Raw genomic sequence first — 144,179 nt, 5'->3', positions numbered from 1 at the left:
TAGGTTAAATTGTATAGCAACATTTACCACTGTTATTTTTAGTTCAATCCTTTCTTAATTTGCACCCTGATTACTACAGAAATCTGTTTTTTGTCCTTTTTTCCTTTTTGTGGAGAATAGTCTCACCATGTTGCCCCGTCAGGTCTGGAATGCCTGGGCTCAAGCTATCTTTTCAGCTACCTCCCTAAATGCTGGAATTACTGGCATGAGCCACAACACCCAGCCCAGACGTCTCTTTGTTGACACCCTTCAAATCAACCTCTATGTTGCAGACTCAGTTATGTTTCTAAGATGCAAACATTGTAGCTACTCTCAAAAACTCTTCCATGTGTCAAAAAAAAAAAAAAGTAAAATAGTCCTAAAGTAAGAAATGAGTGAACTGTGTCATCAGCATTTTTGTTTATAGCTCAGAGTAGAAGAAATCCCCTGGCAATGGCATCTTTGAAATCAGAAATTGTTTTTTCAGATCTCTGTTAAATACATTTTTATATCTTATGCTAGTTTTGAGAGTGAAAACACGTCATTTCAATTTTAGATACCTTGTATCTCTCATTTGCTTCTTTTATTTTTTTCTTCTGACTTTATGGCTGCACATCTGGCATCTCAGATAATTTTGCTACAGATGCTCTGTGTAAATAAATTACTTGGCTATTATGCCTTTATGAACCTTTCAAATAAAACTATAATCACTATTATTCTTTAAGTGTTATTTTTTAAATTTGTCACCGCTCCAAATTTATAACATCTCTGAAACTTGCACTTCTTAAATATTTTTTTATCACTTTGCTGATTTCCTTGATAACATGTTAATAAACTTGGACACATTCTCAAGATCAATTTTTCTAAGAAGTTCTTAAAAATAGTTTATAAACACATGTTTTTTTCCCTTCTTATGAGATCACATCCAAATACTGTAGCATGACACACAAAGGCCTGTACATTCTACCCATGTACTCTTTACACCTGACCATGTCCCCCTTCTCACATTCTATGTCTGTGCTTCTCAACCTACCTAAGGTGAAAGACCAGTGTTTTCTCCCAGATTTACTGTAGACTTTGTAAAACACAGTGAAACATATTATTTTAAAAATGAAATGAAACAGGACATACAAGACCTTTCTTTCTTACTATTAAATTAACAGATGTAAAATGACTTTGTTGAATTTCCATAAAAGTTTCTAAACATTTACTCTCAATTTCTATACTTATCTTTTCAACAATGAGTAACAAATATTTCTTAGTCTGACTCTATTCCTTGGACCATACTTTGAATAGCATTATTTGGATATGAAGATTTAAGTTGCAAAGTTAGTTCTGCTTTTTACACTTGGCTAATTTAAATATTAGAACATACCATTGACTTTACTTTGTGTTTGTTTATTACATGTACTTGTTTTGGGAAGGGCAGTCTCATTCAGTTGGTCTTTTGATCCACAATAGGCTATAAAACAATGGTCACTGGGCCTGGAACACTTCCTTACCAAGAGACAAACAACCCACACAGCCTGTACCAGGCTTACCATCTTTGTGTGGGATTATCTTTCCCTGTTGCAGACTTATTGAGGCCTGAGGGAGCTTATCTCTTTCTTCTACCATGTGAAAACATAGCAAAAGGCACAATCTTTGAAGGAAAAAACATGCCCTCGTCAAATCTGCTGGTGCCTTGATCTTGGACTTCCCAGCCTTCAGAACTGTGAGCAATAAATTTCTGTTGTTTATAAATCACCTAGTCGAAGGCATTTTGTTACAGTAGATTGAACATACTGAGACAGAAATTGATACTGAGAAGTGGAGTGCTGCTTTAATAAATACATAAAGTTGTGGAAGCAGCTTTGGAATTGAGTAGTAAGTAGAAACTGGAAGAGTTTGGATGTTAATGCAAAAAAACGCCTATATTGCTGTGAACAGGGTATTAAGGGTGATTCCCGTGAGGGCTCAGAAGAAGAGAAGAGATGTAGAGAAAGCCTTTGTCTTCTTAGAGATTACCTAAGTGATTGTGATCAGAAAAATATTGGCAGAAATATTTACAGTAAAGGCTGTTCTGATAAGATCTCAGACCAAAATTAGGAAAATATTATTGGAACCTGAAGGAAAAAAAAGCCCTGTTATAAAATGGCAAAGAACTTCATTAAATTCTATTTATGCCCTAGTGTTCTGTGGAAGGCAGAACTTACAAACAATGAAAAAAGATATTTGGTGGAATAAATCTCTAAGCAAGGTGTTGGGATGTAGTCGGGCTACTCTTGGCTGCTTACAGTAAAATGTGAAAAGAAAGGGAAAAAAAGATAGAATGTATAATCAAAAGAGAAGCAGACATTAAAGATTGGGAAAATTCTCAACCTGGCTATGCTGTAAAAAATAAAAAAGATAGTTAAGGAGAGGACACCAAGGATGTGGCCAAGAAACCTTCTAATAAGAAGACTAGTATGAATGGGCAGAAGCCTGGCGATATTAAGACAATGGAAGAATGATCCCAAAGGCATTTCTGAGATCTTCAGGGCTGCTCCAACCATCACATGCCCAGAATGCCAGGACCCTGGGGACAGAAAGATTTCAAAGCTCTCTGCACTCCACAGCAGAGTTCCTTGGCAATCCAGCTGTGGCTCAAGTGGGTCCAGGTATGGCTCAGACCACTACTCCAAAGTGCACAAGTGATAAATCTTGGCAGCATCCTGTGGTGCTAACTTTTCAGGTGAACATAATTCAAGAGCTGCAGGGACTTAGCTACCTCCAGCTATATTTCGAAGGATGTTCCATAGGCTCTTGAATCCCAAGCAGAGAACTGCCTAGCTTCCTGACCAGGAGAAGGTCAGCTAAATGACTGAACTATTAAAGGATTGCCTGTGTGTGGACAGGAACTATGGCAGCATCTTGCTGCCTGTGAGGAACAAAAATGCTACTCATATAACAAATGATCTTTTAAAACAAAATATAAATTAACTCTCCTGCTGATGAAGCTTGTGGCCAATAGGCAGCCTACTACCTATATGGACTTAAAATGGACATTCATCTTACATATAAAAATTGGATAAGATCCAAGAGATGATCCTAGAAAATGCCAAGATTAAGGACATGGTGGCTCTTGCTAATGGACCCACATCATCCAAAGAGAAAAATAAGGACAAATTAACCAAAGACTAGGACCTGCCTGAATTTGACAGATTGACCACATCAAACCCATGGCCCCTAGCCACAAGCACTGGTGGTGCCTTGCCACTATTGACACCTATTCAGGATGTGGTATTGCTATTACAGCCCAAAATGTGGATGCTAGAATCACCATAGCCCCCTTTGAAAAAAACTGTGTCATGTTTATAGATAATATATGAGGCTTTACTCTGACCAAGGAACATCTTTCACTGCCCAAGCAAAACAACAGTGGATGCACTCTCATAAAATGCAGAGGGCTTATTATGTGCACTCTTACTTGCAAGTCAATGGAACCATCAAACAATGAAACAATTAAAAATAGGACAATTCATCAAACAATGAAACAATTAAAAATAGACTGTAACAATTAAAAATAGGACAACAAATAAGGCTTGCTAGTGGGGTGGTACCCACATCTGGCTAGGACAGAATGGACACTAAACACTGCACTTGATTGTAGGGGGAAGAGGATACTGCAATGCATGTTGGGAAACACTGAGCTTGGTGTTTGATATGGTGGATGTCACGGTAGATCAGGCAGCCATTTGATTAGACTGTGTATTAGTCTATTTTCATGCTGCTGATAAAGAGATACTCGAGACTGGGTAATTTGTAAAGAAAAAGAGGTTTAATGGATTCACAGTTCCACGTGGCTGGGGAGGCCTCATAATCATGGTGGAAGATGAAGGAAGAGCAAAAAGACTTCTTACATCATGGCAGGCAAGAGAGGACTTGTGCAGGGGAACTCCTCTTTATACATCCATCAGATCTCATGAGACTTATTCACCATCATGAGAACAGCATGGGAAAGATCCACCCCCGTGATCCAGTTACCTCCCACCAGGTCCCTCCCACAACATATGGGGATTAGGGGAGCTACAATTCAAGATGAGATTTGTGTGGGGACACAGCCAAGCCGTATCAGGCTGGGACTTCAAAATCTCAAACTCAGTATTCCCAACCATTTTTTTTCCTTTTTCTTTCCCCTTAGAGTGTAAGTCTTAGAGATGGCTTGCAGTTCAGGTTGCCATTGTACCCTAAATACCACCTCTCTGACTCTAATCTGAAGGCAATACTTACTCCTGGAGTCCTCCTTTTTATGGGATTGTACTGGGGTGGGCGATTCAACCCGGGACTGTCAGGGTGCTAAGATCACTCTAGAGGCACTGGGAAATCCAATTCTTCCATTCTCATAGGTGACATTAACCGACACGTCAAGTTTGTGCAGGGTGTGACCTTCCTTTCTGGACTGGATATTCAAGTCCAAAAGATCTGGATCAAGTAACAAGAATAATGAGTACCCACAGAGGTAGTAGCCTCAGGACTGGGACAGACAGCCTGGGTTGCAATACTCAGACTTCTAGCACCCCAACTAATAGACAGGAATGCCTCCAGCCACTGGAAGTACCAGAAGCAGGTAGTCAGTAGGGATACTAATCTCTCTCCCTTTTGTTCCTTAATAATACCCTGTGTGTTATGGGTATAATAATGTAGTTGGAGTGCCTGGATTGACAACATATTGGTGAAGATCAGCCCAGCAGTAGCAGCAGGTGGAGATTTGAAGGGCTATTGGATCTGCCACCCACATATTCAGAAGGTTTCCTCTGAATTTCCTCAAATAGTCCATGTGTGGCCCATCAGCAGCCTGATAGGATTTCTAATGGTCACCAGAGGTTCCAGTCAAAGAGTGACACCCTCAGTGCAGTTCAAATATGCAGGGCACCCAATACTCCATGAGTGAAGCTTACCTCTTCCACAGACATAAAATCAGAGGTAAAAAAAAAAAAAAATCAAAGGCAAATTAAACATCACAGATAGTATGGGAAGGTCCATACATTGGACAACTTTACCCTGCCACCTAACTCATGGTTAAATCAAACAAAGCTTTGTACAGCTGGACTACAGACTCTTAACACAACTGCTCCCTGACCAGCGTTACATGTGCTCCCCTGGATTATATGTTCCTCTGTGGGGCATACTAGACTTCCGAGTGCCTGTCACCCTCACATGGGCATGCTGCTTGGGAATGTGAGGGTCTCACATGCTTTTTCAAAATGACACTAAATTGGAAGTATCCACATTTCTGACACATCACAGGGTTGCCTGAGACACCCTGCCAGGTGAACAAACTGACAGCTGGCTCTATTCTACTGTCTGTGTCCTCAAATCCAACATAGGCATACATATCCTGGAAAAACAATACACAATTTGCCATTGACGGTAGTGGAGTTAGTTAACATTACTGCCTGAGCCACCTAAGAAAAAGAGCCACTAAATTCACTAGCCAAGGGGGTGATGGATAACTGAATAGCCCTCAGTTATCTGCTGGCAGAACAGGGTGTTAGTTGTGTTATGGCCAACACCACTTGCTATGTGTATATCATTAATTCAGGGAGGGTAGAAACCAAGCTGAATATCCACACTCAGTGAGGTCCTTGTCAGCTATGTATCCACAGTCCACCCAGACTCATTTTTTACCTCTTTGTTTACCTTAATCCAAGCACTTGGGATTTCTGATGAGAACCATTCTCCTGCTTTTAGTTCCCCTATTGACTCTGGTAAAGTGCTCTTTCAAAATAAAAGAGGCTGTTTGAGCAAACTGCATCTGCACAAGTTGTTCAGGGGCTCCATGGGACCCAACTACACCTCCAAATCAAGGTGGGTGATTTGATATGTTTTATCTGCTGTTTCAGTGGCCAGACAAGAGTCGGGATGGGCTGTAAGGAAAGGTGGTCTTATGCATGTGGTCTTTCAACTCCACGACTTGGCCACATAAGAATGGGCCTTAGGCCAGGAACATTTTCTTACCAGGAGACAAAGAGCCCCCACAGCTTTTGCCAGGGTTATTTTCCTATGTGGGAAAGTCTTTCCCTATTTCAGACTCAACGTGTGCTCCTCCTTTTGCTTCAGTGTGTGCATAAATGGCCCAATTTTGTAGCACACTCCCAGCTTTCATTATTTCAGGCTCCAAGGGGAAAAGGAAAGGTTCCTTCTGCTGCAGCACAAGAGAGATGTATGCAGGCCAACTGTGTGGGCTGCCAGGAGGGACCCACAGGCCAAGGGGGACTGACACACACTATTGAAAGTGATTTTGCTCTATCTCTTCTCTATGTAAGTAAAGTGTCGTCCTATCCAGGACCTGACTGTGTTGTGTTTTTCTTGGAAACTCTGATATCAAGATGCATTGAGCAGAAGTGTTTGGACTTCTATTCCTGGTGGTTGGCATGGTGATGATCTTTGCTACTCTCCATGTAGTTGGAGTCCTCCTCCAACAATGGTAACTGGTGCATAGTGTTCTGTTCAACAATGACCATCTATGATTAATTGTAGGACCACTTTTTCACTTGATAATTATATAGATAATTATTGCTGGTAAACAATCTCCTTGTATTGGTTTCAATATATACATTTTTATGATTACTGTGCTTATTATTTCCTCTCTTTAGTCTTGCCTGCTTATGCAAACAAATATGCATATAAATAACCCATAATCAATAGAATGGCATCTATATATAAAAAACACTACTATTTATTAAAATGATAAAAATTAAACATACTATAACATTCAAACAAATTTGCTTGGAAACTCAATATTTTTATTTCGTATTTTAGAATGATTGTTCTTTATTTGAAGAATGTTTGTAATCTAAATTTTTTCTTGATACAAGAAATGGAACCCACTACCTCCCTTGATGGAATTTCTCTTTTCTTTAAATGTATAATCTGGGCACTGGGGTGCATACATATGATATACAGTGGTAAGCAAGGCACTTACATTAAGAGTGACAGAAATTGAGAATATTTTTTAGGTATTTTAACAAATTGAGTTTATGTTAATCCTTTGCAACCTGTGTAATTACTGCTATGACTCAACTAGCTGATTTGGCCAGTCAACCAAAACTGAAGGGAAAGTTGCTAAGAGATTCTTCACTGAAACCCAAGAGTTGGATGAGAGTCAGAATCTGATGTTATTGTACATAGAGGCTTTAAGAAGACAACACAAGCCAAGCAACTTCCAGAACTGGGTATCAAAGGAGTCAAAGAAAGGAAGCATAGCCCTTACCCCGTGTCTCTGTATGGAGCATCCCTACATAAAGCCATCTGAGGACTGGACAGAAGCTTTGGAGAAATAGGTGGTAGCTACCTTGGAATCAATATCATCTTCTTGCCATGGGCACCAGCAGTTATGAAGCTGTTCCAAGCAACCCTGAGAACAGCAGACAGCTGGCAAAGGGAAGCATGAACTGGAGAGGAATAAACAAAGCAGGTGTTACTTGGTAATTGATTCAGAAAGACTGGGTTGTAAGCACAGGTGAGGCATACTTTTAGTGGGGACAAGTTTGTACTCGTGAAGATAAGCAGATTGGGATCACTGTAATTTGAGTGTAGATATGATCATGTCCCATTTTGTAGTCACAGATGGCAAACCCAGGTGACACTTGTGTTTAAGAACTCATCTCCTTTTGTTAACCACAGTATTAAGGTAGAATTGACATGTAAAAAGCTGTTAATATTTAATGTATATAACTCAATGAGTATAAAGGTAAGTATACACCCATAATAACATCACCACTATCAAAGCCCTAAGTCTCTTCGCGCCCCCTTTATTAGTAATAGTAATGTTTTGTGTATGTTGTAAGAACACTTAACACAAGATCTCTCTTAGCAAATGTTAAGAATGCAACACAGCATTGTTAGCCATAGGTATTGTGCTGCATAGTAGATCTCCAGAACTTATTTATCTTACATACTTTGTGCCCATTGACCACAATCTCTCCATTGACTCCTCCCCTTAGGCCCTGACAACCACTATTCTACTCTCTGCTTCTTGGAACTCATCTCCTTTTACCTAACAACCATTATACATTTATTTAAAACCTCAAAAATTAATTCAAGATGGATTAAAGACTTACATGTTAGACCTAAAACCATAACAACCCTAGAAGAAAACCTAGGCAATACCATTCAGACACAGGCATGGGCAAGGACTTCATGTCTAAAACACCAAAAGCAATGGCAACAAAAGCCAAAATTGACAAATGGGATCTAATTAAACTAAAGAGCTTCTGCACAGCAAAAGAAACTACCATCAAAGTGAACAGGCAACCTACAAAATGGGAGAAAATTTTTGCAACCTACTCATCTGACAAAGGGCTAATATCCAGAATCTACAATGAACTCAAACAAATTTACAAGAAAAAAACAACCCCATCAACAAGTGGGCTAAGGATATGAACAGACACTTCTCAAAAGAAGACATTTATGCAGCCAAAAAACACATGAGAAAATGCTCATCGTCACTGGCCATCAGAGAAATGCAAATCAAAACCACAATGAGATACCATCTCACAGCAGTTAGAATGGCCATCATTAAAAAGTCAGGAAACAACAGGTGCTGGAGAGGATGTGGAGAAACAGGAACACTTTTACACTGTTGGTGGGACTGTAAACTAGTTCAACCATTGTGGAAGTCAGTGTGGCAATTCCTCAGGGATCTAGAACTAGAAATACCATTTGACCCAGCCATCCCATTACTGGGTATATACCCAAAGGATTATAAATCATGCTGCTATAAAGACACATGCACACATATGTTTATTGAGGCACTATTCACAATAGCAAAGACTTGGAACCAACCCAAATGTCCAACAATGTTAGACTGGATTAAGAAAATGTGGCACATATACACCATGGAATACTATGCAGCCATAAAAAATGATGAGTTCATGTCCTTTGTAGGGACATGGATGAAACTGGAAACCATCATTCTCAGCAAACTATCGCAAGGACAAAAAACCAAACACCGCATGTTCTCACTCATAGGTGGGAATTGAACAATGAGATCACATGGACACAGGAAGGGGAACATCACACGCTGGGGACTGTTGTGAGGTGGGGGGAGGGGGGAGGGATAGCATTAGGAGATATACCTAATGTTAAATGACGAGTTAATGGGTGCAGCACACCAACATAGCACATGTATACGTACGTAACAAACCTGCACATTGTGTACATGTACCCTAAAACTTGAAGTATAATAATAATAAAATTTAAAGAAAGATGTTCTATAAAAAAAAAACTGAAGCAATCTTTTTAACTTTGCTTAAAACACTACTAATCCTTTGTTTTGTTTTTCAGAGTCAAGGAAACTTTTAAGCTATTTACAGCTTATAACAATTGAGTAAAGTATATTACTGTGAACAACAACAACAACAAAACCCTGCAATGGCTTTTAATCACTGTACAATAGCCTATAAGTCCCCTTTGTGATCTGACTTGAACTCACTGGCCTCATTTCCTATGTTCCCTATCACTTACTCCAATCCATCTAAACTGGAATTCTCACAGGTTTTAGAAAACAGCCATTACAATGCTGCTTTTCTTTGTAGTTCCTTTGCCGGAAATGTTCTTACCCCAGATACTGCATGACTTGTGTTTGTTCTTGCTTTCGTTCCCTTCTCAAAGGCCATATTCTCGGAGTGGCCCATTCTGTCCACAAATTTTGAAATAATAAATAATTTCTCTCTGATTCCTTTCCCCTGATTCAGTTATCAATCTTAATATGTCATCACCTTAATACAACATCTTTGTTTACTTATTGTCTGTCTTTCCAGCTCCCCCACTGCCAACGTAAGTTCTGTGAAGACAGGGTAATTCATTCTTGTGTCTTTAATGCATTTCATTACCATAATAGCATTTATCACATAACAAGCTTCCAATAGTTATTTAGTGAATGTGCAGTATAGTAGTTAAAGCAGGAATTTTGGAGCAAAATTGCCTACATACTTACTAATTATGTGACTTTTGTCTCCTCATATATAAAATGGGAATAATATTATATGCTCAGGATTGATAAGAAGATTGCATGAGTTAATATGTATAAAGTATGGAGAAGAGTGCCTGGCCTACAGCAGGCCCCATTCAAATGATTTTTATTATTCAATCAGCTTTAACTATAAAACAAATACTTCTCTTATTTGCTGTAATAAGATCTCATGCTCAATAAGTGATCATTATGGCGTTGTTGATAATGGGTTTAGTAATTTGCATTACATTTTTGGCAGTGGTGTTCACACGTGGGGCAGGATCAAGGAAGAGGGAATGGAACATAAGAAAACTTATAAAGAAGGCTTTGGTAACTTGCTATTCAGGAAGAATAATGAAGCAAACAGAAGAAAGTTTGGATCTTGAGAAACTAGTAAGATAATGGAACCATTTACATAAGGAAGTGAGAGTGAGAAAATGGTTAATGAGGAAAGATTATGAACTAGTTCTAATTCCTTAAGAGTAAAGTCTAAGTTTCAAAAATCTATAGGTACCTTCTATGCATAACCTGAAGAAGGAGTCATGTGCCCTTAACTATACCTACTCATCTGAACACAAGCTCCAGAGCAGGTGCTGCATCTTTCTTTGTTTGTAGGTGATACACTTGGAGGCCTGGACCCCTGTTTCAGTTTATGTTGCTCCACTTATCAAGTCTCCCATATCCTCAGCTTATCTCATTCATTAGATAGAAGATAGCAGACAGGTTAGGTCATGGTTTATCCGGGGCATGTGGCTACTGCACTCTTCTGAGCTTTGGCCCCAGCATATTCTGATTCCACCAGTCCCAATGCATTCTCCCTCAAACAATGAATGCTATTTCTAGAGAAATTTAGCAATCATCAAGAATACCCCCTCCATCTCTTTTTCCAAAACTACCTACTTTCATTCTTACTGTATTTGTATTTACAACAGAATGCAGAAAGCTCCAGATGTGTACTGTCAGTAAAGCAGATTACCTTCTTTGTTTTATACCTGGTGGGAATGGAAATTGGTATACTTAGCTATTGAAAAAAACTACACTGGTCTTCTAGAATAAGTCCCATGTCCCAGAGTTTCAGCCAGAATGAAGTTGTTAATAGTATTAGGTAACATCTCTGTCTTGGGGGCAATTTAGCAACATATTTTGCTCCTAAGTACACCATCATCCAGGAGTTATAATGAAAATACCCAGCCCAAAGGTTTACCACAGTACAGGGAAGACCTAGAGCTTTTCTGACACTATTATGGACTGATATTTAAACTTCCTCAAGTCCTGTTGAGCTGATACTTCTTATAACATGATTATTTGTCCTCTGGCTCTTTTTTTAATCCTTCTATGTCATTTTATGGGGAAGAAGGATGTATATGTGCAGGCAGCCCAGATCTATTGTCTCCAGAGGTATAGCTTGTGCCTTTCGCACACCTTGTGCCAAAAACGGAAAGGTTCCTACTTGAACCTCTTCATTCTAATAGAGGTCCTCCCCTGTAGAGTTATACCACGTGATGGAACCCTGACCCCTTTCATCATTTGTTGCTCCAAACAACCCTTTAAGATTCTACCTTCCTCTCCCGATTCTAGTGGCCTGACTCTAGATAGACTGATTGGATGTGCCATATGGAAGGTGATGGACTCTCAACAGTGAAAAGGCTGGCCTCATACCTTGTTCATGAGTAAGAGTGCAGCCTGGATGTGTGATCATGGGACCCTTGCTGATTACTTGAAAATGCCCAGCATGAAGTTTATAACTTCCACTAAAAAATCTGCACAACCGGCTGGGCGCGGTGGCTCACGCCTGTAATCCCAGCACTTTGGGAGGCCAAGGGGGGTGGATCACGAGGTCAGGAGATCAAGACCATCCTGGCTAACATGGCGAAACCCCGTCTCTACTAAAAATTAAAAAAAAAATAGCCGGGAGTGGTGACAGGCGCCTGTAGTCCCAGCTACTGGGGAGGCTGAGGCAGGAGAACGGCATGAACCCCGGAGGTGGAGCTTGCAGTGATCTGACACCAGCCACTGCACTCCAGCCTGGCCAACAGATCGAGACTCCATCTCAAAAAAAAAGAAAAGAAATATGCACAATCTGCTCAATTATTCCATCCAAGGGAGGGGTTGACTGGACATGTATATAAACACTGCACTTCTACCAGATTCCTGCTCTCCAGTAGGCTCAACCAAATGTATCTCAAATGAAGTAAATTATGTAAATGTAAGAATCCATATAAAAACTAAAGAAAAACAAACTGTAAATAATAATAACAATAATAAGCCACACTAATAAATAAAAACAAGCATGTAGCTTAACTGGCATCCAATCACTCTTTTGCTTCATTGCCTTAGCTCTGGCTCAAACCCTATGTCCTCCTTCTAATTGCTCAAAATATGAATTTCTCCCATGAATATGCACATCCACAAAGACACACATAGATACACATGGCTCAGGGAAGTAGGAATGCCAGTTCAAACCTCTCCTCACTTTGACAGGAGATAGCCCTTATGTTATTATTTTCCTAAATATCCCTGAAGATTCATTAACATTCCAATCACTGTGGAGTCTGAGGCATTCATCTGCCTCCTTCACCTCTGGTGAGAGACAAAGGGAGAGAGGAAGAGTTTTAGCAAGAGCACAGTCAAATGACGCAGAGATATCAGAGAGGGAATGGAGTAAAACAACATCACTTGATCTAACAACAAATTTATTTCAGTCAGCATTTATTGAGAAATATTACATTCACACTGAATCAGCTATATAATTTGTGGGGTCAGTGAAAAATGAAAATACAATATCTCTTGTTTGAAAATGACTAAGGATTCCAAGATGACAACAGCAGAGCATTAAATCTAGCATGGGTTCTTGCAGAGCATACGATTCCATGTGTCTGCACAGGTCACATGCTTATGAAGCTGGCCCTGAATTCAGATAAGATTTTTGGTCATGAATACAGACACAAATACCTAAATCCTACTTTCAAGCAACTGAGATTAAAAAAAAAAAAAGAGCAAAAACCTAAATAACTACTGTTCAGAGTAGGAAGAGATGAATGTGCTTGTGAAGATCAGTTCAATTTGGGGAGTACAGAAGAGCTATCAATTGGGTGATCTCGGGAATCCATGAAAAAGAAGTATCTGGATTATAGTTTCAAAAATAAACAATGATGGATATGTAGCCAAAGCAGGAAAAAAAAAATCTCTGGAAGATGGGGAAAAAGTATTCCTAAAGGGGTCAGTATCTTTGCTAGTATAAACTGTTTAAATAAAAGCATGCTTCCCTTATGGGACATGGACGGTGTTTAAGAAGATGCAGACAAGGATTTTATGTATAAGGTAAAGCAAATGTCACCAGAGTTGGTTTAGGCGTGTCTTCCACTTCTTCAATACTCTGTTTTTGATCCACGATACTTGTGCCAAGCAGAACTGATGTCTTGAATTCTTGGTGTCCTGAGTGTTGGCTCCCATGAGAAAGACAGGGCTGGGTGTGTGGGGAGAAAGAATGTTCTTATTTGAACTGTGGGAAAAGAGGAGGATATTAATCTCAAAGAAAGGAAATAAAGGGGAAAGGCAGAGAAAAAAAAAAAGAAGATAGAGGAAAAAGGAATGAATTGATTACAGGCTGAAGAAACAAAGAACAAGAAAAAGCTCACCTCTGTTTTTTTAACCGTGAGTCAACTACAACCAATATGACCAGGGTAACTATCACAGTCAAACAGATCAGGATGAGAAAGATGGAATATCCACCTGGTTGGGGATAGAATAAGAATACCAACCCTAAAATACTCTATTCCACCAAGCTGAGATTTCCCATTTCACAAGGGTGGGACCTTCCTAGAATTTTCATCTGGGTTTTCCAAAGCCCTCATTTCAATTCCTCCTGATCCTTTGTCTGTGATCTCCTCCCAACCCTCTCCCACTAAATCACTAGTTCCTCCTCCTTTTTCTGTTAGTATGTCTAATTCTCTACTTCCATTTTCTTAAAATTTAACTACTGTCATACTCTATCCTTCTTTATTTTGATTGTCCCAGTTTTACCCTTCTTGTACCTAGCATTCCTACCCATTTCCTCAGCCCCACACTCAAAAGCCCCAGGGCTATTTTCATTATTTCCCAGCAGAGCCTCAGCTGTTTCTCACCCCAATGGATGATTAGATCATGGCCCCCTAGACTGCTGTGTTTCACCCGACAGGACAGGCCAGCTGCCTCCCCAGCCGCCACATCCAGGGTTGCTCGGAGATACCATGTCTCGTCAGCATTAGGCAGGACGTCCCCTCGCTGAGTGCCCCGCTGCTCCTGCTCACCCCGCATCCACATCACCCACACGGGCTTTGGGTAGAATCCTGAGACATGGCACACAAGCTGCAGACGGCCAGGGCCAGGACTGGGGCCACAGGACAGCCAGGCCTCTGGCTTCACTAGGAAGAAGAAGATAGAAAAAAAATGGAATTTTGAAGGGCACCCCAGGCCAGAGCTCAGAGACTCAGGTGCCTTTGTAATAATACTAAGAGTGATTTAGTAATCACTTCTTTCTCTTGTCTAAGAAACAGTCCTGAACCCACACATCTCATTCTCTAGTCTCTCACTATGTCTTTCAAAATGATGATGAGAGGCAAATTCAAATATGAGAGTTATAGTACTAGGAACAAGAGGGGAGAGAGAGAGTTGGGCTCACCTTTCCGTTTCAGTTCTGACTCCCCTGCTTCCATGAGCCCCGCTAGAAATCGAGGGCAGGTGTGACCAAGAAGGCTTTGCAGTATTTCCTTAATATCTAGGTAGCGATTGAGCACTTTACAGATGTTCTGGGCCCGGATCCCTGCTCCTGGAGATGGCTCCCAGGAAATTCCTTGGAAACTCAGGAAATCTGACCCTTGATATGCCATATTTAAGAAGATTTGTGGGGCATTCATTCTACAGCCAGCTAATATCTGGATCTCGAAGGGGTCTGAGAGTGGACAGGGAAGAGAGATCATTATGGAAAGAATGACAAGGAAGAAAAACAAACAATTTAGACAGTAAAGAGATTCAAGGGAAGAAAAATTTGCTGGGAAATCATATGGAGACTAGAGTTTACTGGCAAAGGGGAAGAAAATTTGTGGGAAGAAAATTTGAAGATAATAAAGATACTTTGAAATAACTAATGGGAAAGTGGTAGATGGGAAGGCTATCAGGAAGATAGGAGATTGGTCATAAATAATTCACGTGAAAGTGGTTAGGTACAGGCCAGTCCATGTCAACACTCAGGCAAAGGATAAAGAAGGGCAGAAAGAGGGTTGAGAAAGGCTGAGTCTGAGGGCAGGAATGAGGGGCAGAAGATCCAGAGGAGACAATCATTCCAAAGAGCCAGACATGAAGCTATATTCATGTTGAGATATGTACATGCAGGCCCTTTTGTGTATATGGTGGAGTGTGGGTGGTGGTGAAGGGTGAAGCAGAGGAGGGAGTGGGAGTCAGAGAGTGGGGAACAAGGTTAGTAAGGTTAAATGATGGTCAGAGTCTATATACTATCTTCCACTTTGGAAAATAGTTGGTGTTCCCAGGCAAATTATCAGCTTAGAGCAACGAACTTACATTCAAGCTGAAATTGACCAGCAGAAGCTTGCACTATCTGGATAAAACTATGGAAGTATAACTGGAACAGTGACTGTAAGTTTTTCAGCTCCTGCTTGCTGAAGTTTCCATGGGACCAGGGCTTCAGAAAGCGGATGGTGCCCAAGACAGTGTCCCAGCCATGAGTCTGCAGGTCACCCAGCCATCCTGAGCCCTCACTGTGTGCCCAGCTGTGGTTGGCAAAGGAGGAAGTTTGGAGCATGCGGAAGGACAGCTGCTCCTCTGCTGCTAGATGATAGGATTGTAGAGCCTGGGGAGCTGAGAGAGAGGGAAATGACAAGTAGAGAGAATGTAAAGGGATGGGAAAAGTGATGCCAAAGGGAAAAAAGGAACCCAGAGATGAGAGACAGTTAGGTAGCTTGTACATACTCCAATACCCTTTTCCTGTGGGGCCAGCTTCCTTTCTCCAAAATCAGAGACAAAAACTGAGACTGAGAGCAAGAATTCTCTGCCTGGAACTAGCCTGAAAGGCATATTCCAAGGGCATCCTAGAAGAGTACTGCTCCCTTCCCCCAGGACCTCCCCAGAGCTTCCTCTCAGCCCTCTGGTGCCCTACCATAGGTATCTTTCCACCTGCACTCTTCTTACCTGCTGTATTTTCCCCAGGACAGCAGAGACCCTCGAAGAGGAGGAACAGGAGCAGCATTGAAGCTCTGTTAAAGGAGGGATTCCTTGGCAGGACACCTGCCCTAATAATTCAGATATCAGTACCCCTCTCCACACCCTCTTGCACTCTCGTCTGACTTCCCTTGCTGTACAGACAGACAAACCTCTCCCTCTGCTGACTTCCCTGTCAGAGAAGCCACACTGCCTCGCTTTGCTGCAGCCTCCCACGGGGTTTTTCATTTCCCCTCTGCCTCTCTCACTGTCTGGCTCCAGATTTTCTCCCTGCTCTTGTGTACATCCTCCCAACCTCCCTAATTGCACTAACTGCTGGAAAACGAGTCCTGGCTTAAAACAAAGTCTGTGGTCTGGCTAGAAGATGGAGTAGCTTTTGGCCTTGTAGAAATCAAATCCATACTTGGCTTGTCAATAATCTAATCTGTGAGAAGTGATGGTAGTCACTCAGTGGTGCCTAGTGACCTATCCACCAGTCTCCCACTTCTACCTCTCTGTGATCCTCTCCTCCGCCTGTATCTCTTCACTCTGCTCTTGATCATGATCAGAAGACACTCAGCATCCTGGATGTAGCTGCATAATAAGCAGGCAACCCTCCATAATCCAACTCTCTGTGCTGCTGAAAAAGGAGCAGCAATGGCAATGCAGATTATCAGAAAATCTAAAGAAAGCTCCTTTTTTTCAGTTTCCCCAGTCAAGCCAACTGTCACTGTTAAAGTGGTCCATGAGTGGGCTTGACCTGGAAGTGGTGAGCTAGAGGGCAGGTAGATTTCACCCATGTTTTACAGGTGGCTCTGGAGGAAATACATAGGGGACTTGGATCCCCATCTCTACCCAAACGAAGAAAGCATGTCTGGAAGTCTGTGGGCCAGCTTTGCCCTGGGTATGAAGAAAGACTGAGGGCAGGCATGAAGCTCCTCATTAGTTCATGGCCTGAGAGCATTGGAGTCCCCTTGCTTGCGTTCGGTTAGAGAGCAGTTTGGGTGGACACAGGGAAGTACCTTTAGAGGACTGAAGTGTTCACTGGAGAATTAATTGAGTCTTTATTTTTGTTTCTTTTTCATTGATATTTGTTGTGACACTCTGAAGGCAGTTGAAATAACATTCCTTTGTTTGGTTTTTATATATTTGTTCAACTGACATTTATTCAGAGCCCACCTATGACCAAAAACAATTGCCAGGCCCTAAGATATCAGAGATAGACATCTTTGGGAAAAAATAAAACAAAATTCAACCCCAAACCTCTACTTTTCTTATACAGTAAATTTACTGAACGGTGGTCAGAATTATTGAAAAAGGTCCAAACCTAGTTTCATCTTATTATCATTTCTAAATTCTAAGTTAAAAGAAAGATAAAAAGTTTCCTTGTTTCCTGAGTAGAATATCTACATTTATTTTCAATACTCTTTCTGTGCTGGAGAGGTGCTGGAGAGGATGTGGAGAAATAGGAACACTTTTACACTGTTGGTGGGACTGTAAACTAGTTCAACCATTGTGGAAGTCAGGGTGGCGATTCCTCAGGGATCTAGAACTAGAAATACCATTTGACCCAGCCATCCCATTACTGGGTATATACACAAAGGATTATAAATCATGTTGCTATAAAGACACATGCACACGTATGTTTATTGTGGCACTATTCACAATAACAAAGACTTGGAACCAACCCAAATGTCCAACAATGATAGACTGGATTAAGAAAATGTGGCACATATACACCATGAAATACTATGCAGCCATAAAAAATGATGAGTTCATGTCCTTTGTAGGGACATGGATGAAGCTGGAAACCATCATTCTCAGCAAACTATCACAAGGACAAAAAACCAAACACCGCATGTTCTCACTCATAGGTGGGAATTGAACAATGAGAACACATGGACACAGGAAGAGGAACATCACACACCGGGGCCTGTTGTGGGGTGGGGGGAGGGGGGAGGGATAGCATTAAGAGATATACCTAATGTAAATGACGAGTTAATGGGTGCAGCACACCAACACGACACATGTATACATATGTAACAAACCTTCACGTTGTGCACATGTACCCTAGAACTTAAAGTATAATAATAAAAAATAAATAAATAAATAAAAATAATTAAAAAAAGAAAAAAAAACTGCAAACAAAAAAACAAAAGAAAAAGGTCCAAACCTAGTTTCATCTTATTATCATTTCTAAATTCTAAGGTTAAAGAAAGATTAAAAAAAGTTTCCTTGTTTCCTGAGTAGAATGTCTACATTTATTTTCAATACTCTTTCTTTTCTACAAATACATTCAAAGCTATAAGTTGCTATGTAAATCTATCTATAAATCGCTATGTAAATCCAAAATTGGTTTCATAATAAAATTATGAACAGTAAACAAAGATAAATATTCAAGAGAATATATAATAACCTACAAAAACAATAATACATAATAAAAAGATTGGAATGACCTATGCCAAACATCAATACTACAAGTAACTGTATTCCTTAGAATTTTTGTTTTGTTTTGTTTTTTCCTGAGACGGAGTCTTGCTGTCTTGCTCTGTTGCCCAGGCTGCAGTGCAGCCACAGGATCTCGGCTCATTGCAACCCCCGAATCCCTGGTTCAAACGACTCTCCTGCCTCAGCCTCCTGAGCAGCTGGGATTACAGGCAAGAGCCACCATGACCATCTATTTTTTGTATTTTTAGTAGAGACAGGGTTTCTTCATGTTGACCAAGACGGTCTCGATCTCCTGACCTCGTGATCCACCCGCCTCGGCCTCCCAAAGTGCTGAGATTACAGGCGTGAGCAACCGTGCCCCGGCCATTAGAATTTTTGAATCAGGCCAGGCACGGTGGCTCACACCCGTAATCCCAGCACTTTGGGAAGCCAAGGCAGGCGAATTCGAGACCAGCCTTGCCAACATGGCGAAACCCTGTCTCTACCAAAAAAAGTAAAAATTAGCCAGGTGCCATGATGTGTGCCTGTAATTCCAGCTACTCAGGAGGCTGAGGCAGGAGAATTGCTTGAGCCTAGGAGGTGGAGATTGCAGGGAACTGAGATTGTGCCACTGTACTACATCCTGGGCAGGAGAGTGTGACTCTGTTTCAAAAAAAAAAAAAAGAGGGAGAATTTTAAAATCATTTGCAAAGTAAAATAAAGCAAAGTATATTTAGAGAATAAAACAATGTTGTTATTCCACAAAAAATTGCACTTTTATGTAAGTAAAGATAACCACACCCTAGTTTTTAATTTTGAGGCTACAGAACTCACAGATAACTGCAAATTACTGAGCAAAGTAGAAATAATGTCTGACAGCAACCCCATAATCATTAACAAAATAATGAAATTCCTTCTAAATTAAAATTATCCAGAAGATAAATTCCAAAGAAAAAATATATATTAATTTTAATTTTTGTAACATTATATGGTACAATTATTTCCTTCCTGCTTTACAAAATTCCATCAGTGGGCCAGGCACAGTGGCTCACTCCTGTAATCCCAGCACTTTGGGAGGCCGAGGCAGGCAGATCAGGAGGTCAGGAGATCGAGACCATCCTGGCTAACACGGTGAAACCCCTCTCTACTAAAAATACAAAAAAATTAGCAGGGCGTGGTGGCACGTGCCTATGGTCCCAGCTATTCGAGAAGCTGAGGCAAGAGAATCGCTTGAACCTGGGAGGCAGAGGTTGCAGTGAGCCAAGATTGTGCCACTGCACTCCAGCCTGGGCAACAGAGAAAGACTCCGTCTCAAAAAAAAAAAAAAAAAAAATATTCCATCAGTGCCTAACCACATTTTTTACTAAAAATACTTAGTGTCTGTGGCCAGAGGTCTCTTTTAAAAAGAAATTCCCCCTCTTATGTTTTCCTGAGGCTGCCCCAGTCACATTCGCAGATCCCCTTTTGCCAAAACCAGAAAATTCTCTCAAAACATATTATAAGATGTGCCTTTGGACAACTTAATCTTTCTATGTAAGAAATTTATGGGAGATAACTCATTAAAATTGATTTAAAATAAAATTTTTGAGTACATTTGTACAAATGTAAGAAAATGTTCCATCTGCTAATTTTTTTTCAAAGAATTTAAATACGAGTTTTATTCTTTTGGCTTATTTTCAGGAAAGATTGCAATTTCTACATACTTATTTTCTTGTTTGTGTATACTTACATTTCTTTAACATTTATTCAAATATATTTTTCAGCTTTAGTGAGGTACAACCAACAAATAAAAATTGAGTATAAAAAAGTATTTATTGCCACTGAGCTGTACATTTTAAAATGGTGAAGATGATAAATTATATATTTATATTCTACCTTAATTTTTTTTAAATTGGGTATACTTAAGGTGCACAACATGATGTTATGATATATGTATATACTGTGAAGTAATCGCCACAGTCAAGTTATTACCATATCCATCACTTCACATAGTTACATTTTTTCTTTTTTTTTTCTTTTTGAGACGGATTCTCACTCTGTCACCCAGGCTGGAGTGCAGTGGCATTGAGAGGTGACAGCGTGCTGGCAGTCCTCACAGACCTTGCTTGCTCTCGGTGCCTCCTCTGCCTGGGCTCCCACTTTGGCAGCACTTGAGAAGCCTTTCAGCCCGCCGCTGCACTGTAGGAGCCCCTTTCTGGGCTGGCCAAGGCCGGAGCCGGCTCCCTCAGCTTGCAGGGAGGTGTGGAGGGAGAGGCGCGAGCGGGAACCTGGGCTGCGGGCGGTTCCAGCTGGAGTGCAGGGTGGGCGTGGGCTTGGCGGGCCTGCACTCGGAGCAGCCAGCCGGCCCTGCCGGCCCCGAGCAATGAGAGACTTAGCACCCGGGCCAGCGGCTGCGGAGGGTGTACTGGATCCCCCAGCAGTGCCAGCCCACCAGCGCTGTGCTTGATTTCTCACCAGGCCTTAGCTGCCTCCCCGTGGGGCAGGGCTCGGGACCTGCAGCCCGCCATGCCTGAGACTCCCACCCCCTCCATGGGCTCCTGTGCGGCCGGAGCCTCCCCGATGAGCGCAGCCCCCTGCTCCACGGCGCCCAGTCCCATCAACCACCCAAGGGCTGAGGAGTGCGGGTTCACGGCGGGGGACTGGCAGGCAGCTCCATCTGCAGCCCCAGTGCAGGATCCACTAGGTGAAGCCAGCTGGGATCCTGAGTCTGGTGGGAACGTGGAGAATCTTTATGTCTAGCTCAGGGATTGTAAATACACCAATTGGCATTCTGTCTCTAGCTCAAGGTTTGTAAACACACCAATCAGCACCCTGTGTCTAGCTCAGGGTTTGTGAATGCACCAATGAACACTCTGTATCTAGCTACTCTGGTGGGGCCTTGGAGAACCTTTGTGTCCACACTCTGTATCTAGCTAATCTGGTGGGGACGTGGAGAACATTTGTGTCTAGCTCAGGGATTGTAAACTCGCCAATCAGCACCCTGTCAAAACAGACTACTTGGCTCTACCAATCAGCAGGATGTGGGTGGGGCCAGATAAAAGAATAAAAGCAGGCTGCCCCCAGCTAGCAGTGGCAACCCGCTGGGGTCCCCTTCCACACTGTGGAAGCTTTGTTCTTTCGCTCTTTGCAATAAATCTTGCTACTGCTCACTCTTTGGGTCCACACTGCCTTTATGAGCTGTAACACTCACCTCGAAGGTCTGCAGCTTCACTCCTGAAGCCAGCGAGACCACGAGCCCACCGGGAGGAACGAGCAACTCCAGACGTGCTGCCTTAAGAGCTGTAACACTCATTGCGAAGGTCTGCAGCTTCACTCCTGAGCCAGCGAGACCACGAACCCACCAGAAGGAAGAAACTCCCAGCACATCTGAACATCAGAAGGAACAAACTCCGGACACACCGCCTTTAAGAACTGTAACACTCACCGTGAGGGTCCGCGGCTTCATTCTTGAAGTCAGTGAGACCAAGAACCCACCAATTCCGGACACAGCATGATCTTGGCTCACTGCAAGCTCCGCCTCCCAGGTTCACACCATTCTCCTGCCTCAGCCTCCCGAGTAGATGGGAGTACAGGCACCAGCCAGTATGCCCGGCTAATTTTTTTATTTTTTATTTTTATTTTTTGTATTTTTAGTAGAGATGGAGTTTCACTGTGTTAGCCAGGATGGTCTCGATCTCCTGACCTCGTGATCCGCTCGCCTCAGCCTCCCAAAGTGCTGGGATTACAGGCATGAGCCACCGCGCCTGGCCATTTTTTCTTATTTTTTATAGTGAGAACATCTAAGATCCTCCCTCTTAGCAATTCAAATACTACACAATAGAGTATTGTTCACTATAGTCACATTGCCGTGCATTAGACCTCCAGAACTTATCTTGCATAACTGGAACTATCTACCTTTTACCAACATCTCCTCACTTCTCCCTTACTGCAATCCCTGGAAATCCCCATTCTATTCTGTTTCCATGAGTTTGACTACTTTCGAATCCTCACACAAGATTATGCAGCATTTTTCTTTCTGTTTCTGGCTTATTTCACTTCACATAATGTCCTCCAGTTTCACCTGTGTTGTTACAAATGGCAGGATTTTCTTTTTAAAGATTGAATAACATCCATTATATATATCAAATTTTATTTATCCATTCATATGTCAATGAACACTCAGTTTTTTTTTCACATTTTTGCTATTGTGAATAGTGCTGCAATGAACATGAGAGTGCAGATAGCTCTTTGAGATAGTGATTCTATTTCCTTTGGACATATTTACAAAAGTGGGATTGCTGGAACATATGGTAATTCTATTTTTAATTTTTTGAGGCACCTGCGTACTGTTTGCCATAATGGATATACCAATTTACATGGCTACCAAAAGAATACAAGGGTTCTTTTTTCTCCACATCCTCATCAACACTTCTTTTCTTTTGTATTTTTAACAATAGCCATCCTAACAGGTAGGAGGGGATATCTAACTATGGTTTTGATTTGCATGTCTCTGATGATTAGTGATATTGCGCACCTTTTAATATATCTATTGGCTATTTGTATGCTTTTTTTTTAAGAAAAGTGTCTATTCAGATTCTTTGTTCATTTTTAATTAGGGTTTTGTTTTGTTTTGTTTTGTTTTGCTATTGTGTTGCATGAGTTCTTTATGTATTTTGACTATTAAACCCTTTTCAGACATATGGTTTGCAAATACTATCTTTTTTTTTTTTTTGATGGAGTTTCACTCTTGTTGCCCAGGTTGGTGTGCAGTGGCACAATCTCAGTTCACTGCAACCTCTGCCTCCCAGGTTCAAGCGATTCTTCTGTCCCAGCCTCCTGAGTAGCTGGGATTACAGGCGCCTGCCACCACACCCAACTAATTTTTTGTATTTTTAGTAGAAATGGGGTTTCATCATGTTGGCCAGGCTGGTCTCAAACTCCTGACCTCAGGTGATCTGCCCACGTTGGCCTCCCAAAGTGCTGGGATTACAGGCGTGAGACACGGCACCCAGCAGTTTACACGTATTTTCTCCCCTTCTGTAGGTTGCCTCTTCACTCTATTGTCTCCTTTGCTGCACAGAAGCTTTTTAGTTTGAAACAATCCTGTTTGTCTATTTTTGCTTTTGTTGCTGGTGCTTTTGGTGTCATATCCAAAAAAAAATCCCATAATAAAGGGCATATATGAAAATCCCACAGCTAACATCATAATCAATCTTTTCTCTAAGATCCAGGACAAGGCGTGAATGTCCACTCTTGCTACTTCTATTCAACACAGTGTTAGAAGCCCTAGACAGAGCAAGTAGATAAGAAAAAGAAATAAAAGGCATCAAAATCTAAAGTAAAAGGTAAAATTATCTGTCTGCAGCAATAATCTACAAAATCGATATGATTTATAAAATCTACATGATGATGTACACAGAAAACCCTTAATACTCAACAAGAAAAATGATTAGAATTAATAAATTCAGTAAAGATGTAGAACACAAAAATCAACACACACATATCAATGGTGTTTCTATACACAATAAACTATCATGAAAGGAAATTAAGAAAACAATCTCATTTATAGTAGCATAAAAAGAATAAAATACTCAGGAATAAGCTTAATCAAAGAGGTGCGCAGTGGCTCATGCTTGTAATCCCAGCACTTTGGAAGGCCGAGGCAGGTGGATCACGAGGTCAAGGGATCCAGACCATCCTGGCCAAGATGGTGAAACTCCGTCTCTACTAAAAATACTAAAATTAGCTGGGTGTGGTGCCACGCACCTGTAATCCCAGCTACTCAGGAGGCTGAGGCAGGAGAATCGCTTGAACCTGGGAGGCAGAGGTTGCAGTAAGCCGAGATCGTGCCACTGCACTCCAGCCTGGTGACAGAGTGAGACTCCATCTCAAAAAAAAAAAAAGACTAATGCACTGAAAATTACAAAATATTAATGAAAGATATTAAAGTAGACACAGAAAAATGACAAAGAAAAAGTGGACAAAGCACCAGTAATCGAAGGTGATGTTACCCAAACCTGGGAATGGACTTGTAGAGGGAGCCATATATTGACCCCCATCTCCTCTTCCCAGAGCATTGCTACAAACACGCTGAAAAACAAAACAAGTGTACAGCTGACTAAGAGACTGTCAGCCCTGCTGTTAAGCACCATCTACTTGACTGCAGCCTGAAGTACATCACCAAACAAAAGTGCATTTCACCAACACTCATTGCCTGTGAAACCCACTGCAGGAAACTATCTACAACCTAGGAACCTGTACAGAGCCTTGGCTCTCTGAAAGAACTCATTCTCATATGTGTGTGTGTGTGTGTGTGTGTGTGTGTGTACATATATATATATATATATATATATATATATATATATATAAAAATAATATATGTATATATAAACCTCATCCAAATGGCAACAAATTCAAAAAGAAAAAGAAGTGCCAGCTCCCTCACGAGAAGGAATCAACACAATAACTCCAGCAATTCAAAAAGTCCGAGGTGTTTTGTTACCTTGAAAATGAACCTTAGCAATGAACCTAACCAGACTGAAATGTATGAAATGACAGATATAGGACTCAGAATCTGGATGATAAGGAAGCTCAACAAGATCTAATAAAGTTTAAATCCAGCACTTATAAGGAACTTAAATAAATTTACAAGAAAAAGAGTCCCATCAAAAAGTGGGAAAAGGACATGAACAGACACTTCTCGAAAGAAGACATACATGTGGCCAACAATCATATAAGAGAAAGCTCAACATCACTTATCATTAGAGAAATGCAAATCAAAACCACAATGAGATACCATCTCACATCAGTCAGAATGGCTATTATTAAAAAGTCCAAAAATAACAGATGCTGGTGAAGTAGTGGAGAAAAAGGAACACTTATACACTGTTGGTGGGAGTATAAATTAGTTCAACCATTGTGGAAGAAAGTGGGGCAATTCCTCAAAGAGCTAAAAACAGAAATACCACTCAACCCAACAATCCCATTACTGGGTATATACCCAGGGAAATATAAATTGTTCTATTATAAAGACACATGCACGTGAATGTTTATTGCAGCATTATTCACAATAGTGAAGACATGGAGTCAACCTAAATGTCCATTAATGATAGACTGGATAAAGAAAACGTGGTACATATACACCATGGAATACTATGCAGCCACAAAAAGGAATGAGATAATGCCCTTTATAGGACATGGATGGAGCTAAATAAAGGCCATTATCCTTAGCAAACTACACAGGAACAGAAATCAAAATACCACATGTTCTCATAAGTGGGAGCAAAATGATGAGAATACATGGACACATAGAGGGGAACAACACACACTGGGGCCTATTGGAGGTTACAGGGTAGGAGGAGGGAGAGGATCAGGAAAAAAAACTAGTGGGTACTAAGCTGAATACCTGGGTGATTAAATAATCTGTACCACAAACCTTCATGACAGAAGTTTATCTATGTAACAAGCCTGTGCAAGTACCCCTAAACTTAAGATAAAAGTGTTAAAAAAAAAGAAAGAGACATGATCCAAATAAGCATAAGCAGAAATGGAAAAGGTGACATTACAACTGATCCCACAGAAATACAAAAGATCCCCCAGAAACTACTATAAATACCTCTATGCACACAAACTATAAAATCTAGAGGAAATGGGTAAATTCCTGCAAACACATAATCTCTCAAGATAGAACCAGGAAGAATTTGAAACGCTAAACAGAGCAATAACGAGTTCCATAACTGAATCAGCAATAAAAACTTACCAACCAAAAAAGTCCCTGGACCGTCAACAAACCAGGCATCAAAGGAACTTACTTCAAAATAATAAAAGCCATATACAACAAACCCATAGCCAACATCATACTGAATGACCAAAAGCATTCCTCTTAAGAACTGGAACAAGACAAGGATGCCCACTCTCACCACTCTTATTCAACATAGTGCTGGAAGACCAAGCCAAAGCAATTAGTCAAGAGAACAAAATGCAAAGCATCCAAATAACTAAATAGGAAGTCAAATTACCTCTCTTCACTGATGATATAGTTTTATCTGTAGAAAACTCTAAAGATTCCACCAAAAGTCTCCTGGAGTGGACAAACAATTTCAATAAAACTTCAGATACAAAGTCAATGTACTAAACCTAGTAGCATTACTATACACCAATAACATTCAAGCTGAGAGCCAAATAAAGAATGCAACCCCATTTGCAGTATCCACCAAAAAAAGTAAAATATCTATGAATACCTTTAACGAAAGGGGCAAAAGATCTCTCCAAAGAGAATTACAAAACACTGCTGAAAGAAATCATACGGGACACAAACAAATGGAAAAACATTTCATGCTCATGGATTTGAAGAATCAATATTATTAAAATGTTCATACTGCCCAAAGCAATCTACAGATTTGATGTTATTTGTATCAAATCACCAACATCATTTTTCACAGACTTAGAAAAAAACTATCCCAAAATTCATATGGAACCAAAAATAAGCCCAGATAGCCAAAGCAATCCAAAGGGAAAAGAACAAAGCCAGAGGAATCACACTACCTGACTTCAAACTTTACTATTAGGCTACAATAACCAAAACAGCATGGTACTGATACAAAAATTAACAAGATAGACCAATGGAACTTAATAGAGAAATCAAAAATAAAGCATCATATTTTCAACCAACTGTTCTTTAACAAAGTGAACAAAAATGAGTAATTGATAAATAACTCAATATCCAATAAATGGTTCTGGGAAAACAGATAACCATATGCAGAAGAATAAAACTGCATTTCTGCCTTTCACCATTTACAAAAATTAACTCACGGTGGATTAACAATTAAAATGTAAGACCTGGCCAGGCACAGTGGCTGACACCTGTAACCCCAGCATTTTGGGAGGCCAAGGCGGGTGGATCACTTGAGCTCAGGAGTTCAAGACCAGGCTGGACAACATGGTGAAACCCTATCTCTACAAAAAAAAAAAACACAAAAATTAGCCAGGCGTGGTGGTGGGCACCTGTAGTCCCAGCTACTGGAGAGGCTGGGGCAGAAGCATCGCTTGAACCTGGGAGGCGGAGTTTGCAGTGAGCTGCGATTGCTCCGCTGCACTCCAGCCTGAACGACAGAGCAAGACTCCATTTCAAAAAAAAAAAAAAATTAAATGAATAAATAAGTACATAATAAAATAAAATAATATAAGCACCTATATAAACAGTTCTCCATAATAATAATAAAAAAACTTTAAACTAATTTAGAAGAGAATATTCTTAATCTGGTAAGAAAAGTTTACACAAAACACTCCCAGAAAATAAGACACTTGTTAACCTCTTAAATTTTTTTGATTGTATACTTGGAAAATCCAAAGGAATCTTTTTTTTTTTAATTTTTTTCCTCCTCATCTTCATTTTCTTTTTTTTTATTATTATACATTAAGTTCTAGGGTACACATGTACAATATGCAGGCTTGTTACATAGGTTTTCATGTGCCATGTTAGTGTGCTGCATCCATTAACTCGTCATTTAACATTAGGTATATCTCCTAATGCTATCCCTCCCCCCTTCCCCCACCCCACGACAGGCCCCCGGTGTGTGATGTTCCCCTTACTGTGTCCATGTGTTCTCATTGTTCAATTCCCACCTATGAGTGAGAACATGCGGTCTTTGGTTTTTTGTCTTTCCGATAGTTTGCTGGGAATGATGATTTTCAGTTTCATCCATATCTCTACAAAGGACATGAACTCATCATTTTTTATGGCTGCATAGTATTCCATGGTGTATATGTGCCACGTTTTCTTAATCCAGTCTATCACTGATGGACATTTGGGTTGGTTCCAAGTCTTTGCTATTGTGAATAGTGCCACAATAAACATATGTGTGCATGTGTCTTTATAGCAGCACGATTTATAATCCTTTGGGTATATAGCAAGTAATGGGATGGCTTGGTGAAATGGTATTTCTAGTTCTAGATCCTTGAGGAATCGCCACACTGACTTCCACAATGGTTGAACTAGTTTATGGTCCCACCAACCATGTAAAAGTATTCCTATTTCTCCACATCCTCTGCAGCACCTGTACTTTCTTGACATTTTGATGATTGCCATTCTAACTGGTGTGAGATGGTATCTCTTTGTGGTTTTGATTTGCATTTCTCTGATGGCCAATGATGATGAGCATTTTTTCATGTGTCTGTTGGCTACATAAAGATCTTCTTTTGAGAAGTGTCTGTTCATATCCTTCGCCCACTTTTTGATGGGGTTGTTTGTTTTTTTCTTGTAAATTTGTTTGAGTTCATTGTCGATTCTGGATATTAGCCCTTTGTCAGATGAGTAGATTGCAAAAATTTTCTCCCATTCTGTAGGTTGCCTGTTCACTCTGATGGTAGTTTCTTTTGCTGTGCAGAAGCTCTTTAGTTTAATTAGATCCCATTTGTCAATTTTGGCTTTTGTTGCCATTGCTTTTGGTGTTTTAGACATGAAGTCCTTGCCCATGCCTATGTCCTGAATGGTATTGCCTAGGTTTTCTTCTAGGGTTTTTATGGTTTTAGGTCTAACATGTAAGTCTTTAGTCCATCTTGAATTGATTTTTGTATAAGGTGTAAGGAAGGGATCCAGTTTCAGCTTTCTACATATGGCTAGACAGTTTTCCCAGAGCCATTTATTAAATAGAGAATCCTTTCCCCATTTCTTGTTTTTGTCAGCTTTGTCAAAGGTCAGATGGTTGTAGATGTGTGGTATTATTTCTGAGGGCTCTGTTCTGTTCCATTGGTCTATGTCTTTGTTTTGGTGCCAGTACCATGCTGTTTTGGTTATTGTAGCCTTGTAGCATACTTTGAAGTAAGGTAGCATGATGCCTCCAGCTTTTTTCTATTGGCTTAGGATTGTCTTGGCAATGCGGGCTCTTCTTTAGTTCCATATGAACTTTAAAGTAGTTCTTTCCAATTCTGTGAAGAAAGTCACTCGTAGTTTGATGAGGATGGCATTGAATCTATAAATTACCTTGGGCAGTATGGCCATTTTCATGATATTGATTCTTCCTACCCATGAGCATGAAATGTTCTTCCATTTGTTTGTGTCCTCTTTTATTTCATTGAGCAGTGTTTTGAAGTTCTTCTTGAAGAGGTCCTTCACATCCTTTGTAAGTTGAATTCCTAGGTATTTTATTCTCTTTGAAGCAATTGTGAATGGGAGTTCACTCATGAATTGACTCTCTGTTTGTCTGTTATTGGTGTATAGGAATGCTTGTGATTTTTGCACATTGATTTTGTATCCTGAGACTTTGCTGAATGTCCTTATCAGCTTAAGGATATTTTGGGCTGAGAAGATGGGGTTTTCTAAATATACGATCATGTCATCTGCAAACAGGAACAATTTGACTTCCTCTTTTCCTAATGGAATACCCTTTGTTTCTTTCTCCTGCCTGATTGCCCTGGCCAGAACTTCCAATACTATGTTGAATAGGAGTGGTGAAAGAGGGCATCCCTGTCTTGTGACAGTTTTCAAAGGGAATGCTTCCAATTTTTGCCCATTCAATATGATGTTGGCTGTGGGTTTGTCATAAATAGCTTTTATTATTTTGAGATACATCCCATAAATACCTAGTTTATTGAGAGTTTTTAGCATGAAGGGCTGTTGAATTTTGTCAAAGGCCTTTTCTGCATCTATTGAGATAATCATGTGGTTTTTTTCTTTAGTTCTGTTTATATGCTGGATTACAATTATTAATTTGCATATGTTGAACCAGCCTTGCACCCCGGGGAAGAAGCCCACTTGATCGTGGTGGATAAACTTTTTGGTGTGCTGCTGGATTTGGTTTGCCAGTATTTTATTGAGGATTTTTGCATCGATGTTCATCAAAGGTATTGGTCTAAAATTCTCTTTTTTGGTTGTGTCTCTGCCAGGTTTTGGTATCTGGATGATGCTGGCCTCATAAAATGAGTTAGAGAGGATTCCCTCTTTTTCTATTGATTGGAATAGTTTCAGAAGGAATGGTAGCAGCTCCGCTTTGTACCTCTGGTACAACTCGGCTGTGAATCCGTCAGGTCCTGGACTTTCTTTGGTCAGTAAGCTATTAATTATTGCCTCAATTTCAGAGCCTGTTATTGGTAGGTTCAGAGATTCAACTTCTTCCTGATTTAGTCTTGGGAGGTTGTATGTGTCCAGGAATTTATCCATTTCTTCTAGATTTTCTAGTTTATTTGCGTAGAGGTGTTTATAGTATTCTCTGATGGCAGTTTATATTTCTGTGGGATTGGTGGTGATATCCCCTTTTTCATTTTTTATTGCATCTATTTGATTCTTCTCTATTTTCCTCTTTATTAGTCTTGCTAGCGTTCTATCAATTTTGTTGATCTTTTCCAAAAACAAGCTCCTGGATTCATTGATTTTTTGAAGGTTTTTTTGTGTCTCCATCTCCTTCAGTTCTGCTCCGATCTTAGTTATTTCTTGCCTTCTGCTAGCTTTTGAATGTGTTTGCTCTTGCTTCTCTAGTTCTTTTAATTGTGAAATTAGGATGTCAATTTTAGATCTTTCTTGCTTTCTCTTGTGGGCATTTAGTGCTATAAATTTCCCTCTACAGGCTGCTTTAAATGTTTCCCAGAGATTCTGGTATGTTGTGTGTTTGTTCTCATTGGTTTCAAAGAACATCTTTATTTCTGCCTTCATTTCATTAGGTACCCAGTAGTCACTCAGGAGCCAGTTGTTCAATTTCCATGTAGTTGAGTGGTTTTGAGTGAGTTTCTTAACACTGAGTTCTAGTTTGATTGCACTGTGATCTGAGAGACAGTTTGTAACAATTTCTGTTCTTTTACATTTGCTGAGGAGACCTTTACTTCCAACTATGTGGTCAATTTTGGAATAAGTGTGATGTGGTGCTGAGAAGAATGTATATTCTGTTGGTTTGGGGCAGATAGTTCTGTAGATGCCGATTAGGTCCACTTGGTGCAGAGCTGAGTTCAATTCCTGGATATCTTTGTTAACTTTCTCTCTTGTTAATCTGTCTAATGTCTACAGTGGGGTGTTAAAGTCTCCCATTATTATTGTGTGGGAGTCTAAGTCTCTTTGTAGGTCTCTAAGGACTTGCTTTATGAATCTGGGTGCTCCTGTATTGGGTGCATATATATTTAGGATAATTAGCTGTTCTTGTTAAATTGACCCCTTTACCATTATGTAATGGCCTTCTTTGTCTCTTTTGATCTTTCTTGGCTTAAAGTCTGTTTTATCCGAGACTAGGATTGCAACCCCTGCCTTTTTTTTGTTTTCCATTTGCTTGGTAGATCTTCCCCCATCCCTTTATTTTGAGCCCATGTGTGTCTCTGTATGTGAGATGGGTCTCCTGAATACAGCACACTGATGGGTCTTGACTCTTTATCCAATTTCCAGTCTGTGTCTTTTAATTGGAGCATTTAGCCCATTTACATTTAAGGTTAATATTGTTATGTGTGAATTTGATCCTGTCATTATGATGTTAGCTGGTTATTTTACTCGTTAGTTGATGCAGTTTCTTCCTAGCATCGATGGTCTTTACAATTTGGCATGTTTTTGCGTGGCTGGTACCAGTTGTTCCTTTCCATGTTTAGTGCTTCCTTCAGGAGCTCATGTAGGGCAGGCCTGGTGGTGACAAAATCTCTCAGCATTTGCTTGTCTATAAAGGATTTTATTTCTCCTTCACTTATGAACCTTAGTTTGGCTGGATATGAAATTCTGGGTTGAAAATTATTTTCTTTAAGAATGTTGAATATTGGCCCCCACTCTCTTCTGGCTTGCAGAGTTTCTGCCAACAGATCAGCTGTTAGTCTGATGGGCTTCCCTTTGTGGGTAACCTGACCTTTCTCTCTGGCTGCCCTTAACATTTTTTCCTTCATTTCAACTTTGGTGAATCTGAAAATTATGTGTCTTGGGGTTGCTCTTCTCAAGGAGTATCTTTGTGGCATTATCTGTATTTCCTGAATGTGAATGTTGGCCTGCCTTGCTAGGTTGGGGAAGTTCTCCTGGATAATATCTTGCAGATTGTTTTCCAACTTGGTTCCACTGTCCCCATCACTTTCAGGTACACCAGTTAGACATAGATTTGGTCTTTTCACATCATCCCATATTTCTTGGAGGCTTCATTCATTTCTTTTTATTCTTTTTTCTCTAAATTTCTCTTCTTGCTTTGTTTCATTCATTGGATCTTCCATCACTGATATCCTTTCTTCCAGTTGATCAAATCAGCTACTGAAGCTTGTGCATTCGTCATGTAGTTCTCGTGCCATGGTTTTCAGCTCCATCAGGTCATTTAAGGGCTTCTCTAAACTGGTTATTCTAGTTAGCCATTCATCTAATCTTTTTTCAAGGATTTTAGCTTCTTTGTGATGGGTTCCAACTTCCTCCTTTAGCTCTGAGAAGTTTGATCATCTGAAGCCTTCTTCTCTCAACTTGTCAAAGTCATTCTCTGTCCAGCTTTGTTCCATTGCTGTTGAGGAGCTGTGTTCCTTTGGAGGGAGAGAGGTGCTCTGAATTTTAGAGTTTCCAGTTTTTCTGCTCTGTTTTTTCCCCATCTTTGTGGTTTTATCTACCTTTGATCTTTGATGATGGTGATGTACAGATGGGGCTTTTATGTGGATGTCCTTTCTTTTGTTAGTTTTCATTCTAACAGTCAGGACCCTCAGCTGCAGGTTGATTGGAGTTTGCTGGAGGTCCACTCCAGACCCTGTTTGCCTGGATATCAGCAGCAGAGGCTGGAGAACAGCAGATATTGCTGAACAGCAAATGTTGCTGCCTGATCGTTCCTCTGGAAGCTTCATCTCAGAGGAATACCCAGCCGTGTGAGGTGTCAGTCTGCCCCTGCTGGGGGGTGCCTCCCAGTTAGGCTACTCGGGGGTCAGAGACCCACTTGAGGAGGCAGTCTGACCATTCTCAGATCTCAAACTCCGTGCTGGGAGAACCACTACTCTCTTCAAAGCTGTCAGACAGGGACATTTAAGTCTGCAGAGGTTTCTGCTGCCTTTTGTTCAGCTATGCCCCGCCCCCAGAGGTGGAGTCTCTAGAGGCAGGCAGGCCTCCTTGAGCTGCGGTGGGCCACACCCAGTTCGAGCTTCCTGGCCACTTTGTTTACCTACCCAAGCCTCAGCAATGGCAGGTGCCTCTCCCCCATCCTTGCTTCAGCCTTGCAGTTCGATCTCAGACTGCTGTGCTAGCAATGAGTGAGGCTCCATGGGCATGGGACCCTCTGAGCCAGGCGCAGGATGTAATCTCCTGGTGTGCCGTTTGCTAAGTATTGGAAAAGCTCAGTATTAGGGCGGGAGTGACCCGATTTTCCAGGTGCCATCTGTCACAGCTTCCCTTGGCTTGAAAAGGGAATTCCCTGACCCCTTGCACTTCCCTGGTGAGGTGATGCCTCACCCTGTTTCGTCTCATGCTTGGTGGGCTACACCCACTGTCCTGCACCCACTGTCTGACAAGCCCCAGTGAGATGAACCGGGTACCACAGTTGGAAACGCAGAAATCACCCTCTTCTGCGTCACTCACGCTGGGAGCTATAGACTGGAGCTGTTCCTCTTCAGCCATCTTGGAACCACCTAACCTCTTAAAAAATCTTATCTGGGCCAGGTGCGGTGGCTCACGCCTGTAATCCCAGCACTTTGGGAGGCCAACACAGGTGGATCACCTGAGGTCAGGAGTTTGAGACCAGCTTATCCAACATAGTGAAACCCCGTCTCTACTAAAAATACAAAAAAAATAGCCACACATGGTAGCAGATGCCTGTAATGTCAGCTACTTGGGAGGCTGAGGCAGGAGACTTGCTTGAACCCAGGAGGTGGAGGTCGCAGTGAGCTGACATCGCACCATTGCACTCCAGCCTGAGTGACAGAGCAAGACTCTGTTTAAAAAAAAAAAGTAGCTATCAATAATTCTATTTATCATTTTACTGGAGGTCATAGGCCAGGGAAAATGGGCAAAAAATATAATAAAAGGTATAACAATTGAAAAAAATCTAATGAAACTTTCATATTTAGAGATATCATTAGAAAATCCAAAAGGATCTATAGATAAAATATTAAATGTAATAAGTTAATTTAACATGGATACTGGTAGCAAGGTCAAAATATTTTTTTATTTATAATATACAGTAGACCCCTCCTTAATTCATGGTTTTGTTTTCCACAGTTTTAGTTACCCATGGTCAATGGCAGTCTGAAAATATTAAATGGGCAATTCCAGAAATAAATAATCTATAAGTTTTCAATTGTGCACCATTCTAAGTAGTATGATGAAATTTCAGGCCAGCCTACTTCATCTGGACAAGGATGCAAATCACCCCTTAATTATCATATCTCCACTGTATATGCTACCCAACCCTTAGTCACTTAGTAGCTGGCTCAGTTATCAGATCAGCTGTCCTGGTCTCCAGTGCTTGTGTTCAAGTAACCCTTATTTTACTTAATAACAGCCCCAAAGCACAGAAGTAGTGATGCTTGTAATTCAAATATGCCAAAGAGAAGCCATTAAGTGCTTCCTTTAAATGAAAAGGTGTTAAGTTTTTGACTTAATAAGGAAAGAAACAAAATATGCTGATGTTGCTATGTTCTACAGTAAAAAGGAATCTTCTTTCCATAAAATTGTGATGGGGAAAAGGGAATTGTACAAATTTTACCATCACACCTCAAATTGCAAAGGTTATGATCAGAGTGTGTGGTAAGTGCTTAGTTAAGATCTTAAAAAGCCATCAAATTTGTGGGTGGAGGACATGAACAGAAAGGGGCTCCAATTGGCAGCAATCAGGTTCAGCACTATTTGTGGTTTTGGGCATCCACCAGAAGTCTTGGAATGTATCCTCTGCAATTCAGAAGGGACTACTCATCGGCTACTTTGTATTCTTTGACCTACATCTCCTCATTTCCTCCCACCACCACCTGCTTCCTGCCCCTGGTAATCACTGTTTTATTCTCTATTTCTGTGTACTCAACTCTTTTAAGATTCCACATATAAGTGAGATTATGCAATCAATATCTGAGAAAACCTGTGTCTTGATGAGCTTATCAGAAGTGTACATGGTCTTTAGGCCCATAGGAGAGTATGAGTTAGAAGCATCAATTAAAGCTTCGATTTAGAAGTGTGCACATGTTGATTTTTTAATTTGAAACAAATATTGGGACTAGGGATAATCTTTCCCTAGAAGACAGGTTTCATATGTCAAGCAACAATGGTACTAATGCAGAGTGGAAATACAAACCATGCCATAGAGCTGGACAAGCATAGTCACAGTGTAGTATGGAAATGTGTGACATTGCTATGTGGACACTGTGGACACTGCCATGTCCATTTCTGTACTTTTGAAACAGAAAGGAAATATGAAATACTGGATATGATATGTGAGAAAGAATGTAACTTGAAAACCTGGTTAATTTCTAGACCTTTCAAACTATCTCAATTGCTCCACTTTTCAGGGAAAAGACAGTGTATAAAGTAAATTTTTCCCTCAAATATGACATTTGAAGAATTACAAAATTTTCATTTTGTCTGGCGATTTTCCTAACTAAATTTAAATTTACAGTCATCTTCTTGCAAATGTTGCCAGAAACAAAACGGAGTCACTAAGGAAAAAAAAAAAAAACTGGCAGAGCTAGGGAAGACTATGCAGAGAGGGTTCTCACACTTGTATACCTAATAAGAACAACTACCACGAAAGACTCTGCAAAAACCACAACCTTGAAAAGGCCATCACAACCTTACATGAAAAATGCCTCAAAGACATCTGCCCTGCCAGCAACTGTCTGTTTAACCTCTGACTGGTGTCACCGTTGTTATTGATATTTGTAGGCAAGGATAATTATTTCAAAACAAATATGTAATTCTCTTAATTTTTTTTCTTTAAAAAATTTGCCTTCCTTTACCTCCCTGAGTATGCACATCGTTTACTATTGCATATATATTCCCATTGCAATGCTCTATTCTCAAATAAATATCTTTTTCTTTTAGAGAGCCTCTTTTTCTGTTTGTTATTTAGGTAGACATTCTGCACATATTTGGCAAAAACTTACACGCTGTTGAAACTGAAACCAAGACCTCTTCCTCTATCTTCCATCTCTCAGGCACAACTCAATTTCTAACTCAGTCTTTGGCAATACTAATATTCCTTTCTGGTAACATAATTTTGACTGGATTACTGTTCTCATGTTTTAGGCCTAACTTGTTTAAAAATTTGATGAGTGGCCGGGCGTGGTGGATCATGCCTGTAATCCTGGCACTTTGGGAGGCTGAGGTGGGCAGATCACAAGGTCAGGAGATCAAGACCATCCTGGCCAACATGGTGAAACACAGTCTCTACTAAAAATACAAACATTAGCTGGGCATAGTGGCACATGCCTACAGTTCCAGCTACTTAGGAGGCTGAGGCAGGAGAATCACTTGAACCCAAGAGGCAGAGGCTGCAGTGAGCCGAGATCATGCCACTGCACTCCAGCCTGGGCAACAGAGCAAGACTCTGTCTCAAGAAAAAAAAAAGTTTGATGAGTGTGGGGCTAGTGTTGTGATAGTCTCCTGTGCCCTGCCAACTCTTTTGGATTATTTTTTAAAATGAGGAACATTTCAGATTTAGTTTGTAGCAATTCAACTTTGGGAGTCTTGCAAGAACTCACTTATTTTAATGGAAAATAGCCCAGGTTGTCTACCAGCTTTTCCTGAGCTCTGTTTTGGGTGTTCTACCCAAAATAAAAAACGTATAAACACAAAAATAGTAATGTTCATGTCTGTGACAGCCAATGTTAAGTCTCTGCTGTTGTCTATGGCTGTTATCCAAAAAGTAGATTCAATTCTGTCATGTATTGGAGTCTGGGAATGTTGTTAAGAGATACATACATTGAAATTTGGAGAGCTGCTCTGTATTTATCAATTAGGCAGTAATAATCTTGGATGAAGGCTAGTCTTATTAATGTTGTGAACCAGTCTTATTAATGTTGTGAACCAGTAGTGTCCCCAGGAATAGAGAACACTACACTACTCACTTTGCATTTTCTTATCCACATAATAGAATTAGTTAGTGATAACCCTCTTTACTCGGAATCGATTGCTGCCACATTTCTGCATGATACATAGATCTCTGCAAATATGTGATTTTTTTCCTAAATGGAGAAAATCCAAAAATTCTTCTTAAAATTTTTCATGGGCATACAAGAAGATAGGAGGTGACATCTTAAAACAAGTATCTCTGAACTTTTTGTATAAAAAAAAGCAACCTCTTTGCTCTATTATTAATACCACATGTGGTGATATGAATGCCCAAATGTAGACAGCAGTTATGAGATATTACAAGAGAAGAAAAAAGCTCTGCCGCTTATGGCAACTTACCCAAAAAGTTATCTTTGACTTAGGCTGGAGGTGCACATAGCATAGCTCCTAGAGTTCTGTTTATGTCATGAATATTTGTTACTCAAAACTCCATAGGCCAAGAGCTCCTGAAGAGAAGGTCACATGCTAGCAGCAATTGTCATTTTTTCCCTCAAATATTGCTATAGTATAATTTTGTTTGAATTATAAACTTCAGTCTTTATTATATTTGATTCTGGCATTTTGGTTTGTAGTGCTATAGTACAGGAAATGTTTTAAATGCTTTGCCTTTATGTAAGTGAATATCGGTACACACACATACACATACACACACAGACACAGACACACACACACACACACTCACAGCCAGTTTAGAATGTGGGGTAAGGAACACCAGACAAAGAGGGCAATATAAGAAAGAGAAGACATTGAAAACATTGGGAAGAGGCAGTAACAGAGTGCCAGAGAAGATAAGGCAGCTGGGAGGGGGAGAAACTAAGTGAGGTGGATAAACTAAAAGCATCCTTCTGGGTTAAAGCAGACTAAAAGCTTAGCAATTGCTTAATATCACCATCTTATCCTATAGATGTGGGAATAAAGGCTAAGGAAGGAGAAATGAAAATGCAGAATCATATGGGGGCTTTTCCAAGGAGGTATGAAGGAAGGTGAGGACAGGGAGAGCGGCTGGAAGTCAGGGGGTAAGAGAAACTCTAAAAATCAGGGCTTGAGGGAAATAAAAGGTGAGGTAAGAGGCTCAGGGCTGTGGGAGGCACATTTTTCTCTGAAAAGCAGTTTGGATGAGGAAGAGATTTGGCAGTTGGAAGAGAGAAGAAGTCACTACAGGGTACTGAGGAAAAGCTTTGCTGAAATTGGAGATCAAATACCAGCTCTGCCAGTAAGAAGTTGCATCTCCCAGTGAAATGCTGCTGCTGCCATTTCAACTGTTAGCTGTTCTCTTTCCTGGTGGTAACAGTGAACATGGTAAGAGTCACTCTGGCAGCTCCCAGCACTGGTGCAGGGGTTTGGATTTTAAAAAGCAAGCAGGGCTTTCCTAGGTGCAATTGGACACTAAGGGTCTGGGTCTTTCTGTCTCCCGCCCTCTTCAACCATTCTGGTGGTTGGGACTAGAACCTGAAGCCTTAAGGCAGTCAAATGTGTCAGACTTCCTGTGTTCTTTAGACTCTAGGTTCTTGTTTTCTAAATCATTTTCATTCCCATTCTTCCTAATTGTCTCCTGCTTCTCTCTTTATCTTCACCATCTTGCTTTTCCACTCTTCACAGCCTTCCAGGGGCCGACCTCCTTTCATGTTATCCAGACCTCGTCCTTTACCAATAGTACCTGGGCACAAACTCAAGGCTCAGGCTGGTTGGATGATTTGCAGATTCATGGCTGGGATAGCGACTCAGGCACTGCCATATTCCTGAAGCCTTGGTCTAAAGGTAACTTTAGTGATAAGGAGGTTGCTGAGTTAGAGGAGATATTCCGAGTCTACATCTTTGGATTCGCTCGAGAAGTACAAGACTTTGCCGGTGATTTCCAGATGAAATGTGAGTCTAGTCCACCGAACTGGGAAGAGTCTCAAGGACTCTCTTTTCTCTCTTTTTTGCAAAGTGTTGCTCTCTCTGATGCTTCTCCCTTCCTTTCTATTTTACCCAAATGCACGCACATGCTTTTCTTGAGTAGTCTCTCACTCCAGCTTCACACCATCACACCTCATATTTCAGATTCTTGCTGCCTCTGCACTCTTCTCTTACTCTCAGACTGTCTTCCACTTTGTAACCAGCTGCTGGTTTGTCTTATGTGAAACTTCTCCTCAAGGGCCCTTACTTCTCCTACCCTGTGCCTGAGTGATCTAACGTGTGGCTTTCTCCCCTAATCCATCTTTTCAATCATCTCCTCCCCGCACCCTCCTCTTGCTGGGAACCTCCACTCACTCTGGAATGCTGCACTCCTGACTGCACCACGCTCTGCCTCACCTCTCCTTTCATACTCACTGTACTCCTTTATCACATACCTTTGTCTTCATGGCATGCACATTTTTCTCAATGCTCTTGTTTCTGAAAATGTCTAAATGTTATCATTAGTTTTTAGCTCATCATCATTTTACACCAAATAACTTTATCCCCACCAAAATCTAAAATCCTAGGTTCTTTTCTCATGCCTTTTTTTCTTATTTGTGTTTAATAACTTGCTCTCTTTTCCCTCTACATAGACCCCTTTGAGATCCAGGGCATAGCAGGCTGTGAGCTACATTCTGGAGGTGCCATAGTAAGCTTCCTGAGGGGAGCTCTAGGAGGATTGGATTTCCTGAGTGTCAAGAATGCTTCATGTGTGCCTTCCCCAGAAGGTGGCAGCAGGGCACAGAAATTCTGTGCACTAATCATACAATATCAAGGTATCATGGAAACTGTGAGAATTCTCCTCTATGAAACCTGCCCCCGATATCTCTTGGGCGTCCTCAATGCAGGAAAAGCAGATCTGCAAAGACAAGGTTAGTCCTGCTGTTATTTCACTTCCCACCACCTCCTCTAAGATCAAGAGTAGGAAGATATCAAAGGATAGGAGCTTAAATAACAAGTTATTTGGTTCCCAAAGGAGTGAATGGGGTCGCTGTCCAAGCTTGTAGGTTTCTGAGTTCATAACCTCTGAACTCGAGTTATAACATGACACTTTTTTTTCTCCTTCCTGCCTTAGTGAAGCCTGAGGCCTGGCTGTCCAGTGGCCCCAGTCCTGGACCTGGCCGTCTGCAGCTTGTGTGCCATGTCTCAGGATTCTACCCAAAGCCCGTGTGGGTGATGTGGATGCGGGGTGAGCAGGAGCAGCAGGGCACTCAGCTAGGGGACATCCTGCCCAATGCTAACTGGACATGGTATCTCCGAGCAACCCTGGATGTGGCAGATGGGGAGGCGGCTGGCCTGTCCTGTCGGGTGAAGCACAGCAGTTTAGAGGGCCAGGACATCATCCTCTACTGGAGTAAGAAATAGCAGGGACCCAGGCTGGAAATGCCAGGAAGTGATCTTCAGGCATAGAGGGAGGCACTGGGGAAGGATAGAGCTTGAGAGATGAAAGAGGGAGAGATTGATTGATTGATTTCCCTGACCCCAATCCCAACAGGAGTAAAAATAGATAATCCAAGTTATCAAAAATGTAGGAATTAAGGACCTGTAAACTGGGTAGAGGGGATCAAAGGATGGATATATGGTGGCCAGGAATATGAGAGAGGAAGTTGGAAATGACCATACATTGGAAGTAGGTGGGCAAAGGAAGGCCAAGGAATTCTGTGTATAGTATCTGAAGTGACATCCTTTTGTCCTCTCTCAATTGCCAGGAAACCCCACCTCCATTGGCTCAATTGTTTTGGCAATAATAGTGCCTTCCTTGCTCCTTTTGCTATGCCTTGCATTATGGTATATGAGGCGCCGGTGAGTTGTGGGTGGTGTTGTTTTTTTTTTTAATATGTCTTTTCTGTTCACCCTTCCACTGTTTTTTACCATTTTATCTATTTAAAAATTGTTTATCCTCAATCCTTTCACCATATCCTTTCCCCAAACTCCCATTCGTTTTATGTGGACTTAAAAAAAATTCTGTTAAAATACACATAACATAAGGTTTACCATCTTTACCATTTTTAAGTGTACAGTTCAGTGGTGTTAAGTGTGTTCACATTGTTGTGCAAGCAATCTTCAAAACTCTTCTGTCTTGCAAGACTGAAACTCTATTCCTATTACGCTGCAAGTTCCCATTTCCCCTCTTCTCCAGGCCCTGGTTAGGACAGCTCTACATTCTGTCTCTATGAATTCTACTATTCTAGGTACCTTATATAAGTGGAATTGTAAATATTTGTCTTTTTGTGACTTATTTCATTTAGCGTAATATCCTCATTGTAGCATATGAAAGGGCTTCCTTCCTTTTTTGAAACTGAACAATATTCCACCATATGCGTATAACACATTTTGTTCATCCATTCGTCTATCTATGGACACTTGGGTTGCTTTCACTTTTAACTATCATGAATAATATTACTATGAGCATGGGTGTACAAACATCTTTTATGTGGAGCTCTTTTGTTCTTCTGTTTTTAACAGGTCATATCAGAATATCCCATGAGCCATCATCATGTCTCCTCTCCCATTCGCAATAAGTACCAAGAAGCCCAAGATATCAGCCCAAAAGTCAATCTTATCATATTTCAAATGATTTTCAAATTTGATGAAATCAGAGTTTTCATGTATTTTAAAATAAATTATTATTTAAACATCAGCAAAAAAGTACTTAAAACTGTAAATTTATTATGAGACTGTACTAACAGTGTGATTCACCCTGATTTTACACACATTAAAATGTTAGAAAAAATGTGTCTCAAAATAAATGAAATATAATACATATGACTTAATGGTGACTCCCTTTGGCTTCCTAATTTAAAACTTTTCTTTTTCTGCTTCTGGTTAAATATCATTTGTCAAAGAAAACCAAATATAATTATGCCAGAATCACTGTATTTGCAGAGATGCAGAGCCTTTTGGATGTAATTTCTTCTCTGTCTCTGCCTGGATGAATTTCTAGCCCTGAAGGCTCAGCTGAGATGTTTCTTCCTCAGGAAGACTTTCCTAGTGCTATAATAAAAGGAACTATGCAGAGATCCACTTTACACTTTACTCACAGCATTGGAGTTATTTTTGTTTTTCCTCCCCTTCTCTTTGTAAGTTCCTTGAGGACAGTGTTCCCTATTTGTAGATCTCTGGCAAGATCTCTTAGCTGCAAATTCATTTTCTCAGTAAAAACTATCTGAGTTGCTGTAACTGCCAAGTTAAGTGTTTTCTTTCAGAGTCATCTACTTTCTTCCATTTTTTTTTCTTTTTAGTTGATATTGTAGATTCTCCTCATCTTGCTAAAATAGTTTCCACTTAGCCAAAAAATATTATGTTTTCTTTATTTCTGTTCCAAACTCCTTTGGAGAAAACCACCCTTGGCTTACTACAGCTATAGTCTAGCTTTTAAAGGGTCATAGTGAGAGGTGAAGCCAGCTGCACTCCCTGGGTTGAGTGGGGACTCCTATAACTTTTCTGTAGCTAGCAAGAGTTTTGTAAAATGCACCAATCAATGCTCTGTAAAAACACACCAATCAGTGCTCTGTAGCTAGCAAGAGGTTTGTAAAATGCACCAATCAGTGCTCTGTAAAATAGACCAATCTGCACTCTGTAAAATGGACCAGCCAGCGCTGGTCCATTAATTAATAATTTTATAGGGGCCAAGCGTGGTGGCTCACGCCTGTAATCCCAGCACTTTGGGAGGCCGAGGCAGGTGGATCACCTGAGGTCAGGAGTTTGAGACCAGGCTGACCAACATGGCAAAAATCTGTCTCTACTAAAAATACAAAAATTAGCCGGGCATGGTGGTGCATGGCTGTAGTCCCAGCTACTTGGAAGGCTGAGGCAGGAGAATCACTTGAACCCAGCAAGTGGAGGTTGCAGTGAGCCAAGATTGTGCCACTGCACTCCAGCCTGGGTGACAGAGCAAGACCCTGTCTCCAAAAATAATAATAATAATAATAATAATTTTATATGTGCAAACATAAAGCAGTATAAAAACTATCCTTTGCTCATTAGACAGTTTTGAAAAAATTATCAACTCATGATTAAAATAAATTTTAGATATTGTATCATTTCATCCTTAACTATTTCAACATGTCTTTCTGTAACATATAGACTTTTTTAACATATAGCCGAAATTACATTATGACATCCCCAAATAAAAGATTTCTTAATATCATTAAATATATAGTTGTTCAGCATTCAAATTTTTTCCAATTGTCTCATGAATTGTTTTTACAGTTTATTCATTAAATTGGAATAAAAATAAGATTCATGCATTAAAATTAGTTGATGTTTCATAAACCGTTTTTAATCTGTAGGATTCTTCTCTCATTTTTATCCTAGAATTTGTTTTTTAAGAAATTTCATCATTCTTCTTGTAAAATCATCCACAGTTTGGATTTTGCTGATTACATAGCTATAATGTCATTTAACATGCCCCTTTGTTCTCTTTATTTACTATATATAAATAGATTTGTGGGCCGGGCATGGTGGCTCACGCCTGTAATCCCAGCACTTTGGGAGGCCGAGGCGGGCGGATCACGAGGTCAGTTGATTGAGACCATCCTGGCTAACACGGTGAAACCCCATCTCTACTAAAACTACAAAAAAAATTAGCCGGGCATGATGGTGGGCACCTGTAGTCCCAGCTACTCAGGGAGGCTGAGGCAGGAGAATGGCATGAACCCGGGAGGCGGAGCTTGCAGTGAGCCGAGATCGCGCCACTGCACTCCAGCTTGGGCAACAGAGCAAGACTCCGTCTCAAGAAAAAATAAAAAATAAATAAATAGATTTGTGATGTGCTCAGATTCAGGTTTTATTATACTATGTATATCTCACAAGAGGCATATAATGCTTAATGGTCTTCATTCATTACTAGATTAATAGGTCTCAACTCTTACACATTTTACATATGTACAAGTTATATTGAAGGTGGCACAACAGTGTGAATGTACTTAATAACACAGAATTGTACACTTAAAAATGGCAAAATGGTAAATCTTATATATGTGTATTTTACCACAATAAAAAAAGATTGAGATCACCAGAAAAGCTTTTCTCTGTGTGATGGAAATTGTGTGTGTGCGTGTGTGTGTGTGTGTGTGTGTGTATAAAATGTATGTCCAGACAGATAGCTAGATATATCTTAGAAGTAAAAACTAATAAACTAATAATTAAAATATTTATAAACTTCTCTACAATTAAACATGGATTACATATCAACAAAAATTACATCTTTATTTTTAAATGTTTTTCAAAAATGTAGTGAGAAGCGTGGCTTTACAGCTGCATCTATTTATTTATTTATTTAGTATTTTGGCAATTCTCTTTAATGTCTGGCTTAATAAGAAAACAGCTACATTTTCATATCTGCTTTGGCATCCAATCTGATGCAATATCATATTCCATGTAGTCTCTGGAGAACAACATAAAATCATGAGAAGAATAGAATTAAAAATTTAACCTGGTAGTATTGTTAGGATTTATTGGGAACTATGGACCCTCAGAAAAGGAGTCAGGGACCTCAAAGTGCCCTGGGTCATATCTTATGAATGAATGGCCTAGGGGTGAAAGAAAAATATATTAAACATTCTTCACTTATTACTTAGAATATTCCTAAAGAGACATTATCTTCAGTAACTATCTTATTACCTTGATGGAATCAAGGTAATAAGATAGTTATTCTTTCTATTTATTTGCCCGTTCTCAAGAGAATGAATGCTTTATATGGCATTCTCCACAAGTGATCAATATTTTTTTGCATAATTGTATACTCATGAATTTCAGCTTATTTGAAATGCTTGTATCTATCATAGTAGTTGTTTTATTGAAGCTCAAATTGTCCTATCTGTGACAATGAGATTCTTTTCAAGTCAATTCTTCCTGAGCTCCATCAATACACCTCTGTCATCAAGACTGTATTACTTCCTGATGTGGCAAAGTTGCTCAAGGTTCTTGCCGAAACTTCTTGCCCTACACTAGAAATTAGCAAGGATCTCTGGTCCTTGTTAGTTGGAAAAAATGTGATACGGAAATTACTGGGTTAATCCTAGTTTCTAGGCCTTCTAAGGGGGAAAACCTAAAAAAAAATTAGCCTGTGGAAATTTTTTTGAGGATAAATATCATCACAAGCTCATATTTACACTTTCACTTCAAATTCAAAACTATGTGTTTAACTCATCAGTCTCACTTCTACTTCTCTTTTCTCCCACACGGAAAATCTTGGTTTCCGATGAATCAATGTAATTATGTATTCATCTAATCCCACTATATATGTTATAGTCAGAATAGAAATACAAACACTATGTCAGAAAGATGGTGGAATAGGAGGTAACCCACTCATATCCCCCAACTCCAAGAATTATCTACTCATCCACAGACAAAAGTCTCTCTGTAGAAGCCTCAGGAATCAGGGAGTAATCTGTGAAAATTCAGTGGAATCAAGGCCCTAGGTAGGCAGCTTTGGGATTGCAGACCAGCACCTGGATAGCAGACCCACCAATGATACTGCAGGTTTCAAACTTGGAGACATCCTTGTTAACAAAAGGCTTGGCTACACTCCAATTTTGTCTTGAGTCTTGAACCAAAAACATCTACCAATGTGTCTAGGAGGAATCATGCACACTAATAACTTGGCAGAAAATCTCTTCTGTCCGTTAAATGTTGGCAGTGAATCTGAAACTTACCCTGTAATTTGGCTCCAGACCCACTCAGCTGTGATCTGAGTTTATTACTGCTCACACAAGGATACCTAGAGAAAGACTTACCCTTATCTCATAGCCAGGCAATCACCCATTTTTCTGAAACTCCTTGGTGGGACCACCAGCCTTTGTCCCAAAGCAGATCCTGAGGGGACCCAGTCTCAGCTCCAGCTCCTCCCACATCTGAGCCAATGAGACAGGCTCCTGGACTTAGGTCCCTGGCCAGCTTCCTCACACAGCTTGGGCACCCTCCTTGGGTCTTCACCACGTCCTTCTACATAAGGGCTCCATGCCAACCTGACAGCCCTCATGAGACTCACAGTGAACCTAGGCTTAGAGTTTCCTCTAGTGCTGAAATGGCTGCAGCAGTCATGCGATCTAACATTAGGTTTGCTTAAATTCTGGAGAGGCCCAGTGAAGAAAAACAGGCACAAACAAAGCCAGACTGTGAAGACTGAAATAAATACCTTTTTTCAGAGCAAATACATCAATGTACATACACAAGCATCAAGAACAACCAGGGAATTTTGACCTCACCAAACAGACAAAACACGATGCCAGTGACAAACCCTAAAGTGATGCAGAAGTATTATCTCTCAAGGAATTCAGAATAGCTTGTTAAGGAAGCTTAGTGAATTTCAGTAAAACACAGAGAAAAGCAGTTCAGAAATTTATCAGAGAAGTTTAACAGGGACTAAAGTAATGAAAAATCTAACAGAAATCCTAGAGCTAAAAGATACAATTAATGAAATAAGAAATGCAATACGAGCATTAACAGCAGAATTAATCAAGCAGAAGAAAAAAAAATCAGTGAAATCTAAGATAGACTATTTGAAATATGGCCAAAGTGGGAAAAAGAATAAAAAAAAAGAAACAAGTGAAGTTCATGGAGTCTATGGGATACTATTGAAAGAGCAAATACTTGGGTCATTGGAGTTCAAGAGGGTACAGAAAAAGACAAGGAAATAGACGGCTTATTCACAGAAATCATAAAAGAAAATTTTACAATCCTGGAAAAAGATGTAAATGCTCAAGTAAAGGAAGGTCAAAGGCCATCAATCATATTCAACACAAATGGAACTACCTCAAGACATACCCTTTGACTCTCGAAATAAAAACAGAGCATTCTAAAAGCAGTAATAGAAAAGAAGCAAATAACATGTAAGGGAATGTTGATATGCCTGGCAGCAGACTTTTCAGCAGAAACCTTGCAGGCCAAAAAGTGTAGGGCAATATATTCAGAATGCTGAAAGAAAAAGAATGCCAACCAAGAATAAAGTAACTGGCAAATATGTCCTTCAGAAATGAAGGAGAGATAAAGGCTCTTCCAGACAAACAAAAGCCAAGTAAATGCAACACCACCAGATCTGTCTTACAAGAAATAACAAAGGAAGTTCTTCAACTTGAAAGAAAAAAAATGCTAATGTGTAACAAGAAAATATCAAAAGGTATAAAACTCACTGGTAAAGGTAAGTATACAGGCCAGGCATGGTAGCTCATGGCTGTAACCCCACCACTTTAGAAAGCTGAGGCAAGTGGATTGACTAAAAAACCCAAGGATTTGAGTTCAGCCTGGGCAACATGGCAAAACCGCATCTTACGAGAAAACACACACACACAAAAAAAAAAAAACAGAAAAAAAATAAATAGCCAGCCATGGTGGCTTGTGTCTGTAGTCCCAGCTATTCAAGAGGCTGAAATAGGATAATTCCTTGAGCCTAGGAGGCAGAGGTTGCAGTGAGCCAAGATTGAGTCACAGCACTCCAGCCTGGGTGATAGAGTAAGACCCTGCCTTTAAATAAATGAATAAATGTAGGAATACAGATAAATTTGGGATATCTAACATTGTAATTATGGTATGTAAACCACTTATAACTTTAGTATGAATACAAAAATACAAAGCTCTTAAAAATGATAACTAAAATACTTTATTAAAAGATAAACCATACAAAAGATGTAAATTGGGACATGAAAATTCAAAATACTTGAGAAGAAAGGAGTTAGAGTGTACAATATTTTTGTTTCCTTTCTTTTCTGATTAAAATTAAGTTCCTATTAGCTTAAAATAACTTGTTATACATGGACACATGGTGGGGAGCAACACACACTGGGGCCTGAGTGTGGTGGATGAGAGGAGGGAGAAGATCAGGAAGAATAGCTAATGGATGCTGGGGTTAATACCTGGGTAATGGGATGATCTGTGCAGTAAACCACCATGGCACACGTTTTCCTATGTAATAAGCCTATACATCCTGCACATGTACCCCTGGACTTAAAATAAAAGTAGGAAATTTAAAATAAAATAAAACAACTTGATGTAAACAAAATATGTATTTCAAAGCCTCATGATAACCACAAAGTAAAAACCTATAATAGATACACTAAAGATAAACAGCAGTGAATCAAAGCATAATGTTGGAGAATATCACTTAACCACAAAAGGATATAGCAAGAGTGGTAGAAAAGAAGGAAGGATCTACAAAATAACTAGGAAAGAAGTAACAAAATGTCAGTAGTACCTCCTTACCTATTGGTAGTTACCTTGAATGTAAATGGATTAAATTTTCCTATTAAACAACATAAAGTAGCTAAATTGATTTTTTTAAAGACTCAACTATATGCTGCCTATAAGAGCCTCACTTTACGCAGAAGAACACAAATAGACTGAAAGTGAAGGGATAGAAAAAGATATTCCATGCAAATGGAGAGCAAAATGGAGCAGAAGTAGCTATACTTATATCAGACATAATAGACTTTAAGCCAAAAAAACTGTAAAAAAAGACAAATATGCTAATTAAAAACTGATACAGGGGTAAATACAGAAAGAGAATATAACAATTATAAATATGCATGTACCCAACAATTGAACATACAAATATATAAAGCAAATGCTAATAGGCCTACAGGGAGATATAGCGTACAATACAACAATAGTATAACACTTGAACATCTTATCTTCAGTGATAAACAGATAATCCAGACAGAATATCAACAAAAAATGAGAGTTAAACTGAACTCCTGACCAAATGAACCTAACAGATGCTTAAAGAACATTCTATCCAGTAGTTGCAGAATATACATTCTTCTCCACAGTACATGGAACATTCTCCAGGATATATCTTATGTTAAGCTGCAATAAAAGTCTTAACATATTAAAAAATTAAAAATCAAAAAATGTTTTTTTCAACAATAATGGTATAGAACTAGAAATCAATAAGAGGAGGAACTTTGGAAACTACAAATACATGGAAATTAGACAACATACAGCTGAACAACCAGTGGTTCAGTGAAAAAAATCAAAAAGAAAATTTCAATATTTCTTGAAAAAATGGAAATGGGAACACAACACACAAAAACCTATGGAGGGGGAGGAGCCAAGATGGCCAAATAGGAAGAGCTCCGGTCTACAGCTCCCAGCCTGAGTGACGCAGAAGATGGGTGATTTCTGCATTTCCATCTGAGGTACCGGGTTCGTCTCACTAGGGAGTGCCAGACAGTGGGTGCAGGTCAGTGGGTGCGCACACCGTGTGCCAGCTGAAGCGGGGTGAGGCATTGCCTCACTCGGGAAGTGCAAGGGGTCAGGGAGTTCCCTTTCCTAGTCAAAGAAAGGGGTGACGGACGGCACCTGGAAAATCGGGTCACTCCCACCCGAATACTGCGCTTTTCCAACGGACTTAAAAAACGGCACACCATGAGATTATATCCCACACCTGCTTCGGAGGGTCCTACGCCCACAGAGTCTAGCTGATTGCTAGCACCGCAGTCTGAGATCAAACTGCAAGGCGGCAGTGAGGCTGAGGCAGGGGCGCCCACCATTGCCCAGGCTTGCTTAGGTAAACAAAGCAGCCAGGAAGCTCGAACTGGGTGGAGCCCACCACAGCTCAAGGAGGCCTGCCTGCCTCTGTAGGCTCCACCTCTGGGGGCAGGGCACAGACAAACAAAAAGCTGTAACCTCTGCAGACTTAAATGTCCCTGTCTGACAGCTTTGAAGAGAGCAGTGGTTCTCCCAGTACGCAGCTGGAGATCTGAGAACGGGCAGACTGCCTCCTCAAGCGGGTCCCTGACCCCTGACTCCCGAGCAGCCTAACTGGGAGGCACCCCCCAGCAGGGGCACACTGACACCTCACACGGCAGGGTACTCCAACAGACCTGCAGCTGAGGGTCCTGTCTGTTAGAAGGAAAACTAACAAACAGAAAGGACATCCACATCAAAAACTCATCTGTACATCACCATCATCAAAGACCAAAATAGATAAAACCACAAAGATGGGGAAAAAACAGAACAGAAAAACTGGAAACTCTAAAAAGCAGAGCGCCTCTCCTCCTCCAAAGGAACGCAGTTCCTCACCAGCAATGGAACAAAGCTGGACAGAGAACGACTTTGACGAGCTGAGAGAAGAAGGCTTCAGACGATCAAATTACTCTGAGCTACAGGAGGACATTCAAACCAAAGGCAAAGAAGTTGAAAACTTGGAAAAAAATTTAGAAGAATGTATAACTAGAATAACCAACACAGAGAAGTGCTTAAAGGAGTGATGGAGCTGACAACCAAGGCTCAAGAACTACGTGAAGAATGCAGAAGCCTCAGGAGCTGATGCGATCAACTGGAAGAAAGGGTATCATTGATGGAAGATGAAATGAATGAAATGAAGTGAGAAGGGAAGTTTAGAGAAAAAAGAATAAAAAGAAATCAACAAAGCCTCCAAGAAATATGGGACTATGTGAAAAGACCAAATCTACGTCTGATTGGTGTACCTGAAAGTGACGGGGAGAATGGAACCAAGTTGGAAAACACTCTGCAGGATATTATCCAGGAGAACTTCCCCAATCTAGCAAGGCAGGCCAACGTTCAGATTCAGGAAATACAGAGAACACCACAAAGATACTCCTCGAGAAGAGCAACTCCAAGACACATAATTGTCAGATTCACCAAAGTTGAAATGAAGGAAAAAATGTTAAGGGCAGCCAGAGAGAAAGGTCGGGTTACCCTCAAAGGGAAGCCCATCAGACTAACAGCGGATCTCTTGGCAGAAACCCTACAAGCCAGAAGAGAGTGGGGGCCAATATTCAACATTCTTAAAGAAAAGAATTTTCAACCCAGAATTAAATATCCAGCCAAACTAAGCTTCATAAGTGAAGGAGAAATAAAATACCTTACAGACAAGCAAATGCTGAAAGATTTTGTCACCAACAGGCCTGCCCTAAAAGAGCTCCTGAAGGAAGCGCTAAACATGGAAAGGAACAACCGGTACAAGCTGCTGCAAAATCATGCCAAAATGTAAAGACCATCAAGACTAGGAAGAAACTGCATCAACTAATGAACAAAATAACCACCTAACATCATAATGACAGGATCAAATTCACACATAACAATATTAACTTTAAATGTAAATGGACTAAATGCTCCAATTAGAAGACACAGACTGGCAAATTGGATAAAGAGTCAAGACCCATCAGTGTGCTGTATTCAGGAAACCCATCTCACGTGCAGAGACACACACAGGCTAAAAATAAAAGGATGGAGGAAGATCTACCAAGCAAATGGAAAACAAAAAAAGGCAGGGATTGCAATCCTAGTCTCTGATAAAACCGACTTTAAACTAATAAAGATCAAAAGAGACAAAGAAGACCATTACAGAATGGTAAAGGGATCAATTCAACAAGAAGAGTTAACTATCCTAAATATATATGCACCCAATACAGGAGCACCCAGATCCATAAAGCAAGTCCTGAGTGACCTACAAAGAGACTTAGACTCCCACACATTAATAATGGGAGACTTTAACACCCCACTGTCAAGATTAGACAGATCAACAAGACAGAAAGTCAACAAGGATACCCAGGAATTGAACTCAGCTCTGCCCCAAGCGGACCTAATAGACATCTACAGAACTCTCCACCCCAAATCAACAGAATATACATTTTTTTCAGCACCACACCACACCTATTCCAAAATTGATCACATAGTTGGCAGTAAAGCTCTCCTCAGCAAATGTAAAGGAACAGAAATTATAACAAACTATCTCTCAGACCACAGTGCAATCAAATTAGAACTCAGAATTAAGAATCTCACTCAAAACCGCACAACTACATGGAAACTGAACAACCTGCTTCTGAATGACTACTGGGTACATAATGAAATGAAGGCAGAAATAAAGATGTTCTTTGAAATGAACAAGAACAAACACACAACATACCAGAATCTCTGGGACGCATTCAAAGCAGTGTGTAGAGGGAAATTTATAGCACTAAATGCCCACAAGAGAAAGCAGGAAACATCCAAAATTGACATCCTAACATCACAGTTAAAAGAACTAGAAAAGCAAGAGCAAACACATTCAAAAGCTAGCAGAAGGCAAGAGATAACTAAAATCAGAGCAGAACTGAAGGAAATAGAGACACAAAAACCCTTCAAAAAATTAATGAATCCAGGAGCTGGTTTTTTGAAAGGATCAACAAAATAGATAGACCACTAGCAAGACTAATAAAGAAAAAAAGAGAGAAGAATCAAATAGACACAATAAAAAAATGATAAAGGGGATATCACCACCGATCCCACGGAAATACAAACTACCATCAGAGAATACTACAAACACCTCTACGCAAATAAACTAGAAAATCAAGAAGAAATGGATAAATTCCTCGACACATACACTCTCCCAAGACTAAACCAGGAAGAAGTTGAATCTCTGAATAGACCAATAACAGGATATGAAATTGTGGCAATAATCAATACCTTACCAACAAAAAAGAGTCCAGGACCAGATGGATTCACAGCCGAATTCTACCAGAGGTACAAGGAGGAACTGGTACCATTCCTTCTGAAACTATTCCAATCAATAGAAAAAGAGGGAATCCTCCCTAACTCATTTTATGAGGCCAGCATCATTCTGATACCAAAGCCGGGCAGAGACACAACCAAAAAAGAGAATTTTAGACCAATCAATATCCTTGATGAACATTGATGCAAAAATCCTCAATAAAATACTGCCAAACCAAATCCAGCAGCACATCAAAAAGCTTATCCACCATGATCAAGTGGGCTTCATCCCTGGGATGCAAGGCTGGTTCAATATACGCAAATCAATAAATGTAATCCAGCATATAAACAGAGCCAAAGACAAAAACCACATGATTATCTCAATAGATGCAGAAAAGACCTTTGACAAAATTCAACAACCCTTCATGCTCAAAACTCTCAATAAATTAGGTATTGATGGGACGTATTTCAAAATAATAAGAGCTATCTATGACAAACCCACAGCCAATATCATACTGAATGGGCAAAAACTGGAAGTATTCACTTTGAAAACTGGCACAAGACAAGGATGCCCTCTCTCACCACTCCTATTCAACATAGTGTTGGAAGTTCTGGCCAGGGCAATTAGGCAGGAGAAGGAAATAAAGGGTATTCAATTAGGAAAAGAGGAAGTCAAATTGTCCCTGTTTGCAGACGACATGATTGTATATCTAGAAAACCCCATTGTCTCAGCCCAAAATCTCCTTAAGCAGATAAGCAACTTCAGCAAAATCTCAGGATACAAAATCAATGTACAAAAATCACAAGCATTCTTATACACCAACAACAGACAAACAGAGAGCCAAATCATGAGTGAAATCCCATTCACAATTGCTTTAAAGAGAATAAAATACCTAGGAATCCAACTTACAAGGGATGTGAAGGACCTCTTCAAGGAGAACTACAAACCACTGCTCAATGAAATAAAAGAGGATAAAAACAAATGGAAGAACATTCCATGCTCATGGGTAGGAAGAATCAATATCATGAAAATGGCCATACTGCCCAAGGTAATTTACAGATTCAATGCCATCCCCATCAAGCTACCAATGCCTTTCTTCACAGAATTGGAAAAAACTATTTTTAGTTCATATGGAACCAAAAAAGAGCCCGCATTGCCAAGTCAATCGTAAGCCAAAAGAACAAAGCTGGAGGCATCACACTACCTGACTTCAAACTATACTACAAGGCTACAGTAACCAAAACAGCATGGTACTGGAACCAAAACAGAGATATAGATCAATGGAACAGAACAGAGCCCTCAAAATTAATGCCACATATCTACAACTATCTGATCTTTGACAAACCTGAGAAAAACCAGCAATGGGGAAAGGATTCCCCATTTAATAAATGGTGCTGGGATAATTGGCTAGCCATATGTAGAAAGCTGAAACTGGATCCCTTCCTTACACCTCATACAAAAATTAATTCAAGATGGATTAAAGACTTAAACGTTAGAGCTAAAACCATAAAAACCCTACAAGAAAACCTAGGCAATACCATTCAGGACATAGGCATGGGCAAGGACTTCATGTCTAAAACACCAAAAGCAATGGCAACAAAAGCCAAAATTGACAAATGGGATCTAATTAAACTAAAGAGCTTCTGCACAGCAAAAGAAACTACCATCAGAGTGAACAGGCAACCTACAAAATGGGAGAAAATTTTTGCAACCTACTCATCTGACAAAGGGCTAATATCGAGAATCTACAATGAACTCAAACAAATTTACAAGAAAAAAACAAACAACCCCATCAAAAAGTGGGCAAAGGACATGAACAGACACTTCTCAAAAGAAGACCTTTATGCAGCCAAAAAACACATTAAAAAATGCTCATCATCACTGGCCATCAGAGAAATGCAAATCAAAACCACAATGAGATACCATCTCACACCAGTTAGAATGGCAATCATTAAAAAGTCAGGAAACAACAGGTGCTGGGGAGGATGTGGAGAAATAGGAACACTTTTACACTGTTGATGGGACTGTAAACTAGTTCAGCCATTGTGGAAGTCAGTGTGGCGATTCCTCAGGGATCTAGAACTAGAAATACCATTTGACCCAGCCATCCCATTACTGAGTATATACCCAAAGGATTATAAATCATGCTGCTATAAAGACACATGCACACGTGTGTTTATTGCGGCATTATTCACAATAGCAAAGACTTGGAACCAACCCAAATGTCCAACAATGATAGACTGGATTAAGAAAATGTGGCATATATACACCATGGAATACTATGCAGCCATAAAAAATGATGAGTTCATGTCCTTTGTAGGGACATGGATGAAATTGGAAATCATCATTCTCAGTAAACTATCGCAAGAACAAAAAACCAAACACCGCATATTCTCACTCATAGGTGGGAATTGAACAAAGAGATCACATGGACACAGGAAGGGGAACATCACACTCTGGGGACTGTTGTGGGGTGGGGGGAGGGGGTAGGGATAGCATTGGGAGATATACCTAATGCTAGATGACGAGTTAGTGGGTGCCGCGCACCAGCATGGCACATGTATACATACGTAACTAACATGCACAATGTGCACATTACCCTAAAACTTAAAGTATAATAATAAAAAAATAAAAAAATAAAAAAAACAAAACAAAACCTATGGAATACAGCAAAAGCATTTCTAAGAGGGAAGTCTACAGCAATAAAGGCTTACATTTAAAAAGTAGAAAGATTTCAGATAACCTCATGTTGCTCAAGGAACTAGAAAAACAAGAACAACATCAAGCCAAAACTAGTAGAAGAGAAGCAACGATAAATGTAAAAACAGAAATAAATTAAATAGAGCCTTAAAAAACAACACAAAAGAATAACAAAGAAGACTTCGTTTTTTCAAAATATAAAACACTTGGCCAGGCACGGTGGCTCACCACTTAATCCCAGCACTTTGGGAGGCCGAGGAGGGTGGATCACTTGTTAAGAGTTCAACACCAGCCTGAGCAACATGGTGAAACCCCATCTCTACTAAAAATACAAAAATTAGCTGATTGTGGTGGCAGGCCCCTGTAATTCCAGCCACTAGGGAGGCTGAATCAGGAGAATCACTTGAACCTGGGAGGCAGAGGTTGCAGTGAGCAGAGATCGTGCCACTGCACTCCAGCCTGGGCAATGGAGCTAGACTCTGTCTCAAAAATCAAAAACAAAACCTGACAAACTTTTAACTAGACAAATTAAGAAAAAAAGAGGAGTCAAAAAAATAAAATCATAGATATAAAAGGAGACTTTACAAATAATATAATATAAATACAAAGGACCATAAGAGACCATTATGAACAACTATATGAAAACAAATTGTAAAACTTAGAAGAAATAGGTAAATGCCTGGACTCATACAACCACAAGATTGAATCATGAAGAAACAGAAAATTCAAACAGGCCAATAATGAGTAACAAGATTGAAACAATAGTTTAAAGTCTCCCATTAAAGAAAGCACAGGAGCTGATGACCTCACTGCTGAATTCTACCAAATATTTTAAAAATAACTAATGCCTGTTCTTCTCAAACTGCCCCCAAAAAAACTGAATGAGAGTAAATTTGTCCAGACTTATTATTTGAGACTAGCATTCATTAGCCCGATATAAAAACTAGATGACACAACAAAAACAAAAAAGAAAATTACAGGACAGAAGTGGTTGCTCATGCCTGTAATCCTAGCACTTTGGGAAGCCAAGGAGGGTGGATCACTTGAGCCCAGGAGTTCAAGACCAGCCTGTCAACATGATGAAACCTTGTCTCTAAAAAAAGTACAAATATTAGCCAAAAATGGTGGTGGGCGCCTGTAGTCCTAGCTACTCAGGAGGCTGAGGTTGGAGGATCACCCAAGCCCAGGAGGTTGAGGCTGTGGTGAGATGTGATTGTGCCACTGCACTCCAGCTTGGGTGACAGAGTGAGACACTTTCTCAAAAAAATAAAATAAAATAGGAAAAACTACAGGCCAATATCCCTAATGAAACGCATGCAAAAATCCTCAAGAAAATGCTAGCAAACTAAATTTAACAGAATACTTAAAAGACCAGCCTTTAAAATCAAGTGGCATTCATTCCAGGGATGCAAGGATGATTCAAAGTATTCAGATTAATAAATGTACTGCATCACATTAATAGAATAAAGGACAAAAGCACGTAATCATTTCAATAGAAACAGAGAAAGCATTTGATAGAATTCAACATCCCACTATGATAAAAGTTATCAATAAATTAGGTATATAAGGAACGTACCTAAACACAATAAAAGCCACATATGAGAAACCCACAGCTAATATAAAACAAAATGGGGAAAAGATGAAAGAAATTTCTCTAAAATCTGGAACTAAGCAAAGATGTCCACTTTCACTACTTCTAGTCAACATTGTACTGGAACTCCTAGCCAGGGTAATTAGGCAAGAGAAAGAAATACGGGGCATACAATTAAAAAGAAGGAAGTCAAATTATCCCTGTTTGTGGAGATCACAACTTTATATACAGAAAATACTAATTACTTCATCAAAAAGCCATGAGCACTAATAAATTCAGTAAAATTTCAGGATATTAAATGCATATACAAAAAGCAGTAATATTTCCTTCACCAACATCAAAATATCTGAAAAATAAATCAAGAAAACAATTCCATGTACAATAGCTACAAAATATAAGATACTTAAGAATAAATGTAACAAAGGAGGTAAAAACTCTACAAAAAAATCTATAAAACACTGATGAAAGAAATTGAAAAGGACAAAAATTATTGGAAAGGTATTTTGTACTAGTTCATTTTCGTCCTGCTAATAAAGACATATCTGAGACTAGATAATTTACAAAAGAAAGAGGTTTATTTGGACTCACAGTTCCACGTAGCTGGGGTGGCCTCACAGTCATGGCAGAAGGTAAAAGGCACTTCTTTCACAGCAGCAGCAAGAGAGAAGAGAGTTTGTGCATGGAAACTACTGTTTTTAAAACTATCATATCTCATGAGACTCATTCACTAACATGAGAACAGCACAGGAAAGACTTGTCCCCATGATTCAATTATCTCCCACTAGGTCCCTCCCACAACATATGGGAATTATGGTGGCTACAAGATGAGATTTGGGTGGGGACACAGGGCCAAATCATATCGTATTTTATGTTCACAGATTGAAATAATTGGCATTGTTAAAATGCCCATACTACCCAAAGCAATCTACAGATTCAATGTAATCTCTATCAAAATACCAATGACATACTTCATAGAAATAGAAAAGATGATTCTAAATTAATATTGAACCATCAAAGACCCCAAAAGCCAAAGTAATCTTGAGCAAAAAGGGCAAATCTGTAGAAATCACACTACCTGATTTCAAAATATACTACAAAACTATAGTAACCAAAACAGCATGGTACTGGTATAAAAACAGATACATAGATCAGCGGAACAGAATATATAACCCAGAAATAAATCCATGCCTTTACAGCCAACCTATTTTTAACAAAAGTGCCAAGACACACATTGGGGACAGAACAGTCTCTTCAATAAATAGTGCTGGGAAAACTGAATATCCATATGCAGAAGAACAAAACTAGAGCCCTATATCTCACCATATACAAAATCAAATGAAGATGGGTTAAAGACTTAAATGTAAGACCCAAAATTGTGAAACTACAAGAAGAAAATATAGGGGAATGCTTCATGTTGGTCTGGGAAAAGATTTTCGATAAGACCTCAAAAGCACTGGTAATACAAAACAAAATAGACAAATGAAATTTTATCTAACTAACAAGCTCTGCACAGCAAAGGAAATAAGCTACAGAATGGTAGAAAATATCTGCAAACTACGTATCCAAAGGGATTAAGATCCAGAATATATAAGGAACTCAAAGAGCTCAATGGCAAAAAAGTAAGTTATTTAAATTTTAAAGGGCAAAAGACCTGATTAGACAACTCTGAAAAGAAGACATACGAATGACCAATAGGTAAATATAATATGCTCAACATGACTAATCAGTAGGGAAATGCAAATCAAAACCACAATGAGATATCACTTCACCCCAGTTTGAATTAGTCTAAGCAGGTAACTAAACAAAAGCAAACAAACAAAAAACACATTAAAAACAAAACAAACAAAAATAGATTTTATTTAAAAAGTCTCAAACTAAAAATATACTACATACCCATTAAAGACCAGATAGATTTTTAAAAATTATTTTTTTCCACCTCTTATTTTAGGTTCGGCAGCTACATTTGAAGGTTTGTTACATGGGTAAATTGCATGTTGTGGGGGCTTGGTGTACAGAATGTTTCGTCACACAGGTAATGAGCATAGTACCCATAGGTAGTTTTTAAGTTCTGTTTTAAGTTCTTTGAGAAATCACCAAACTGCCCTTCACAGTGGCTGAACTAATTTACATTCCCACCAGCAGAGTGTAAGTATTCTCTTTTCTCTGCAACCTTGCTAGAATCTGTTACTTTTTTGACATTTTAATAATAGCCATTCTGACTGGTGTGAGATGGTATCTCATTGTGGTTTTGATTTGCATTTCTCTGATGATTAGTGATGTTGAGAATTTTTAAATATGCTTGTTGGCTATGTATATGTCTTCTTTTGAGAAGTGTCTGTTGATATTCTTTGCCTATTTTTTAAGGAGGTTGTGGTTTTTTGCTTGTTAATTTAAGTTCCTTATAGATGCTGGGTATTAGATCTTTGTCATACACATAGTTTGCAAGTATTTTCTTCCATTCTGTAAGTTGTCTGTTTATTCTGTTGACAATTTTGTTTGCTGTGCAGAAACTCTTTAGTTTAATTAAGTTCCATTTAATTTTTGTTTACATTGCAGTTTCTTTTGAAGTCTTCATCATGAAATCCTTGCCAGGGCCTATGTCCAGAATGGAATTTCACAGGTTTTCTTCCAAGATTTCTGTAGTTTTAGGTTTTACATTTAAGTCTTTAATCCATCTTGAATTAACTTTTGTATGTGGTGAAAGGAAGATGTAAATTTTCAATATTCTGCATATGGCTAGCCAGTTAGCACAACACCATTTATTGAATAGGAAGTCTTCACCCCATTGCTTCTTACTGTTGACATTGTCAAAGATCAGATGGTTGTAAGGTGTGCAGATTTATTTCTGGGTTCTCTAACCTGTTCATTTATCTATGTGTTTGTTTTTCTACTAGTACCATGCTGTTTTGGTTACTGTAGCCTTGTACTATAGTTTGAAGTCAGATAGTGTGGTGCTTCCAGCTTTGTTCTTTTTGCTTAAGATTGCTTTGGGTGTTCAGACTCTTTTTTTTTTATTATTATACGTTAAGTTTTAGGGTATATGTGCACAATGTGCAGGTTAGTTACATATGTATACATGTGCCATGTTGTTGTGCTGCAGCCATTGACTCGTTATTTAATATTAGGTATATCTCCTAATGCTATCCCTCCCCCTTCCCCCCACCCCACAACAGGCCCCGGTATGTGATATTCCCCTTCCTGTGTCCATGTGTTCTCATTGTTCAATTCCCACCGGTGAGTGAGAACATGCAGTGTTTTGTTTTTTGTCCTTGCAATAGTTTGCTGAGAAAGGTGGTTTCCAGTTTCATCCATGTCCCTACAAAGGACATGAACTCATCATTTTTTATGGCTGCATAGTATTCCATGGTGTATATGTGCCACATTTTCTTAATCCAGTCTATCATTGTTAGACATTTGGGTTGGTTCCAAGTCTTTGCTATTGTGAATAGTGCCTCAATAAACATATGTGTGCATGTGTCTTTATAGCAGCATGATTTATAATCCTTTGGGTATATAACCAGTAATGGGATGGCTGGGTCAAATGGTATTTCTAGTTCTAGATCCCTGAGGAATCGCCACACTGACCTCCACAATGGCTGAACTAGTTTACAGTCCCACCAACAGTGTAAAAGTGTTCCTATTTCTCCACATCCTCTCCACACCTCTTGTTTCCTGACCTTTTAATGATCGCCATTCTAAAGGCTGTGAGATGGTATCTCATTGTGGTTTTGATTTGCATTTCTCTGATGGCCAGTGATGATGACCGTTTTTTCATGTGTCCTTTGGCTGCATAAAGGTCTTCTTTTGAGAAGTGTCTGTTCATATCCTTTGCCCACTTTTTGATGGGGTTGTTTGTTTTTTTCTTGTAAATTTGTTTGAGTTCATAGTAGATTCTGGATATTAGCCCTTTGTCAGATGAGTAGGTTGCAAAAGTTTTCTCCCATTCTGTAGGTTGCCTGTTCACTCTGATGGTAGTTTCTTTTGCTGTGCAGAAGCTCTTTAGTTTAATTAGATCCCATTTGTCAATTTTGGCTTTTGTTGCCATTGCTTTTGGTGTTTTAGACATGAAGTCCTTGCCCATGCCTATGTCCTGAATGGTATTGCCTAGGTTTTCTTCTAGGGTTTTTACGGTTTCAGGTCTAACATGTAAGTCTTTAATCCATCTTGAATTGATTTTTGTATAAGGTGTAAGGAAGGGATCCAGTTTCAGCTTTCTACATATGGCTAACCAGTTTTCCCAGCACCATTTATTAAATAGGGAATCCTTTCCCCATTGCTGGTTTTTGTCAGCTTTGTCAAAGATCAGATGGTTATAGATATGTGGCGTTATTTCTGAGGGCTCTGTTCTGTTCCATTGTTCTATATCTCTGTTTTGGTACCAGTACCATGCTGTTTTGGTTACTGTAGCCTTGTAGTATAGTTTGAAGTCAGGTAGTGTGATGCCTCCAGCTTTATTCTTTTGGCTTAGGATTGACTTGGCAATGCGGGCTCTTTTTGGTTCCATATGAACTTTAAAGTAGTTTTTTCCAATTCTGTGAAGAAAGTCATTGGTAACTTGATGGAGATGGCATTGAATCTACAAATTACCTTGGGCAGTATGGCCATTTTCATGATATTGATTCTTCCTACCCATGAGCATGGAATGTTCTTCCATTTGTTTGTATCTTCTTTTATTTCACTGAGCAGTGGTTTGTAGTTCTCCTTGAAGAGGTCCTTCACATCCCTTGTAAGTTGGATTCCTAGGTATTTTATTCTTTTTGAAGCAATTGTGAATGGGAGTTCACTCATGGTTTGGCTCTCTGTCTGTTACTGGTGTGTAAGAATGCTTGTGATTTTTGCACATTGACTTTGTATCCTGAGACTTTGCTGAAGTTGCCTATCAGCTTAAGGAGATTTGGGGCTGAGACGATGGGGTTTTCTAGATATACAATCATGTCATCTGCAAACAGGGACAATTTGACTTCCTCTTTTCCTAATTCAATACCCTTTATTTCCTTCTCCTGCCTAATTGCCCTGGCCAGAACTTCCAACACTATGTTGAATAGGAGTGGTGAGAGAGGGCATCCCTGTCTTGTGCCAGTTTTCCAAGGGAATGCTTCCAGGTTTTGCCCATTCAGTATGATATTGCCTGTGGGTTTGTCATAAATAGCTCTTATTATTTTGAGATACATCCCATCAATACCTAATTTATTGAGAGTTTTTAGCATGAAGGGTTGTTGAATTTTGTCAAAGGACTTTTCAAGATGAAGCCCACTTTATCAGGGTGGATAAGGTTTTTGATATGCTGCTGAATTCGGTTTGCCAGTATTTTATTGAGAATTTCTGCATCGATGTTCGTCAGGGATATTGGTCTAAAATTGTCTTTTTTTGTTATGTCTCTGCCAGGTTTTGGTATCAGGATAATGCTGGCCTCATAAAATGAGTTAGGTAGGATTCCCTCTTTTTCTATTGATTGGAATAATTTCAGAAGGAATGGTACCAGCTCCTCCTTGTACTTCTGGTAGAATTTGGCAGTGAATCCATTGGGTCCTGGACTTTTTTTGATTGGTAAGCTATTAATTATTGCCTCAATTTCAGAGCCTGTTATTGGTCTATTCAGGGATTCAAATTCTTCCTGATTTAGTCTTGGGGGGGTGTACGTGTCGAGGAATTTATCCATTTCTTCTAGACTTTCTAGTTTATTTGCGTAGAGGTATTTATAGTATTATTCTCTGATGGTAGTCTGTATTTCTGTGGGATCAGTGGTGATATCCCCTTTATCATCTTTTATTGCGTCTATTTGATTCTGCTCTCTTTTCTTCTGTATTAGTCTTGCTAGCAGTCTGTCAATTTTGTTGATCTTTTCAAAAAAGCAGCTCCTGGATTCATTGATTTTTTGAAGGGTTTTTGTGTCTCTTATTTCCTTCAGTTCAGCTCTGATCTTAGTTATTTCTTGCCTTCTGCTAGCTTTTGAATGTGTTTGCTCTTGCTTCTCTAGTTCTTTTAATTGTGATGTTATGGTGTCAATTTTAGATCTTTCCTGCTTTCTCTAGTGGGCATTTAGTGCTATAAATTTCCCTCTACACACTGCCTTGAATGTGTCCCAGAGATTCTGGTATGTTGTGTCTTTGTTCTCGTTGGTTTCAAAGAACATCTTTATTTCTGCCTTCATTTCATTATGTACCCAGTAGTCATTCAGGAGCAGGTTGCTCGGTTTCCATGTAGTTGAGCGGCTTTGAGTGAATTTCTTTATGCTGAATCCTAGTTTCATTGCACTGTGGTCTGAGAGACAGTTTGTTATAATTTCTGTTCTTTTACATTTGCTAAGGAGACCTTTACTTCCAACTATGTGGTCAATTTTGGAATAAGTGCGGTGTGGTGCTGAGAAGAATGTCTATTCTGTTGATTTGGGGTGGAGAGTTCTGTAGATGTCTATTAGGTCCACTTGGTGCAGAGCTGAGTTCAGTTCCTGGATATCCTTGTTAACTTTCTGTCTCGTTGACCTGTCTAATGTTGACAGTGGGGTGTTAAAATCTCCCATTATTATTGTGTGGGAGTCTAAGTCTCTTTCTAGGCCTCTAATCACTTGCTTTATGAATCTGGGTGCTCCTGTATTGGGTGGATAAATATTTAGGATAGTTAGCTCTTCTTGCTGAATTGATCCCTTTACCATTATGTAATGGCTTTCTTTGTCTCTTTTGATCTTTGTTGGTTTAAAGTCTGTTTTATCAGAGACTAGGTTTGCAACCACTGCCTTTTTTTGTTTTCCATTTGCTTATTAGGTCTTCCTCCATCCCTTTATTTTGAGCCTATGTGTGTCTCTGCACTTGCTATGGGTTTCCTGAATACAGCACACTGATGGGTCTTGACTCTATCCAATTTGCCAGTATGTGTCTTTTAATTGGAGCATTTAGCCCATTTACATTTAAAGTTAATATTGTTATGTGTGAATTTGATCCTGTCATTATGATGTTAGGTGGTTATTTTGCTCATTAGTTGATGCAGTTTCTTCCTAGCCTCGACAGTCTTTACAATTTGGCATGTTTTTGCAGTGGCTGGTACCACTTGTTCCTTTTCATGTTTAGTGCTTCCTTCGGGAGCTCTTGTAGGGCAGGCCTGGTGATGACAAAATCTCTCAGCATTTGCTTGTCTGTAAACTATTTTATTTCTCCTTCACTTATGAAGCTTAGTTTGGCTACATATGAAATTCTGGTTTGAAAATTCTTTTCTTTAAGAATGTTGAATATTGGCCCCCACTCTCTTCTGGCTTGTAGAGTTTCTGCTGAGAGATCAGCTGTTAGTCTGATGGGCTTCCCTTTGTGGGTAACCCCACCTTTCTCTCTGGCTGCCCTTAACATTTTTTCCTTCATTTCAACTTTGGTGAATCTGACAATTATGTGTCTTGGAGTTGCTCTTCTTGAGGAGTATCTTTGTGGCATTCTCTGTATTTCCTGAGTTTGAATGTTGGCCTGCCTTGCTAGATTGGGGAAGTTCTCCTGGATAATATCCTGCAGAGTGTTTTCCAACTTGGTTCCATTCTCCCTGTCACTTTCAGGTACACCAATCAGACATAGATTTGGTCTTTTCACATAGTCCCATATTTCTTGGAGGCTTTGTTAATTTCTTTTTATTCTTTTTCGTCTAAACTTCTCACTTCGTTTCATTCATTTGATCTTCCATCACTGATACCCTTTCTTCCACTTGATCCCATCGGCTACTGAGGCTTGTTATTCATCATGTAGTTCTCTTGCCTTTGTTTTCAGCTCCATCCGGTCCTTTAAAGACTTCTCTGCATTGCTTATTCTAGTTAGCCATTCATCTAATTTTTTTTCAAGATTTTTAACTTCTTTGCGATGAGTTCGAACTTCCTCTTTTAGCTCGGAGTAGTTTGATCGTCTGATGCCTTCTTCTCTCAACTCGTCAAGGTCATTCTCCATCCTGCTTTGTTCCACTGCTGGTGAGGAGCTGCGTTCCCTTGGAGGAGGAGAGGCACTCTGATTTTTAGAGTTTCCAGTTTTTCTGCTCTGTTTTTTCCCCATCTTTGTGGTTTTATCTACCTTTGGTCTTTGATGATGGTGACATACAGATGGGGTTTTGGTGTGGATGTCCTTACTGTTTGTTAGTTTTCCTTCTAACAGTCAGGACCCTCAGCAGCAGGTCTGTTGGAGTTTGCTGGAGGTCTACTCCAGACCCTGTTTTCCTGGGTATCAGCAGCAGAGGCTGCAGAACAGCAGATATTGGTGAACAGCAAATGTTGCTGCCGATTATTCCTCTGGAAGTTTTGTCTCAGAGGAGTACCCTGCCGTGTGAGGTGTCAGTCTGCCCCTACTGGGAGGTGCCTCCCAGTTAGGCTACTTGGGCATCAGTGACCCACTTGAGGAGTCACTCTGTCCATTCTCAGATCTCCAGCTGCATGCTGGGAGAACCACTACTCTCTTCCAAGCTGTCAGACAGGAACATTTAAGTCTGCAGAGGATTCTGCTGCCTTTGGTTTGGCTGTGCCCTGCCCCCAGACATGGAGTCTACAGAGGCAGGCAGGCCTCCTTGAGCTGCGGTGGGCTACACCCCATTCGAGCTTCCTGGCCTTTGTTTACCTACTCAAGCCTAGGCAATGGTGGGCGCCCCTCCCCCAGCCTCTCTGCTGCCTTGCAGTTTGATCTCAGACTGCTGTGCTAGCAATGAGTGAGGCTCCGTGGGCATAGGACCCTCCAGGCCTGGCATGGGATATAATCTCCTTGTGTGCCCTTTGCTAAGACCATTGGAAAAGCACAGTATTAGGGTGGGAATGACCCGATTTTCCTGGTGCTATCTGTCACCCCTTTCTTTGATTAGGAAAAGGAATTCCCTGACCCCTTGTGCTTCCCAGGTGAGGCGATGCCTCATCCTGCTTTGGCTCTCGCTGGGTGAACTGCACCCACTGTCCTGCACCCACTTTCTGACACTCCTCAGTGAGATGAGCCGGGTACCTCAGTTGGAAATGCAGAAATCACCCGTCTTCTGTGTCGCTCATGCTGGGAGCTCTAGACTAGAGCTGTTCCTATTCGGCCATCTTGGTTGCACCCCCCAGACTCTTTTTTGATTCTGTATGAATTTTAGAATAGTTTTTTCAAATTCTATGAAAAAATGTCATTGGTACTTTGATAGGAGTAGCACTGAGTCTCTGAATTGCTTTCAGCAATATGATAATTTTAACAACATTAATTCTTTCAATCCATGAGCATGAAATATTTTTACATTCAGTTGTATAATCTCTGATTTTTTAGCAGTGCTTTATAATTCTTGTTGTAGAGATCTTTCACTTTCTTGGTTAGCTATATTCCTAAGCATTTTATTCTTTTTGTGATTATAGTGAATGTGATTGTGTTCTTGATTTAGCTCTCGGTCTGGACTTTATTGATATATAGAGAAGCTACTGATTCTTGTACATTGATTTTATACCTTGAAGATTAACTAAAATTGTTTATCAGATTTAGAACCCTTTGCACAGAGACTATGGGGTTTTCTAGGTATAGATTCATATTGTCTGAAGAAAGAGATAATTTAACTTCCTCTCTTTTTATTTGAATGCCTTTCTCTTCCCTGATTGCTCTGGCTAGGACTTCCAGTATTATGTTGAATAGCAGTGGTAAGAGTGGACATCATTGCCTTGTTCTAGTTTTCAAAGGGAATGCTTCAAGCTTTTGTTTATTCAGTACGTTGTTGGCTGTGGGTTTGTCATAGATGCCTCTAATTGTTTTGAGGTGTGTTCCTTTAATGCCTAGTTTCTTAAGGGTTTTTAACCTGAAGAGATGTGGAATTTTATCAAAAGACTGTTCTGCATCTGTTGAGATAATCATGTGTTTTTTGTTTTTAGTTCTGCTTATGTGATGAATCATTTACTGATTTCTGTATGTTGAACCAACCTTGAGTCCCAGGGATGAAGCCCATTTGATAATAGCAGATTAGCTTTTTGATATGATCCTGGATTTGCTTTGCTAATATTTTGTTGAGGATTTTTGCATATATATTCTTCAGGAAAATTAGCTAATGTTTTCTTTTTTTATTGTGTCTCTACCAGGTTTTGGTATCACAATGATACTTATCTCATAGAATTAGTTAGGGAATAATCACTCCCCCTCAATTTTTGGAATAGTTTTCAAAGAATTGATACCAGCTTTTCTTTATATACCTGTTAGAATTCAGCCATGGATCTCTCTGTTCCAAGGCTTTTTCTGATTGGCAACCTTTTTATTACTGATTCAACTCTGGAACTCATTATTGATCTGTTCAGGGTTTCAATTTCTTCCTGGTTCAATTTTGGGAATGTATATTTTCAAGAATTTTTCCATTTCTTCTAGGTTTCATAGTTTACGTGCATAGAGGTGTTCATAACAGTATCTGAGTGGTTTTTGTATTTCTATGAGGTTGGTGGCAATGCCCCCTTTGTCATTTCTGATTGGGTTTATGTGGATTTTCTCATCTTTTTCTCCTTTATTATTCTAGTCTGTGGTCTACCAATTTTATTTATTCCTTCAAATTACCAATTTTTTTGTTTATCTTCTATATAGTTTTCAGTTCTCAGTTTTATTTAGTTCAGCTCTGATTTTGGTTATTTCTTGTCTTCTGCTAGCTTTAGGTTTTTTTTCCTTATTTTTCTAGTTCCTTTAGATGTGAGATTATGTTACTAATTTGAGATCTTTCTAACTTTTTGATGTGGGCATTTAGTGCTATAAACTTTCCTCTTAACTCTGTTTTAGCTGTGTCTCAGAGACTCTGGCATGTAGTATCTTTGTTTTCATTTGTTAGAACAATTTCCTGATTTCTGACTTCGTTGTTTACCCAAAAGTCTTTCAGGACCAGAAATTGTTTAATTGCTATTTAATTGTATAGTTTTTCAGAGCTCTTCTTGATCTTGATTTCTATTTTTGTTGTGCTGTGGTGCAAGAGTGTGGTTGGTATGATTTTGGTTTTTTTGAATGTGTTGAAAATTGCGACTTCCCCCAAGATGGCTGAATAGGAAGAGCTCCGGTCTGCAACTACCAGCTTGATTGATGCAGAAGACAGGTGTATTCTGCATATATGGTACTATGTGAAAAGAAAAAAATCTATGTTTGATTTGTGTACCTGAAAGTGACAGGGAGAATGGAACCAAGCTGGAAAACACTGCTCATGATGTTATCCAGGAGAACATCCCCAACCTAGCAAGGCAGGCCAACATTCAAATTCAGGAAATACAGAGAACACCACAAAGATACTCCATGAGAAGAGCAACCCCAAGACACATAATTATCAGACTCACGAAGGTTGAAATGAAGGAAAAACGTTAAGGGCAGCCAGAAAGAAAAGTCGGGTTCCACAAAGGGAAGCCCATGAGACTAACAGCTGATTTCTCTGCAGAAACACTACCAGCCAGAAGAGAGTGGGGGCCAATATTCAACATTCTTAAAGAAAAGAATTTTCAACCGAGAATTTCATATCCACCCAAACTAAGCATCATAAGTGAAGGAGAAATAAAATCCTTTACAGACAAGCAAATGCTAAGAGATTTTGTCACCACCAGACCTGCCTTACAAGAGCTCCTGAAGGAAGCACTAAACATGGAAAGAAACAACCAGTACCAGACACTCCAAAAACATGCCAAATTGTAAAGACCATTGATGCTATGAAGAAACTGCATAAACTAATGAGCAAAATAACCAGCTAACATCATAAAGACAGAATCAAATTCACACTTAATATTAACCTTAAATATAAATGAGCTAAATATGACAATTAAAAGACACAGACTGACAAATTGGATAAAGAGTCAAGACCCATCAGTGTGCTGTATTCAGGAGACCCATCTCAAGTGCAGAGACACACATAGGCTCAAAATAAAGGGATGGAGGACACTCTACCAAGCAAATGGAAAGCAAAAAAAAAGCAGGGGTTGCAATCCCAGTCTCTGATAAAACAGACTTTAACCAATAAAGATCAAAAGAGACAAAGGCACGGTGGCTCACACCTGTAATTCCAGCAATTTGGGAGGCTGAGGTGGGCAGATCATGAAGTCAGGCAATTGAGACCATCCTGGCTAATATGGTGAAACCCCATCTATATTAAAAATACAAAAAATTAGCTGGGCATGGTGGTGGGCACCTGTAGTCCCAGCTACTCAGGAGGCTCAAGCAGGAGAATGGTATGAACACAGGAGGAAGAGCTTGCAGTGAGCTGAGATCGCACCACTGTACTCCAGCCTGGGTGACAGAGTGAGACTCTGTCTCAAAAAAAAAAAAAAAAGAGAGAGAGAGAGACAAAGAAGGCCATTACATAATGGTAAAGGAATCAATTCAAAAAGAAGAGCTAACTATCCTAAATATATATGCACCCAAAACAGGAGCACCCAGATTCATATAATGAGTCCTTACAGACCTACGAAGAGACTTATACTCCCACACAATAATAATGGGAGACTTTAACATTCCATTGTCAATATTAGGCAGATCAACAAGACAGAAGGTTAACAAGGATATCCAGGACTTGAACTCAGCTCTGCACCAAGCAGACCTAATAGACATCTACGGTACTCTCTACCCCAAATCAACAGAGTATATATTCTTCTCAGCACCACATCATACTTATTCTAAAATTGACCACAAAATTGGAAGTAAAGCACTCCTCAGCAAATGTAAAAAGAAAAGAAATCACAACAAACTGTCTCTCGGACCACAGTGCAATCAAATTAGAACTCAGGATTAAGAAACTCACTCAAAACCACACAACTACATGGAAACTGTAGTCCTGAATGACTACTTGGTAAATAACAAAATGAAGGCAGAAATAAAGATGCTCTAGGAAACCAATGAGAACAAAGACACAATGTACCAGAATCTCTGGGACACATGTAAAGCAGTGTGTAGAGGGAAATTTATAGCACTAAATGCCCACAAGATAAAGCAGGAAAGATCTAAAATTGACACCTAACATCACATTAAAAGAACTAGAGAAGCAAGAGCAAACATATTCAAAAGCTAGCCGAAGACAAGAAATAACTAAGATCAGAGCAGACCTGAATGAGATAAAGACACAAAAAAAATCTTCAAAAGATCAATGAATCCAGGACCTGGCTTTTTGAAAAGATCAGCAAAATTGATAGACCACTAGCAAGACTAATAAAGAAGAAAAGAGAGAAGAATCATATAGACACAATAAAAAATGATAAAGGGGATATCACCACTGATCCCACAAAAATACAAACTACCATCAGAGGATAATATAAACATCTCTGTGCAAATAAACTAGAAAATCTAGAAGAAATGGATAAATTCCTCGACACACACACCCTCCCAAGAGTAAACCAGGAAGAAGTTGAATCTCTGAATAGACCAATAACAGGCTCTGAAATTGAGGCAATAATTAATAGCCTGCCAACCAAAAAAAGTCCAGGACCAGATGGATTCACAGACAAATTCTACTAAAGGTACAAAGAGGAGCTGGTACCATTCCTTCTGAAACTATTCCAATCAATAGAAAAAGAGGGAATCCTCCCTTACTCATTTTTTGAGGCCAGCATAATCCTGATGCTGAGAGTTTTAGACCAATGTCCCCGATGAACACTGATGCAAAATCCTCAGTAAAATACTGGCAAACAAAATCCAGCAGCACATCAAAAAGCTTATCCACCATGATCAAATCAGCTTCATCCCTGGGATGCAAGGCTGGTTCAACATATGCAAATCAATAAATGTAATCCATCACATAAACAGAACTAAAGAAAAAAACCACATCATTATCTCAATAGATGCAGAAAAGGCCTTTGACAAAATTCAACAGCTGTTCATGCTAAAAAACTCCCAATACACTAGATATTGATGGAACATATCTCAAAATACTAAGACCTATTTATGACAAACCCACAGCCAATATCATACTGAATGGGCAAAACTGGAAGCATTCCCTTTGAAAACTGGCACAAGACAAGGATGCCCTCTCTCACCACTCCTATTCAACATAGTATTGGAAGTCTGGCCAGGGCAATCAGGCAAGAGAAAGAAATAAAGGGTATTTAATTAGGAACAGAGGAAGTCAAATTGTCCCTGTTTGCAGATGACATGATTGTATATTTAGAAAACCCCATCACCTCAGCCCAAAATCTCTTTAAACTGATAAGCAACTTCAGCAAAGTCTCAGGATACAAAATCAACGTGCAAAAATCGCAAGCTTTCCTACACACCAATAACAGACAAACAGAGAGCCAAATCATGAGTGAACTCCCATTCACAATCGCTTCAAAGAGAATAAAATACCTAGGAATCCAACTTACAAGGGATGTGAAGGACCTCTTCAAGGAGAACTACAAACCACTGCTCAATGAAATAAAAGAGGACACAAACAAATGGAAGAACATTCCATGCTCATCGATAGGAAGAATCAATATCGTGAAAATGGCCATACTGCCCAAAGTAATTTATAAATTCAATGCCATCCCTATCAAGCTACCAATGACTTTCTTCACAGAATTGGAAAAACTACCTGATCTTTCATATGAAATCAAAAAGAGCCCACATTGCCAAGACAATCCTAAGCAAAAGGAACAAAGCTGGAGGCATGGGAAGAATGTATATTCTTTTGGTTTTGGGTGGAGCGTTCTGTCAATGTTTATTAGGTCCATTTGGTCAAGTGTCGAGTTTAAGTTCCAAATACCTTTATCAGTGTTCTCTCTTGATGATCTATCTAATGCTGTCAGTTGGGTGTTGAAGTCTACCACCATTATTGTATGATAACATAAGCTTCTTTGTGGGTCTCTAAGTACTTGTTTTATGAACCTGTGTGCTCCTGTGTTGGGTGCATATATATTGAGGATAGCTAAGTCTTCTTATTAAATTCAACCCTCTATCATTAAATAATGTTTTTCTATGTCCTTTTTGACAGTTGTTGGTTTAAAGTTTATTTTGTCTGAAATAAAAATAGCAACCCCTGCTCTTTTTTCTTTCCTGTATGCTTGACAGATTTTTTGCCATCCTTTAGTTTTGGCCTATGGGTGTCCTTGCATGTGAGATGGGTCTCTTGAAGATAACTTACAGGTGGGTCTTGTTTATTTTTTTTTTTTTTGTCTTTTTTAACGTGAGACAGGGTCTCACTCTGTTACTTAGGCCGAAGTGCAGTGGCATGATCACAACTTACTGCAGCCTCCACCTCCCCAGGCTTGGGTGATCCTCCTACCTCAGCCTCCTCAGTAGCTGGGACTACAGGCATGTGCCACCATTCTTAGCTAATTTTCTTGGTTTTTTTGTAGAAATGGGGTTTTTCCATGTTGCCTAGGTTGGTCTCAAACTCATAGGATCAAGCAATCGGCCTGCCTTAGCCTCAAAGTGTTAGGATTACAGGCATGAGCCAGGGTCTTGTTTCTTTATTCAACTTGCCACTCTGTGTCTTGGGGTGTTTAGCTCATTTACCTTCAAGGTAAATATTGATAAGTGAGAAGTTGATTTTGTCATTATTGTTAGCTGGTTGTTATGTAGACTTAATTGTGTAGTTCCTTTATAGTGTCACTGGTCTGTTTACTTAAGTGCATTTATGTGGTGGCTGGTAAGAGTCTTTTATTTCCATGTTTAGCACTCCCTTAATGACTTCTTATAAGGCAGGTCTGGTGGTAATAAATTTCCTTAGCATTTGCTTTGCTGAATTTCTCTTTAACATATAAATCTTACTTGGGCTGGATATGAAATTTTGGGTCAGAATTTCTTTTCTTTAACAATGCTGAATATAGGCCCTCAATGTCTTCTGGCTTCTAAGGTTTCTGCTGAAAGGTATGCTGTTAGCTTGATTGGGGTCCCTTTGTAGGTGACCTGCTCCTCCTCTCTGGTTGCCTTTAGTATTTTTTTCTTTCACATTGACCTTGGATAATCTTATTATTGTGTATCTTGAGGATGGTTTTCTAGTGTAGTATCTCTCAGGAGTTCTCTGAATTTCTTGAATTTGAATGTTGACCTCTATAGTGAAGTTGAGAAAATTGTCATGGACAATATCCTCATATATGTTTTCAATTGTTTGCACACTCTCTCTCTCTCTCTTTCAGGGACATCAGTGAGTACAGGTTTGGTCTCTTTACATAACCTCATATTTCTCAGAGATTTTGTTCATCCTTCTGTATTATTTTTTCTTTATTTTGTGTGACTGAGTTAATTAGAAGAACTGGTCTTTGAGCTCTGAGATTCTTCCCTCAGTGTGGTCTATTCTGCCTTTAATACTTCCAATTGTATTATAAAATTCTTTAGTGAATTTTTTAGCTCTGTCAAATCAGCTTAGTTCTTTCTTAAAATGGCTATTTTGTCTTTCAGTTATTGTATTATTTTACTGGATTCCTTAAATTCTTTGGATTCCATTTCAACTTTCTCCTGAATCTCATGATTTTCATTGCCATCCAGATTCTAAAATCTATGTCTATTATCTCAGCCATTTTAGTCTGGTTAGGAAAGATTGTTGGGGAGCTAGTGTGTTCATTTGGAAGTAAGAAGACACTCTGACTTTTAGAGCTGCCTGAGTTCTTCCACGGGTTCTTTCTCATCTATGTGGGCTGATGTTCCTTAAACGTTTAAAGTTGCTGTCCTTTTGATGGGGCCTTTTGCTTTTATATTCTTTGATGCCCTTGAGGCTTTGACTATGGTATAGGTTTGGGTCAGTGAGCTAGCTTTATTTCTTGATGATTTCAGGGGGCCATGGCTCAGCTCAGCACTCCTGGGCTATATGCTCTAAGACTGAGGGCCTGGGACCAGGCCCAGAACCTTGTTCTTTGGCCCCTTGAGACTGAGCACCTGCTTCACTGGAGGGGGCCAAGGTGCTCCCAGTCCACTAGCAACAACACTCCTATGGTGGGCAGGGTGGGGGGGTCCCAGAAAAGCATTTCATAAGGGCAGTGGCGGTGGGGGTCTGCTCTCACATGCATGTACTGGCAGCAGTGGGGCAGTGGCATGGTGGGGTCCACACTCACTCACATGCTGGTGGTGGTGGGGCAGCAGGGTAGAAGGTCCATGCACATGTACACCAGGGATGGTAGTGTGGCAGGGTACATGCACGCATGTAGGCTAGTGGGGACAGTGCAGCAGTGGTGAGGTCTCCATGCATATGTGCACAGAAGTGGTAGCAAGGCAGTGATGTCTGTGTATGTATGCCAGCAAAGCAGTTGTGGGTGCTGAAGGCAGGTGCATGCTGATGTGAGGCCAGTGACAGAAGCTATTTGGTGGTTTGGTGGGGTCAGCCAGTGAAAGACCTATGGCAGTGGTCTCTGAGAACTGCCTCAGTTGAACATCTGAGGCTGTGCTGCAAGCAGGTACAGACAGGCAGGGATCCTGGGAGAGGCCAGCAGACATGGGGTGGGGGGCTCAGATCAGTCTAGCCCCATCCAAATATCATGGTAGCCCTATTCTGTCCAGGTCTGATAGTCAACAAAGGGGTCAAAGCCACCTAGAGGAGCATGCCAATCCTCGGGTAATGGACATCCCTAACCATGCTCCACTGTAGCTGTTCTCACACCAAACCCTCTGGGTTCCATAGAAGCTGGAGTCCTGTCCCTGCCAACTCTGCAAGTAGCTTTCCCTGCCAACTCAAATGTCTGTGTGGGTCGTGGGGGTCTCCTGCAGCTAGGATTCCAGAGGTTCATGGATAGAGTGGGCCACTTCATGCCTATTTAACCAACCCCTTCCCTAGAAGCCACTGAGGACCAAGAATAAGTCCTAGTGTTTGGCAACCCTGTGTAGGGTTCGCAGCTTCTTCCCCCCTTCAGCCCAGGGTCTGCATTCTCCCTCCATCCACTCTCAATGCCTTCTTTCCAATGATCTTCTCAGAGTATACTGCTCTTCTTGATGGTCTTGTCTCTTGGTGGGAGAAGCTCTTCCTGGCTGCATCTAGTCAGCCATCTTGTCTCTTCTCCCAAAAATAAGTTTAATTTTATATATTTTTGGCTTTATTTCCCAGTTTCCTGGGTGTCCTAGAATCCTCTCTATTGATCTCTCTGTATCTGCAGGTCACAGGGTGACTAAGGGTGCAGGAGAGTCACCTAGGGCCTCCTGGTGCCAAGGAAATGAGCAATGGAAGCAGGACCCAAGCTGGGTGAGTGGGCACAAGGAGACAAAGGCCCTGCCAGATCTGGGAAGCCACCTCCTCCTCCAAAAAAAGTTATATTCATACATGGAATTCTATTCAGCAATGAAAAGGAATGGTTACTAATACACTGAGCAGCATGGATTACTTACAACCATATGCTAAACTGAAGAAAAATAAAAGGCAATACCAAGTAGATATGTTTATTTCCATCTTAATAAAATCATAGAAAATACAAGTTTAAGCTTAAGTGACATAAAGTATATCAGTAGTTGCAAGAATGCCAGGTTGTTGGTGTGCTTGACTACAAACAGGTATGAGGGGTTATGACATTTAATATCTTGATTGTGATTTTGTTTACATGGGCTTATATAATTATCAAAATAAATAGAACTGTACACTTAAAGATTCAAATTTTACTATAAATTATACATCAATAAAATCTATTTAAAATTTTTTGAAATAAATAAAAACATGAAAACAATAGAAAAGAAACATGGACAGATTGAGGAAGCAAACATTGCAACTTCAGGAGAGTGGACACAATCTCATTTGTTTTATCCACCACCAGTTTAGAAGCTGTATGTGCCTGTCTCAACTCAGTACCCAAAAAATATTAGTTGAATTAGTGAATGAAACCTAAAGGGACTAAAGTTTAGCCAAGGCTATCTCAGATAACACAGTCCTTTAGGAAATTTGTCTTCCATATACAGCACAACGGTTGCCTTGATCCCACTCCAACCCTGAGGACCAAATCTCTTGTTCCTTTTCTTAAGTATTCTGTGACATATCTGCACCACTGATCATCACATGTAACTTGCACACTCTCTGTCTATTTGCATTTGTAATTCTCTGTGTTTAGAAAATAAGTGTATCAAGGCACAAGGCTGCACTTTTCCTTAAATGTTTAAGGAGAAAATGAGGGAGCTAAAGGAGAGTGGAATTTATCTGCTAGGTATGAAGCATTTAAACAAAAAGAGAAGCATGAATATTTCCAATGCTACAACAACATTGGGAAGGAATATAATGAGAAAAATTGTCAACATGACAGTTAATCCAACTTAGATATGATGTTTTGTTTTGTGTTTCACTGAGCCTATCATATGCAGGAAAGGCACATTTATCATGATCCTTGCCTCCTAAAAGCTTAAAAATGTGAAATGAAAGACTCAAGTAGCTGCAACACAGGGTAGGAAGTGTTGCATGCACATAACAGTTGAGGGGCTCTCTGGGTTCAGTATGGGTCAAGGAAGATCGTTGGAGGAAATGACATCAGAAATGGGCTTTGAAGGTTGAGTGCTATATAAAAAGTGGAGATTCCAAGAAAAACATTCCAAATTAGAATTTGGTTTTTATTAACAAATGTTTATTATGCAGAAAGAGAAACAATTTAAATGGAGAGTCGACGGGATGGCATCACTATATTGTACTAGGCTCCTGGGTTGCTGGGTTCTTAACACAATGGGGGAGTCAGGGGGAAGAGTCTCACAGGATGTCCTGATATGAGCTGTGAAGGAACAGGAATGGGAGAAACCCTGAATAAGTTGGAGGTGGTAACTGAGGATAAGGTGGAGTAGTCAATAGAGAAAAGCTAAGAGAGTGAAAAATGGAATGTGAAATAAGAAACTGGGAGGAGAGGAGGAAATACAAAAAACTCACCAGTGCTTCTTAAACCATAACACAAGGACTATTAGAATCACCAAGGGCACTATCACTACCAAGGCAATCCAATTCATGGAAAAGTGGTGTCCTGCACATATTGGAAAGATACATGGATGCCATTTTAAACTCACTGCTGATTCTATTCCATCTATTGATTTCCTTACTTAACATATGCATTGGATGAGTTGCATCAGTTATCCTATTTCAGTCACTCTATTCCAAAACTTACTCAAGGAAGGATTCCTCATTTCCCCTTAAATCTCTAGTATCCATGTATCCCTTAGGTCTTACTCCACTATTCTTTAAATTACCCTATACATTTCTTCCTACAATCCCTCACCTAGGTCTGCTATCCTCAAAATTTCCTCTCCCCTAACCTCTAGGCTCAAGAACCACCTACCTACACTTCCAACCTCCAGTCTTACCCCAGTAGAGGATGATGTCCTGGCCTCCTAGACTGCTGTGTCTCACTCGACAAGACAGGCCAGCAGGCTCCTCAGATGCCACCTCCAGGATCACCTGAAGATACCATGTCCCATCAGCATTAGGAAGAATATCACCATGTTTAGTGCCCAGTTGCTCCTGTTCATTCCGCATCCATGTCACCCAAACAGGCTTTGGGTAGAAGCCGGAGGCATGACAAACCAGCAACAGCTGGCCAGACCCAAGGCTGGGGCGACTGGACAGCCAGGCTTCTGGCCTCACTGCAGAGAGCAGAAAAAGTGTTCTGATGAAGAAACTTACACACAACTTACATCCACATACACACATCCACATGAATATGCACAGTTATCTTTTTCCTGCCTCTAAGAAACTATTACCCAGCAACCCCCCTGCTTCTTGTCCTCTTTCTTGTCCTGAGTTTGAAGGGTGGGAACAGAAGGGGCAGTACTTGAATAGAAAAATCTTAGAGGAAGGGGCTGAAACTACTGACCTTGCCTGTGTACATACATCTTCCCTGCATCCAGGAGACCCAAGAGAAATCGGGGGCAAGTGCTTCTTATGAGATTATACACTGTTTCTGTGACGCCTTCATACTGATGATTGAGTAGATGACAGACACTTTGGGCCAAACTTCCACAGCCTGGAGATGGCACCCATGTTGTATTCTGGAAACTCAGTAAATCTAATCCGTTGAAAGCTACCTGAAAGAAGCCTTCTGGGCTCTTTCCAGAATGCAGCTCACAGCCCGCTTTCACCTGTACTTCAAAGGGATCTGGAGGAAGGGAGGAATGAGAAAAAGAGTTCAAACAAAAAAGTGAAAACAACAGTATAAAAACCTAGGGCTGTATCAGGAAGTGAAGCAAGAAAGTTTTACATGGATGTGAGAGTGAGCCAAAGACATATTTGATCAGAAACAAGAGAGAAAAATTGCTGGGGATAGGGAAGGGGACAATAAGAGATAAATGCCTTGAATTAACAAGAAAAAGTGGCCAAGGAAGATGTGGAAAAATGATAGGTGAGCCACATAATATAGGATAGAGGGTGAAGGGGGAGCCTTTGTGAGGGAGGTAGGAGGATAGCATTCCATGACGCATGAAATTGGTCATAATGGTCATTGAACTGTGGACATAGATCTTTGAAGAAATTGAATGGGGGAATAGATTTTATTTTAAGGGAGTCAAGCACAGAGTGGGACAGCTGTGTATCTCTGGATTGTAGGATACAGAGGGAGACCACAGGTGGAAGATAACAAAGCACAAGAAAAAAAATTCCAAAAATAGCAAGAGCCTAGGAAATTTGAGGGAGTCAACATCAGGAATATCCCTTAAAAGGTTCATCTATGCAGAATTTTATGGTGGGATGGGATAATGGGAAATGGCCCAAAAATTAGTAGAGAATATTTCCCTGAAATAGAACATTCTAAAGAACTCCCATAATTTAGATGATTGAACTTACATTTCGAGTAATCTTGACTTGCATGGTCTTGAATCTCCCGAGTTAATCCAAAGAGGTAGAAACGAAATAACAACTCTAGGTCTGACAACTCTTCATTGCTGAAGTTGCCCTTGGACCAGTTATGCAGGAAAATTATTGTGCCTGATTCACTGTCCCAGCCATGAGTCTGCAACTCGTCCAGCCATCCTGAGCCCTGACCTCGTGCCCAGGATTGGTTGACAAATGAGAAGATCTGGATGACATGGAAGGAGACGTGTTCCTGGGATGCTTTTGGTGGAAGAAGGGCAAGTAGTGTAAGGAAAAAAAAAAAAAGAGAGGCAAGGAAAATGGAGAGAAAATGGAAGGTGAACCAGTTACCACAGAGAAACATTAATGACTACTTTAGCTATACCATTTTCCTTACACAGAGCCCCATGCTCTGCCACCATCCTCTAAAAGAGTAAACTGGACCTGGAGAGAGGTATGCTCAAATGGCAACCATTCTGGCTTCTTCATTGATCCATCTTGGGAAAGCCCATCATGCTCAACCCAGATACATGTAACCTTGCAGCTGACAGAGATGTTCATACTATCTGCATTGTCACCACCGGGGAGGAGAAGAACTAGCAGCGGAAACTACAGAAACAGCATGTCATTTGCAGTTGTTTCCTTCTCTCAGAAAAGCCATTTGCTGATCTCTGTTCTTAGCAAACTTATCCCTCTACATCTATATTCTGACTTCCTTCTACCAACAGACAATCTTCCCCATCAGCCACTGACAGCAACTAAGACAATCTGCTTCCCTTAACCTTAGGCCTCCTACTCAATCTCTCATTTCCCCATCTGCTCTGAACTAAAGTTACTCTCTTCCCTTAGGATTTTAGCTGCTCTCCCACTAAGCTCCATCTTATCTACTTCCCTTCCTCAACTGCCTTAGACAAAGTGGTGCGTGGCATTGAAAGGTTGCTTCATCCCTCTGGACCTTGCGTGTCATTTGTAACATAAAAAGGAGAAACCACATCATTTTCCTGGGCCCTGATTGTTTTAACGGAAAATGGAGAGGAAATGGAAATTGAACCAGTTACCACAGAGAAACATTAATGACTACTTTAGCTATAACATTTTCCTTACACAGAGCCCATGCTCTGCCACCATCCTCCAAAAGAGTAAACTGGACCTGGAGACAGGTATGCTCAGATGGCAAGCATTCTGGCATCTCTATTGATCCATCTCGGGAAAGCCCAGCACACTCTACCCAGATACATGTAACCTTGCAGCTGACAGCGATGTTCTTACCGTCTGCATTGTCACCACCTGGGAGAAGAAGAGCTAGCAGCAGAAACTGCAGAAACAGCATGTCATTTGCAGATGTTTCTTTCTCTCAGAAAAGCTGTTTGCTGATCTCTGTTCTTAGCAAACTTATCCCTCTGTACCTATATTCTGACTTCCTTCTACCAACAATCTTCCCCATCAGCCGCTGACAGCAACTAAGAAGATCTGCTTCCCTCAACCTTGGTCCTCCTACTCAATCTCTCATTTCCCCACCTGCTCTGAACTAAAGTTATTCTCTTCTCTCAGGATTCCAGCTGCTCTGCCACTAAGCTCCATTATATCTACTTCCCTTCCTCAACTGCCTTAGACAAAGTGGTGTATGGCATTGAAAGAAAGGTCATTTTGTCCCTCTGGATTTTGCATGTCATTTGTAAGATAAAAAGGAGAAACCATGTCATTTTTTCAGTTCCTGCTTGTTTTAATAGATCACAGTTCTTCCAGTTTCTCCACTTAACTTTGCCTCCACTCTCCATAGTGTCCCCTCTTCTCATCACTCCATTCTTTCTTTCCCCCTTTTGAATGTCCTCAAAGTTTTCTCTTTCCAATTTCACCTCTTTTCACCCATCTTTCTTATTTCCTCATTCTCACTGATTCTTTTATAAATTGGAGACGTTGCTTTTTACATCTTCCAAGATTTCCCTGCACAATTATATAAACTACAGTCCACTCTACATTATCCTTAGAGATTAAATTGCAGCCATTCAGAATGCATAGGACCATAACAAATATAAAGAAGCCCTTCTACTGCATTTAATCTGTATAGTCATTCACTAAAAAATTACATAGTACATGGTTGATACCAGTGTCTTACTAGGCATATAAACACACAGAGGTTAACAATGTAATCTCTTCTATCAAAGAGTTTTAAACTGCAGATGTTTAAACAAAAAATTAAAATGCATTGTGATTTTAATTTCAATGTATAGAATCCCAGATACAAATCTACTTAGAACTATATTCTCTAGAGCAGCATTTTGACTGACTAACCCCCTGGGAAGTTCATAATTTGAAGTCCTGGAAGAACAGCATGCATCTCAACTAAATACTGAAAATTCTGTACAGTGTGGAATGGTATACGATTGTGATAGTCAGAACATGCAGCTTTTCAAGAGGACTCATACATGGGGAGACCACAAAAATCCAAATTTAAGTTGTTTTGTGATCTGACCAAAACACATTGTATAAAAAGGGCAGCATTTGTCAATGTTTGATTTAAGTAGTTTATATGAAGTATTCAGTGACTTATCAGTGACCCTGGCTGGTTAATATGTGTAAATACATGAACACAGTTTTTTTGAGATCCAGGAAATACATTTATTATTATAGTGTTTCTTAAATCATATTAATTATTCACTGAATGCATTGGAGCAGTCACTTAAAATCTGGGCATGAATTTGTGCTAGGCACAATGACTCATGCCTGTAATCCCAGCACTTTGGGAGACCAAGGTGGGAAGATCACTTGAGCCCAGGAGTTTGAGACCAGCCTGGGCAACAAAGTTAGACCTCATCTCGATAAAAAAATTAAAAAGTTGGCCAAATGTGGTGGCACATGCCTGTAGTCCCAGCTAAATGGGAGGCAGAGGCAGGAAGATCTTTTGAGCCCTGAAAGTCAGGGCTGTAGTGAGCCATGTTCATGTCACTGTACTCCAGCCTGGGTAACAGAGCAAGACCGTGCCTTAAAAAGGAAAATCCCATTTGTAACATTGTTTCTGTTTTAAATTTATATTTATTCTATGTATTTACTGTGTACAACATGATACTTTGATATATACACTATTTCTTAGGTTTGTCAACGTTAATAGTGAGGCCAGAAGTCATTCTCAATGAGCTCTTCCTATCATGGCCACAGATATGTGGCAATTTCTATGAACTATAATATCTTTAAGAGCAATACCCAGTTCAAATCCTACCCAAATCATTCATAAGCACTAGGTGTTATCTTTGCTCATCTTGTGCTGTTAATGGCAAATACTTGGTTTGTGGTTTTAGAAAACAATAGTAGATACCACATTATGTGTTTATTCACATTTTTTTCCATGTTCCTACAGGAAAGATGCAACTGTCCTATTTCCTAATAGTTGGGTTAAGGTCATGGACTGAGTTCTGGGCAATGGAATGTGTGGTGTTGGAAGCATTAGCCAGCTCCAGTCCTGACCACTGAAAATATCACATCTGATCATCTTACCCTGTGGTACCAACTTGGCAGTCAAATTTCTAAATGGCAAGACTATGAGATGGAGAAGAGCAGCCTGATCTACATGCAGTTTAACTGCATGAGAAATAAACTTCATTGTGTTAAGCCTCCAAGTTCTAAAGTTTATTTATAACTGCAACATAACCTAGCTATATTGGATAATATTATAAAACCCAGTAAGTATCATCCTTTTTGCCCTCTTGAATTCAGAAGCAAACAAGTTGAAAATAACATGAGATAGATGGATCTAATGGTCAATCTTGACTTCTGATAGTGCCACTAGATAATTTGCTTTAAGTGTGTAATCCAAGTGATCTTGCTCATACTGGACCCTAAATGGAGTGGCCTTCTCATTGTTATGGACTGAAAGTTTGTGTACCCTCCCAAAGAAAAAAAAAATCACATGTTGAATCCCTAACTCTCAGTGTGATTATATTTGGAAATGGGGCCTCTAAGAAGTAATGTCAATCTCATGTCTAAACGGTAAGACCCTGATCCAATAGGCTTAGTGTCCTTATAAGAAGAGACACTGGAGTGCCCTTCCACTTTCCTTCTCTGTCTCTCTGTCTCTCCCTGTCGCTCTCTGTCTCTGTGTGTGTGTGTGTGTGTGCACCCACCATGGAAAGGCCATATGAGCTCATAGTGAGAAGGCAGTTGTCTGTATAAACCAGGAAGAGAACCTTCACTAGAAACTGAGTCTTCCAGATGGAGACTTTGAACTTCTAGCCTCTAGAGCTGTGAGAGAATAACTTCCTGTTGTTTAAGCCACCCAGCTGATTGCCTTGTGTTAGCACAGCCCAAGAAGACTAATACACTCACTTATTTCAGGCAATGCTGATAAAACCCTAAGTTCCCCACCTGAGCAGCTGTTCCTGTGAGAGCCAGGGCCTGGAGGAGGAGAGCAAGACTGAGCCTTTGGGGAGCAACTTGCCCAGAGAGGTAAAGGGCAGTAGGAGGTGCTGATATATACTTGCCCAGTTTCCCTCCTGAATTTATCAGTGAGATAAATCAGTCTGTTTTCAGAGGAAAGATTAAGGGGTGAGGAAAAAAAAACAAAAAGTATTTATGGGAAATTCCCCCTCAGGGTGCCTAGAAGAGTAAGTAACACCCTCACCCCCATCATGGCAATACGCATTCAAATAGATACCTAGAAATGTGTGTTCTCCGAAAACTTCCCTCTCCTTTGCTCCACACAGTCACCATGTCATTTCTCTCCCTCCACCTGGTTTTTCCTCTCTGATCTGACTGATATGTAGTCCTGCTTTCATCCTGTGGGACAGAGATCACAGCCACAGTCCCTGCCGGTGTGTCACAGTCCATATCCCTCCATGTCCATGCAGTGCTCTGCCCCAGAGCTGCCATGGAAAACGTGATCCTTAGAATGTCTATCAGCCTAAAATATTCAAATTGCTTTCATGAAAAATAACCCAGACTCCTAAGTATGACAATTTTATACACAAGAGTTTATGTACATCTATCCCTAAAAAGGAAGGGTGGAGGTAGTGTAAGAAGGGAAACTGGCAGACTCTTTACACTGGTGAATACTTATAAATATAGATGCAAGAATCTGAAATTGATATAAAATGCAATGGGGAGAGGAGTAAGTGGTTATTAAGCTCTCTGAACACACAAAATCCTAAGAGAATAATCTGAAGTGGGTAGGACACCCTATGATTAGAACCCAGCCTGAACAGAGGGGCTGGGTTGTCCCGAGGGAGCCCAGTGCTCTTCCTGTCCTTCCCCAACTTCCCTTTTCTTGTCCTTTTGCTCAGACCACAGACGTTGTTGTGTTTGCCTTCGCCTGGGCTCTTCTTGCCTGTCACTTCCCTAAGACCACTCTAGTGGGTGACTTTTGCACCCCGAGAGAGAGAGAGATTTCCTCAGAACTCCAGTGTCATGTTCCCACCCCACACAGCTCTGTCATCCCTTCCTCCCAGCAGAAACCTTGCCCTCTGCCTACTTCCCCATTACGGAAACCCCACAAGCCTCCCACAGCCACGTGACTCTTACATGGCCTTTCATTTCCTCCTCAACTCTTATTGAAGTGATTCACTCCTTCTTTCTGGCCTCCAAGCATAGTTCCTGTGGCTAGCGTATATCCTCCACCCTCTGCCCTCTGCAACAGCCAAAAAGGTCCCAGTCTGAGAGCTATGAAAACTCCTAGATTTACCACTTACTAGAAGCACTAATTCCCCACTGTAAAATGACAAAATTGGAGGAACTTGATATTTTCTAGTTCCATTTCAACTTTAATATTATTTGACTTGTCCTGTGCTTCTGTTCATTTCTGTTTATACAGTATTTTCTGTCTCTTCTGGGCTTCTTTGTCTTAATGTTTAACTTTTCTATGATCTCATATTGCTTTCTACTTATCCTTTGTTTGAATCCCTTGGGTCTCCTCTCTATCTTATCACCAATTCTACCTAAACTCCCTACCCATTCATTCTAAGCACCACCCTGGCTAAATTTTGAAGCCTAAAATATTGCTTTTCACTTAGTCCTTAGATTTCTGTGTTTATGGAGGCTCATGCCTGTAATCCCAGCACTTTGGGAGGCTGAGGCAGGTGGATCATGAGGTCAGGAGTTCGAGACTAGCCTTACCAACATGGTGAAACCCCATCTCTACTAAAAATACAAAAATTAGCCAGGTGTGATGGTGTGTGACTGTAATCCCAGCTACTCAGGAGACTGAGGCAGGAGAATCGCTTGAACCCAAGAGGTGGGGGTTGCAGTGAGCCGAGATTGCACCACTGCACTCCAGCCTGGGTTACAGAGTGAGACTCCATCTCAAAAAAAGAGAAGAAACAAACAAACTACAAAACACATAGATATACTGGGTAAGCTATAATTTTAAAAATTATTTATACATGTATGCATTGAACTCACAAGATAAGAAAGTCTGCAAAAAACAAAACAAATAAGAAATTAAGAACTAGATAGGGAAATAGAAGCTAACACTTGAGCTTCCCAAGACATTGACAAGAGTGGGTTCCTGAGGGCTTTGACCACAGTATCCACATAGGTCATAAGATCATGTTGAGACCACCAAATAAAAGTGCAAGAAATCTTCTACTGTATCCTCAATAAAATTGGTCAGGAAAAAAAAAAATCCAACTGAACCAAAAGACAAGAAGGAATCTTGTGGTCGCCTTAAGCTCTGGCTAGATTTCCTTTTTTTTTTTTTCTTACAAAAAGTTTTAATCACAGGTTTGCTCTCACAGGAGTTTAGAGATTAAATGTATTCTATTTGTCTTAAAATGTCTGATCCAAGAAATCAACAATACAAAATAGTTCCAAGCTTGTAGAAGTACTATATCACTCAGAAGCAAACACAAAACTTATTTCTAGTAGTATATAATTTCAAAGCAAACACAAAAATATTCAACAAAATCAACACAGTCTTCTTCATTTTTCTGATATAGGCTGTCTTTGTTTTGCCCAGTTTCAAAATGCACAAATTTCAGTCAGCAAAGTTTTAGTTAAATAACACAAATTCCCCAACAACAAGTTTGAAATGTGTGCCACAAATTTCAGTTGCCACAGTATAGTAACTCTTAGTAACTGCACGAAGTATAAACTACCACTAGGTCTTCAGTCCATGAGTCACCATAGAAGTAACAAATCCACATCATAATCAGTGACCAATTGCTTTACATATGTCAAAGTTTGTCAGTTTGACTATTATTCTGTGCTGTGCAAAACAGCAAAGCATGTAGGTGTGTAGTCCTGTGGTCTCATTGTGTCTCAGTAATAAACCCATACCCATCTGACATGAGTGAATAATAGAAAGAGGAAATTGGGCAACAAAGATGAATGTGCAAAGAAGAAAAGGGACAATGCTAGAAGTGAGATTTGAATTAAATATAAAAGAAGCTATAGAGGAAATAGCTGACCGTGGGAATGCTGAGAATGCTACTGTTTGAGAGACTTTAGAGGTGAAGCTAGAGGAACCTGGAGGAGGGAAGTGATTGTTGTGAAAAGAATGAAGGTGTCTTAAATGAAGTGACACTGGCAGAAAACTTCCCATTAAAGGAACTCTCAGAGATATTCCCCAAGAGGGAAAGCACAAAGTATAAAATATCAGAAGCTGATCCAAACATTAAAAGGAGTATGAAAATTCACCAAGGAATACAAAGATACTCTGTATCTTTAAGTAACAGAAGATGAAGGCAAACATTGCTCAAAACATTCTTGGTAAGTTAATACAAGGGAAAAAGACTTTAATTCCAAATGTTTTAATGTTTTAAAGTATAGTGTGCTAAGTAAATTATATTGTACTGTTTTTCACTTCCCTATATATTTATAACCAATAGTAAGTGGGTTTTGAATATTTTGACAAAGATGTTTCAAGTCACAGGGTGATCATAATTCTCTCTCTTGATTATTGAGATCCTTTCACATGATTTTAGCTTGCATGATCAATTTTTACAGTCCTGCATTAACATGCAAAGCAAAGACTGACTTTATATTACAGGATTTGGAGTCAAAATTTTTAAAAACTGCAGGTTGTTAAGTATCAGTGATATCTTCTTATGAATCTTATCACCTCATTTTTCATTTAAAAATGTCATAATCCTTTGAAGTTTGCAAGGAATTATTGGGATTTTAATATCATTCTGTTTATGGTATTAATTTTACTTACATATCATGCCAAACCAGTATTAAACACATCAATTTCAAAGTATTTTTGGAAGTACTTATACTTTTGGCTTGTTTTCTAGAATCCAGGATTTTATTAATATCTTCAAAATTTCTAAAGAAGTATTGCAGACCATCACTAATTGAATCCCTAGGAATACAATGGTGTCAGCTCAACTTCCCCATCATATAATCAACCATGGTTATAATTTTATATTAATTTCTATTAGCAATGCAATCCAATGTTTTGTCAAGACTGAAAGATAATACTACTCTTGTATGATATTTTTAAACTATTTAGAGATAAATTTTACTATATCTTTTACTACAAAAGTTTTAAAAAGACTGTGAATGAGCCTATCTAGATTCCTCCTCTCTGGGAAGGGCATCTCTGAAAGAAAGGCAGCAGCCCCAGTCAGGGGCTTATAAGTAAAACTCCCATCTCCCTGGGACAGAGTACCTGGGGAAATGGCAGCTGTGGGCACAACTTCAGCAGACTTAAATGTTCCTGCCTGCCAGCTCTGAAGAGAGCACCAGATCTCCCAGCACAGTGCTCAAGCTCTGCTAAGGGACAGGCTGCCTTCTCAAGTGGGTCCCTGACCACCATGCCTCCTGCCTAGGAGACACCTCCCAGCAGGGGTCGACAGACACTTCATACAGCAGAGCTCCTGCTGGCATCTGGCAGGTGCCCCTCTGTGACAAAGCTTCCAGAGGAAGTAACAGGCAGCAATCTTTGCTGTTCTGCAGCCTCCGCTGGTGACACCCAGGCAAACAGGGTCTGGAGTGGACCTCCAGCAAACTCCAACAGACTTGCAGCAGAGGGGCCTAACTGTTAGAAGGAAAACTAACAAACAGAAAGGAAAAAGCATCAACATCAACAAAAAGTATGTCCACACAAAAACCCCATCCGAAGGTCACCAAAACGAAAGACCAAAGGTAGATAAATCTACGAAGATAAGGAAAAACAAGAACAAAAAGGCTGAAAATTCTAAAAAAGAGTATGCCTCTTCTCCTCTGAAGGAACACAACTCCTTGCCAGCAAGGAAACAAAACTGGATGGAGAATGAGTTTAACAATTTGACAAAAGTAGGCTTCAGAAAGTGGGTAATAGCAAACTCCTCCAAGCTAAAAAAGCATATTCTAACCCAAAGCAAGGAAGCTAAGAGCCTTGAAAAAAGGTTACAGGAATTGCTAACTAAAATAACCAGTTTAGAGAAGAACATAAATGGCATGATGGAGCTGAAAAACACTGCAAGAGAACCTTGTGAAGCATACACAAGTATCAATAGCTGAATCGATCAAGTGAAAGAAAGGATATCAGAGATTGAAGATCAACTTAATGAAATAAATCGTTAAGAAAAGATTGAGAAAAAAGAATGAAAAGGAACTAACAAAGCCTACAAGAAATGTTGGTCTATGTGAAAAGACCAAACCTACATTTGATTGGTGTATTTGAAAGTGATGGGGAAAATGAAACCAAGTTTGAAAACACTCTTCAGTATATTATCCAGGAGAACTTCCCCAGCCTAGCAAGACTGGCCAACATTCAAATTCGGGAAATACAGAGAACACCACAAAGATGATGATCATTAAAAAGTCAGGAAACAACAGATGCCGGAGAGGATGTGGAGAAATAAGAATGCTTTTACACTGTTGGTGGGAGTGTAAATTAGTTCAACCATTGTGGAAGACAGTGTGGTGATTCCTCAAGGATCTAGAACTAGAAATACCATTTGATCCTGCAATCTCATTGTTGGATATATACCCAAAGGATTATAAATCATTCTACTGTAAAGACACATGCACATGTATGTTTATTGTGGCACTAATCACAATAACAAAGACTTGGAACCAACCCAAATGCCCATCAATGATAGACTGGATCAAGAAAATGTGGCACATATACACCATGGAATATTATGCAGCCATAAAAAAGGATGATTTCATGTCCTTTGCAGGGACATGGATGAAGCTGGAAACCATCATTCTCAGCAAACTAACACAGGAACAGAAAACCAAACATACATGTTCTCACTCATAAGTGGGAGTTGAACAATGAGAACACATTGACACAGGGCAGGGAACATCACACACTGGGGCCTGTCAGAGGATGAGGGGTTAAGGCAGGGATAGCATTAGGAGAAATACCTAATCTGGATGATGGGTTAGTGGGTGCAGCAAACCACCATGGCACGTGTATATCTATTTAACAAACCTGCACATTCTGCACAAGTATTCGAGAGCTTAAAATATAATTAAAAAAAGAAAAAAGAAAGTACTTAATGTTTACAGCAGGCGAATAAAGACCATATGAAGGTCTTGGGGCTTTTTGCTTAATTTTTCCTGCCTTTTAACATACTGCAAACATGTCATTTGTTTAGGAGAGAAAAAAAAGACTGTTAATGGATCAAAGAATATAGAATGACATTGAATTTTTTCACACACTTTTAGATGTTGCCAATTATATTTACCATGCATGGTGGCATTGTCATATCCTGAATCTTCAAATTATTTTGTTTATATTTAACTTTTGTAACTTGTCTATTAATGTTGTATATAACTTTTGTAACTTGTCTATTAATGTTGTATATAATTTTTCTAGTAATTCCATACACTGGGAAATTTATTCAACACACAAAAAGTGTTTTAAATGGAATTATATGCACTTGGAAATACATAAATTAATAATAATAATCTGCTATACCTAGCTTATATTTGAGGATATGTCGTCAAACCTTAGTGGACAATATATAGAATTTCTTACTTTAATTAAATTTACTTGATTCATCATATCTACCATAATCCTAATTGTTTAGTTTTGTATTTTATACCCTAAGTAATATGCTATATTATTTGATGGTAATATTAGTCATCTATACAAATGTTCCACCATAATTTGCTGTGATATTTGCAAGTGAAGACAATAGTAATACATTTTCTTGGATGATGCTCTGGATTCCTGACTTTGTCCTGCCAAAAACTGAACCACTCATATCACATGTCATTCACATATGTCAATAATTTCATATAGTTCATTTACTTTAAAAATGTAGAAATAGGGGTGGTTCCAAGATGGCCAAATAGGAACAGCTCCAGTCTATAGCTCCCAGCATGAGTGACGCAGAAAATGGGTGATTTCTGCATTTCCAACTGAGATACTGGGTTCATCTCACCGGAGATTGTCGGACAGTGGGTGCAGGACACTGGGTGCAGTGCACCGAGTGTGAGCTGAAGCAGAGCGAGGCATTGCCTCACCTGGGAAGTGCAAGGGGTCAGGGAATTCCCTTTCCTAGCCAAGGGAAGGGGGGACAAGCAGCACCTGGAAAATCGGGTCACTCCCACCCTAATACTGCACTTTTCCAATGGTCTTAGCAAATGGCACACAAGGAGATTATATCCCGCACCTGGCTCGGAGGGTCCTAAGCCCACGGAGCCTCACTCATTGCTAGCACAGCAGTCTGAGATCTAACCGCAATGCAGCAGTGAGGCTGGGGGAGAGGCACCCCCCATTGCTGAGGCTTGAGTAGGTAAACAAAGTGGCCAGGAAGCTCAAACTGGGTGGAGCCCACCATAGCTCAAGGAGGCCTGCCTGCCTCTGTAGACTCCACCTCTTGGGGCAGGGCATAGCTGAACAAAAGGCAGCAGAATCCTCTGCAGACTTAAATGTCCCTGTCTGACAGCTTGGAAGAGAGTAGTGGTTCTCCCAGCATGCAGCTTCAGATCTGAGAAGGGAAAGACTGCCTCCTCAAGTGGGTCCCTGACCCCCAAGTAGCCTAACTGGGAGGCTTCCCAGTAGGGGCAGACTGACACCTCAGACAGCCGGGTACCCCTCTGAGACAAAACTTCCAGAGGAATGATCAGGCAGTAACATTTGCTGTTCACCAATATTCGCCGTTCTACAGCCTCCACTGCTGACACGGGCAAACAGGGTCTGGAGTGGACCTCCAGCAAACTACAACAGACCTGCTGCTGAGGGTCCTGACTGTTAGAAGGAAAACTAACAAATAGAAAGGACATCCTCACCAAAACCCCATCTGTACGTCACCATCATCAAAGACCAAAGGTAGATAAACCACAAAGATGGGGAAAAAACAGAGCAGAAAAACTGAAAATTCTAAAAATCAGAGCACCTCTCCTCCTCCAAAGGAATGCAGCACCTCACCAGCAATGGAGCAAAGATGGATGGAGAATGACTTTGATGAATTGAGAGAAGAAGGCTACAGATGATCAAATTTCTCGGAGCTAAAGAGGGAAGTTCGAACCCATGGCAAAGAAGTTGAAAATCTTGAAAAGAAATTAGACAATGGCTAACTAGAATAACCAATGCAGAGAAGTCCTTAAAGGACCTGATGGAGCTGAAAACCATGGCACGAGAACTATGTGATGAATGCACAAGCTTCAGTAGCCAATTTGATCAACTGGAAGAAAGGGTATCAGTGATGGAAGATCAAATGAATGAAATGAAGTGAGAAGGGAAGTTTAGAGAAAAAAGAATAAAAAGAAACAAACAAAGCCTCCAAGAAATATGGGACTATGTGAAAAGACCAAATCTACATCTGATTGGTGTACCTGAAAGTGACAGGGAGAATGCAACTAAGTTGCAAAACACTCTGCAGGATATTATCCAGGAGAACTTCCCCAACCTAGAAAGGCAGGCCAACATTCAAATTCAGGAAATACAGAGAACACCACAAAGATACTCCTCGAGAAGAGCAACTCCAAGACACATAATTGTCAGATTCACCAAAGTTGAAATGAAGGAAAAAATGTTAAGGGCAGCCAGAGAGAAAGGTCGGGTTACCCTCAAAGGGAAGCCCATCAGACTAACAGCTGATCTCTCGGCAGAAATTCTACAAGCCAAAAGAGAGTGGGGACCAATATTCAACATTCTTAAAGAAAAGAATTTTCAACCCAGAATTTCATATCCAGCCAAAATAAGCTTCATAAGTGAAGGAGAAATAAAATCCTTTACAGACAAGCAAATGCTGAGAGATTTTGTCAGCACCAGGCCTGCCCTACAAGAGCTCCTGAAGGAAGCACTAAACATGGAAAGGAACAACTGGTACCAGCCACTGCAAAAACATGCCAAATTGTAAAGACCATCAATGCTAGGAAGAAACTGCATCAACTAATGAGCAAAATAACCAGCTAACATCAAAATGACAGGATCAAATTCACACATAACAATATTAATCTTAAATGTAAATGGGCTAAATGCTCCAATTAAAAGACACAGACTGACAAATTGGATAAAGTGTCAAGACCCATTAGTGTGCTGTATTCAGGAAACCCATCTCACATGCAGAGACACACATAGGCTCAAAATAAAGGGATGGAGGAAGATCTACCACACAAATGGAAAAGAAAACAAGGCAGGGGTTGCAATCCTAGTCTCTGATAAAACAGACTTTAAACCAACAAGATCAAAAGAAAAAGAAGGCCATTACATAATGGTAAAGGGATCAATTTAACAAGGAACACTTTTACACTGCTGGTGGGACTGTAAACTGGTTCAACCATTGTGGAAGACAGTGTGGCGATTCCTCACGGATCTAGAACTAGAAATACCATTTGACCCAGCCATCCCATTACTGGGTATATACCCAGAGGATTATAAATCATGCTGCTATAAAGACACATGCACACGTATGTTTATTGTGGCACTATTCACAATAGCAAAGACCTGGAACCAACCCAAATGTCCAACAATGATAGACTGGATTAAGAAAATGTGGCACATATACAACATGGAATACTATGCAGCCATAAAAAATGATGAGGTCATGTCCTTTGTAGCGACATGGATGAAGCTGGAAACCATCATTCTCAGCAAACTATCGCAAGGACAAAAAACCAAACACTGCATGTTCTCACAGGTGGGAATTGAACAATGAGGACACATGGACACAGGAAGAGGGACATCACACACCGGGGCCTGTTGGGGGGTAGGGGGAGGGGGGAGGGATAGCATTAGGAGATATACCTAATGTAAATGACGAGTTAATGGGTGCAGCACACCAACATGGCACATGTATACATATATAACAAACCTGCATGCTGTGCACATGTACCCTAGAACTTAAAGTATAATAATAAAAAAATAAATAAATTAAAATTAAAATTTAAAAAATGTAGAAATAATTTGGGACCCAGGATGCTGTTATCTTGCTCTATATTTATTTAAGGGCATTGGATCAAAATTGCTTTATTAATTTCAGAGATTAAGATAATTTGGAACTGTGTTGTAATCCCTGCACAGGTTATTCTCCTTCTGTTTTATACTTACTGCTGGAATTAACCCCTTAAGTTCCCAATTTAAAATGTGGGCTTCAATTATATCTTTGAAGATTTACAAGTCTGTTAAAAGCTTAGCTTTTCAGTCTCATTAGTGCCTCTCATGGAATCAGTAGATGCCTCTGGGGAGAAAAGCAGCCCCAAATACAGGGTTCATCACTATGAGTTTCTCTCTTCTCCCAGATATTAACCCAATAATCCATCTCCCTTTTGTGGGTTCTTTGATGCCTTGAGGCAGGTTTTATTTTATATTTTTATTGTTTTTTCTAGACATCCTTGATAAGAGAGTTGGTCCAAATTATGTAGTATAACATTTCTAGAAACAGAAGTACTTCTGTTTCCCATCATTCTGAGCAAACTATCGCAAGGACAGAAAACCAAACACCGCATGTTCTCACTCATAGGTGGGAATTGAACAATGAGAACACTTGGACATGGGGCGGGGAACATCACACACTGGGGCCTGTTGTGGGGTGGGTGGATGGGGGAAGGATAGCATTAACAGAAATACCTAATGTAAATGATGAGTTAATGGGTGCAGCAAACCAACATGGCACGTGTATACATACATAACAAACCTGCATGTTGTGCACATGTACCCTAGAACTTAAAGTATAATTTAAAAAAAAGAAGTCTTTCTATTTCCTTTTTAGTTATTTATTAATAGAATTTACCATCCTTATATGTGTGAAGCCACAACTTGTGTCTCAAAGATCTAAGCAATAACAGGTGTAGGCAAATTGAACCTATGTAGTGGGAGATGATTCCTGGGCCTCCGTACAAGCCACATAAAGTCAAGGTGAGTTCATTCCTGGGACTCCTTCTTGACCCTGAAACCAGTTTAAAATAATGTAGGAGACAAACCAAATTTGAGGTATCTCATCTAGACTGCAGACCTTTCAGTCTGGACTGAAAATCAAGGCAAAAACTGGCAATAATTATTTTGCTGCCTGGTGTTTTAGAAGATCCGATGTCAGCTCGGCACGGTGGCTCACACCTGTAATCCCAGCACTTTGGGAGGGTGAGGAGGGCAGATCACAAGGTCAGGATATCAAGACCATCGTGATCAACGTGGTGAAACTCCGTCTCTACAAAATACAAAAAATTAGCCAGGCATGATGGTGCTTGCCTGTAGTCCCAGCTACTCGAGATGCTGAGGCAGGGGAATCGCTTGAACCCGGGAGGCGGAGATTGCAGTGAGCCGAGGTTGCACCACTGCATTCCAGCCTGGGCGACAGAGAGAGACTCCATCAAAAAAAAAAAAGAAAGAAGAAGGAGAAGGAGAAGGAGAAGAAGAAGAAGAACTGATATCTAAGAGGTCTCTGGTTCCATTAATAGAATTTTTGCTTTAGCCATCATGCTGAGGCAGCCTAGTTAAGGTTACTGCTTGTAGAATCCCATGCATATTTCCTAAGATTTGCTCTGGCCTTGGCCTGTGTCTACAATATTGACACCGTTTATGAGGCATTTATTTAAGGTCCAGCAAGTAAATCCATACTTCCATAAGGACATACCCTTGCTCTAGTGGGTGCTGTGGTCAGCCAGCAATACAGCCTCTTCAGGAAGAAGATGCTTATTCCTCAGCTTCAGGGAGTGTTGGCTGCTGACTACTCACAGATGTGTCCTTCTAAAAACTGCCTTATGTAGAAGGGAGCCACTTTGCCTAAGGGGACATTCTTTCCCTAGGGAAAGCCCACATCGAATATAGAAGTACAAAGGTATGAGCCCATTACTTCATTTCAGAAAACCTCTGAAGGGCCATCTTAGCTCCAGAACTCTCTATGAGGTTGTTAGATCCTCTGTTACAACTGCATCACAGTTCCTTGTCTCACTGCTCAGTCCTGCTTCCCTCTTTCTTTTGGTAGTGCTGTTTCATAGAACACTCCCCAGTAAGCATTCTGCAGGCCGAGGCTCATCTGAGTGTTTCCTCGGCAACTGACCTGAGACACTCATCTACATAGAGCCACTTAACACTCATCTTAAGCAAACCCATCTTAAACAGCCACAACTTACCACAATAAAAACCTCAAATGGCCACTAGAAACAAAGTCCTACAGCTGCCTGTTCAGACCACAGTGGTAAGGAGGCAGTCGCACAGCATATAAAAGCCAGTCGTATTCAACGACATAGGCCACTGCACACCAACAAGGTCAAAGACTCATGGCCACAGCCTGTTTTCTAAAGGTTGGCTCCACCAAAAGATTCCTCCCAAATTATTTTATTCTCCATTTCCATAATACTTTATTCCCTATAGTCGTCTTCTAACAAAGGTCCTAGTAGCTTTGTTTACGCTCTCCTGAATTGAACTTTTTCTATTAAAACTGTAGATATCAACCTTTCATCATACTCAAAATCAGAAAAATGTGTGCTAAAAATTTATACCAACTTTTATTATAACTTTCTTTTCAATAATCAGCATCCTTTTATTTGCTGATGTTGTTACAGAAACCAATTACATTAGCCACAAAAAAAGTGTTTTCCTGAGTTGAAGAGCAAGGCAATTACTCTCCAAAATGTTAAGTAAAACAGTGTACAACATCGGTATTAAAATGTTAAATTTTACATTGTTTTTACCACTTTGATTTTCTGAACAATTTTGTTGAACAAAATAAGATAAAAGATTACATGTTTATTTTATCTTCAGGAATGTAAAGGTCTAATTATTCAAACAGTTTTTTATGATAAAACTGAACTCTGAAGGTGTCTACAGAGTTGGCATTTTTTTCTCTCTTCCTCTCTTTAAATCAGAAAGACAAAACTCTATTCAGTGTTTCTGGCAAAGTAGAAAGGGTGAAAACATAAAAAATAGAAACTCCTTGGCTTTTGTTGTAAGTTATAGCTCTTTACTAGATTCAGTATAGATGAAGTTTCTTTCTCTACTTGGGATTTACCTAAGTGAAATGGGTTATGAAATATTTCACTCTATCATTTTCCCAGAAGTTCCCTCTGATTTCTAACAAGTTTGTTTTCATATAAATTTTGGAACGGCTAGTTGCATTTTCTCCCTTGCTTTAGAAAATATAAAGACAAAAGTGAAAGTGAACTTAAATACAAATAACTTGGGTGCTATTATCAAAATTTGGTTTTGTCTTAGCAAAAATTAAGTAACCCACACAGGTCATCATAATGAGAAAAATAAAGAGCCTCAAATAAGCATTTCATAGACCAATGCTATTGATGATTAATTGATACTCAGCTGACATCCTGAATTAGTTAAATTTGGTTGTGAGTGACAGAAAATTCAAACTGACAGTATCTTTTAAAAGATGGAGCCAGGCACAGTAGCTCATGCCTGTAATCTCAGCACTTTGGGAGGCCGAAGTGGGTGGATTACTTGAGCTCACGAGTTGGAGACCAGCCTGGCCAATATGAGGAAACCCCATCTCCACTAAAAATACAAAAATTAGCTGGGCATGGTGGCATGTGCCTGTAGTCCCAGCTACTCAGGAGGCTGAGGCAGGAGACTTGCTTGAACCCGGGAGGTGGAGGTTGCAGTGAGCCGAGATCACGCTATTGCACTCCAGCCTGGGCTACAGAGCAAGACTCCATCTCAAAATAATTAAATAAATAAATAAAAATGCAACCACATTTCTCTCTCTTATAAAAAGACAGGAGTAGGCAATGCAGGGTTGATGTGGCATTCCATGGTGTCAGGAACTCAGTTTCCAATTTCCTTCTTTTGCGGGGGAGAGTTTTTATTTTTTTGTTTTGTTTTGGTCTTTACCACAGTTAGTCCTCATTCCAGTGGTCTTCCCATACCCTGAGGTGACTGCCAGAGTTCTTTCCATCAAATCCACCTTTCATCCAGCCAATAAGAGGAAGGGAAGAAGTGAGCACATCGACTTCCCATGATTTCAGAGCTGCTTTCTGCAGAAGTTATACATCACATTTGGCAGGTTGTAATCACATGACCACAATCAGCTCAAAGGGTGCCAAGAAACATAGCTTTTATTCTGCCCAGCTAATAATCAGCAGGTTTCAGTTATTCTAGAGGAAGTGACAAACATATACTGGGAGAAAACCAGTGTTCTCTGCCATATAGCCCATTTGGCAAGTCATTTATTTATTTAGCTATGCAGGTGTATAGTTAATAACCAGTTTTACTTGAATGGGCAATCTGGAAATAGCTCAAGGACCCATGGCTGCTTTTCTTACTTCATACTCATAGTATTCTTTTTTCTCACTTTAAACTCATATTAAGATTCATATCTGTTTCAAATAGTTTCCTGTCTAAAGCCATATCTGGCATTCTCTATGAAGTACAGTTGGTTGTGCATTGGGATGAGGGGGGTTGTAGTTATGTCAACTAGTGCCTTTGTATTTGGAAAAAAAAAACAAAATTATATTACAAGAAGAATCTTGGTGCTCTCTATGGGTGCTATCAGCCTTCCGGGAGCAAGCCTCAGATTCAAGCAGAAGTCCTTGAGTAGATATTTGCAGAAGCCACAAGAAATTTCCAATTCCAATTCCACTTGTAAGTCAACCTATTGTCAAAGTTACTGTTCTGTATTTAACAGATGATAGAAAATAGTTTTACATCCGGTATATGTTAGAATACATAATCTAAATGTTGCTGCTGCTTCAAAAATAATTTAAATCAGTTCAATATAAACAGTATCTTTGAAAGATGTGGAATCTATTCATTTCTACAGATAACAAAATCTACCCTTGGGTTTGCTAGAACATCAGAAAGCTGCATGTCTGGACTAGATCCTGTTATGCTGTGTAGAATTACTTTTCCCAGTCTTTGTCATAGGCTGACATAATGATCTTACTTTAAGAGACTTAATCACAAAAAGACCTATGGACCTCATAAAATTTACTGAAAGGACTTTCCTGAGAACATTGTTCACTGCGTTAAGCAGTTTCTCCTCTGATGGAAGAAATGTCCTTGTGGCCTCAGGACCAGGAATAGCTATAATTCTCCTAAACAGCCCATTGTCTATCTTCTAGACACTGCAAGTATGTAACTGATCCTGTCTTGATTATCATGGACCTCCAACAATGTGTGACCCACATCTAACCAGAGTATAGGGTATCGTGGCACTTCTTTAAAAATTTACACTGTTCTTGGCTTCATCTTATTTTATTGGCCATATATTACCCTGGATTCTATTCCTGGATTGTTATCAATATATTTTTAATATTTTAGAGCCAAAAAGTTATTGTGAATTTAAGGATAGGTTTCTGAGCTGCTGCGTGATTTGGGGGAAGCCATAAGACAAAATTTTTAATAACAAGCATATGCAGAAATGGCATTTTAATCTCTAATGTCATCTACTGGTAGAATACAAAAATTTGTTTTTTGTTTGTTTTCCATTAGTTCTTGGGATGCAGGTGGTTTTTTGTTACATGGATAAGTTATTTAGTGGTGATTTCTGAGATTTTAGTGCACCCGTCACACAGCAGTGTACACGGTATCCAATATGTAGTCTTTTATCCCTCACCCCCTCCCAATCTCCCCCCTGCTAAGTATCCAAAGTCCATTATATCACTCTTAATGCCTTTGTGTCCTCATAGTTTAGCTCCCACTTATAAGTGAGACATACAATATTTGATTTTTCATTCCTGAATCACTTCATTTAGAAAAATGGCCTCCAGCTCCATCCAAGTTGCTGCAAAAGACATTATTTTGTTCTGTTTTATGGCTTAGTAGTATTCCATGGTAAATATCTACCACATTTTCTTTATCCACTCATTGGTCAATGGGCACTTAGGTTGGTTCCATATCTTTGCAATTGTGAATTGCGCTGCTATAAACATGCATGTGCATGTGTCTTTTTCATATAATGGTCTCATTTCCTTTGGGTAGATACCCAGTAGTGGGATTGCTGGATCGAATGGTAGTTCTACTTTGAGTTCTTTAAGGAATCTCCATACTGTTTTCCATAGTGGTTGTACTAATTTACATCCCCAACCACAGTGTATAAGTGTTCCCTTCTTACCACATCCAGGCCAACATCTTTTGTTTTTTTACTTTTTAATTATGGCCATACTTGTAGGAGTAAGGTGGTATCTCTTTGTGGTTTTAATTTTCATTTCCCTGATGATTAGTGATGTTCAGCATTTTTTTAATGTTTGTTAGCTGTTTGTATATCTTCTTTTGAGAATTGTCTATTCACATTCTTTGCCCATTTTTTGGTGGAATTTTTGTCATTTTCTTGCTCATTTATTTGAGTCCCATGTAGATTCTGGATACTAGTCCTGTGTCAGATGCATAGTCTATGAGTATTTTCTCCCACTCAGTGGGTTGTCTGTGTACTCCACTGATTATTTCTTTTTCTGTGCAGAAGCTTTTTAGTTTAATTAGGTTCCATATATTTATTTTTGTTATTGTTGCATTTGCTTTTGGGGCCTTAGTCATAAATTATTTTCCTGAGCCAATGTGCAGAAGAGTTTTTCTGATGTTATCTTACAGAGTTTTCATGGTTTGGGATATTATATTTAAGTCCTTGATCCATCTTCAGTTCATTTTTGCATAAGCTGAGAGATGGGAATCCAGTTCCATTCTTCTACATGTGGCTTGTCAGTTATCCAAGCACCTTTTCTTCAATAGGGTGTCATTTCTCCTACTTTATGTTTCTGTATGCTTTGTCAAAGATCAGTTGGTTGTTAAATATATGGCTTTATTTCTGGGTTTTCTATGCTCTCCATTGGTCTGCGTGTCTATTTTTATGCCAGTACCATGCTGTTTTGGTAAATATAGCCTTGTAGTGTACTTTAAAGTTGAATGAAGTGATGCCTCCAGATTTGTTCTTTTGCATAGTATTGTTTTGGCTATGTGGGCTCTTTTTTGGATCCATATGGATTTTAGGATTCTTTTTTCTAGTTCTGTGAAAAATTATAAAGATATTTTGATGGGAATTGCATTGAATCTGTAGATTGCTTTGGGCAGCAAGGTCATTTTCACAATATTAATTCTACCCATCCCCAAGCATGGGATGTGTTACCATTTGTTTGTGTCATCTATGATTTCTTTCAGCAGTGTTTTGTAGTTTTTCTTGTAGAGATCTTTCAAGATCCTTTATTAAGAATGTTCCTAAGTATTTTATTTTATTTTTTGCAGCTGTTGTGAAAGGGATTGAGTTTTTTTATTTGATTCTCGGCTTGGTCACTGTTGGTGAATAGCAGTGCTACTGATTTGTGTACATTGGTTTTGTATCCTGAGACTTTACTGAATTTGTTTGTCAGATCTAGGAGCTTTTTGGATGCGTATTTAGGTTTTTCTAAGTATGTGATCAACTCGTGGGCGAACAGTGACAGTTTGATCTCTTTTCCAATTTGGATGTCCTTTATTTGTTCTCTTGTCTGATTGCTCTGGCTAGGACTTTCAGTACTATATTGAATAGAAGTGGTGAAAGTGGGCATCCTTGTCTTGTTCCACTTATCAAGGGGAATGCTTTCAAATTTTCCCCATTCAGTATGATGTTGGCGGTGGGTTTGTCATATATGGCTCTTATTACTTTGAGGTAAGTCCTTTCTATGCCTATTTTTTGGAGGGTTTTATCATAAAGGAATGCTAGATTTTATCAAATGCTTTTTCTGCATCTATTGAGATGATCATATGTTTGTTTTTAATTCTGTTTACGTGATGTATCATATTTATTGACTTGCATATGTTAAACCATCCCTGCATCCCTGATACAAAACCCAGTTGATCATGATATATTAACTTTTTGATATGCTGTTGGATTCGGTTAGCTAGTATTTTGTTGAGAATTTCTGCACCTACGTTCATTAGGGATATTGGTCTGCAGTTTTTTTTAAATCATTATTATTATTGTCTTTTCCTGGTTTTGGTATCAGGGTGAAAAACCCTGACATTTTCAACCCGAGTTTTAATGTTGCAGATATTTTGATTCTGTACTTAGACACAGAAGTATTTTACACAATATCATGCATTTTTATTATTTTTCCCTGGGAAGTTACCCATGGTGCGACCCTTTTATCCCAATTCAGTTTCTTCATTCTATGCATCATAATTTTCCAATTTTTGATTTGTTGTATTGTGTTCTGTCTTCTCTGGAATCTTTTTTTTTTTTTTTTTTTTAACAGTAGTAAGAAATTATTTTTATTTTTATTTTTTTTTTCTTTTTTTTTTTTTTATTATACTCTAAGTTTTAGGGTACATGTGCACATTGTGCAGGTTAGTTACATATGTATACATGTGCCATGCTGGTGCGCTGCACCCACTAATGTGTCATCTAGCATTAGGTATATCTCCCAATGCTATCCCTCCCCCCTCCCCCGACCCCACCACAGTCCCCAGAGTGTGATATTCCCCTTCCTGTGTCCATGTGATCTCATTGTTCAATTCCCACCTATGAGTGAGAATATGCGGTGTTTGGTTTTTTGTTCTTGCGATAGTTTACTGAGAATGATGGTTTCCAATTTCATCCATGTCCCTACAAAGGATATGAACTCATCATTTTTTATGGCTGCATAGTATTCCATGGTGTATATGTGCCACATTTTCTTAATCCAGTCTATCATTGTTGGACATTTGGGTTGGTTCCAAGTCTTTGCTATTGTGAATAGTGCCGCAATAAACATACGTGTGCATGTGTCTAAATGGTGCTGGGAAAACTGGCTAGCCACATGTAGAAAGCTGAAACTGGATCCCTTCCTTACACCTTATACAAAAATCAATTCAAGATGGATTAAAGATTTAAACGTTAAACCTAAAACCATAAAAACCTTAGAAGAAAACCTAGGCATTACCATTCAGGACATAGGCATGGGCAAGGACTTCATGTCCAAAACACCAAAAGCAATGGCAACAAAAGACAAAATTGACAAATGGGATCTAATTAAACTAAAGAGCTTCTGCACAGCAAAAGAAACTACCGTCAGAGTGAACAGGCAACCTACAACATGGGAGAAAATTTTCGCAACCTACTCATCTGACAAAGGGCTAATATCCAGAATCTACAATGAACTCAAACAAATTTACAAGAAAAAAACAAACAACCCCATCAAAAAGTGGGCGAAGGACATGAACAGACACTTCTCAAAAGAAGACATCTATGCAGCCAAAAAACACATGAAGAAATGCTCATCATCACTGGCCATCAGAGAAATGCAAATCAAAACCACTATGAAATATCATCTCACACCAGTTAGAATGGCAATCATTAAAAAGTCAGGAAACAACAGGTGCTGGAGAGGATGCGGAGAAATAGGAACACTTTTACACTGTTGGTGGGACTGTAAACTAGTTCAACCATTGTGGAAGTCAGTGTGGCGATTCCTCAGGGATCTAGAACTAGAAATACCATTTGACCCAGCCATCCCATTACTGGGTATATACCCAAATGAGTATAAATCATGCTTCTCTGGAATCTTAAGTATAGATTGTTGAGTTCATTCTCTTCTATTCATGGCGTGGATATCATTTGGCCTGAGCGGGCTTCCTCTGTATATTATTTTATTTACTTATTATCCCCACTTCCTTCCCTTCCCCACATTTTAATGTATTAATGTGTCATCCTTCTGTGCCTATGTGTTCTTTTAACACATGGTGTCGGGGTCTCAGCAGCTCAGGCGGGAGGAGCGGCAGTGGCCAGGCAGCCTAGCTTCACCAGGGCTCTTACGTGCAGCGGCCGCAGGCACCTGGCACACACGTTCTGCACCACCGGGATGAAGGAGCCATGAAGGAAGAGCCCAAGAGGAGATCAGTGCCGTTGGCAGCTAAAGCTTCTCCTGCAAAAGTGGAAATGAAGCCGGAAAAGGCAGCAGGAGGTCAGGCGTGGTGGTTCAGGCCTATAATCCCAGCACTTTGGGAGGCCGAGGTGGGCAAATCACCTGAGGTCAGGAGTTTGAGACCAAACTGGCCAACATGGTGAAACCCCGTGCCTACTAAAAATACAAAAATTAGCCAGGTGTGGTGGTGGGCGCCTGTAATCCCAGCTACTCCAGAGGCGAAGGCAGAAGAATCGCTTGAACCCGGGAGGCGGAGGTTGCAGTGAGGCGAGATCGCACTACTGCACTCCAGCCTGGGTGACAGCGAGACGCAAGACTTCGTCAAAAAAAAGAAAAAGAAAAGGACAAATCTTCAGACAAAAAATTGCAAACAAAAGGGGAAAGAGGAGCAAAGGGAAAACAGGCCGACGTGGGTAATCAAGAAACTAAAGATTTACTTCAGAAAACGGAAAAACTAAAATCGAGGAGAGTCCAGCCTCTGAAGCTGCAGAGAAAGAAGCCAAGTCTGATTAGTATTACATTCCATGTCTTATCGGTCTTCCCTGTCTCCCTTCTTGTACAACCTGGGGGAATATTTTTATGAACTATTTTGTAAACAAAAGTTTTTCAGTAGCTCTAGAAACATTTTTAAGAAAGAGTGAATCCCATCTCACCTCATTTTTTAAGTGCAAGTGCTTTTTTTTTAAAGGTGAAATCATTCTCTGGTTGTTTATTTTTGGTACCAGAAAATAGTATGGAATATCGAATTATGGGAGGCTTTGTCTTGGGTGTCAGCTTAACATTCCATGGATGGGGGGTTAGCTTTTATATCCTATAATACAAAGCGTACTAAATGGCAATGTGGAGTCACAGTCCTGCCTTTAATGTCTTGAACATTTTAAATTACTTCTAGTCCCATGTTTTTTGTCAGTAGAATTGTTTCCTAAAGGAAACCACTCCTTCATAATGGCTCTCCCTGTCAGAATTGTGTGCACTCTGTAACATCTTTGGTGGTGGTAGTCCTGTTTTTCTAATAACTTTGTTACCATGCTGTGAAATACTAAAAATTTGAGTGTGTAGTGTATATGCTATTCAATTGTGAGTTGGTGGGACATCTGTTAACAGCTTATCAACATGTGAAGATACTGGTACTTGGTAGCCTCTTAAGGAAAATTTGCCTCCAAATTTTAAGCAGGAAAGTTACTGGAACAACTTTAAAAAATAATTACAATACATGGCTTTTTAGATTTTCAGTACATATATTAAGAATTGAAATATCTGTGTACTGACCCTCAACACAACCAATAAAATCTCAATTATAAAAGAAAAAAAGTGGTACTATTTGATGTGTACAACTCTAATTGCAATACAGGTATTGTACTGTATGCTTCGTGTATTGATGCATTGCATTCAGCACTTTCTTGAAGACCTTCGCAACAGTCTGGTCTGTTGTTTCTACACATGTATACTTAATCAACAAACATCTCCAAATTCATATATGGGTGTATATCTCATATATGTTATATATACCCATTTTATTGTTAGAATTCCAAATAGTTTTCTTAATTGTCTACGCATTAATTTTTCTCAGTGTGTAGTTTGTTGAAGAGAAATTCTTAATTTTACAAAGTAAAATTCAACTATTTTTTTTTGGGACAGAGTCTCACTTCTGTCACCCAGGCTGGAGTGCAGTGGTGCAATCTTGGCTCACCACAACCTCCATCTCCTGGGTTCAAGCTATTCTCCTGCCTCAGCCTCCTGAGTAGCTGGGATTACTGTAATCCCACCCCCAGCTAATTTTTGTATTTTTAGAAGAGACAGGGTTTTGCCATGTTGTCCAGTCTGGACTGGAACTCCTGACCTCAGGTGATCCAGCCACCTTGGCCTCCCAAAGTGCTGGGATTACAGGCATGAGCCACTGCACCCAGCCCCAGTCCAAATTTTAAATGGCTGCTGTCCTCTGCCAATTTTTGGAAGCTTGACAAAGACAGCTTAGGAATTTTAGATAAATAGAGCAAATGATAAGCCTTTGGAAATGCATAGGAAACAAAATGACTATTCATAGAACCAAATACAAGCCTTACAGTAGAAACTAAAAAACACCAATTGTTTTATATGTATGTAAATATAAGTAAAACCCAAAGGAGAACAAACAGCAAATAAATGAAAATTAAAAGCAAAACCAACAGGAAAATAACTCCCAAATTTTCTCTTACTTAGTTTACCTTGGAGTCTACAGTGTTATCCAGGGCCTAAAAAAATATGATATTCTGTTTCTGATATACTAATTAATGTGTTTAAGTCCACCAGTACCACTCTACATTTTGTGCAATTAAGAAATTCACTTTAGGCATGTAACCAATAAGTACCTTAGTGCTAGTACTTTCTATGTAGAATAACAAATACAGTGTGAAACAAAGCAATGCAAGCATTTATGTAAAATTTGACTCCATGTTAAATCTGGCTTCAGGCTTAACTATATTTAAAAAGAATTATCAAACTGCCAATGTATTTATTTATAATAATTCTTATTGTACCTTCATCAAGACTAAGAGCTTTAACGGTGAACAATGTTAATTAGTCAAATGTCTCCAATTTTCTATCAGTTTTTAAAGGATATTTACTATATAAACTTTTCAACTTTTTATTTTCTGTTTATGTACATGAAGATAAACACACAGAGAAACAGAAAGAAAACAACATATGACTTCAACAAGGCATCTGTGTCATGCTTGAACTTTCTGTTTTGTCCTAAATTTTTTTTAAAAAATTCATTTATTTTTAGGAAAAAAAAAATGCTGTCAGATTGTTTTCTCAGGGGACACACATACACTGTTGGTGGGAGTGTAAATTAGTTCAACCATTGTGGAAAGAAGTATGGTGATTCCTCCAACAGCTGAAAACAGAAATATCCATTCAACCCAGCAATCCATTACTAGGTATATACCCAGAGAAATATAAATCATTCTACCGTAAAGACACATGCACACAAATGTTCACTGAAGCACTATTCACAATAGCAAACATGGATTCAACCTAAATGCCCATCAACGACAGATTAGATAAAGGAAATGTAGTACCTATGCACCATGTAATACTATGCAGCCATAAAAAAGAATGAGATCATATCTTTTGTGGGAACATGGAAGGAGCTGGAGGCCGTTATCTTTAGCAAACTGATGCAAGAACAGAAAACAAAATACCACATATTCTTACTTTTAAGTGGGAACTAAATGATTAGAGTTCATGAGCACCAAGAAGAAAACAACACGCAACACGCACTGGGGCCTCCTTGAGGATGGAGGATGAGAGGAGGGAGAGGAGCAGAAAAAAATAACTATTGGGTACTAAGCTTAGTACCTGGGTGATGACATAATCTGTACAACAAACTTCCACAACATGAGTTTACTATATAAAAAACCTGCACACGTACCCCAAACCTAAAATAAAAGTCTAAAAGAAAAGATACTTGTATAAAATTATCCTCTTTTCTTTTTAACCTTTCTTGCCAAAAATACATCTTTATGTTCTTAACTTTCTTCACATCTCTCTTCCCTACTTGCTGGTTCCTTTCTACCTTATTTCATAAATAAGTTTTTCGAGTCCATAATTGGGATCAAACTTTAGAAAACATTTGAATTAGACAAAATTATTCCATTTCTCAATAAGAAAACACCTTCTTTGGCAGGTTTTATATACTAAATTATATATTAACTACAATTCTTATTCTTAGTAACCTTAAATTTTAGTGAAAACTAGGAAGCAAGAAATCTTTAACTGTCTATCAAATATTTGCATTTTATAGATGAAAACATTCCACAATTTATAAAAACATGTTTCTCCATATCATAACCCTTTCTTAACTGGAAATGAGCCAGACATCCAAGAAGCATCAAAAATAATTTTAAGATTTTAAATTACACAAAAAGCTCACCTACAAGCATGTATCCCATTTACATGTATTCAATTCTTTCATCTTTTTAAACAATTTATAGGTCAGGCGCAGTGGCTCACGCCTGTAATCCCAGCACTTTGGGAGACCGAGGCAGGCGGATCACGAGGTCAGGAGATCAAGACCATCCTGGCTAACACGGTGAAACCCCGTCCCTACTAAAAATACAAAAAATTAGCCGGGCCTGGTGGCGGGCGCCTGTAGTCCCAGCTACTCGGGAGGCTGAGGCAGGAGAATGGCGCGAACCCGGGAGGCAGAGCTTGCAGTGAGCCGAGATCGCGCCACTGGACTCCAACCTGGGCGACAGAGCGAGACTCCGTCTCAAAAAAAGAAAAAAAAAAATTTATATAAGTGGGTTCTGAAAACTGAGATATTAGACAAAGGTAGTCGTCATTTCAGGTTATTGCTCTGTTGACCATTATTTGTAGCCTATGAATATTAGGTGCTCACCTAAGTAAGCAACTTAAATACATAGGTATTTTTGCCAATAACTTAGAAGATTCAACTGTTTTTATTAAACTAACAACATTTACTTAGTCTTATTTGCCAAAGAAGGCACACAAACAAAGATCATTTTGTTTTGGCTGGGTTTATACTTTTATAACCCTCTGTGCCAAACACTGACACCTCAAAGTATCTAGCAAAGACAATTATAAAACCCAGACGAAAATGTATTCTAACACTGTTAAGACATTCTTATTTTTTTATTACTAATGACTTTAAAGCCAGCTTTTTAAATAAACATTTACTTAAGTCACATAAAATTGAAAATTCCTTAGATTTATTTATTTAGTGTATAAGATGCTCTTTTATTTATAAGCCAATTTGGTAGACACAACATACAACATAATAAATGTACATACACATAAACACATATAAACATGTATACACATACACACACAAAGATCCAATAGCTTTTACCTTGGAACTCTAGCCATGAGATAGCAATACCAAACCACTGGTTTAGGAACATGTTCACATGGCTCAAGTTTGTTTGCCCCAATATGTAATCCAATGAAAGCTTTGAACCAAAATTTGGGTAAAGCAGTTTCCATGGCCGTTTGATTATTAAAGGCTAAATTTCCCCAGGCTCCAAAGACCACTAGGGCCAAACAGCACTATAGAAGAACATCATGTACTAACCAGGTCCAACCCTGCTTAGAACAGCAGCCTAAAAGCTTAGATACATGTAACACCATAACACCGTTCCACTGTCTCACTCAACAGCATGACCCATGGAGAAGCCAAACTTCTCCAGATTCCAAAGAACACTGAAGCCAAACAGTGCTACAAAATATTATCAGTTTATCAAATTCTGATTTCCTGTGACTATATTAACACACACAAATAAACAAGCAATCACTAAAACACTGTCCAATTGCTGCAGCAACCAACGAGTTCCAATATCAATCAGTTGGGCTTGTTCAACCTGCAAATGGAAATTCCTCCAGAATTCCCCAAATTGAGAGGAGAAGATCCCACTGTCTGGTACCCACAAAAGACATTCACCCATCCAGACTCAGATGACACATTTCAAAGGCTGCTCTTCCTAGGCAATCAGAAACACAGCTGGGGCTGGCAGAGGTAGGGCCAGAGAAAGAAAAACCAACACCCACCTGTAGCCAAAAAAGTGTTGGGCAGCTGCTTAGGAGGACTTTTGAGACTCTCCCTGCCCACAGCAGCCAAGTTACTAGCAATACATTCCCAGCCAGGGAACTAAACCTTGTCAAAAACAACTAAAACCTACCAATCTACCGCATCTGGACAACGAGATGCCAGACTCCTCACCCATCATGATTGCTTAAGCAACCACCTGCTTGCTGTTGACCAATTCTTCTTCCTTACCTCTCCCTAATTCCTATTTTGCCACACAGGGTTCTGTTTCTTCCCTGCCCTATAAATCCCTAATTTTAGTCAATCAAGGAAATGGATTTGAGATTGATTTCCTATCTCCTCGGCTGCAGCAGTCAATTAAAGGCAATACTCATTGCCTCGGTAACTGGTTTTTATGTGGCAAGCAGCAGGCCGTAGACCAAACTCCTGGCATTTTAATAACACTAGGTTGCCTTTGCATTCCTATGAAAATCCTAAGAGTATATATTTTTGCCTCCATTTAACCAAAGAAAAGAAGGAAGATCAGGGAACCTTTCCAAAGTCACTCACTTAGCAGCAGATGCAGCACTTTTATTCCTGGTCAGAAATATATGAAAAGTTCAAGAGAGTAATTAATTCAGGCAGCATAGTTAAAAACAGGACAGTGTAAGAGTTTAAAAAGATAAGCACACATATAAGAAAAAAACTACAGGTCAGGTATTCCTAATGTGAAAATCTGAAATGCAAAATGCTCCAGAATTTAAAACATTTTGAGCACTGACACGATGCTGAAAGAAAATGCTCGTTGGAGCATTTCAAGTTTCAGATTTCCAGATTAGGGATGCTCGGCTGGTGGGTGTATGGAAATGTTCTAAAGCCCCCCCAAAAATCTGAAATCTGAAACACCTGTGATTCCAAGCATTTCAGATAAAGAATACTCAACCTGCGAAAGAAAAGAAATCAATTTTAAAGTATAGCCAATCCCAAGAAGGGAGGAGGAGGAAGATGGAAATAAAGAGGAATACTTCAACCAAGAGTAAAATCAGCTAAGTGTCCCCTAGGGTCCATGTACATCAGATAGGATGCTTTCAAGCACAAACAGGAGAAAACCCAACTTGATAGGCTGAAACAGTAAAGGAAATGTATCATCTAACATCACTGAGAAGTCCAGGGTTCATTCAGGCTTTGGATACAGTTTAATCTGGACTCTTCTGAGAGTCCGTTGCCTCTACTTTCTTGCCTGTGTGATTTCTCTGGTGCTGAAAAAAAAATGACTTGAGCTGTTTCAAGCTCTATACCTCACACCATACCATCCAGGACAAGAGAGAGCCTCTCTTTTCCCTATTGTCAAACACAAGAATCAGGCGTCATGTAAACAGTGTCATTTTAGAACAAGTACATAGCCCTGAACCACCACTCTGAGCAAGGGTAAGTGGGATCTATATGATGATTGGCTTAAATCTCAGGTTACCTTCCATCCTTTAGCCTATCACATTGTAAAGAATGAGTTATCATGATTGCCTTAGGCTGACCACTAGAGCTGAAGGTGGTATCAACCAACCAAAAGCCAGATGACTACTATGCAAATGTGGCAAGGTGGATTCAAACCCAAATGGGTTGGAACCAATCATGTCAAACACAGGTAAAAAGACTGCAGCTGTCCCATTCTTTGCTCTCCTCTATCCCATATTTTTCTTTTCCCCTTCACCCATTACAAGTTCAGTTTCCAAAAATTTCCATATACGCAGCCACTGCCAACTGCACCTGGTCTGCCTGGATGTTTCCCTTGCCTTGGGCCCCTCTTCTCAGTATCCTAAACAAATTAGAGCTAAGTCCTTTTCCCCAAGTTCAACTCTAATAAGTTACTATACTAGAAAACTGAGAAATAAACAACAAGAAATGAAAGTGGCAACCTGCAGAATCATAAGAAATATTTGTTGAATTCATGAATCCTAAAGTAATTGAAGTCTAGCTATGGATATCTTGACAAATACTACCATCTACCATCTGGGGTCAATAGTCAATCCTCATCATTCAAAAATGTTATATTTGCTAATTTGTCTACTTGCCAAATTTTATTTGTAACCCCTAGATATATATTCATAGCATATTCACAATCATTCATGAATATATGCAGTGAGGTACAAAATTTGAGTCCCCCAAAGAACATGTTCCTAACTAAGGTCGAAAAAGGTGGTGCTTTGTCTTCATGTTCCAGCTCTCACACAGTAAACAAGTGTCCTTTTTGTAGTCTATATAGTGCCAACTTCTGCACATTTTTGGGTTTTTGGTTGGTGATTTCACAATCTTAAATGGTCCCAAGTGTAGTGCTTAAGTGCTGTCGCATTTTCCTAAGCATAAGAAAGCTGTGACATGCCTTACAGAGATAAATAAATAAATAAATAAAAATAATAAATAAATAAATAAATAAAATAAATAAATAAATAAAAATAAATCAACAGTGCAGTACATGCAGGAAAAGGGGGAGGAAATTCACCCATCTGTAGGTGAGGCTGCTTGGGAAAGTAACATCTATAATGCTATGCTGAAGCTATGGGAAAATAGCTACATTTGTGGATTCATGAAATGACAACCATTTTTTTTAAGTGTAGTGGACAGCAATGTTGTGAAGCTGAAAACCAAAGAAATTTGTGATCATGTTAACCAAGGTCAGGAATATATTAAACACTTCGTAGATAGTGTTTTATTATAAAGAAATACTGCATATAATGAATTAATTATATATACATATATAAAATAAGATGTTTTTAAACAGAAACACACATAAAACCAGCTTATGTATTCACCAGTTGACAAAAATGTTGTGAAAAATCTCACAAGAGCCTAACACCTGTATTTCCCCTGGGAACAATGGCTCATTGCTCACAAATTCAGTATTTGCAGCAACTGCACACAACATAACTGCCATGAATAATGAGAAGGTGCAGTAGGTACATTACTTGCCTTGATCTCACTTCAATCTTCAGGAGTAACACTCTTGTTCCCTTTTTTGATCATTTTCAATTCAGTGACACACTTGTACTACATCTCAGGCATCACCAGCATCAGTGCCTCACAAATTTTAATGGACATGTGAGTATCCTGCTGATTTTCCAAAACACAAATTATAATTCAGTAAACCTAAGGTGAGGCCCACATTCTACCTTTCTAACAAGCTCCAATGTGAGAACTCTGCTGCTTTTCCCTGAACCACTGAATAGTAAAGATATACATCCTGCCTTGCATACCTGGAACAATAATTTAACTCGAAGAGCTCTCTATAGTTGAATGATAGGAGTAGTAAGAGGCAAAATTGTGTTTCTCCTCTGGAGCTCAGAGAACAAACTATAGAACTAGGAATGTGTAAAATTTCCTCCAAGTGAGAAGACTTTTAAGCAGAAGAGTATCAAATGTCTCAACTACTTCAAAAGCACCAGGAAGGAAAAGAATAAGAAAACACTACAAATTTGGCATAAATTCAACACAGAGTTTTATTGAGAACATGTTTCATGCAGGCAAGATCCTTCACCAGGGATGCATATATTAAAAATACATGTACTTTGCATTGAAGGAGCTGAAAAATTAGAAGGAAAGGGGGGATCTAAATAACTGCAATGAAGAAGAGGAAGTGAGGAGCACAGTTAGCAAAGTACGGCTAAAATGTGGCGGGAGTTCAGACCAGGAAGAGACTGCTTCCCACTTGTAAGTCAGGGAAGGCCCTCTGGAGTAAGGGATATCTAAAACAGGCCTGATGATCCATTAATAGTTGAACATGTGGAGGTTGCTAGGACCCCATTCCATCTGGAGATAAAATTTGAATTTAAAAGTCCCAGAACCCAGGTCAGAACAACAAATCCTGCAAAATTAAATTGAGCTTATATTGACAAACAATCATTAATCAGAAACAAGCAAAAATAACAAAATTTTTACAAAGAGAGTTGAGAGGACGTCATCATCACGATGTGTTCAGGTGTGTCTGGAGCCCTTGGGCTGCTGGTCTCTCACCCCAAAAGGAGAAGGGTGACGAGGAGGCTCATGGTGTGTCTTAACAGAAACTGGATGAGAACAGAGATAGAAGTCACTCTGAATAAGGTGGAGCTGAGAATTGAGGAGCAAGAGGGAAGGGGACTGGGGAGAGAAGAACTGAGGAGAGAAAAACAAAAAACATGGGAAGAAAAGTGGGGTAGAGGCTAAGAGTAGGAAAGACACATGCAAAGAACTCACCAGCGTTTCCTGAACCAAAGCGCAAGACCTATCAGAAGAAGTAAAGGCACTATCACCGCCAAGATGATGAAGCCCACGGAACTGTGATGCTCTGTGAATTTGGGGAGACACCAAGGATGTTATAATCCATCCCATTTTACCTCATCCACTCCCTATTTCACTGCATTCCCTGGGCTTCTTTTTTTCATTTGAGTATCCAACTTACCAATCTCCTTTTTTTCTATGTTTTTCTCTCATCCCTGCTCAGAGATGGATTCTTCAGTTAACCCTCAGCATCCTCCTGCATCTACAGGGCCCTCATTTTCAACATTTCCATTTCTTAGATTATCTATTTTTATTCATGTTTGGGCTATAATCCCTAAAATCCTAAAATTTTCAGCTTGCCCTCCCTCTATGCCTGAGGTCCACTTCCTGGCATTTCCAGCCTGGGCCTTAGCTTTTTCTCACCCCAGTAGAGGACGATGTCCTGGCCCTCTAGACTGCTGTGCTTCACCCGACAGGACAGGTCAGCTGCCTCCCCAGCGGCCACCTCCAGGGTTGCGCGGAGATACCATGTCCCATCAGCACTGGGCAAGATGTCCCCTCGCTGAGTGCCCTGCTGCTCCTGCTCACCCCGCATCCACATCACCCACACGGGCTTTGGGTAGAATCCTGAGACATGGCACACAAGCTGCAGATGGCCAGGGCCAGGACTGGGGCCATGGGACAGCCAGGCCTCGGGCTTCACTGCAAAGGACAGAAAAGATATTCAAATACAGACTTGGAGTTTCATATCTCCACAACAGTTTAGAAGTTTAGATAGACACATTGTTCCCATTTCTCTTTTTTTTTTTTTTGAGACAGGGTCTCACTCTGTCACTATGCTGCAATGCAGTGGCATAATTATAAATTATAGCTCACTGTAACCTCAAACTGTTAGGCTCAAGCGATCCTCCTGCCTCAGCCTCTTAAGTAACTGGGACTACAGGTGTGTACCACCATGACTGGCTAACTTATTTTTATTTTTTAGAGACACTGGTCTCACTCTGTTGCTCAGGCTGGTCTGGGACTCCTGCCCTTAAGAAGTCCTCCAGCCTCAGCTTCCCAAAGTACTGGGATTACAGATGTGAGGCACTGCACCCAGCCTTTCCCACTTCTGGGTGGCTCTTCCTTATTCTAAATTGGAAGGAGGTGGTGGAAGGGTATGATTTTCAAATCAAAACTTCTTGGAGGGAGAGTGCAGGACTGACCTTGCCGCTGGAGATGTGCCTTTCCTGCATCAAGAAGACCCAAGATGAAACGTGGGCAGGTGTCACTGAGAAGATTGTGTGTTATGTCATTTTCATGCTGATTCTGATTGAGCACTTTGCAGAAATGCTTGGCCATATTCCCAGCCACTGGATATGGCAACCATGAATTGTTCTGGAAGCTCACAAAGTCTGATCCTTGATAAGCTAACTGCAAGAAGCTTCCTGAGACCTTTCCAGAGTGCAGCTCACAGCCTCCTGTCACCTGTATCTCAAAAGGATCTGGGGTTATGAAATAGAGGAAAGAGGGAGAAAAAAATATAAAATGAAATGAGTAGAAGCAAAGATTATAGAAGCAGAAGGGGGAAGTGTGCAGGGTTTGACATAATGGAATAAAATTTGGTTTGGTCAGGGATTCAGAGAAAGAGGAATTGGTGGGAGCTGTAGGTGGAGGAAAAGATTAATAACATGAGGAAGAGGGCAAACTGGTCAAAGAAGGTGATGTGAATGCTGTGGGTGAGCAAGGACCTGGTGTAAGAGAACTGGGATTATAACAACTTAGGTTGAATTAAATGCAATGGGTTACAATTGAGTATATATAGAGAGACTGCTGAAGAGAATGAATGAGAAAGTGAGAAAGCTGAAGGTATCTGGTTGTAGGGCAGGCAGAAGGGTGGTCCTGGGATACCTGTAAGAAAAGATAATAATGCACAACCCTGCAATCAATGAGAGAGGAGTTCATAAGTAGCAGAAGTGTTTGGAGAATTAAGGTCTGGATGATAGCCCTTGCCCAAAAGTATGCAATTGCAGTTTTATGGTGGAAAGAATAGAATAAGATACAGAAGAGAGTCAGGCTGTTTCCTAAAGGAATAAGAAACATTGAGACAACCCCTCTCTCCCACCTCACCACTCTCCATGGAGAAAACTGAACTCACATTCAAACTGCAATTCATGGGCGTATCTACGAATTCCCTCAAATGACCGAATGGTGCGTATACGGAATAATGTTTCCAGTTCCTTCCACTCCTCATTGCTGAAGTTTCCCCTGGACCAGGGGCACAGGAAAACGATGGTGCTGGAATTGCTGTCCCAGGTATGAGTCTGCAAATCACTCAGCCAACCTGAGACCAGATTTTGTTTCCAGGAATGGTTGTAAAAGGATGCGATCCAGGTGACATGGAAGGAGAGAGGCTCCTTGAGCCCTGCGACAAAAGAACAGATAGAATGGGGAGAAAGACATTGAGAAAGAGGATGGAGAGAGAAAGGTGCCAGAGTGCGGGAACTCAGAATCTGGAGAAAAGGGGATCCATCATGATCTTAGCAGACATTCACTTGCCACACAGTCCCATGCCTTATCAACCACCTTCATAAGAGCTCAGGGACCTGGAGTCATGGATAGTCAGAATGGAACCAGCCTGGCACTCTCACTTTCCAGGTATATGCTAGGGAAACCACACACACACACACACACACACACACACACACACACACACACACACAGAGAGAGAGAGAGAGACCTTCACCCACCACCCAACTGGGCAGTTGTCAGAGTTCTTACCGTCTGCATTGCCATCACCTGGGAGAACAGCTAACAATGGAAGTAGCAAAAACAGCATATCATTTGCAGATGTTATTTCCTTCTCTCAGAAAAATTGGTCTTTGATTTCTGTTCCAAACAAACCTACCCCACGATATCTCTATTCTGACTTCTTTCTGCAGCCAACAGACAAACCTCCCCTGACTGCAACAAAGAAAATCCACTCCTTCAAAAACCCTGAGATGCCTACTCAGTCTCTCATTTCCCTCTGGTTCTGACTCTCCTCTCTGTTCCAGCTTCTCTCCTTGTCACCAACCTCCAACTTATTCACCTTCCCCTAATTCAACTGCTATGGAACAAGTCTGATGTGGCATTGAAAAGCCACTTAACCACTAAGGACATTTTTTTCTCAATCATACAATAAGAGCATAAAGTGAAATGGCTCCCAGTGTGCTGCCCAATGCTCCCATGTCCCTGCTCTTTTTGATCACTCTGTCCTTTTCAATATTTTCCCATGTATTCTCTTCCCCTGTCTCTTCAGCCCCTTACTACATTCACATTTCTGATTTAACATTGATTTATTTGCTTTTTCAGAGTCTCCTACGACTGCCCTGTGCGACAGTACAAACTAACACCTTTTCTCCATTATTCTTAGAGAAGAGCCAGTAACCATCACAAAAAAAAAAAAAAAAAAAAAAAAAAAAAAAAAAAAAAAAACCACAGGAACACTAAAACATATAAAGAAAATTTCCTCTGTTTGATTTTCATTGATATACATTCACTCACCCAACAGTCTCTCTTAGCACCTGCCTGGAGTCAAGCATCTTGGTACACTTAAGAATATGCAGTGGTTGACAACACAATCACTTTACTGAAGGAGCTTTTTCTCTACTTAGGGAGAAAAACACGCCATGAAATATAAATCTTGGTGTACTGAGTTTTATTATACTGTATACACTCTCTGGATAAAAACAAGGCCTGCTTGAAATAATATTTTCTAAAATGGGGGCTCCTAACTAATGTACGCCAGCCCAGAATTTTGACTTCAATGTTTGACTTGGAGTGTTAGTTCCATACAGTTATCATACTGTATCCCCACCTAACAGAGTATCTCACAAGTGGTAGGTGCTTAGTGAATATTTGTCAAATGAATGAATGAATTCAGTCTATGCATCCATTTTTTAATTATGGAGGTGATATTCAACATGAAACTTTTTAAAGATATCATAAAAGTTACTTGTAACCCTATGTAGTGAGATGAGAATCTCATACAGTTTTATTTAGGATAAAAGTACAAGTTACTGGCATGAGATTTACATAAAAGATCCTGCTATAAATGTCCTATTACTTATAAGAAACTAGTCAGAACTTGTGAGCAGTGAAGTTAATGGAGTATTCCAAAGTCTTTATCCCAGGATCCCTTTTTATTAGTCCTATTTGGATGTTTCAGGGTTGTTTTGTTATAAATGAGTCTTTGCCGGACACATTTACATTCCTCTTTTACGCTGCTTGTAACTGTTGAAGGGCTTCTAAATATATGTTTGTGCTTTGTAGATATCATCCATATAAATGTGTCTGGGCTATTTACTATTTTTTGGTTTTCAAAAAAAAAGTATCTGAAGCTAATTTAGGGGGAAAAAATTTTTTTTCTTGAGACAGGGTTTCACTCTGTTACTCAGGCTGGAGTGCAGTGGAATAATCATAGCTCACTGTAACCTCCAACTCCCGGCCTCAAGCAATCCTCCTGTGTCAGCCTCCCAAAGTGCTGGGATTGTTGGCATGAGCCACCAGGCATGGCCTGCAAATAATTTTTTTATTTGTTTTTTGTTTTGTTTTGTTTTGTTTTGTTTTGAGACAGAGTCTCACTCTGTCACCCAGGCTGGAGTTCAGTGGCATGATCTCAGCTCACTGCAACCTCTGCCTCCCAGGTTAAAGCAATTGTCCTGCCTCGGTTTTGCAAGTAACTGGGATTACAGGTATGCACCACCATGCCTGGCTAACTTTGATATTATTAATAGAGATGGGGTTTCACCATGTTGGTCTCAAACTCCTGACCTCAGATGATCCACCTGCCTCAGCCTCCCAAAGTGCTGGGATTACAGATAATTTTTTTAAAGTTAAGATTAGCATGCAAAAAGCTGGAAAGAGCTTCATTTTCATACTTATAATTTTTTGAAGCCAGATTATCAAAATCATAACTTGAATTTATCAAAGAACTGAAATATCAAGGCAACCAGTTAACCCAAAATATAAAGAAAGACAGACTCCTCAAAGGACAGATGGAATGCAAACCCTTGTTTACTTGGGACAGATGCCAGATATTATACAAGCCAGTAAGAATAAGAATTCAGCTAAAATTTTAGACAAATTAGTAAAGGCTAGCATGAGTATATAGAAGCCCTGGGAGTCACAAAAACAGGGAAATTCGCATCAGTCTCTAAGCCTTTTTCTATGAACCTCACCAGGGTCTTCTGAAACATTAGGGTCAGAGATGTAGACCAGATAAATCCTCTCTCATGATGCGGGCCTGAGGTATGAGAACAGCTACTGCATGGGAAGGGTAGTAAGTCCCAACCAGACCCATCTCCTCTATTGCAACATAGAAAAAAAAAAAAACCGTGGCCGGGTGCGGTGGCTCACACCTGTAATCTCAGCACTTTGGGAGGCCAACGTGGGCGGATCACAAGGTCAGGAGTTCGAGACCAACCTGGCCAACATGGTGCAACCCCATCTGTAGTAATAATACAAAAATTAGCCAGTTGTGGTGGTGCACACCTGTAGTCTCAGCTACTTGAACCCGGGAGGCGGAGGTTGCAGTGAGCCGAGATCGCGCCACTGCACTCCAGCCTGGGTGACAGAGCAATATTCCATCTAAAAGAAAAAAAAAAGCCCTAACCTGGTGGGGAAAGGGCAGAAAGCCCTGCTGCCCTCAGGGCATATGTGAAAACCCACTGCAGCTGAGGAGAAGAAAAACAATGGGAAAGAACGAGAAAACATCCTGGTTCCAGACTATTAGAGGTCCCAAACTGCTGGAAGAAAGGCAGGAACACTTACATGACAAAACTTCAAAAAATTCAAAAACAACTGACCTGCCTAAGAATGAGACTGCACCAGAACAAAAGACAGTGCTCTTACTCCTTCTCCCAAGCAGTATCATAAATATCAATTACAAGACGAGTCTGCAGCTAGAAGAATGGAAAGCATGGAGGTAGGTCCTCTAGAGATATTTCACAAAGGAAACACCAAAACCTGAGAGTGGAGACATTAACAAAACCTTCTGGCAAACCAGCCCCACCCTAGGAACAGAGCAATGTAGAGGAACTTGAAGACTATTGCAGCAACAGCAAAACAGCAAACCCAGTTAGCTCCAGACTAGATTGACTCAAACCCTCACACTGCAGTTCACTCTTGAATAACATGGGTTTCAACTGTGTGCATTTACTCACACGTGGATTTTCTTCTGACTCTGCCACCACTAAGACAAGGCAACTCCTCTTCCTCCTCCTCTTCTGCCTACTGTACATGAAGACAATGAAGACGAACATGTGATGATCCACTTAATAAATAGCAGATATATTTTCTCTCCCTTCTGATTTTCTTTAAAATATTTTCTTTTCTCTTGCTTACTTTAAGAATATCATATATAATACATATAACATACAAAATATATGTTCATCAACTGTTTATGTTAGCAGTAAGGCTTCCAGCCAATAGTAGGCTATTCATAGTTAAGATTTGGAAAAGTCAAAAGTTATACATGGATTTTTGACTGCACGGGGCCGTCATCACTCCTAACCCCCATGTTATTCAAGGGTCAGCTGTACAAGTTTAGCAAGCTTATCCTGATTTCTCATGTGGAATGGGTCCTGGGAAAACCTTAGAGATATAGGGACTGTAATCCTTAAAAAGCTCTTTTAAAACTTTATGAGGCTTCTCCCTCATTCAAATGAAATAGAGCTGCAGGGACGGCAGACTTCACGCCAAGGTAACAAAATGAGGGCACTAAAGCTAGCATACACACACAAATGTTTCCCAAGTTAATGCAAAGAGCAGGGAATGAAAAGGTGAGAGAGATAGGAAGAGAGGACCAACATTGGTCTGATCAGGCACAAGACATCCGCATGACTGAGACCAAGGTGGAAGATGGCAGAAATGGTTGGGGAAGACTGAGCTAACCAGAGTTGTAGGATGGAAAGTCTGAAAGAGGCAAAATTTTCCGAAGGTTGTAAAGAGACAAAGTCAGGATCATCCCCCAAATAGTGAGTTAATCGGTGTATTGTATATCCCGGGCTTGCTTCATGGGGCACGCAACCAATGCAGCATCATAGTTGATGCCCTATGATCATCATCCTTAAATTCTTCATAATTTTATCTTAATGTGTGTTTTATAAATGAAGTCAAATGAGCCAAAAAAAACTTGTGTGAGGGCTTCTTTGCTGACATGTGGTCTTGGCTCCCATCACTTCACCTCCCCAGCACTGATTCTCTGCCATCTGCTCCCCAATGTCTGGGGCCACAGGCAATTCTTGCCCTCCTGTCCACCACTACCCTGCCACTGTCTGCCCATACAGCCGTCTGATCTCATCAGCAGAGGTGGCCCCTTCTGCCATCACCTTTCACAATTCCCTTGCTTTTGCCAGGGACACAGGGAGAATAAGATTTGGGGGCATGCATCCCACAGTGTCTGCACAGAGGTTGGCTTTAGCCATCCCCACCCAGGCTGCACCACAGAGTGTTTTGAGACAGATCAGGACGACATGCTTTCCCACCCTTGATCCAAGAATCAAGTGCATCTCCATACAGTGGTTGCAATTTCATGGTGGTCACCCATCTGTGGAGGGTTGGAGTGGCCACTGTGGGAAGGAGAGACTGACTTCCTCTTCCCAGCAAGGGGAACCCAGCAGCCAGTGGGCAGCTTGCATGCGCCGGAGTCATGGAGTGCGGCCCCCAGGCACCTAAGAGCCTCTGTGCTCACACTGTGAGTATCCCTGTGCCCAAGGGGTACAACATTAGCAAATTAAACAAACAAGAATAACAAAACAAAACACCATAACAGGTTGAGACAGAAAGAGAGAGAAACTTCAGAAGGAATGAAAAAGTTTTATATTTTAATACCTTTAAAAGCACTCTTCTCCTGCCTATTTGAATACAGACCTGCTATGTTCTGAATCTTTGTGTCTTCCCAAAATTCATATGTTGAAATTCTAACCCCCAATGTTATGTTATTAGGAAGTGGGGCCTTTGGGAGGTGATTAGATTATGAGATTGGAGCCCTCATGAATGTGATCAGTTCCCTTATAAGAGACCCAAGAGAGACCCCTGACCCCTTCCACCATGTAAGGACACATCCAGAAAGTGTACTCTATGTACCAGAAAGCAGGCCTCCACTAGACACTGAATCTTCCTTGATCTTGGACTTCCCAGCCTCCGAAACTGTGAGAAATAAATTTCTGTTGTTTATAAGCCACCCAGTCTGTGGTATTCTGTTGTAGCAGCCTGAATGGAGAAAGACAGGGCCCCAGATTTCTATTCTGCACAACGCCACAAATTATGTGGCCTACACCGTTGAATATGGGGTCAGAAAAGCAAAGAGGAGTCAGCTTAGGTTTGATAAGGAAAAGAAAGAGAATTAACTAATTGAGAAATGGAGTTCTGGGACCAAAGTTTTATGAGCTGATCAGAAACACCAGGGAAATAAAAGATGCTAAAGAAGGAAGAAGCGGGAGAAGAGGAAGTTGGGCACAGATTGGAAAGAGAAGTGGAGCCAAGCCACAAGTATCTCCACCCCAGCTTTCTGTGGGCAGAGCTGATCTTTATCAGAGACGCAGGCAGCAGCTGGTGAGAGCTGTAGTCCTACTGTGGGTCTGCAATTTTCCCAGCCAACTCCACTCCTGAGTGTTCACTCAGCTATGATGGGTACAGGGCAGGATCTGAAGGAGGGAACAGAAGGGAACAGGGCTTCTTGGGAGCTGGCTGGGGGTGCTGAGAAATTGGGGGTGGGGGCTGAGAAAGAGCAGAATGCTAGGGAAAAATCAAGAGATAAAATAGGTAAGGAAGGTGACCAGAACTGGAGAAAAGGAAAATAATTAAGAGAGAAGGGGATGGCTATCACTAATCACTGATAATTTTGTACTCCCTGGACACAGGAAACCCCAGAGAAGCAAACTAGTGTGAATAACATATACCCTGATTAGAACTCAATCAGACAGGTGTCCCAGCTATCCTAGGCAAGTCCATATTCTTCCCTTTGCCACCAAACCTTTCCCCAGGATCCACTTTCTTGAACCATTGGTGTTCAGGCCAAAAGCATGTTCCTGTTCACTGTAGCAGCACTTACCTGTTGCTCCTCCAAACGCAAACATGGCTCCTAAATTCTTCCTTCCCCATTGAAGCTCTCCTCAGAACCCAGATATGAAAGCTCCCCTCCCCACATGGTCTCATCTCATCTGACTTCCTCCTCTTCACTAACAGAAACCTCAATTTCCTGGCCACAGAAACCACTGCCTCTCATAACCACATGCCTTTTCTGGGCTTCTCATTTTCCCTCTCACTCTGCTTCAAGTTTTTCCTTGCCATTCTGGCTTCTGGAAGGACTCGCTTTATCTGCCTGTGTGCTGCTGGCCTCTCACGCACATCTCTTACAGTAAAAGGAGCTGTAGACTGAGTCAAGATGAACCCCCACATGGGACACCTGTTGGAGGTGTTGAATTGGAGAGATCCTTAACACTTTGGCCTCAGTTTCTTTATCTGTAAAATAACTAGATTGAAAGAACTGAATAGTCTCTAATATCACTATGGCTTATTCTTTGTGTCTTACTGTGCTCCTGTTCCTTCCCATACATGTGTTCTTCCTCCACCTTTCTCTCTCTTCTCTGTCTTCACTGTCATCCTCCCTTAGCCTTTATCTCAGCTCCCAGAGCCTCCTCTTCAATTTCTCATACTTCCTATCCATTCAATCTAACCTCAGTCCCTCCTCCTGGACTCACTTTCCTAACCTGAAGCATTGCCTTGTCACATGACCCTTGGATTTCTGTGCGTAACACATAAAACAGCCAGGGATTCTGCTTCTGGAAAGACAGCACACTACATGACCTGCAAAGACATACTAACACAAAACACCCAGAAATGCAAGATTTTTAAAAATTATTTTTAAATGCATAGCTGCATTTACAATGAAATAAAGAAAGCTCTCTAGGGGGCAAAGAAATGGAAACCCAGAAAGGCAAACAGGATCCACACCTGGACATATTAAGCATTGTCTTGTATAGATCCCTAGGAGTTTGGCTACTGTTAGTCACTTGGATCAGGAAACAAGGCCTTAGGATTTAAAAAAAAAAAAATAGGTAATAAGACTTGCAACTGAGGCTTCTGCTATATCCTCACTTCAGTGATAGAATGGACAAATAGAGTAGAAAAAAAATCCATCCAATTATATGGATTGGATTGTTTTTTGGTTTTTCTCCTTCTGAGAATTGCTAATCACAGGTCTGAGTTTGAAGTTCAAAAGTATCTACTTGCATGAGCCTGAAATTCACAAACTAAGAAATTAATTTTAAAAGTAATTCCATGCTGTGCACAGTGGCTCACACCTATAATCCCAGCATTTTGAGAGGCCTAGGCGGGCGGATCACCTGAGTTCAGGAGTTTCAGACCAGCCTGGCCAACATGGCGAAACTTTGTCACTACTAAAAAGACAAAAATTAGCCAGGCGTGGTTGCGCACAACTGTAATCTCAGCTACTCAGGAGGCCTAGGCACGAGAATCTCTTGGGCCCAGGAGGCGGAGGTTGCTGTGAGCCAAGATCGCGCCTCTGCACTCCAGTCTGGGCGACAGAGCAAGTCTCTGTCTCAAAACAAAACAAAACAAAACAAAACAAATGTAATTCCAGGTGTGCCACCTGGTGGAATTTAAAGCAAAGTTATCTCAAGAGAACCACCCTCAATACAAGCTGCAAAGGATATTTCACAAAAAGCCTTTCCTAAGATGAGGTCACCATCCAAACTTAGCACAGGGAGAAAGATTCCATGATGAAGGAAAGTTGGCAGACAGAATAAATAGTTTCATTTCCCTAAGATATCACATATAGAGGAATTTATATTTTAAAACCTTAAAGTCAAAAGGTTTGAAAAGACATTATCAAAAAATATCAAACATATTTTAAAGCAAATTAAACTTCTAGAAATATAAACGCTAATTACTATAAAAACTCAATGAGTAGATTAAACAACAAAGACAGAAAGCAATTTAAAAAGACTTCTAAATTGGGAGAGCTGAAGAATTTCCTCTAATGCAATATAGAGATAAAGAAGTGTTGAATACGAAAGAAGTTAAGATATATGAAAATTAGTATGAAATCCAATATGAGCCCAATAGGAATTTCATTAAAAGACAAAACACACAATTGGAAGAGGAAATATTTAAAGAAAGCATGGCTGAAAATTTTCCAGAAATAATGAAAGACATGAATGTTTAGATTCAGAAAAGGCAAAAGCACCAAAGCAGAATTAATGAGTTTTTAAAATAATCTTTATTTTTCATAGTGAAGAAAAAAACTTAAAGATGTAGGTAACTCAGAATATAAGACAATAGAAAGCAAAGTTCCTTTTTATTATATTTCAGTTATTATATTTCAGTTATAAACAATCATCTACAAATATCAAATGTTATGCTAAACACTTAGATTACAAAGAGTAGACAGATAAAAGCTCAAACTCTACAGAAAGAAACCTGTAAATCAGTCATAGAGTGTGATAATTCTCTCATGAGAGAAAGTATAGGGAAATGAATGAACCTGATTAAATCTTTCTTCTCCATATTTTCACTGTTTGCAGGGCTTTGCTCACTCTGAGCACAAGACTTTTGTCTGCAATAATCAGGCAGGACCTAGACAGTGAGACCATATATTCGTGAGAATATCTCAAGTGATTTTTTAATTCAGGAATGTATGAAGGTATAAAAAAGGATTAAAACTGCCTGGACATAATGAGCACCACATATGACACCTCATTCAGGTATCAACTTCTCCTAACTCCTCAGTGAGAAGCTGATGAGAATTCTTGGGCAATCAGACAACATCTTTTTAGCCATGCTTAGTAGTTCTCACCAGTTCTAGCAATAACTAAAGGATAACAGGTAACACACTTGGGAGATGCCAGGGGTACTCTTGTATCAGTTGTAATTAATGTTGCTTTTTTGTTTGTCAGGGCCCTTATTATCATACAGAAAGTAGGTGAAGACACGCTTTGCTATGTGATTGCTCAACGTTCTCCTTAAGAGGATTCTTTACAAATATTATGCTAGGAAGACTTTTATTTTCCCAATATGTTCTGAAAATGCTGCGTAAATGTTTACTTATCTTGCAATGCCTGTTATATGCGTGTTTGCTCTCTTGCTTAACGACTAATCCTCTCCTAGACGAAAAATTTGCCAACAGTGGATGTATTCCTTTACAGGACCGTCATTTAAAAAATCACAGACTGGGTATGTTAAACAACAGAAATTGGTTTCTTGTGAGGCCTGCCTCCTTTGCTTGCAGGTGGCCCTCTTCTTGCTCCACCCTCACATGGTCTTCCCTCTGTCTATGAGACTATATCTGGTCTTTATCTCTTTAAAGATTCTGTTTCCAAATGTAGTCACATTCGGAGGAACTGGGAGTTAGGGCTCCAACAATGGAATCATCATGGGACACAATTCAGCCTATAACATGGGACATGCTCCCTTTCCAAATTCTTCTCCATTTTTGGAAGCTAGGCTTGCAAAATTTTTTTTAAAACAGAAGTGTCTTACAGACATCTAGACTTCAAAGGATCTTGCTAAGGCCCATGAAAATAACCTTTAGCTTTCAAAAATGTTTGTAATTCCATACCGTTTTCTTTTTAATAATTGTTGCCATAATATTTATGTTTAACATCTCTGTTTTCTAATATATATAATCAATTCTGATTTTTTTCTTTAAGCCCAAAAGGAATATTATATTTTTCCCCTTTTTCACGATTGCAGAAACAATAACTAAAACCCTTGATACTGCTAGATTACTTATTTAAGCAAAGAATTTGAAGATCTATCGCCTAAAATAATACTACCCTATTACTACAATTATGCAATTTTTTCCTTTTTTTCTGTGTTTTGTTATATAGTAGGTATACATGTTTATGGGGCACATGAGGTATTTTAATACAGGCATACAATGTGTAATAATCACCTGAGAGTAAATGGAGTATCCAATACCTCAAGCATTTATGCTTTCTTTGTGTTACAAACGATCCAGTTATACTCTTTTATTTTTAAATGTGCAATAAATTATTGTTGGCTGTAGTCACCCTGTTGTGCTATCAAATACTAGTTCTTATTCAGTCTATCTATTTTTGTACCCACGTTAGTGGGTACAAAACCATCTCTACTTTCCCCCAACCCCACTACCATTTCCAGCCTCTAGTAACCATCAATCTACTGTCCACCTCCATAAGCTTAATTGTTTTACCTTTTTAGCTCCCAAAATAAGTAAGAACATACAATGTTTGTCTTTTTGTGCCTGGCTAATTTCACTTAACATAATGCCCTCCAGTTCCATCCATGTTGTTGCAAGTGACAAGATCTCATTTGTTATGGCTGAATGGTACTCCATTATGTATATGTACCACATTTTTTTATCCATTCATCTGTTGATGGACACTTAGACTGCTTCCAAATCTTGGCTATTGTGAATAGTGCTACAATAAAAATGGGAGTGCAGATATCTCTTCAATATACTGATTTCCTTTCTTTTGGGTATATACCTAGCAATGAGATTGCTGAATCATATGGTAGTTCTGTTTTTGGTTATTTGAGGAGCCTCCAAACTGTTCTCCATAGTGGTTGTACTAATTTACATTCCCTCCAACAGTGTATGAAGGTCCCCTTTTCTCTACATTCTTGCCAGCATTTGTTATTGCCTGTCTCTTATATAAAAGCCTCTCTAGCTGGGGTAAGATGATATCTTATTGCAGTTTTGATTTGCATTTCTCTGAAGATCAATGATGATGAGAACTTTTTCATATACCTGTTTGCCATGTGTATGCCTTCTTTTGAGAAATGTGTATTCAGATATTTTACCCATTTTTAATGGGATTATTATATTTTTTCCTGTTGAGTAGTTCGAGTTCCTTATATATTCTGGTTATTAATCCCTTGTCAGGTAGATAGTTTGCAAATATTTTCTCTTATTCTCTGGGTTGTCTCTTCACTTTGTTGTTTCTTTGCTTTGCAGCTTTTTAACTTGGCATGATCCCACTTGTCCATTTTTGCTTTGGTTGCCTATGTTTTGGAGGTATTTTTCTCAAGAAATCTTTACCCAGTCCAATGTCCTAGGGAGTTTCCCCAGTGTTTTCCTGTAGTAGTTCCATAGTTTGAGGTCTTACATTTAATTCTTCAATCCATTTTCATTTAATCCATGTGTATGGTGAGAGATACAGGTCTAGTTTCATTATTTTGTATGTGGATATCCAGTTTTCCCAGCACCATTTACTAAAAGGACTGTGCTTTCCTCAATGTATGTTTTTGGTACCTTTGTCAAAAATGCATTCACTGTAGATCTATGAATTTACATCTGGGTTCTCCATTCTGTTCCATTGATCTATGTGTCTGTTTTTAGGCCATTACCATGCTATTTTGTTTACTATAGCTCTGTAGCATAATTTGAAGTCAGGTAATGTGATTCCTCTAGTTTTGTGCTTTTTGCTAAAGATAGCTTTGGCTTTTCTGCATCTTCTATGGTATCATATAAATTTTAGTACTATTTTTTCTATTTCTGTGAAGAATGTCATTGGTATTTTGATAGAGATGGCTTTGAATCTGTAGGTTACTTTGGGTAGTATAGATGTCTTAATGGTATTGATTCTTCCATTCCTGAACACGGAATATCTTCTTTGTGTGTGTGTCTACTTCAATTTCTTCCATCAATATTTTATAGTTTTCATTGTAGAGATCTTTCACTTGTTTGGTTAATTTAATTCCTAGCTATTTTTAGGAATTTTTTAGCTATTGTAAATGAGATCACCTTCTTGGTTTATATTTCCAATTGTTTTCTTTTGGCATATAAAATGCTACTGATTTTTTTATTATTATTATACTTTAAGTTTTAGGGTACATGTGCACAATGTGCAGGTTAGTTACATATGTATACATGTGCCATGCTGGTGTGCTGCACCCATTAACTAGTCATTTAGCATTAGGTATATCTCCTAATGCTATCCCTCCCCCCTCCCCCCACCCCACAACAGTCCCCAGTGTGTGATGTTCCCCTTCCTGTGTCCATGTGTTCTCATTGTTCAATTCCCACCTGTGAGTGAGAACATGCAGTGTTTGGCTTTTTTGTCCTTGAGATAATTTACTGAGAATGATGATTTCCAATTTCATCCATGTCCCTACAAAGGACAAGAACTCATCATTTTTTATGGCTGCATAGTATTCCATGGTGTATATGTGCCACATTTTCTTAATCCAGTCTATCATTGTTGGACATTTGGGTTGGTTCCAAGTCTTTGCTCTTGTGAATAGTGCCGCAATAAACATACGTGTGCATGTGTCTTTATAGCAGCATGATTTATAGTCCTTTGGTTATATACCCAGTAATGGGATGGCTGGGTCAAATGGTATTTCTAGTTCCAGATCCCTGAGGAATCGCCACGCTGACTTCCACTATGGTTGAACTACTTTACAGTCCCACCAACAGTGTAAAAGTGTTCCTATTTCTCCACATCCTCTCCAGCACCTGTTGTTTCCTGACTTTTTAATGATCGCCATTCTAACTGGTGTGAGATGATATCTCATTGTGGTTTGGATTTGCATTTCTCTGATGGCCAGTGATAGTGAGTATTTTCTCATGTGTTTTTTGGCTGCATAAATGTCTTCTTTTGAGAAGTGTCTGCTCATGTCCTTTGCCCACTTTTTGATGGGGTTGTTTGTTTTTTTCTTGTAAATTTGTTTGAGTTCATTGTAGATTCTGGATATTAGCCCTTCGTCAGGTGAGTAGGTTGCGAAAATTTTCTCCCATTTTGTAGGTTGCCTGTTCACTCTGATGGTAGTTTCTTTTGCTGTGCAGAAGTTCTTTAGTTTAATTAGATCCCATTTGTCAATTTTGGCTTTTGTTGCCATTGCTTTTGGTGTTTTAGACATGAAGTCCTTGCCCATGCCTATGTCCTGAATAGTAATGCCTAGGTTTTCTTCTAGGGTTTTTATGGTTTTAGGTCTAATATTTAAGTCTTTAATCCATCTTGAATTGATTTTTGTATAAGGTGTAAGGAAGGCATCCAGTTTCGGCTTTCTACATATGCCTAGCCAGTTTTCCCAGCACCATTTATTAAATAGGGAATCCTTTCCCCATTGCTTGTTTTTCTCAGGTTTGTCAAAGATCAGATAGTTGTAGATATGCAGCATTATTTCTGAGGGCTCTGTTCTGTTCCATTGGTCTATATCTCTGTTTTGGTACCAGTACCATGCTGTTTGGGTTACTGTAGCCTTGTAGTATAGTTTGAAGTCAGGTAGTGTGATGCCTCCAGCTTTGTTCTTTTGGCTTACGATTGACTTGGCGTTGTGGGCTCTTTTTTGGTTCCATATGAACTTTAAAGTAGTTTTTTCCAATTCTGTGAAGAAAGTCATTGGTAGCTTCATGGGGATGGCATTGAATCTGTAAATTACCCTGGGCAGTATGGCCATTTTTACAATATTGATTCTTCCTACCCATGAGCATGGAATGTTCTTCCATTTGTTTGTATCCTCTTTTATTTCCTTGAGCAGTGGTTTGTAGTTCTCCTTGAAGAGGTCCTTCACATCCCTTGTAAGTTGGATTCCTAGGTATTTTATTCTCTTTGAAGCAATTGTGAATGGGAGTTCACTCATGATTTGGCTCTCTGTTTGTCTGTTATTGGTGTATAAGAATGCTTGTGATTTTTGTACATTGATTTTGTATCCTGAGACTTTGCTGAAGTTGCTTATCAGCTTAAGGAGATTTTGGGCTGAGACAATGGGGTTTTCTAGATATACAATCATGTCATCTGCAAACAGGGACAATTTGACTTCCTCTTTTCCTAATTGAATACCGTTTATTTCCTTCTCCTGCCTTATTGCCCTGGCCAGCACTTCCAACACTATGTTGAATAGGAGTGGTGAGAGAGGGCATCCCTGTCTTGTGCCAGTTTTCAAAGGGAATGCTTCCAGTTTTTGCCCATTCAGTATGATATTGGTTGTGGGTTTGTCATAGATAGCTCTTATTATTTTGAAATACGTCCCATCAATACCTAATTTATTGAGAGTTTTTAGCATGAAGGGTTGTTGAATTTTGTCAAAGGCCTTTTCGGCATTATTGAGATAATCATGTGGTTTTTGTCTTTGGTTCTGTTTATATGCTGGATTACATTTATTGATTTGCATATATTGAACCAGACTTCCATCCAGGGATGAAGCCCACTTGATCACGGTGGATAAGCTTTGTGATGTGCTGCTGGATTCGGTTTGCCTGTATTTTATTGACAATTTTTGCATCAATGTTCATCACGGATATTGGTCTAAAATTCTCTTTTTTGGTTGTGTCTCTGCCCGACTTTGGTATCAGGATGATGCTGGCCTCATAAAATGAGTTAGGGAGGATTCTCTCTTTTTCTATTGATTGGAATAGTTTCAGAAGGAATGGTACCAGTTCCTCCTTGTACCTCTGGTAGAATTTGGCTGTGCATCCATCTGGTCCTGGACTCTTTTTGTTGGTAAGCTATTGATTATTGCCACAACTTCAGATCCTGTTATTGGTGATTCAGAGATTCAACTGCTTCCTGGTTTAGTCTTGGGAGGGTGTATCTGTAGAGGAATTTATCCATTTGTTCTAGACTTTCTAGTTTATTTGTGTAGAGGTGTTTGTAGTATTCTCTGATGGTAGTTTGTATTTCTGTGGGATTGGTGGTGATATCCCCTTTATCATTTTTTATTGCATCTATTTGATTCTTCTCTCTTTTTTTCTTTATTAGTCTTGCTAGTGGTCTATCAATTTTGTTGATCCTTTCAAAAAACCAGCTCCTGGATTCATTAATTTTTTGAAGCATTTTTTGTGTCTCTATTTCCTTCAGTTCTGCTCTGATTTTAGTTATTTCTTGCCTTCTGCTAGCTTTTGAATGTTTTGCTCTTGCTTTTCTAGTTCTTTTAATTGTGATGTTAGGGTGCCAATTTTGGATCTTTCCTGCTTTCTCTTGTGGGCATTTAGTGCTATAAATTTCCCTCTACACACTGCTTTGAATGTGTCCCAGAGATTCTGGTATGTTGTGTCTTTGTTCTCATTCATTTCAAAGAACATCTTTATTTCTGCCTTCATTTCGTTATGTCCCCAGTAGTCATTCAGGAGCAGGTTGTTCAGTTTCCATGTAGTTGTGCAGTTTTGAGTGAGTTTCTTAATCCAGAGTTCTAGTTTGATTGCACTGTGGTCTGAGAGACAGTTTGTTATAATTTCTGTTCTTTTACATTTGCTGAGGAGAGCTTTATTTCCAACCATGTGGTCAATTTTGGAATAGGTGTGGTGTGGTGCTGAAAAAAATGTATATTCTGTTGATTTGGGGTGGAGAGTTCTGTAGATGTCTATTAGGTCCGCTTGGTGCAGAGCTCAGTTCAATTCCTGGGTATCGTTGTTAACTTTCTGTCTCGTTGATCTGTCTAATGTTGACAGTGGTGTGTTAAAGTCTCCCATTATTAATGTGTGTGAGTCTAAGTGTCTTTGTAAGTCACTCAGGACTTGCTTTATGAATCAGGGTGCTCCTGTATTGGGTGCATATATATTTAGGATAGTTACCTCTTCTTGTTGAATTGATCCCTTTACCATTATGTAATGGCCTTCTTTGTCGCTTTTGATCTTTGTTGGTTTAAAATCTGTTTTATCAGAGACTAGGATTGCAACCCCTGCCTTTTTTTGTTTTCCATTAGCTTGGTAGTTCTTCCTCCATCCTTTTATTTTGAGCCTATGTGTGTCTCTTCACGTGAGATGGGTTTCCTGAATACAACACACTGATGGGACTTGACTCTTTATCCAATTTGCCAGTCTGTGTCTTTTAACTGGAGCATTTAGTCCATTTACATTTAAAGTTAATATTATTATGTGTGAAGTTGATCCTGTCATTATGATGTTAGCTGGTGATTTTGCTCATTATTTGATGCAGTTTCTTCCTACTCTCGATGGTCTTTACATTTTGGCATGATTTTGCAGCTGCTGGTACCGGTTGTTCCTTTCCTTGTTTAGTGCTTCCTTCAGGAGCTCTTTTAGGGCAGGCCTGGTGGTGACAAAATCTCTCAGCATTTGCTTGTCTGTAAAGTTTTTTATTTCTCCTTCACTTACGAAGCTTAGTTTGGCTGGATATGAAATTCTGGGTTGAAAATTCTTTTCTTTAAGAATGTTGAATATTGGCCCCCACTCCCTTCTGGCTTGTAGAGTTTCTGCCAACAGATCTGCTGTTAGTCTGATGGGCTTCCCTTTGAGGGTAACCCGACCTTTCTCTCTGACTGCCCTTAACATTTTTTCCTTCATTTCAACTTTGGTGAATCTGACAATTATGTGTCTTGGAGTTGCTCTTCTCGAGGAGTATCTTTGTGGTGTTCTTTGTATTTCCTGAATCTGAATGTTGGCCTGCCTTGCTAGATTGGGGAAGTTCTCCTGATAATATCCTGCAGAGTGTTTTCCAACTTGGTTCCATTCCCACCGTCACTTTCAGGTACACCAATCAGATGTAGATTTGGTCTTTTCACATAGTCCCATATTTCTTGGAGGCTTTGCTCATTTCTTTTTATTCTTTTTTCGCTAAACTTCCCTTCTCACTTCATTTCATTCATTTCATCTTCCATCACTGATACCCTTTCTTCCAGTTGATTGCATCAACTCCTGAGGCTTCTGCATTCTTCACGTAGTTCTAGAGCCTTGGTTTTCAGCTCCATCAGCTCCTTTAAGCACTTCTCTGTATTGGTTATTCTAGTTATACATTCTTCTAAATTTTTTTCAAAGTTTTCAACTTCTTTGCCTTTGGTTTGAATGTCCTCCCGTAGCTCGGAGTAATTTGATCATCTGAAGCCTTCTTCTCTCAGCTCGTCAAAGTCATTCTCCATCCAGCTTTGTTCCGTTGCTGGTGAGGAACTGTGTTCCTTTGGAGGAGGAGAGGCACTCTGCTTTTTAGAGTTTCCAGTTTTTCTGCTCTGTTTTTTCCCCATCTTTGTGGTTTTATCTACTTTTGGTCTTTGATGATGGTGATGTACAGATAGGTTTTTGGTGTGGATGTTCTTCCTGTTTGTTAGTTTTCCTTCTAACAGACAGGACCCTCAGCTGCAGGTCTGTTGGAGTACCCTGCCGTGTGAGGTGTCAGTCTGCCCCTGCTGGGGGGTGCCTCCCAGTTAGGCTGCTCAGGGGTCAGGGGTCAGGGACCCACTTGAGGAGGCAGTCTACCCATTCTCAGAAATCCAGCTGCGTGCTGGGAGAACTACTTCAGTGAGCATTTTTTAATGTGTTTTTTGGCTGCATAAATGTCTTCTTTTGAGAAGTGTCTGTTCATGTCCTTCACCCACTTTTTGATGGGGTTGTTTGTTTTTCTCTTGTAAATTTGTCTGAGTTCATTGTAGATTCTGGATATTAGCCCTTTGTCCGATGAGTAGGTTGCGAAAATTTTCTCCCATTTTGTAGGTTGCCTGTTCACTCTGATGGTAGTTTCTTTTGCTGTGCAGAAGCTCTTTAGTTTAATTAGATCCCATTTGTCAATTTTGGCTTTTGTTGCCATTTCTTTTGGTATTTTAGACATGAAGTCCTTGCCCATGCCTATGTCCTGAATAGTAATGCCTAGGTTTTCTTCTAGGGTTTTTATGGTTTTAGGTCTAACATGTAAGTCTTTAATCCATCTTGAATTAATTTTTATATAAGGTGTAAGGAAGGGATCCAGTTTCAGCTTTCTACATATGGCTAGCCAGTTTTCCCAGCACCATTTATTAAATAGGGAATCCGTTCCCCATTGCTTGTTTTTGTCAGGTTTGTCAAAGATCAGATAGTTGTAGATATGCAGCATTATTTCTGAGGGCTCTGTTCTGTTCCATTGGTCTATATCTCTGTTTTGGTACCAGTACCATGCTGTTTTGATTACTGTAGCCTTGTAGTATAGTTTGAAATCAGGTAGCGTGATGACACCAGCTTTGTTCTTTTGGCTTACGATTGACTTGGAGATGCAGGCTCTTTTTTGGTTCCATATGAACTTTAAAGTACTTTTTTTCCAATTCTGTGAAGAAAGTCATTGGTGGCTTGATGGGGATGGCATTGAATCTATAAATTTCCTTGGGTAGTATGGCCATTTTAACTATATTGATTCTTCCTACCCATGAGCATGGAATGTTCTTCCATTTGTTTGTATCCTCTTTTATTTCCTTGAGCAGTGGTTTATAGTTCTCCTTGAAGAGGTCCTTCACATCCCTTGTAAGTTGGATTCCTAGGTATTTTATTCCCTTTGAAGCAATTGTGAATGGGAGTTCACTCATGATTTGGCTCTCTGTTTGTCTGTTATTGGTGTATAAGAATGCTTGTGATTTTTGTACATTGATTTTGTATCCTGAGACTTTGCTGAAGTTGCTTATCAGCTTAAGGAGATTTTGGGCTGAGACAATGGGGTTTCTAGATATACAATCATGTCATCTGCAAACAGGGACAATTTGACTTCCTCTTTTCCTAATTGAAAGCCCTTTATTTCCTTCTCCTGCCTGATTGCCCTGGCCAGAACTTCCAACACTATGTTGAATAGGAGTGGTGAGAGAGGGCATCCCTGTCTTGTGTCAGTTTTCAAAGGGAATGCTTCCAGTTTTTGCCCATTCAGTATGATATTAGCTGTGGGTTTGTCATATATAGCTCTTATTATTTTGAGATATGTCCCATCAATACCTAACTTATTGAGAGTTTTTAGCATGAAGGGTTGCTGAACTTTGTCAAAGGTCTTTTCTGCATCTATTGAGATAATCATATGGATTTTGTATTTGGTTCTGTTTATATGCTGGATTACATTTATTGATTTGCATATATTGAACCAGCCTTCCATCCAGGGATGAAGCCCACTTGATCTCGGTGGATAAGCTTTGTGATGTGCTGCTGGATTCCGTTTGCCAGTATTTTTTTTTTTTTTTTTTTTTGAGACGGAGTCTCGCTCTGTCGCCCAGGCTGGAGTGCAGTGGCGCGATCTCGGCTCACTGCAAGCTCCGCCTCCTGGGTTCACGCCATTCTCCTGCCTCAGCCTCCCGAGTAGCTGGGACTACAGGCGCCCGCTACCACGCCCGACTAATTTTTTGTGTTTTTAGTAGAGACCGGGTTTCACCATATTAGCCAGGATGGTCTCGATCTCCTGACCTCGTGATCCGCCTGCCTCGGCCTCCCAAAGTGCTGGGATTACAGGCGTTAGCCACCGCGCCCAGCCGGTTTGCCAGTATTTTACTGATAATTTTTGCATCAATGTTCATCACGGATATTGGTCTAAAATTCTCTTTTTTGGTTATGTCTCTGCCCGACTTTGGTATCAGGATGATGCTGGCCTCATAAAATGAGTTAGGGAGGATTCTCTCTTTTTCTATTGATTGGAATAGTTTCAGAAGGAATGGTACCAGTTCCTCCTTGTACCTCTGGTAGAATTTGGCCGTGAATCCATCTGGTCCTTGACTCTTTCTGGTTGTTGATCCTTTCAAAAAACCAGCTCCTGGATTCATTAATTTTTTGAAGCATCTTTTGTGTCTCTATTTCCTTCAGTTCTGCTCTGATTTTAGTTATTTCTTGCCTTCTGCTAGCTTTTGAGTGTGTTTGCTCTTGCTTTTCTAGTTCTTTTAATTGTGATGTTAGGGTGTCAATTTTGGATCTTTCCTGCTTTCTCTTGTGGGCATTTAGTGCTATAAATTTCCCTCTACACACTGCTTTGAATGTGTCCCAGAGATTCTGGTATGTTGTGTCTTTGTTCTTGTTCATTTCAAAGAACATCTTTATTTCTGCCTTCATTTCGTTATGTCCCCAGTAGTCATTCAGGAGCAGGTTGTTCAGTTTCCATGTAGTTGAGTGGTTTTGAATGAGTTTGTTAATCCTGAGTCCTAGTTTGATTGCACTGTGGTCTGAGAGACAGTTTGCTATAATTTCTGTTCTTTTACATTTGCTGAGGAGAGCTTTACTTCCACGTATGTGGTCAATTTTGGAATAGGTGTGGTGTGGTGCTGAAAAAAATGTATATTCTGTTGATTTGGGGTGGAGAGCTCTGTAGATGTCTATTAGGTCTGCTTGGTGCAGAGCTCAGTTCAATTCCTGGGTATCGTTGTTAACTTTCTGTCTCGTTGATCTGTCTAATGTTGACAGTGGGGTGTTAAAGTCTCCCATTATTATTGTGTGGGAGTCTAAGTGTCTTTGTAGGTCACTCAGGACTTGCTTTATGAATCTGGGTGCTCCTGTATTGGGTGCATATATATTTAGGATAGTTAGCTCTTCTTGTTGAATTGATCCCTTTACCATTATGTAATGGCCTTGTCTCTTTTGATCTTTGTTGGTTTAAAGTACGTTTTATCAGAGAAGTGCTTTAAGGAGGTGATGGATCTGAAAGCCAAGGCTCGAGAACTACGTGAAGAATGCAGAAGCCTCAGGAGTTGATGCAATCAACTGGAAGAAAGGGTATCAGTGATGGAAGATGAAATGAATGAAATGAAGTGAGAAGGGAAGTTTAGCGAAAAAAGAGTAAAAAGAAATGAACAAAGCCTCCAAGAAATATGGGACTATGTGAAAAGACCAAATCTACATCTGATTGGTGTACCTGAAAGTGACGGGGAGAATTGAACCAAGTTGGAAAACACTCTGCAGGATATTATCCAGGAGAACTTCCCCAATCTAGCAAGGCAGGCCAACATTCAAACTCAGGAAATACAGAGAACACCACAAAGATACTCCTCGAGAAGAGCAACTCCAAGACACATAATTGTCAGATTCACCAAAGTTGAAATGAAGGAAAAAATGTTAAGGGCAGCCAGAGAGAAAGGTCGGGTTACCCACAAAGGGAAGCCCATCAGACTAACAGCGGATCTGTTGGCAGAAACTCTACAAGCCAGAAGAGAATGGGGGCCAATATTCAACATTCTTAAAGAAAAGAATTTTCAACTCAGAATTTCATATCCAGCCAAACTAAGCTTCATAAGTGAAGGAGAAATAAAATCCTTTACAGACAAGCAAATGCTGAGAGATATTGTCACCACCAGGCCTGCCCTAAAAGAGCTCCTGAAGGAAGCGCTAAACATGGAAAGGAACAACCGGTATCAGCCGCTGCAAAGTCATGCCAAAATGTAAAGACCATCGAGACTAGGAAGAAACTGCATCAACTAATGTGCAAAATAACCAGCTAACATCATAATGACAGGAACAAATTCACACATAACAATATTAACTTTAAATGTAAATGGACTAAATGCTCCAATTAAAAGACACAGACCAGCAAATTGCAAATTGCATAAAGAGTCAAGACCCATCAGTTTGCTGTATTCAGGAAACCCATCTCACGTGTAGAGACACACATAGGCTCAAAATAAAAGGATGGAGGAAGATCTACCAAGCAAATGGAAAACAAAAAAAGGCAGGGGTTGCTACTGATTTTTGTTGGTTGGTTTTGTATCCTACAACTTTACTGAATTTGTTTATCACTTCTAATAGTTTTTTGGCAAAATTTCTGGGTTTTTCCAAATATAAAATCGTAGCATTTGCATAGAAAGATAATTAGATTTCTTCCTTTAGAATTTGGATGCTCCTTATTTCCTTCTTTTTTCTGATTGCTTTAGCTAGGACTTTCAGTACTATGTTGAATAACAGTGATGAAAATGGGCACTCTTCTCTTGCTCCAGATCTTAGAGGAAAGGATTTCAGCTTTTTCTCCATTCAGTATGATGCTAGCTGTGGGTCTGTTATATATGGCTTTTATTGTGTTGAGGTTTGTTGCTTCCATACACAGTTTTTTGAGAGTTTTTATCATTAAGGAATGTTGCATTTTATCAGTGACTTTTTCAGCATCAACTGAAATGATTATATGATGTTTGCCCTTCATTCTATTGATGATTAATGGATCAAATCAATTTATTTGCATATGTTGAATCATCCTTATATCCCTGGGATAAATCTCACTTGGTAATGTTGAATGATCTTTTAACGAGTTGTTGAATTTGGTTTGCTGGTATTTTGTTGAGGATTTTTGCCTCCATATTCATCAGGGATATTGACTTGTATTTTGTTTGTTTGTTTGTTTGTTTGTTTGTTTTTTATGTGTCTTGTCTGGTTTTGATATCAGGATAATACTGGCCTCATACAATGAGATTGGAAGTATTCCCTCCTCCTCTACTTTTTGAATAGTTTAAGTAGGATTGGTATTAGTTCTTCTTTAAATATTTGGTCAAGCCCAGCAGTGAAGCCATTGTGTCCCAGCCTTTTCTGTGCTGGGAGACTATTTATAATGGCTTCAATCTCATTACTTGTTATTGGTCTGTTCAGGTTTTGGATTTCTTCATGGCTCAGTCTTTTTAGGTTGCATGTGTCCAGGAATTTATCCATTTCTTCTAGGTTTTCCAATTTATTGGCATACAGTTGCTCATAGTGGCCACTAATGATCCTTTGAATTTCTGTATTGTAAGTTTTAATGTCTTCTTTTTCATTCCTGATTTTATTTATTTGGGCCTTCTCTCTTTTATCTTAGTTAGGCCACAGCTTTGTTGGTTTTGTTTATCTTCCCAAAGTCAACTTTTCATTTCATCGATCTTTTGTATTTTTTATTTCAATTTCATTTATTTCTGCTCTGATCTTTATTATCTCTTTTCTTCTACTAATTGTGAGTTTGAGCTTGCTTTTTTAGTTCTTTAAGATGCAACATTAGGTTGTTTATTTGAAGTTTTTCTACTTTTTTGATGTAAGGACTTACAGCTATAAACTTTCCTCTTACTACTGCTTTTGCTGTAACCCATAGAATTCAGTATGTGGTATTTCCATATTCGTTTGTTTCAATAAATTTTTTAATTCCCTTCTTAATTTCTTCATTGACCCACTACTCATTCAGAAGCATGTTGTTTAATTTCCATGTTTTTGTATTGTTTTCAAAATTCCTCTTGTTATTGATTTCTAGTATTATTCCATTGTGGTCAAAAAAGATACTTGATATGATTTCAATCTTTTTAAGACTTGTCTTGTGGCCTAACGTATGGTCGATCCTTAAAAATGATCCATGTGCCAAGGAGAAGAATGCGTATTCTGCAGCCAGCAGATGAAATGTCTTTAAATATCTATTACATCCATTTGGTGTATGGAGCAGATTAAGTCCAATGTTTCTTTATTGATTTTCCGTCCAGATGATTTCTCCAGTGCTGAAAGTGGGCAGTTGAAGTCTTCAGCTATTACTGTATTGGGAACTATCTCTCTTTAGCTCTAATAATATTTGCTTTATATCTGGGTGTTGCAGTGTTGGGTGCATATATATTCATTTATTATACCCCATTGCTGTATTTGATCCCTTTATGATTATATAATGACTTTCTTTGTCTCTTTTTATAGTTTTCTTTCCTTGAAATATATTTTGTCTGATATAAATATAGCTACTCCTGCTGTTTTCTGGTATCCATTGGCATGGAATATCTTTTTCATCTCATAATTTTCAGCCTACGTGTGTCTTTATAGGTGACGTGTGTTTCTTCCAAGGAACAGATGTGTTGGGTCTTTGTTCTTTCATCCATTCAGCCACTCTGTGCCTTTGATTGGAGAATTTAGTCCATTTACAGTCAATGTTATTATTTGTAATAAAGACTTACTCCTGCCATTTTATTATTTGTTTTCTGGTTATTTTGTAGTCTTCTCTTCCTTCTTTCCTTCCTTTCTGTCTTCTTTTTACTGAAGATGAATTTCTCATGGTATGTTTTAATTTCTTGCTTTTTATATTTTGTGTATATTTTGTATGTTTTTTATTTGAGGTTACCATGAGGCTTGCAAATACTATCTTGTAACCCATTATTTTAAACTGATGACAGGTTAACACTGATTACATAAACCAACTAATAAACAAGCAAAAAGAAAACTAATAAAAACCCTATACTTTAACTTAATCTTCCCACTTTTTAGCTTTTTGTCATTTCTATTTGTAACTTATTATACTGTCTATGTCTTGAAAAGTTGTTTTCATTATTATTTTTGATAGGTTCATTGCTTAGTCTTTCTAATCGAAATATGAGTAGTTTACACATCATAACTACAGTATTATAATGGTCTGTGTTTTTCTGTTCACTTGCTATTACCAGTGAATTTTGTACCTTCAGATGATTTCTTATTGCTCATTAACATCCTTTTCTTTAAGATTGAATATCTCCCTTTAGCATTCCTTGTAGAATAGGTCTGGTGTGATAAAATCCCTGCTTTTCTTTCTCTGGGAAAATCTTTATTTCTCCTCCATGTTTGAAGGATATTTTTGCTGAATATACTACTCTAGGATAAAAGTTATTTTCCTTCAGCACTTTATGTATGTCATGGCACTCTATCCGGTCCTGTTTTCAGGTTTCCACTAAGAAGTCGGCAGTCAGACATATTGGAGCTTCTTTCTGTTGTTTCTTTTCTCTTGCTGCTTTTAAGATCCTTTCTTTATCCTTGACCTTTGGGAGTTTGATTATTAAGTGTCTTCAGTTAGTCTTGTTTGGGTTATATCTACTTGGGATTCCATAACCTTCTTGTACTTAAATATTAATATCTTTTTCTAGGTTTGAGAAGTTCTCTGTTACACCCTCTACCTCCTCTTTAAGGCCAATAGCACTTAGATTTGCCCTTTTGAGGGCTATTTTCTAGATCCTGTAGACATTGTTTATTCTTTTTCTATTTCTTTTTCTTTTGTCTTCTATGACTGTGTATTTCAAATAGCCTGTCTTAAAGCTCACTAATTTTTTCTTCTGCTTGATCTAGTCTGCTGTTAAGAGACTCTGATGTGGACCAGGCACAATGGCTCATGCTTGTAATCTCAGCACTTTGGGAGGCCATGGTGGGAGGATCACTTGAGCCCAGGAGTTTGAGACCAGCCTGGACAACTTGAGGAGACCACCATCACTACAAAAAATATTTAAAAATTAGCTTGGCATGGTGGCATGTGCCTGTGTTCCCAGCTACTTGGAAGGCTGAGGTGGGAGGATTGCTTGATCCCAGGAGGTCGAGGCTGGAATGAGCTATGATTGTGCCACTGCATTCCAGCCTGAGTGACAGAGTAAGACCCATCTCCAATAAGGGAGAGAGAGACAGAGAGACTCTGGTGAATTCTTCAGTATATGAATTGCATTTTTCAACTCCAGAATTTCTGCTTGATTCTTTATAATTATTTCAATCCCTTTGTTAAATTTATCTGATAGGATTCTAAATTCCTTATCTGCATTATATTGGATTTTGTTAAGCTTCCTTAAAACAGTTATTTTGAATTATCTGCCTGAAAGGTCACATATCTCTGTCTCTCCAAGGTTGGTCACTAGTGCCTTATTTAGTTCATTTAGTCAGGTCATGTTATTCTGGATGATCCTGATGCTTATGGACATTCATGAGTGTCTGGGCATTGAAGAGTTAGGTATTTATTATACTCTTCTCAGTCAGGGCTTATTTCTACCCATCCTTCTTGGGAAACCTTTTCAGATATTTCAAGGAACTTGGGTATTATGATCTAAATATTTGGTTATTGCAGCTATATTTGCTTTGGGGGACACCCCAAACCCAGTAATGCTGTGGCTCTTGCAGACTCATAGAGGTACCACCTTGGTGGTCTTGGGTAATATTCAGGAGAATTCCCTGGATTGCTAGGCAGGGACTCAAGTTCTCTTCCCTTACTTTCCCACAAAAGAAAAGATTTTCTATCTCTGCCTTGAGCTGCCTGCAGCTGGGGGAGGGATGACACAAGCACTCCTGTGGCCACCACCACTGGGACTGTGCTCTGTCAGACCTGAGGCCATAACAGCACTTGGTCTTTCCCAAGACCCACAGTGACCACTGCCTGGCTACCGTCTGTATTCAGTCAAGACCTTAGGGCTCTCAAATCAGCAAGTGGCAAATCTAACCAGGTTTGTCCTTACCTTCAGAGTGGCAAGTTGCCTCCAGCCCTGGGCAGGTCTGGAGATGCTTCCTGAGAGCCAGGATTTAGAGTGGAGAACCTTTGGAATCTACCTACTGCTGTATTCTACTGCAGCTGAACTGGGCACTAAAACCACAAGACAAAATCCTTCCTATTCTTCCCTCCCCTTTCCTCAAGCACAGAGGTCTCTCCCCAGGGCCACAACTGCCCCGGGCCTACAGCAAGTACTGCTTGGCTACTGCTGATGTTTACTCAAAGAACAAGGGCTCTTCAGTCTGTTTGTGGTGAATGCTGCCAGACCTGAGTGTCTCTCTTCATGGCAGGGGACTTCCCTCTAGCCCAGGGCAGGTCCACAAATGCCATCCAGGAGCCAAGGTCTAGAATCGGGGACCCCCAAGTGACCACTTAGTGCTCTGCCCCACTGGCCAAGCTGGTACCCAAGTTGCAAGACAAAGTCCCCTTTACTTGTCCCTCTCTTTTCCTTAAACAGAAAGGTCTCTCTCCATGGCTACCACAGCTGGGAATGTGCTAAGTCACACCTGAAGCCAGCACAGCTCTGAATCTCTCACAAGGCCTGCAAAATGTACTGCATAGCTACCACTATTGATTATTCAGGGTCCAAGGGCTCTTTAGTCAGCAGGTGAAGAATCCTGCCAAAAACAGGTCCTTCCCTTCAAGGCAGTAGGTCTCCTTCTAGCCCAGGATGTGTCTAGAAATGTCTTCTAGGAGCTAAGGCCTGAGATGGAGGCCTCAGCGCTCTTCCTGGTGCTCTATTTATTGTGGCTGTGTTGTGGGATTTATGAGGATGAGAGAGACCTTGGGTTAAAACAGGGGAATCTTTTATTGAGTGCACTCGGGCCCAGCAGACTCACCTCCAAAGACCAGGCCCAGAACAAAGACAGCACTTGACTTTTATATGCACTTCACAAAACGGGGTGGGATAACTTGAAGCAAGCTTACAGTGGCATGAAAGCAGGAATACAGAGTCAGGACAAAGACAGTTAATCAAATTGTAACAGGTTCATAACTCAGGATTGCATACCACCATTGCTATGCAACCCAGATGTCCATTATCTAGGTTTGCCTAGGCACGGGCTTATCCCATAACCTTCACTATGGTGCCTAGACAGCTGGAGTTCAGGCCCGCTTAGGCTTCTCATGACCTTCGCTGTACTTCTTAGATAAAACAGAATACTTGAAGTTACTAGTTACAGAGAACAAGGATCTATAAACTCATACCATAAAACAAAGGAAAATTTGTTTTTCTTCTCCCTATGTTGAGGGAGTGCTGGGAGAGTCTCCAGAGCACATTAGATAATATTATCAAGACTTTTCCTGGGTCTGGGCTGTGCCTGTTGCTGCCTCTGGGACAAGTGAGCCTAATACAGGAAAGTTTATTTTTCTTTCTTTTTAATTTTATTTTTCTTTAATTTCCCACCTCAGCTGAGCTCATATCCAAGTTGCAAGAAAAAGTCCTCTTTGCTTTCCCCCATGCTCTCCTCAAGCAGAGAGAAGCAGTCTCTCCTGGAGCTGTAAGCTTCACTGCCTGGAGTTGGGGAGGGGTGATGCAAGCACTCCCTCAACCACTCTGGCTGGTGTCTCATTAGGTTGCATGTACCCAAAGTCCACTGGCTCTGAGCCCCACATAACACCAGGACCTGCTCTGCAATTGCAGTCTTTGTGGCCTCGACTACCTTTCAAGTTTACTTAAGACCTCATAGCACTTTAGTCCAGGGCTTTAGCAGGGCTTACCAGAATGATCTGCTTCTGATTTGGGCTAATCTAAATATGCTCCCTCTGCGGGTTCTGCCCCATGTTTTCCAGTAAAAAAGCAACATGGGTCAGCACCAAGTTCCAATGTGAAGTCCCACAATCACTGCACTCTCCCTTTCCTAAGCACATAGATTCTCTCTCCATGCCAAGCAGCTACTGCTGTGGAATCAGGGAGGGGTGGTGTAGGTGATTCAAGACTGTTTTTCCTACCCACTTTAGTGCCTCTTTCCTTAATAGGATATTAAAGCCAAGTGATGTGAACCACTCACCTGATTTTTGGTTCTTAGGAAGGTGCTTTTTGTGTGGATAGTTGTTCAGTTTGATTTTTCTGCAGGGAAAATGAATGCTAGAGGCTTCTCTTTGGCCATCTTGCTGCACCTTCTATCAAGTTGTATAATTTTTAAAGTTACAGCTGGGCAGAGCGGCTCATGTCTGCAATTCCAGCACTTTAGGAGGCCAAGGCAAGCTGAGTGCAGCAGTTTAAGACCAGCCTGGGCAACATGGAGAAACCCATATTGACTAAAACAAAAGTTAGCCAGGTGTGGTGGTGTGTGCCTACAGGCTCAGCCATTTGGGTGTCTGAGGTGGAAGGCTCTGAGGTGGGGTTTCAAAAGAAAACATAACAAAATTAATCAGCTAATCCAAAAGAAGGCAAGAAAGAGGAATAGATGAATAACAAAAAAAGAAAGAACAAACAGAAAACAAATAGTAAAACAATAGATCTAAATCCAATTTATCAATAATTATAATAAATGTTAAAGGACTAAACACCAATTAAAAAGTACACGTTGTCAGAATGGATATAAGTGCAAGACACAACTATATGTTATCTACCAAAAAAACCCACATTAAACTTAAAGGCACATAATGT

General features: G+C 39.8%; 4 protein-coding genes and 1 pseudogene across 28 annotated transcripts, besides 4 other annotated features; 2 read left to right on the top strand and 3 right to left on the bottom strand.

Annotated features, from left to right (window-relative positions):
• Positions 1-12,631: 12,631 nt before the first annotated feature.
• CD1E (CD1e molecule) lies at positions 12,632-16,291 on the bottom strand. Of its 18 annotated transcripts, none has more exons than NM_030893.4 (6): positions 16,139-16,291; positions 15,512-15,808; positions 14,616-14,885; positions 14,080-14,358; positions 13,594-13,687; positions 12,632-13,457 (listed from the first exon to the last, which is right to left on the bottom strand). In NM_030893.4, exons 1-6 carry the CDS (start codon positions 16,194-16,196, stop codon positions 13,289-13,291), a joined length of 1,167 nt encoding a protein of 388 aa, NP_112155.2. In that variant the 5' UTR covers positions 16,197-16,291; the 3' UTR covers positions 12,632-13,288. The 18 variants fall into 18 exon arrangements, with proteins under 18 accessions (NP_112155.2, NP_001036048.1, NP_001036049.1 ...); NM_001042583.3 differs by having other exon boundaries at positions 12,632-13,421; NM_001042584.3 differs by having other exon boundaries at positions 14,184-14,358.
• Positions 33,603-33,652: a silencer, noted in NCBI's record as "silent region_1451". NCBI's record gives its function as "represses an Ori minimal core promoter by ATAC-STARR-seq in GM12878 lymphoblastoid cells {active_cell/tissue: GM12878}" and the evidence as "EXISTENCE:reporter gene assay evidence [ECO:0000049][PMID:35858748]".
• Positions 38,654-84,780, top strand: CD1B (CD1b molecule). Of its 5 annotated transcripts, none has more exons than XM_011510119.4 (6): positions 38,654-38,822; positions 39,123-39,389; positions 40,055-40,333; positions 40,537-40,650; positions 41,171-41,264; positions 41,928-42,230. In XM_011510119.4, the coding sequence occupies exons 1-6, from the start codon at positions 38,762-38,764 to the stop codon at positions 41,947-41,949; spliced, it is 837 nt and encodes a 278-aa protein (XP_011508421.1). In that variant the 5' UTR covers positions 38,654-38,761; the 3' UTR covers positions 41,950-42,230. The 5 variants fall into 5 exon arrangements, with proteins under 5 accessions (XP_011508421.1, NP_001755.1, XP_016858274.1 ...); NM_001764.3 differs by having other exon boundaries at positions 40,537-40,815; XM_017002785.3 differs by lacking the exons at positions 40,537-40,650; positions 41,171-41,264; positions 41,928-42,230 and adding an exon at positions 82,146-84,780.
• Positions 59,276-59,325: a silencer, noted in NCBI's record as "silent region_1450". NCBI's record gives its function as "represses an Ori minimal core promoter by ATAC-STARR-seq in GM12878 lymphoblastoid cells {active_cell/tissue: GM12878}" and the evidence as "EXISTENCE:reporter gene assay evidence [ECO:0000049][PMID:35858748]".
• Positions 75,411-80,262, bottom strand: CD1C (CD1c molecule). Of its 2 annotated transcripts, NM_001765.3 has the most exons (6): positions 80,060-80,262; positions 78,785-79,051; positions 77,820-78,101; positions 77,311-77,589; positions 76,883-76,973; positions 75,411-76,730 (listed from the first exon to the last, which is right to left on the bottom strand). In NM_001765.3, the coding sequence occupies exons 1-6, from the start codon at positions 80,118-80,120 to the stop codon at positions 76,709-76,711; spliced, it is 1,002 nt and encodes a 333-aa protein (NP_001756.2). In that variant the 5' UTR covers positions 80,121-80,262; the 3' UTR covers positions 75,411-76,708. The 2 variants fall into 2 exon arrangements, with proteins under 2 accessions (NP_001756.2, XP_005245636.1); XM_005245579.6 differs by lacking the exon at positions 76,883-76,973.
• Positions 83,212-83,341: an enhancer, noted in NCBI's record as "active region_1899". NCBI's record gives its function as "activates an Ori minimal core promoter by ATAC-STARR-seq in GM12878 lymphoblastoid cells {active_cell/tissue: GM12878}" and the evidence as "EXISTENCE:reporter gene assay evidence [ECO:0000049][PMID:35858748]".
• Positions 85,988-86,037: an enhancer, noted in NCBI's record as "active region_1898". NCBI's record gives its function as "activates an Ori minimal core promoter by ATAC-STARR-seq in GM12878 lymphoblastoid cells {active_cell/tissue: GM12878}" and the evidence as "EXISTENCE:reporter gene assay evidence [ECO:0000049][PMID:35858748]".
• On the top strand, positions 102,865-103,432 carry HMGN1P5 (high mobility group nucleosome binding domain 1 pseudogene 5; annotated as a pseudogene).
• Positions 111,916-121,849, bottom strand: CD1A (CD1a molecule). Of its 3 annotated transcripts, XM_024450738.2 has the most exons (7): positions 121,774-121,849; positions 118,883-118,952; positions 114,835-115,101; positions 113,903-114,181; positions 113,121-113,399; positions 112,674-112,764; positions 111,916-112,504 (listed from the first exon to the last, which is right to left on the bottom strand). In XM_024450738.2, exons 4-7 carry the CDS (start codon positions 114,036-114,038, stop codon positions 112,495-112,497), a joined length of 516 nt encoding a protein of 171 aa, XP_024306506.1. In that variant the 5' UTR covers positions 114,039-114,181; positions 114,835-115,101; positions 118,883-118,952; positions 121,774-121,849; the 3' UTR covers positions 111,916-112,494. The 3 variants fall into 3 exon arrangements, with proteins under 3 accessions (XP_024306506.1, NP_001307581.1, NP_001754.2); NM_001320652.2 differs by lacking the exon at positions 118,883-118,952; NM_001763.3 differs by lacking the exons at positions 118,883-118,952; positions 121,774-121,849 and adding an exon at positions 115,458-115,761.
• Between the last annotated feature and the right edge of the window lie 22,330 nt (positions 121,850-144,179).

This window comes from Homo sapiens, chromosome 1, assembly GCF_000001405.40.
Source record: "Homo sapiens chromosome 1, GRCh38.p14 Primary Assembly".
Taxonomy (NCBI): Eukaryota; Metazoa; Chordata; class Mammalia; order Primates; family Hominidae; genus Homo; species Homo sapiens.
This window is presented reverse-complemented; position numbering and strand designations above follow the sequence as displayed.

Excerpts from the sequence above, each read along its gene's own strand:
- CD1E (NM_030893.4), bottom strand. The coding sequence starts at position 16,196 with ATGCTGCTCCTGTTCCTCCTCTTCGAGGGTCTCTGCTGTCCTGGGGAA. Across the intron at positions 15,809-16,138 it reads TCCTGGGGAAAATACAGCAG|CTCCCCAGGCTCTACAATCC; the intron begins GTAAGAAGAGTG and ends CCTCTCTCTCAG. Across the intron at positions 14,886-15,511 it reads TGGTCAATTTCAGCTTGAAT|ACCCCTTCGAGATCCAGATA; the intron begins GTAAGTTCGTTG and ends GTCCACTCTCAG.
- CD1B (NM_001764.3), top strand. The coding sequence starts at position 38,762 with ATGCTGCTGCTGCCATTTCAACTGTTAGCTGTTCTCTTTCCTGGTGGT. Across the intron at positions 40,334-40,536 it reads AGCAGATCTGCAAAGACAAG|TGAAGCCTGAGGCCTGGCTG; the intron begins GTTAGTCCTGCT and ends TTCCTGCCTTAG. Across the intron at positions 40,816-41,170 it reads GGACATCATCCTCTACTGGA|GAAACCCCACCTCCATTGGC; the intron begins GTAAGAAATAGC and ends CTCAATTGCCAG.
- CD1C (XM_005245579.6), bottom strand. The coding sequence starts at position 80,120 with ATGCTGTTTCTGCAGTTTCTGCTGCTAGCTCTTCTTCTCCCAGGTGGT. Across the intron at positions 78,102-78,784 it reads AAGTCAAGATTACTCGAAAT|ATCCCTTTGAAGTACAGGTG; the intron begins GTAAGTTCAATC and ends CCCTTCCTCCAG. Across the intron at positions 77,590-77,819 it reads GATGTATGTACACAGGCAAG|TGAGGCCAGAAGCCTGGCTG; the intron begins GTCAGTAGTTTC and ends TGCTCTCTGCAG.
- CD1A (NM_001763.3), bottom strand. The coding sequence starts at position 115,515 with ATGCTGTTTTTGCTACTTCCATTGTTAGCTGTTCTCCCAGGTGATGGC. Across the intron at positions 114,182-114,834 it reads CCATGAATTGCAGTTTGAAT|ATCCTTTTGAGATACAGGTG; the intron begins GTGAGTTCAGTT and ends TCATAACCCCAG. Across the intron at positions 113,400-113,902 it reads GGCACATCTCCAGCGGCAAG|TGAAGCCCGAGGCCTGGCTG; the intron begins GTCAGTCCTGCA and ends TGTCCTTTGCAG.